Raw genomic sequence first — 141,187 nt, forward strand, 5'->3', positions numbered from 1 at the left:
TGCTTGGAGGATCTTCAGTAACACAGTGGTTAAATGTATGGGTTTCAAAGGATTCTCTAGATAGGTCATTAAGAATAAAAAGAAATAATTATGTGCTCAAAGATTTAGGATACAAATATTCAGGATTAGGATTTAGCTCAAGGGTGTAAGTGATGACAACTTAAAGGTTACATGAGGCCAGGAGAAGGATTATGTTTCCCAGGAAGGTCCAAAGGATTTGCCATTCATCAAGAGTGTTAGAAATGAGCTAGTACATGGTGCCCCAGCATCACTATGAAGTGTAGTGTGGCTCTCTTCTGAGGCCAGGGCTAATGGCAGGAGAATCAGTTACAGAACTTAACTCACTGATAGCAGTGAGGATGAAAAGGCCCTGGAGTAAGAAAGGCTGGTGGTAGTATTTCACCACCAGAAGCCAGAGGGTCACAGCGTCCAGTTATGGGAGGGTTAAGAGAACACAGCGTCTTGAAGGATAAAATAATTGTACAGCCAAAATGCACAGCTTCATATACATAGTCAAAACAGAGCAAGAGTGGATGAGTAGGAGGTTGAACAAAGTTACCCCAAAAAAGTCCTTTGCCCAGTCTCTGGACCTGAACCATTTTTCAGTTTTCAGACCTGGTGCCCAATGACTGAAGAGATGATTGGGTCTCAGGGGGAAGGACTCTGTAATACATAAAGATTTCCCCAGTGCTTCTCCAAAGGGATCTAGGCCATGTATGGCGTGAGTGTTCACTGCAGAAAGGGAAACTTTCAGACATTTCAAGTACTGTTGGACACAGGGTCCAAGTTGGTACTGATAGTCAAAGACCCAAAACTTTGTCCCAGGCTCTGTATTATAGTGAGGACACACACACAAGGGCCAGGTGATAAATAGAGTCTTACCCAAAGTCTGGGTCCACTCGGTCTCTGAACTCACCTGGTACTCATTTCCCAAGCCCTCCAATATATAATTGGGATTGATATATGTGGTGATTGGAGTCACCCACACATTGGACCTGTTGGTGAGAGCTCTGATAGTGGGGAAGGCCAAGCAGAACCTTCTGAGACTGCCTAACTCCCAGCAAGATAGTGTTACATCAGAAACAGTGTAACCCTGGAGAGGGATGGCAGAGATTAGTGCCACCCTTAAAGATGCAGGCAGGCTGGTCTCCCGCATATCTCTGTTTATTGCTGGTTTGGTCCTTGCAGAAACCAAATGTATCTTGCAGACTCCTGCTAGCTCAACCAAGAAAGAGCTTTGATCGCAGTCATCCAGCCAGATGTAGTTTCTTTGCGAGGACAGATAATATGGTATGTAGTATGCAGCCACTGGTTTGGTGAGTGTATATTCTTCTATACCAGTCAGGAAAGATGATCAGAAATGGTTTGCTCCAGGGCTGTGTTAAGTCTCCCACCATTTGTCATCGTGTAGCCTGAAGACATCTGGACCATCTGGACATATCACAGAACATCATATTGATTCATTACACTGATGACATGATGACAGTCTGGCAGATGAGTAAGTAAGAGGGTACTAAAGTGCTAGAGAATTGGTAAGACACATGTACTCCAGACGGAGAGAGACACACTCTACAAAAATTCAGGTACTTGGCAACTCAGTAAAGTTTCTGCACATCCCACAGTCAGGAACATGCCAAAACATTCCCTTCAAAGTAAAGGGAAAATTGCTGCATCATGCATCCACTGTTACAAGAAGGAAATACAATGACTGTGAAGCCTTCTTGGACTTTAGAGGTAACGGTCCTAACTGTAGAGCAAGTAGCCCTGCTGTTTAGAACAATGATTTCAGCACACTCTATGGTATTTGAGATGTCAGTAGTACAAAAAGATACGACAAGAAGTTAATGACAAGTTCCAAAGGAACAACCACAACTCAGGCTCGTGGGGTTATGGAACAAGGTCACCCCATCTGCAGCAGAGAGTTATGCCCCTTTTGTAAAATAGCTCCTAGCATGCTAACGGGTCCTGATAGAGCTGAAATGCTGGACTTTGGGATGCCAAGCAACCACAGTCTGGAACTGCCCATCATCAGTTAGGAACAAGTCATAAAGTAAGCAATCCATCATAAGATGGATATGGTACATTTGAGACTGAGTATGAGCAGGAAAAAATGACGCTGCCAGGGGCATGAACAGTGGATCCAGGACCTCATGGCATCCACTATGTAGGAGTGTCCCTTCTGAGTTCACACCAGTGGCCACATGGATCTCCTATTCAATCAACTGAAGAAGGAGGAGTCCCCCTCCCCCATTTGGTTTATGGATGGGTGATTCAGCATTAGGCAAACACCCAAAGTGGATGCTGCCTGCATTATATAACTTATTCAAGGTGGCTGTGAAAAATGGTGATGAGACTCTTTGTGAAAGAAAAATCTTCCCAATGGGCAGAACTTCAGATGTACCTGGTCATCCACTTTGTGTGAAAGGGAAACTGGCCTAGAGCCAAAACATAGATGGGCTCTGGCCAATGGGGAACGGTCAGAAGCCTGGAAGGAGAAAAATACAAATATCAGAGATAAGGAGGTCTGAAAAAGAGACATGTAGACAGACATATGAGAGTGGGAACAAGGTGTGAAGATTTTTATATTGTATTTTAATACCCATCAGAAAGCACCCACATGGTCTGAGACCCAAATGACCAAGCAAAGTAACTTGACTAGCTGACATTCACTGGCATGATACGCAAACAGATGACATGATCACAGTGAAAGAGATAGACGCTTTGCATGGGTTAAAAAACATGACTTCCACTTATGAAGGTCAATCTAGTGATTGTCTGCTTTGAATCAATCTGCCAGCAATAGACACCAATGTGGAGACTAACTGGCCACTTGGTAGCAAATGGTCTACAGGGGGCCATTTTCATCCTGGAAGAGGCAGTGGTTTTTCTCACAGGACTAGAAACTTAATCTGGGTACGGGTTTGCCTTTCCTGTGCACTATCAAGCCACTTATAGAATGCCTGATCTACAGACATGAAACAACATAAGATCCAATCAGGGAACTCATCTTACAGGTCCAGTGATCATGTCATATACTGTGTCATCTAGAAGCTACTGGCTAAATAGAGTATTGGTGTGGCATGTTGAAGGTACAGCTGTAGCATCAGCTCAGCGGCAACACCCCAAAAGGATGGGGGTACCATCCTCCAAGACATATATAAACATTGAATTACAGAACTTTATATAGCACTATGTCCCCAAGAGGAAGAATACATGGGTCCACGAACCAAAGGATGGAAGCAGGAGTGGCCTCCCCGTCACTTTGAGTGACCAACTGAAGGCCCCACAGCTCTGAATTCTGCAAGGTTAGAGATCCTGATGTTCAAAATACATATGCTCTTGTCACAAGATAGCCAAGACCTTATTGAACGATAAGCTACAGCTGCCACTTGAACACTTTGGGCTCTGTGTGGCCAGAAACTAGCAGGCAAGAATAGGAATCACCATCTCGTTAGGGGTAATTAACACAGCAGAAGGAGGCAGGGCTTGTGTTACTTGATGGGAGAGGGGAGGAACATGCATGGAACTCAGGTGGCGACTGGGTGCCTCTTGGTACGTACTTGCCTAATTGTGACAAGTGTAATGATGTGGTAATGGAGGTAGGGTCAGGTAAACGCAGGTAAGGTCACCAGGAGCTCAGACCCCTCAAGAATGAGCGTTTGGGAAACACCACCACGCAAACCACTGAAACCAACAGAGTGAGGGATTTTAGAGCAGGCAGTGGAGAAGGGACTTAATGAGTACCAGTTTTGGCTGTGAGACCAACCACAGCTGTGGAGGCTGTAATCTCTTTACTTCCTTCTTCTAACTTTCCCCTCAGGAAGAGGAGCCAACCAGAGCCCTGATGGGGCCGCTCCCCACATATGTTATGAAGTAGATCCACGGACACACAAGGTAAACTGGCAGATGTGGGGATGTGTCAATCAGATCGTCTTTTAAGAAAGGACTCACTCTGCAGCTGCAAGGAATGTGGTTAGCTGGCTGACAGTCTCTCCAGCTGTTTGTGTCTTCAATTTCTGGTTACCATCCTATGCTTTTCTCAGGGTTGTCCCCAGTTAATGACTGAGCAAGGCCTAATCATTTCCACTCAATGGGGGAAGTTTAAAGAATAACCTTTGTTCTGGAGCTCCCTGTTGGAGTAGCCTGCCCAGTCCTGCTTCTGCCCCTTTTCTTTTACAGGTGTTACCGCCCGCCCCCTCCCCCGCCCCCCATAAACTTTTGCATCTGCTTCTGAGAGACTCTAATAGAGACAGATGCATCCATTAGGCCACTGAACTCAAGTCATTCCCTGTTCCCAGTCCTGGGATGTGTGACCCAAGTAATAGAACTGCTGTTTTCTCACATGTTAAACTAAAGACTTGTTCCTTTCAAAAGTACATTACATGATTGATGTGAGGATAAAATGAAAATGTGCAGGAAAATGCTATGTAATTTGAATATTGCTATGTAAATGATTACAGTCTTTATTAAAAGGCCTACAGAGTTAAATCATTTTGCAGATTACCTAACAGTCCTCAATAGTTAAAAAAAAAATTCACACAGATAATTGTTTTCAAGGCCTTTCAAAGCTGTTAAGGTGATGTGGTTTTCTATGGCGTTACTAACTCCTAGAGAGTAATTTATATACTCAAAGATCTTGCTTGACTGACAATCAGATGCCTACCTAAATAAAGAATTGTCGAGTAGTATACAGTAAGCTGCCATGGGAATTTTGGTTTCTTTCTTTTCATTTCTAGGATAACAATTACTTAGAGGAAATGAGAAACATCGAAACAACCCTTTTGATCAAACACAGTGACCAGAGTATTTGGGGAAAATGCTTAATACCTGTGTGACCACCAAACAATGTTCTCCTGCACTATTGTGATCAGACACAATTTAATATCTGTGGATAAATATTGCAATTTTAATAAACATAATAAAAATATTTCCTATGAACATATCCTTTTAATGCTCATTCTTGGTATTCATAGTTATCTGTAATGTACTATGACAGCTAGTGATCATGTCATCACTTTTTATCAGAAAAACTTTTAGTGGTACATTTTTAGCAGAAGACAGGAAAATAATGTTTGCTTACCTGGTGATACAGATTTGCAATGGGTTTTCTGTCTCTCTTTCTTCCTGCCTTTTGAAAGTTAGATCTCTGATTTATTTGCACTAGAGAGTTGGCACAAGTTCGGTTACAAGACTTGAAAATTTGTGATTCCACATAAAGAATAGTAAAAAAAGAGTTAAAAAATCTGTCCTTTCCCCTTTTTGCTCATCCTGCCCCAATTTTTTTTTTTTTTTTTTTTTTTCGGTACAAGTAGATCTACAGTTCTACAATGTCCTCCTGAGTGATAGGGTTAAAACTTTTGGCTGTTTATTCAGATGTCAGTATACTGAAGTAAACCTAGATAATGGTTTTAATCCAAATGGTTTTGCATAAATGGGGCGCCTGGGTGGCTTAGTCCGTTAAGCCTCCAACTCTTGGTTGGGGCTCAGGTCATGATCTCACAGCACAGGAGCTGGAGCTTGGAGTCGGGTTCTGAGCTGACAGCACAGAGCCTGTTTGGATCCTCTGTCTCCCTCTCTTTCTCAAAACAAATAAACTTAAAAAAATGAAATATGGACAAAAGTAAAAGAATAATTCCCATGGTACTTTACTGTGGACGCAGAATACACTATGAATGGAGTGCTAATGCGAAAGAGAATGCCAATAATATAAACTAGATAAGATCCACCAGGCAATTTTAAAAATGTGTTTCGTCATCGTTCAGCAAAAGTAGAATTCTTCAGATTTACATGATTTTTTTTTTGTATGTGCATTCTGTGATCTCTGATGATTGAATTCAACTTCAAAAGGGTTTAAGCCAGTGACTTCAAAACGAGGTTCACAGAACAGTACACAATGATGATATCAGAAGCAATAAAACACGGCTGAACTGGAACGTAAACATTCATACTATTAGAACAAGACTAAATTTTCATTTAATTTAATTTAGTTTTGGAGTTCTCTTGGGTTGTCTTCAGACAATTCTCTTTCATATCTTAAACGGTGTCTCAAGAGTGTTAGGGAGAATCCAACAATCTGGGGTATCCTAGTAAAGTTTAGCACATAGCTCCTGTGATGTTACCGAGTATTTTCTGAATATAGGAGTTATCGATACCGACTTCCACCAGAGCGAAAGCAAACACATTTACATTTCAAGGTGCCTTTGAATGACGGGGCTTCGAAAAATCTCAGTTCCTCCACCTTTGTTCCTTCCTTCTCGAGACTCAGAGGCACCTGTACCGCAAGGCACACCTGGCACTCCGACCGTCTCCAGAGCCAGCAGACTGACTGCTGTCAACCGCCGGCTCCAGTCTTGGGAGAAGGAGTCTGCGCGGAAAGATGGACAGAGTCCTGCGCGCGGCCGCTTGCAGGCGAGGGCGGGGGACGCCGAGGGGCGGAGCCGGCGCGCGCGCACGGGGTGTGCGCGCCGCCGCCGCGTCACCAGCGTGCGGCACGTGCCCGTGTTTACGTCCCTCGTGGAGCAGCCTACGTCAGCAGCCAAATGGCAACATTGTGGCGATTCTGAAGCTCAGAGTTTAGGAGACGCGTCTCTCCGTCAGGCCGGCTCCCGGCGGTCGGGAAGAAGAGAAGAAGGAGGAGGGGCGGGGAGATCCGCTTGGACGAGCGGCCGGTCTTGACCGCCTACCGGCCTGCCTGGCCCCGCGGGACCCGCGCCTCACCTTCAGAGAGCCGAAGACGCAGCACCGCGGCCTCGCGCTGGGGGTGGCCGGGTCGGACGCGAGGCGCCGCCGCAGCGCGGGGCTTGTAAACAGATCCAGCCGCACGTGACCATGTGAACTACCTGCTCCGGGGACGCGTATTGTCTTTCCCGCGAGCCCCGCCACAAAGAAGCGCGGCGGGTTCGAGTGCTGAGGGCCGGGCGAGCGAGCGGGGAGAGCCGGCTGGCGCGCTAAGATGGCCGAAGGCGCCCAGCGAGGGTGAGCAGGGGGCGCGGTGCAGCCAGCCGGTGAGTCTTCGGGCGGGCAGGGCCCTCGGCGCCTCCCCCGCGGCCTGGCTCCGGAGCCACCATGTCTTTCGCGCTGGAGGAGACGCTCGAGTCGGACTGGGTGGCCGTGCGGCCCCATGTGTTCGACGAGCGCGAGAAGCACAAGTTTGTCTTCATTGTGGCCTGGAACGAGATTGAGGGCAAGTTTGCCATAACCTGCCACAACCGGACGGCCCAGAGGCAGAGGAGCGGCTCCCGGGAGCAGGCTGGGGCGCGAGGGGGCGCGGAGCCCGGAGCACCCACGTCGGACGGGACCCGCGGGCCGGGCAGTCCAGCTGGCAAGGGCCGGCCCGAGGCCACGGCCTCTGTGATTCTGGGCAGGAGCCCGGGACCCCGGAGGAGTCCGGCCTGGGCGGAGGGCGGCTCTCCGCGGAGTGCGCGCAGCCTTCGAGGGGACCCGCTGCTGCGGAGTCCGGCCGGCAAAGGGGCGGAGAGCCCTCTCAGAAGCCCAGTGCGGGCCCAGACTAGCCCGGTTCGAAGGGGATCTGAAGGCAGAGATGTGGCGGGGGCCGCCCCTTCGGCGCCTCCGGAGGCCCCGATGTCCTCGGTGCGAGTAGTGAGCGCCTGCGGGGCGGTCTCCGAGGAGATCGAGGTGCTGGAAATGGTGAGGGAGGACGAGGTGGCCCCGGGAGCCCTGGCGCTCTCGGACGCGGAGCAGCCGCCGCCTACCGCCGAGCTGGAGTCTCCGGCAGAGGAGTGTAGCTGGGCTGGGCTCTTCTCCTTCCAGGATCTGCGTGCTGTGCACCAGCAGCTGTGTTCTGTGAACTCGCAGCTGGAGCAGTGCCTACCCGTGTTCCCCGAGGAGCCCTCTGGCATGTGGACCGTGCTGTTTGGGGGGGCCCCAGAGATGACCGAGCAGGAGATCGACACTTTATGTTACCAGCTCCAGGTCTACCTGGGCCATGGCTTGGACACCTGCGGCTGGAAGATCCTGTCCCAGGTACTTTTCACTGAGACCGACGACCCTGAGGAGTATTACGAAAGCCTTAGCGAGCTGCGGCAGAAGGGCTACGAAGAAGTGCTTCAGCGGGCCAGGAAGCGCATCCAGGAGGTAAGAACCTAGTCTGGGCTGCAGCAGTCCTTGCTTTTAGTTGCTCACTGCCGGGGGTTGAAACCTCAGTCTGGACTGTGCGCATTTGGGAAACTTGTTTTTCTGGACAAGAGAAGAGGAAGAAGATGGGTTCCTTACCATTCTCCCCCTTAATTCCTTTCAGTGGTAGGAAAACCGTGCTTTACCTTTATTGGCCCTCTGAAGGAACTTTGATATAAGTCTTTAGATTTTTTTTCTTCCATTTATCAAATAGGTTCTATATAATAAGAGTGCGGTTTACTCCTCCGTGCTGGAAATAAAATTAGAGCCACTGAGGCCAAAGGCGTCAGGTAAATGGACACCGTGTGTTCATTTCTCTCTTGCCTCTCTTTCCAGCAATAACTGCCCAGATGTTAACCCTACTTTTCTGGTCCTGTTCATTTACTCATAATAGTTTATCTTTGGGAATACACTTGGTCTTTTTTTTTTTTTTTTTATCTTCATATGTAGTTTGGCAACTTAGGCAAATTTTAAATTCGTTTTCCTCCAAATGAGTGGCCTGTCTAAATGAAAAGGCACCACTCTCCATTGGATGCAAATGTGTTTTTAAAGGTTTATAACTACTCTCGGAATCTCTCAAGTCTTGATAACTGGCTCATGTTTCATTCCTGTTTTAGGGAGGGAAAAGAAGGTCCTGGGCAGGAATGTTTATTATACTTTGTGTCCTTCTAAGAGTAAAAGTAGTACCAAGCCTTTTCAAACTTTCTTAGGCTTAAAATTACATGAAATAATGGAAAAAGTCTGCATGGGTATGCATGCGGAGCTCTACAAGCAAGATAAGATATGCATAATTTGAGGTTCTGCCTACAGAACAGCTTATGCTGAAGGAACTTTACTAAAAGTATTCCAAAATATATTTTAGTTTTCAGGTAGTCTGTATGGTTCAGTCTGTATAGAGTGTGCAACTACTGATCTCCTGGTTGAGTTGGAGCCCCAAGTTGAGTGTAGAGATTACTTAAAAATAAAACATCTTGGGAAAAAAAGATACACTTTAGTTTTTACCAATGGACACTAACCTATTTCCTCAAAGCTACTATTTTTAGTATTACTACTAATTGAGGTTAGAGGTGGGGTGGGGAAATGCTCCTTTTTATGGTGTTTATATTCCTGACATTGTGTTGTCATCTGTTAACCATGCCTGTGTTTATGTAATACTTGAATCCTGCTATTAAGGCTAGGATGCTCATCTCCTGGTTTCTTCATAGAATAGTATGGTATTTTTCATTGCTAGACTTGGAGACTTAGGAAATAACTTTTTGTTTCCCTAATCCCACAGTGCTCTCTTAAAACTTAATGAATTCAGGTTTTCATTCCTTCCTGTTAGTTTATTTAGTGCTAAGCATCACCCACCTGGTAATGTGATCCTAGAGTTCCAGTGATCTGTTTTTATTTTCCACCTTATCATCTTCTGGCATCTGTGTTCTCCCTTAAATTCTTTTTGGAAGGAAGTGACAAATTTTAAATGGTCACATATATTTTCTTTAGAGTTTTGTTAAAACTGACCTGTATTTTTTTTTTTTAAACTGGAAGGACAAATTAGTGCTTCTTTCTCTTACACTTTTTTGTTACATTTTGCAATTCTTACATTTCTAAAAATGTAGGCAGGTTTAGTTTTAGTTTTGTTGATATTCAGAAAAAGTAATTTTGTCTGGTTTAATTCAAATAGGGTCAAAAATGAGGATTGCCAAAAAATGTAGTTAATTAATTACAGTTATCTGGAACTCTTCCATGGGGGTGGAGTGTTACATTTTTTTAAAAGAATATCTTTTCCTAATTAAGGTTATATTGACCATAATAAATTCTCCTTAATGGAGAGAGGTTTAAAGTTTTAAAGAGTATTTTGTGTTCTGGAAAACAACTCAGATGAAGTTTATTGTAAATTCGTTGGACATTAAATACGTACATACATTTTTGGTGCTTCATTTAGTTGGCTTGAACAGTATTTGAAAAATAACAATAACAACAAATTCACTTATAGTGCTCACCCTGATAGCTACTGGAACTTTATTTTGAAAGAAATGAGGCTTAGTGGGGGAAAAAAGGGTGGTGTGATTTAATTAGTGACGTCTGCTCTGGGCTTGATAATGGGAGTTTAAGAACACACCAGCCTTGTTTTTGTTGTTGTTCCCTAACTGCTTAAGTTTTTTACTATTTTAATAGTTTGTAATAACTTTTTTAAAGTAAAATATTTATGGAAATTTTGTCAGTTTAGTACTAATGATTCTGTTTAGTTATTACCTCTCATTGAATGGTTTTTTCCCAATTTCGAAGTTGACTTAATTTGTGGCAGTGGCTATAGGTGTTCAAGCCAGGTGTACCTGGTAAATTAAACACATTTTTAGATACATGTTACTAGAAAATTTAGTCTTTGGTTATGGTTTTCCCTCTTTTTAATTTCTCTGGGTCTATTCTGCTTTTTTTTCCTCCATAATATTCCTTTTCCTATCTATTTAAAGGCTTCAGCTTAAAAACCACACCTGTTTTTGTTCAAAATACTCAGTAAATTGTTGAAAGGAGTTGTGTTTTTTTGTTTTTTAATTTTTATATATATATATATATATTTTTTTTTGTTTTTTAAGTAGAACAGACTGTACTGCTAGATTGTAAACTTTTCAAGGTCACTGGCCTTGATTGTATCTTGGAATTCTCTTTGCCATCCCTGGATCAGGGCCATACATCTTGTGAGCACTCAATATTTGTGGACCAAGAACATGAGAGGTGGTTGTTTTTTTGTTTGTTTTTGTTTTGTTTTTTTAGTATTATGAGAATTTAAAGGATTTGGAAGAATCTTTTTGATTTATAGTTGTAGGTAAATAAAATTTTAAAAATTGATAAATGTAAATTCCTTAAGGGACTGTACAATTTGAGAAGTAGGAGTAAAATGTTTTAAAACTGTAAAGAACTTTCTAAATAAGAGGTTGTTATCTGGCATCGATGAATTCCCTATAAATTGAGGGGAACTATAGATGGACTTTAATGGGGTCCTTTAAGGTAGTGAGCCAAGTTTTATATGCACGGACATATTTGGATTTTTGGAGAGAAAGACTTTTATCAGATTCTTCAAGGTGTTCCTCAGAAAGGGCTTTAAATCTGTAATTCATTTAAATACTGGTAATTCATTTGCTTTGTAAACTTTGGGCATAACTCTTGGAGTTTAAGTATTGGAATACACTTATGATTTAATATGGGTTATAAGAAATACTCCTATAGCTTTGTTTTGTGAAATAGTGAAGAATGAAAATCTTAGGTTTTCTGCGAAAAGTTTTATTAGTGATTCACAAGTTGGGTCGACTAGAAATAATCTGAGGAGCTGCAGTTGACACAATATTAATGGAAAAATTTTAGGTGACATAAGAATTGTAAGTAGAGCTTTAATCTTGAAATTTATTACAGGGTAGATTAGATTTGTCTTGGACTTTAGAAGGGTTTAGTGAAGTACTGCTATTTATATAGCAGGCACTCAATCCCTGAACCCAGTGCCACCAGGGCCTCTTGGAATGGTTGCAGCAGTAGTGTTGGTTGTAGGTCAGAGCTGAGGATCATATTATAGTGTATGTGCTTGGGTGGCCCATAGTATGGCTTACTTACCTGTGATGACCTGAATTTTGTAAATAATTTCTGTGTAAGGACAACTATTGTTGAAATGGTTGTGGTCCTTTAGATAGTAAACTTTATGATCGTAGGCTTGATTAAGATCTAGTAATCATTGTTCTCTTTGAAATTTATTATGTTTATAAAATTGCTCAGGTAACTTCTTCCCAGTGATTTTAATTTATTTCCAGTAAGAAAACAAAACACTGAGAGCTGCATGTGTTTTCATAAATAGCCATGTGTAAGGCATGCTGTAGACAGAGCCTACCTAGTGTTTGGAGTCAGAAAGACCTGGCTTCCAAATAGGACTCACCACTTCTCTGACCTGCTTAGTTATTTAACCTTTTTAAAACAGGGAAAAGGGGAAGATATTTAAAGGATATCTTGAGATTTAAGTAAGATACTATGAAAAAGTGCTTAACAGTGTGTCTGGCACGTATAAAGGAGGCTTCAGGAAATGTTCATTTTTGGGTTTATTTTGGGTTTTTTTTGTTTGTTTTGTAATAAGGATTCTGCAGAGTTTTCACCTCAACATTTATTGCAGGGAATGTAACTAGTATTTATTGGAACTACTTAGGTATTGGAGTTTCTTATTTACTCTCTCTTCATCATCCCGACTCTCTTTTTTGATAAGTGGTATTTTATACCCGTTTTACTGGGGCTGAAGTTGAGGCTTGAAGATGTTGGATTTGGCCAACCTTAAACAGCTAAGTTGTGATCAAACTCAAATTCAAATTTAGATTTGTCTTAATCCAAACGTATTTTTTCTGCAATGCCTTATTGAAGACAATAAAAGGGATGTCAGTCTCCTGAGAATGAGAGAATGGTACTATTTAAACATATTAGTTCAATAATGTGTTTAAATTAAATAACTCATTTGTTTTAATTTCAGGTTCTTTTTGATAGGTATGTGTGGGGCAGAGTCTCCATGTTGTGTTACAGAAGAAAGAGGTTCCCTAGGGGTGTAAGGGTGGGTTTATGTTAGATAAGAGTGCCTAATTGCTGTTTTCCTTTCTATCTTAAAATGACTCAGCTATAGATGACTCCTGACTTGAGAGGTTATTTAATGTAAAGGGCCAGGAGCTCTAGGAAGAATGCTTACCATCCCTTCTCCCAATTATGACTTAATTTTTGTGAACAACTAAGATTACAAAACTCTAGAGCCACATTGAAATCTCAACTATATATAGAGTAGATAAGTCACAGTCTTTTTAGAGCCTTAGGGTGCTGGCCTTTCATTGGGCCGGTGTGCCTTGACCCATGATTAGGTATAAATAATAGAAGCAGGCTCAGAAAGGACATAATATAGTTGCAGTGGGGAGAGCTGTTCTGCTTGTATATTCCCATAAAAACAGTGTAAACACAGTTGAATAATGAAGCCAAGTGAATTTTGTGCGATTCTTGAAAGTTGATGAAAGACTTGAACGGTAGAGGCTATGAAAACAATGACTTAGATACTAATCATTTTCTTCAATCATGTGCCGAAATAAACTTGGCCATTTTTCACATCACTGAAGAAAAAGTATAGAAAAGAGATGAATATATGCTTTTAGGTTAGTGTATCTGTAATGCAGAAACATGGAGGCTGGTGGCAGGATAGCAGCAGCCTTCATGATAACCGGTTCATGTTCACTTCATTTCTCTACTTGCTGTTTAACATCACATGATGCCCAGTCCACCGCATATTTCACAGGCATGAAATTAGGCATGTTTCCTCCTTGATAAAACAAGGCCAACTTTGACAAACACTTGAGCAATGTGAGTTCAAGGGGTTTTTTTTGGGGGGGGGGGGCAGGGAGATAGAAGGGAGAAGGTGAGTGGGAGGTTTGGTTTGTTAAACACAATTGTTAGGTTTGAATTAGCAATCTTCACTCCTGAAATCTTCACATGTAACTTTAATCAGTCTCAGTGTTCTCCATTGCTGCTTTATTTGAACTTTGTGGAATATTGTGAGAAGTGGGAATTGAAAGCAAAAGGTGGTCTTCCATTGATGCTTAAAAGTCTGTGTGCTTACTTTTTTTGTAATGGAAAGTTTCTCATGGCTCTTTTCACTCTTTAATAGGCCAGGATCCGCTCCCTTTAAATCTGTCCAGTTCCCTCAGTGATTGATGGGAGAAAATTTAAGTTGCAAGGGTAAGAAAAGACAATGAAGACTAAACTATAGTTCTTGATGCTGTTTAGTTTTTGGTAGAGGTGGTGAAGTACATTTGGCCCTTCAGGCGTCTTGTAGAGGACTTATTTCTCAGTAGCCTTAATGCAGTGAGTTGTTAAAGCTCCGCAAGGGCAGAGAAGGATTCATTCAGCAAAAACCTAGAAAATTTCGTGAGTTTTCTTAAGTGTAGAAAATTGCCTTTTTATGTTTGTCCTTGAATGTTAAATTTTACATGGTTATAATTACATATGATAGACTCTTTTCACTCTGTGTTGAAGGTTTTACACTATAGGCTGTGAAATGAAAATAGGCCTGATGGGCTAGAGGAGAATGGTCTTAAGGATAAATATATGAAGTTCCTTTATTTAAAAAAAATTGTTTTTAAATGTTTATTTGGAGACAGAGAAAGAAAGCGAGCAGAGGAGGTGGGGGGGGGTGGTGGGAGAGAGAGAGAGAGAGAGAGAGAGAGAGAGGGAGAGAGAGGGAGAGGGAGAGGGGGAATCCTAGGCAGGCTTCGCTTGATCTCACGAACCATAAGGTCTCATCTAAAACCAAGAGCTGGATGGCTAACTGAGCCACCCAAATGTCCCTGAAGTTACTTCATTAACATGGGGTTTTATTTGTAACTTTAATATTTGAAGGTGATGGCTAGAGGCTTAGTTTATATAATGAATATTAATGCATTTAGGTAACATAAACATAGGGAGAATACAGTGATAAAAATGTCATTTTCTTCAGAAGAAATTTTGAATATGGTTCATCACCAAATTGGCCTGCTGCTAGGAATTAGTTGAGGCAGGTTTTGTTTTAAATGTTTATCGACTTGGTTTTTAGAATGTTTATTTTTGGCGGGTGGGGGAGACTGAGACATCCCAAGCAAGCTCAACACTATAAGCACAGAGCCTGATGTGGGGGCTTGAACTAATGAACTGTGAGATCAGGATCTGAGCAGAAATCAAGAGTTGGATGCCCAACTGACTGAGCCACGCAGGCACCCCATTGTTTTTATTTTCATCTTATTTTTTAAGGCAGGGTATTTTTTACAGAGGCTCTCACTACACTGCCTTTAATTAGTGTTTAGGGGAAAGAAAACTTACTGAACATGGCTCAGGAAAATGTGTATTTTTCCCCTAATTCTGATACTAGTGGCTTGACCTTAGGGCTGTCACTTACCCTCTGTCTTAATGTCTGAGGTAAGACTGAGGTTAGAGATAAAGGATCTGGGTGATTTACAGTCCCCGTGTAGCAAGTGTTGGGACCTGATCCATTTGTTTTATGTGCTTGTATCCAGGTGTAGGTCTCCCTGCTGTAAGGTAACTGTTTAAGTCACAGCATTTTTCATTTTACTACATCTTTTTTTTTTTTAATTTTTTTTTCAACGTTTTATTTATTTTTGGGACAGAGAGAGACAGAGCATGAACGGGGGAGGGGCAGAGAGAGAGGGAGACACAGAATCAGAAACAGGCTCCAGGCTCTGAGCCATCAGCCCAGAGCCTGACGCGGGGCTCGAACTCACCGACCGCGAGATCGTGACCTGGCTGAAGTCGGACGCTTAACCGACTGCGCCACCCAGGCGCTCCATTTTACTACATCTTTTTAGGCTCCGAAAAAAGCCCTGATTCATTTTTGGATGCAGAGAGCGTTAGAAGAGGGCAGAAGTGTTTCTTCCTGTTCTTGGGTTTGTGTTCTTGGGCTCCCTTTGTTCATTACTTGTTGAAGGTGTTTTATTTTGTTTTGTTTTGTTTTGTTTTGTTTTGTTTTGTTTTATTTTCCTTTGGTGCATTTCCCTGTGGTTTCTAGTATTAAAACTGCTTTTCCCAGTTTTAGATAACTTGAAGTTACATTTATAAAATAAATGTCTAGGGGCGCCTGAGTGGCTCAGTCTGTTGGGCATCTGACCTCAGCTCAGGTCATGATATCACGGTCCGTGAGTTCGAGCCCTGCGTGGGGCTCTGTGCTGACAGCTCAGAGCCAGGAGCCTGCTTCAGATTCTGTGTCTCCCTCTCTTTCTGCCCGTCGTCCCCCATTAACGCTCTGTCTCTCTCAAATAAATGTTAAAAAAATGAAACAAATGTTTAGTTACTAAACACTTAATAACTAAAGCTATTTCTTTAAGCTTTTCTTCCTCTTCACCTTCCTATCTAGGTGAGTCTCTTTCCTCTTTACTGACACCAGTGGGGCCATGACTGGAGTGACCTGTGTGAAGTGATGTATGTGAGATTTTAGTTTCAGTCATCAAAGTAACCTTTATTGAATGCTCCCTGCTTTCTGTTGCTCAAGCACTGTGCTGAAGTATTTAAATACATTATAAATTAGCATGTAGATAGGAGTTGAGAGGTAGGATTTGAGTTTTCTTGAGTCTTTGCTCTACTTAATAGCTTTGTGAATATGGGCCTTACTAATTCTTCCTTGGTTGCTGCTTCTGTAAAGTCAGGGAGTACTGCTTTTGTAAACCGAATATGGCTCTCCTCATCTGTAAAGTGAGGAGAATACTGCTGCCTTTAAAAATAGATCTAATGTAGGGACACCTGGGTGACCCAAATGGTTAAGCATCCCACCTAGGCTCAGTAAGCATCCGACTTTGGCTCAGGTCATGATCTCACAGTTAGTGAGTTCCAGCCCTGCATTGGGGCTGTGCTGTTAGCACAGAACCTGCTTCTGATCCCCTGTCTGTCTCTGTCTCTGTCTTTCGCTCCCCCCCCCCCCCCCCCGCCCTGTGCGCGCGTGCTCTCTCTTTCTCAAAAATAAATGAACATAGGGGCGCCTGGGTGGCTCAGTCGGTTAAGCGTCCGACATCAACTCAGGTCACGATCTCGCGGTCTGTGAGTTCAAGCCCCGTGTCAGGCTCTGTGCTGACAGCTCAGAGCCTGGAGCCTGTTTTGGATTCTGTGTCTCCCTTTCTCTCTGACCCTCCCCTGTTCATGCTCTGTCTCTCTCTGTCTCAAAAATAAATATTAAAAAAAACATTTAAAAAAATGAACATAAAAAAATAAGAAAAAGTGTACATTAAAAAAAATTATTCAAATACTTAGAACAGTGCTGTATGCCCAGCAAAACACTTGGTAAATGTTAACCCTTAATATTAATCTTCATATCATAACTAAGATGTAGGGATTTTACAGTAGAGGAAACAGATTCAAAGAGAGTAGATAAATTTGTCCAAGGTAACATCTGGCATATAAGTGGACCAGATTCAAATTCAAGCCTGATTGATTCTATCTATACTGCTTTCTTAACCATAGGCCCATCCTCTTTCCTGTAGAAACGGAGTGAGGCTAACTGATAAACATTGTCAAATTGAAACACACGGTCAATGTCTCATCCCTGGGTGAAAACATTAACAGTGTTTGGCTGCTGAGTGTTTTTGGAAAACCTTGATTATATAGGAGGGTAATTTAAGTTTGTGCCTGCATTTATGGTACATGAAGCTCATTTGTGAGATAGAATGCATATGTCCGTCTTAAAAGAATCATTTATAAAAATAATAATTTTGGGTGGAACCTGGGTTGTTCATTCAGCTAAAATGTCTGACATACGCTCAAGTCATGATCTCAGGGTTCTATTTGTGGGTTCAAGCCTTGCATTGGACTCTGCTGTCAACACAGAGCTCACTTCAGATGCTCTCCCTCCCTCTCTCACTGCCCCCTCACACTCGTGCTTTCTCTCAAAAATAAACATTAAATACAATTTTTTATAACCGCAGGAAGAAAAAATGTACTGATATTTAAATATTCTGTTGTAAATTCTTCTGCATATATAAGGTTGCTAAGGGTGAGTTGGTTTAGACAGTGTGATGATTTTCCTTTTCACAAGTATATTTTACTTTAAAGATGATTTATTTTCTCTCCAAAATATTTTCTAATGCTTTTTTCTCCCCATGGTAGAGCTAGAGAATTTCATATAGTCTGAGTTAAGACCTGAAATCTACCTACCTATTCTGCTGTTTATTCTCATTTAAAGAATTAGTCCATAACATCTAATAGTGAATATTTTACTCCCTTTCCTTTAATTACTTATTCCTCTTAAATAATTATCTTATTGGCTAATTTTTTTCTGGCTAGACAGGGGAAGAGGGCAGTTAAGTGTGTTAACTTCTCTTTATCTTTTTAATTGAAAATCCTACCCCTTTTTTCTCTTGTATTAGGTGATGTGAATTTTGGTAGTGGGGCTGCTAAATGAAAAGGTTATGAAAGGTAGGGTTAAAGAAATGAAGGATTAAGAGAGAAAGGGGTCAAGAATTAACTTCAGTATTTAAACTTGAAAAATTAGTGGGAATGGATATCTTTATTTTAGGAAATTACATGCCAGCCCACAGTTTGAAGCCTTTGTGGGTGCTTGTTGGAGGGCCTTGAAGTTGGCTTTTTATTTTTATTTATTTTTTAACATTTATTTGTTATTGAGAGATAGAGGCAGAATGTGAGCAGGGGACGGGCAGAGAGACAGAGACACAATCCGAAGCAGCTCCAGGCTCTGAGCTGTCAGCATAGAGCCTGACACAGGGCCCGAACTCACAAACCGTGAGATCAGGACCTGAGCTGAAGTTGGTCACTTAACCGACTGAGCCACTCTGGTGCCCCTTGAAGTTGGCTTTTGAATTGGTTTTATATTACACATTGAACCTTTCAAATTTCAAATAAGACTATTTTATGTATCTTGGTGGAGATTATATAAATGAATGTCAAAATGGTAATAAAAGTGTGACAGTTTGTTTTTAACTCTTACTGTATCCCCACTAGAAACTCCTAATCCCTGGTTTCCAAACCCCTTGTTGCTGGCTCATGTGAATATTAATATTTTGGTCAACTTTGCAGGATAGGATGGTCTTTTTAAAAGTCAGCCTTTTCTATAGCTCTTCCTTTTTTTTTTTTTTTTTTTAATATTCCCCATTCCTTTTGTTTATAAGTATCCCAGACAACCCTGATCACAATTGATTTGTAGATACTCTAACTGAAATAATTATTTAAGAAAATAGTAAGGATTGGGGTGCCTGGGTGGCTCAGTTGGTGAAGCCTCCGACTTGAGCTCAGGTCGTGATCTTATGGTTCTTGAGCTCCAGTCCCACTTCAGGTAAGCTTGAGGCCTGCTTCCAGATCTGTGGTGACAGTACGGGGCCTGGGTGGGATTCTCTCTCCCCCCTTCTCTCTGCCCCTCTCTCATTCATGCTCTGTTTCTCAAAAATAAATAAGTAATATTTTTAAAAGAGGATAGTAAGGATTAACTTCTGGAAGTCCTTATAGTCCTTAAATCTCCTCATTGGTCATCTATTTAGCATATCCTTTTGTGCCAGGTGCTAGGTGTGCCATAGAAAACAAAGACACAACCCTTTTCTTTAAGCTTCACTACAATTTTTTTTTTTTAAGTTTATTTATTTTGAGAGAAGAGAGAGAGTTGGTGATGAGCAGAGGGAGGAAGAGAATCCCAAGCAGCTCTGTGCTGTCATTGCAGAGCCCTACACAGGGCTTGATTGCACGAACCTAGAGATCATGACCTGAGCCAAATTCACGAGTGGCCTCTTAACTGATTGAGCCACCCAAATACTGTCATTCTAATTGAACTTAATTTATGTTTTTGTTTCAATCTTTATTTATTTTTGAGAAAGAGACAACATGAGCAGGGGAGGAATGGAGAGAGAGGGAGACACAGAATCAGAAGCAGGTGTCAGGCTCTGAGTTGTCAGCACAGAGCCTGGCATGGGGCTTGAACCCATGAACTGCGAGATTATGACTGGAGATGAAGTTGGATGCTTAACCCACTGAGCCACCCAGGCGCCCTATTTTTTATTTTTAAAAATGTTTATATATTTATTTTTGAGAGAGAGCACAGTTGGGGGTGGGACAGAGAGATAGAAGGAGACAAAGAATCTGAATTAGGCTCCAAGCTCTGAGCTGTCAGTGCAGAGCCCAATGCAGGGTCCGAACCTACGAACTGTGAGGTCATGACATGGCTGAAGTTGGATGCTTAAGTGACTGACCCACTCAGGTGCCCTGACTTTTTTTTTTTTTTTAAACAAGTCAAATTTGAGAATTTCCATTTTTTTTTTTGGTTGAAGAGGAGTAGATAATTAATGTGCTCTAGGACAATTGGGTATACCTTTGGTTTTTTTCCTTTACTATAAATAACATATATTTTCTTCTACAGATGAAATAGAATTTGTAATTGTTATTACAGGGAAGGTAAAGCATTTGGGATACAGAGTCTAGATGGTAATACAAATTTTGCTTCATCTCACCCTTGAATTCTGTATACGTAAGCTACCTAATTGTACTAGTCTCATAATGTTCACTTTTTGAAATGTGAAGTCATTATAGAAAATAATGTGCCAAGCTTAACCCCAGTCATTACACAAGAACAGTACTATTAGTGCAATTTTTTTTTTTTTTTTTTTTTTTTCTGGAGATAGTCTTAAACCTCTTTTCTAGCTTAATGACATGAAAAGTATAGCAGGGCTGGTATACTGCAATAATACCTTTAGAATCAAGTAGCCATTTTGGAAAGTGCAATGGAATAAATCGGTAGAGGGAGGATTACAGCACATCACTTGTGCTACAGGTCAAGGTTTTTGGAGATAAAGTTTTTGAGTTTTCATAATTTTTAAAATTTTGTCATTTTCTCATGTAGTGTGTGAATAGGTTGTTTTTAAAACTGGTGTTTGATGTCTATGTTTGCATATGTGCTCCTGGAGTCTTAAGATAAGTCGAGTTTTATTCTCCTTCTACCCTGTGGTCATCTTTCATCCTAGAGTAGTATGTATGTATGTATGTATGCATGCATGCATGTATTTATTTATTTATTCTAGGGAGAGGACAAGAGGGGGGCGTGAGGGGCAGAGGGAGAGAGAGACAGAGACAGAGACAGAGACAGAGAGAGAGAGAGAGAGAGAGAGAGAATGAATATCTTAAGCGGGCTCCATGCCCAGTGCAGAACCCAGTACAGGGCTTGATCCCATAACCCTGGGATAACCCCATAATCCCATAACCTAAGCTGAGTTCAAGAGTCTGATGTTCAATTTATTCAACCACCCAGGTACCTCTCTCGTCCTAGAGTTCTAAGTCTAACATTTCCAACTTTCCCTTGATCTGGGTGCTCTATTGAGCTTCTTTTCATTCCATTTATCCAGAGCACATCCTCCACCTGCCATCCCTGAGTTGGTCTGTGGATCTCTTTGGAGCAGCACCTTTAATCTGAGTCTTTGCTATTTCTGTGGAAATGCCTTACTTCCCTCAGTTCCCAGAACTATTACTCAGTTCTTCCAAATCTGGTGTTGGTTTTAAGAAGCTATCGATTATGACATATGTTTGATTTTATGACAGATTTTATTCAGTGTGAGGGAAAAAAACACTTTTATGTGCACATTGATTTGTAAATACATTTGATTCAGAAATACTAAATATGAATTTTAGTAGTAAAGAATAAAATACACAGGGGTGCCTGGGCGGCTCGGTTGAGCGTTGGACTCTTGATTCCTGCTCAGGTCATGATCTTGTCGTGGGATTGAGCCTCCTCTGTCTCTGCTGAGCATGGAGCCCATTTGAGATTCTCTCTCTCTCTCCTTGTTTCTCTGCCCCTCCCCTGCTCGCGCTCTCTCTAAAAACAAAACCACACAGAGAGCAAACTGCACTCTTCCCATTGCTTACCTCTGGCCTTGTAGACAGAGCCCAGATTCCTGACATTCTGAGCCATCCATGTTTTGGTTAGCTTGTTACCCCCTAATGTCTTCCTTTTTTGGTCTAAATTCTACCCTTCTTTCCAGGGCCAGATGAAGTGCCCCCTCGTAGCAAGTCATTTCTGACCACTGTCAGGAATTTCTATCAGAAATTCAGAGATCATAGAGGCCTTATGTTACATATGATAATTGCTGCCCTGTGTTTTTCTCTATTTGAGCCACTCCTGCCCTTTAAAGTGCATTATATGCCCCTAAGAGACAAAGATGGATTTTCTTGTTACTGTTTTCTAATGCCTCAGATTCCCTAATGTCTCTGTATACAGGAGGTACTCAGTTAATGTTCTTTAATCTTCAAAAAATTGGCTCTTCTACATGACATGTGTATGTAGCTAACATTTTGATTAAAGGTATGTGTTTCTCCAGGAGTAAAATCAAATTTACCGCTTCTGTGGAATAAAGAGGCTATAAATCAGTGTTTGAAATACCAGAATGAGTAATTACTGTCAGCAGCCCTTATACTTGATAAAACTGGGTTTCAGCTTTAATAGTTATTAATAGATAATCAGTGATTAACATACAAAATAACATGAAAATGATTCAGCAGTTTTACAGAACAAGAACAGAATTGAGCAGTGTGCTTTGTGAATGTGGAAAATGTTTGGCTTTAGTCCTTACTTTTCACTTGAAGAAACAGATTTAATAGACCTAAGGGGAGTTCCAAGGGCCACACATCAAGTTTCATTACTGGGTTAGGACTCTCCTATCTGAGGACCCTAGTGCTAGTCCAGAGTCACTCCTTTTTACCAACAGGTAATTATTTGCATGTCTTAGCAATAATTTAAAAGTGAAGATATTTGTAGATTTCATTATGTTGCTTCTTAAACATCTTTCTAATTAAAAAAATATAAGAAGACACTCAGCCTTGGGGTTTGACACAGAGTAGGAAGCAAAGCTATGAAACTACACAGGAGAGTTTAGCTTCTAAATTTTATGTCTAGAACTTCAATAATTATTTCATGGTATTCAAGGATAGTAGCAGTCCTCTAATCCTGAAGTTAGAGAAATAACGCTTGAATGAACTCATTTTGGGAAGATACAGAATGGGGACTCCATACATAGTTAGACAAACAGGAGGTGTCTTCTCCGTCTCTCCTCCTCTACTGGTATTGATCATTGGCAAAGAAACCAAGTTGAATAGGACTGGGGAGAGGAGTGGTGCACGGTTATTTGCAGTGATTATAGGGAGGCTCTAAGTTTTTTAAACTGTTGTCACGGACTCCTTTAAGAACCTTTGCCCTAGAAAAATTTTGCGGAGAGCAGAGTTTTGTTTCAAATACTGGGTAATTGAGACCTCATAGGTTAAGAGCCTAGTTCTTATCAGGATTAGATCAGAGGAGGCAAAAATAAAGTATCCATTAGGGAAACGAGAAAGAAGGGAAAGATAAAAATGTTCTTACGAGGCTAATATGTTTGTTTAATTAATGCTTTATGCAATTGTGCTTCATTTCTTTTAAGTGTATCAATAGAGCAAAATAACTTTCTAGAATTGCATGAAATGTGCCAGGTCTTGAAGCAGAAATTAACTCAAGTTGGTATTTCTGTGTCCCTGTTCCCTGCTGTCTCTTCTTTCCTCTGCATCCTACTACTATGAGCATCTCTGTATTGTGTTGGCTGCCCTTGAGCCCATTCATTCTTGTGTCAGGCATGTTATGATTCTCATTCAGATCAGTCTACATGCTGACTCAGTTTGTGTCCATCAGTGAATATTTCCAAATTTAGCAAACCTGCATTTTCTGTATTTTAACTTCAGGCCTTTCCTATACATGGCAAACATCCTTAATCCTAAACAATCCAACTCTATCCAATTTCTTTGTACTTTTTTTTGATTTGTAGTATCTTGCACATTTCTCAGTTTGCAACCTGCTAATGTCTGCAGCACAGTTTATTTATTCCCAGGGTTTTGTGAGTTTTGGTTATCAAAATAAAAAAATAAATTGTTATTATAATAGGTTAGTGATTATATTCTTTGATCAGTTAAATTCTTTTATCATAGGTTATAGGAAATGGTTTAGGCTAAAGTCTAATGCTTACTAAATTGCATTTTTTGAAGTTCTTTAAAAAAATTTTTTTTCAATGTTTATTTTTGAGATGGGGAGACAGAGGGTGAGTGGGGGAGGGGCAGGGAGAGAGGGAGACAGGCTCTAAAACAGGCTCCAGGCTCTGAGCTGTCAGCACACAGCCGGTTGCGGGGCTTGAACCTACCAACTGTGAGATCATGACCTGAGCTGAAGTTGGATGCTTAACTGACTGAGCCAACCAGCCACCTCGCATCTTTTGAAGTTCTAAAATGCATAGACTTTGAGTATTTTCTCTATTTTTTCTGTATATTTAATCTATTTAGATTAAAATAGATTGCTAATTGGAGCTATAATTGGTTTTAAGGTAATCTAATGTTGGAATAACATGAAACTTTATAGCAGAGAGAACAAATTAATAAATTAGCAGTGTTAGGTGAGATGCCTTGGGCTTCTCTGCAAGAGTATTAAGTTTAGTTGCTGCATAATAGCCTTCTAAAGTACTTTTCTGTTTCAGAATAAAACCATGTTGCAAATAATATGTAAATATATTAACATTTGGATGCAGTAACTGATTTTTGTCTTGTCAACTACACATCCACGTAGAGTGGTAATGTGATTTAATTAATAAGTGTATAGTGACTTAACGTTTTGTGTTGGCAGAAAATAGTGTCTGTTTAGTGTATTACATTTACTTTAGTGTCTCTGTAAGAAGAGCTCAAAGAAGCCTAGTGTCTGAGGATTGTCTTACTGTTAAATGGTAGCATTTGATCCCTGGTAAATGACTCCAGAAACTTTATTATTGAGAGATGTTCTATAGTTTTGTTTTCTCGTTCTTTTAATAGTTTAACTTTCCTAAAACTTGGTACAAAATCATTATCTCAAAGAAAGTCATCCACTTTTAAGTGGAATAAAAGATGGAGGGCTGTGAATATACGTTTTCTGGCAAGAAGGAAATTACTACCTTCACTATAAAAGGATAGTTTCTAATTTATTGTAAAAATTCATTTTAATCCATTCTTTGGTTGCTATTACACATTGACTTTTCCCCCTAGTTTTCTTACTCTTCCTTAATCTAGTTACATTTTTGATATGCCACAGCCTTGAGATGGTAAGCCATGGTGGAGGTGAGCACCTTTGCCACCAGTTAGAACTGATTTTCTGGGACTGTGCTGTGATTAGAAATTGATCAGCTGCAGAGCGCCTGGGTGGCTCAGTCGGTTAAGCGACCAACTTTGACTAAGGTCATGATCTCATGGTTTGTGGGTTCAAGCCCTGCATCAGGCTTTGCTGATAGCTTGGAGTCTGCTTCAGATTGTGTGTCTCCGTCTCTCTCTGCCCCTCCCCCCTCATACTCTGTCTCTCTCTCAAAAATAAACATTTATAAAATTAAAAAAAAAATTGATCAGCTGCTGTTACTTTCATAACTCTACTTTTTAATTGTAGCTAAAAATAGATGATTCAACACATGACTTAGCTACTTTTTGAATAGTAGGTGGGTGGGCACAGGAAGAGAAACATGTATCATTTTCATATTTCTCATACCTCATCCTTTGGAAAAGTTAAGTAGTTTTGGATGTTGTGGCAAAGGAGAAAATTTAATTTTCCTATTTTTGATGTGTAAGCCAGAATACCTTAGAGTTAGGGACATAGAGAAGGAATAGAGTACAAACACCTGCTTTAAAAAAAAATAAAGTACAGGGGTACCTGGGTGGCCCATTAAACATCTGGCTCTTGATTTTGGTTCGGGTCACAATCTCAGGGTTTATGAGTTCCTGCGGAGCCTGCTTGGAATTCTCTCTCTCTCTCTCTCTGTCCCTCCCTGACCATGTGCGCGTGTGCTCTCTCTCTCTGTTTCTCTCAAAAAAACAAAACAACAACAAAAAACCTTAAAAAAAAAAGTATGTATTTACTTGATCATGACTGAAAAAAGTATAAATGTAAATCTCCTCCCCAGTCACCTCCATTTCCCTGTCTGTGGTTCCCATTCTCAGAGGCAATCAAATTTCTAGTGTGTCTTTCAGCTTTAGTCCTATATACAAAGATACATAGGACATACATAACTTCCCATCTTCTTAACATTCAAATGGTAGCATTCTACATACTGTTATATATATATATTTTTTTTCTCTTAACAGGCTGCATTTTATTTTATTTGTTTAATTTTTTTTAATATTTTTTATTTTTGAGACATAGGGAGACAGAGCATGAATGGGGGAGGGACACAGAGAGAGGGAGACACAGAATCTGAAACAGGCTCTGGGCTCTGAGCTGTTAGCACTGAGCCCAATACGGGGCTCGAACCCACGAACCGTTAGATCATGAGCGGAAGTCAGACACTTAACCAACTGAGCCACCCAGCTGCCCCAGCTGCATTTTTTTTAATGGCTAAATAGTATTCTGCTGAATGTATATTTTTTTTGATAGTTTTTTTTTTTTTTTTTTTTTTTTTTTTTTGCTGTTGCTGTTAAAATAGCGTATCTTTTCCCACATGTACTAGTATATCTGTGAGCTAAGGTAGATTTCTATAAGGGGAATTTCTGGGTCAAAGAATGCATTTTGATTAAAATTGTTTTCTGTAGAGGTACACCAGTTTACTCCCTCTCAAACAAAAGGAGGTTGCCTTTTGTTTCTACATCCTTTTCAAGACTAAAGTGTATTTTCATTTAAAAAAAATATTTTTAAATGTTTATGAGAGAAAGCATGTGTGCACATGCACTGAAGGTGGGGAGGTGGGGGGGGTGGGGAGGTGGGGAGGTGGGAGGGTGGGGGTGGGGGGCAGGGGGAGAGGGAGACAGAATCCCAAGCAGGCTGAGCACTGTCAGCACAGAGCCCAATGTGGGGCTCAAACTCTTGAACTGTGAGATCATGACCTTAACCAAAAATAGAGTCAAATGCTTAACCTACTGAGCCACCCAGTCACACCAAGAGTATGTTTTCAAAAACTTTTTGGTCTTACTGGTGACAGGTTTTAGTTTGTAATTTATTTTGCAATTCTCTTATGAGTAAGTTTTCATTTGTTTAGGAGTCATTTCTTTGAATCCATTACATTCTTTACCTATATTTGTATTGTTTGTGGAAATTGTCTATGTGTTGAAAGTATTTTTCCTTTAATAATTTGCCTCTTGGGGTGCCTGGGTGGCTGTCGGTTAAGCATCCAACTTTGGCTCAGGTTGTGATCTCCCCGTTTGTGAGTTCAAGCCCTGCATCAGACTCTGTGCTGACAGCTCAGAGCCTGGAGCCTGCTTTGGATTCTGTGTCTCCCTTTCCCTCTGCTCATGCTCTGTCTCGCTCTCTCTCAAAAATACATAAATGTTAAAAAAATTTTAAAAAATAATTTGCCCCTTTATTTTATTTTGTATGCCTTTGTAGCCAGATGAAAATTTTTGCAGCAAAATTTATTAGTCTGTTTTGATAGTATCTGGATTTTGAGTCACGCTTTAAAGCCTCTCATGATGAGATTATTTAAAGCAAGAACAAATAAACAAAACCCTACATGTCTTCTCCTAGTTTTATGATTTTGTTATTTGCATTTGCATTCTTGATCTAGCTGAGATTTATTTTGGTGTAGGGAAAAAGATACAGATCCATCTTACTGTATTTTCTGATAAATGAGAGTTACCACACAATTTCTTGAATGATCATATTTATTGTGCACTAAACTTTGATATAGCTGAACTCTTTAATACTTCATTGTATTTGTATTTGATGCTTTTATCAAATAATGTCAATAGTAATAATACAGATAATAAGGCCATTGCCCCCTCCATTGTTACTCTTCATAATTAAAAAAAAATTTTTTTTAATTTTTTTGAATGCTTATTTCTGAGAGAGAGACAGCATGTGAACGGGGAAGGGGCAGAGAGAGAGGGAGATTCAGAACTGAAAGCAGGCTCGAGGCTCTGAGCCGTCAGCACAGAGCCCAATGCGGGGCTTGAACTCAGCACCTGTGAGATCATGACCTGAGCCCAAGTTGGAAGCTCAACCGACTGAGCCACCCAGGCGCCCCAGATTTTTTTTTAACTTTAAAAGTGGCCTTTTCTTATGCAATAAAAAAGTCAAGTTATTTTTTTACCATGTGGAATTTATAGATTAATTTAGTAAGAATTGATAGTTTTGTTATTAGTCTTAAATTTATATCATCTTTTGGTACCTTTAAACATTTTATGTGTTTATATAAACCTCTTAAGGGGTTTAAGTTTATTACTATTTTTCTGTTTTTGTTGCTGTTTTGTTGTAAATGGAATCCTTGCTAGCTGTTTTTACTATAATAGGGTTGTTGGTTTCTGCATACAAATTATAACTAAGCTTATTGAATGCTTTTTCTGTTGTAATTTTTCAGTTTATTCTAAATTGCATTCTTAAATTGCCAGTTTTTATTTTTTAATATTTTTAGAAGTTTATTGAGAAGAGAGAGTGGAGGAGGGGCAGAGAGCAAGAATACCACCAAGCAGGCCTCCTGCTGTCAGAACAGAGTGTGATGCAGGGCTCAAACTCTCAAACCACGAGATCATGACCTGAGCTGAAATCAAGAGTGGGTAGGTTGCTTAACTGATTGAGTCTCCCACGTGCCCCAGAACTAGAATATCTTTATGATCATTTTATTGTTTGTTTGTAGGAGTAAAAAGCTAATAATAATAAAAAAAAAAAAAAGCAAGCATGTCATCAGAATGAAGAGAGTTAATTTGATGGTCTCAAATCAGTGGCCATTGCCTTTAAACTTCCACCTTCACTGAATACATGAAGGCTTACGTACTGGAGATAAGATCCTGGCCAGTGCTAAAGAAAAGACCAGACTTATTTGTCACCCTTTAGCTGTCTTTTTTTTTTTTTTAATTTTTTTTTTTTTTAACATTTATTTATTTTTGAGACAGAGAGAGACAGAGCATGAAGGGGGGAGGGGCAGAGAGAGAAGGAGACACAGAATCGGAAGCAGGCTCCAGGCTCTGAGCCATCAGCCCAGAGCCTGATGCGGGGCTTGAACTCACAGACCGCAAGATCGTGACCTGAGCTGAAGTTGGACGCTTAACCGACTGCGCCACCCAGGCGCCCCACCCTTTACCTGTCTTAATGATTTTTCTGTGATTAGCTTCAGTCATAACTTTTTTTTTAAAGAATAGCTAAAAATGCTTTTTTCCCCCCCCTCCCATGTAAAAATGCATCAGTAGAGAACTGAGCCTTGAGAAATGGGAGTTGGGGCTAAATTTTAGTTTAAACCTGAGCATACCTTAGAGATACTGTGGTTTTGGTTCTAGACCACCACAATAAAACAAGTTAAATGAACATTTTGGTTGTCCAGTGCATATAAACATTTCCACTATACTGTAGTCTGTTGAGTGTTTAGTAGCATTACATCTAAAACAAAAACAAAAACAATGTATGTACCTTAATTTGAAAATACTTCATTGCTGAAAAATGGTAATCATTTTCTGAGCTTTCAGAAGCGAGTTGTAGTCTTTTTGCTGATAGAGGGTCTTGCTTTAGTATATATATTTTTTTAAGTTTATTTTGAAGGGGGGCGAGAGCACGTGAGTGTGCCCAGTTGGGTCGGAGAGAAAGGGAGAGGGAGAGACAGAATCTCAAGCAGGCTCCGCACTAACCGTACTGAACCCAACATAGGTATCGAACTCATGAACCGTGAGATCATGACCTAAACTGAAATCAAGGGTCAGATGCTTAATGGTCTGGGCCACCCAGGCACCTTGGGTCTTGCCTTAGTATTGTGATTGTTGACTGATGAGGGTGGTGGTTGCTGAAGGTTAGGGTGGCTATGGCTATTTCTTTTTTTTTTTTTTTTAACGTTTATTTATTTTTGAGACAGGGAGAGACAGATGAACAGGGGAGGGGTAGACAGAGAGGGAGACACAGAATCAGAAGCAGGCTCCAGGCTCTGAGCCATCAGCCCAGAGCCCGACGCAGGGCTCGAATCCATGGACCGCGAGATCGTGACCTGACCTGAAGTCGGACTCTCAACCGACTGAGCCACCCAGGCGCCCCGTGTGGCTATTTCTTAAAATGAGACAACAAGGGAAGTATTCTGCATCAATTGTCTCTTCCTTTTGTGAACAATTTCTTTGTAGTTTCTGTTACTGACTGGTAACATTTTACCCATATTAGAACTTCTTGCATAATTGGAGTCACTTCTCTCAAACACTGCTCTTGCTTCATTACCTAAGAGTAAGTAATATACTAAATCTTGTGTTGTCATTTCAGCAGTCATTATAGCATCTTCTGTCTCAAGGAACCACTTTCTTTGCTAATGCATAAGAAGCAGCTCCTCATCTGTTTTATCACGAAATTGTAGCAATTCAATCACGTCTTTAGGCTGCACTTTTTTTTTTAATTTTTAAAAAAATGTTTATTTATTTTTGACAGAGAGACAGAGCATGAACAGGGGAGGGGCAGAGAGAGAGGGAGACATAGAATGGGAAGCAGGCTCCAGGCTCCGAGCTGTCAGCACAGAGCCTGAGTCGGGGCTCGAACTCACAGACTGGGAGATCATGACCTGAGCTGAAGTCGGACGTTCAACCCACTGAGCCACCCAGGTGCCCCAGGCTGCACTTGTAATTCTAGTTCTCTTACTGTTTCATCACATCTGCGGTTACTTCCTCCACCAAAGTCTTGAACCTCTCAAAATTATTCATGAGATTGGAATCAACTTCTTCCAAACTCCTGTGCATGTTGATATTTTGACCTCTTTCCATGAATTGTGAATGTTCTTCACAGTGTCTGGGATGGTGAATCCTTTCCAGAGGTTTTCACTTGACTTTGCCCAGATCCATAGAGGAATCACTATCTTTTGCCACTATAGTCTTGTGAAACGTAGTTCTTAAAGAATAAGACTTGAAAGTCAAAATTACTCCTTAATTCATGGGCTGCAGAATGGATGTAGTGTTAGCAGGCATGAAAAGTATATTAATCTCACTGTTTATCTCCATGAGAACTCATAGGTGACAGGTGCATTGTCCATGTGCAATGTTGTGAAAGGAATTGTTTTTTCTGAGCAGAAGATATTTTAAGCAGTGAGGTTAAAGCACTCAGTAAACCATATTGTCAATAGATGTGTTGTCATCCAGGCTACACTTTGGCATTTGCACAGAGTAGATCTACCATAATTCTTAAGGGCCCTAGTATTTTGGGAATGGTAAGTGAAGTGAGCATTGGCTTCAACCAGCTGCATTAACTGTTAACAAGAAAGTTAGTCTGTCTATCCTTTGAAACTTTGAAGCCAGGCACTAACTAAGTTCTCTTCCCTAGTTATGAAAGTCCCTGAAGGCATCTTCTTCTAATGTAACAATCTAAGACTGTTTGTCTGTATTGGGACTCTGTTGTTTAATGTAGCCACCTTCATGATTTACTTTATTTAGCTGGATCTTCTGGACAACTTACTGTAACTTCTATGTGCATACTTTCTGCTTCACCTTGAACCTTTATATTATGAGGGAGACTGCTTCTCTCCTTAAACCTTATGAAAATCAACCTCTGGTAGCTTCAGACTGCTCTTATGCAGCTTCCTTATGTCTCTCAGCCTTCAAAGAATTAAAAAGAGTTAGGGCTTTGTCTGGATTTAGGCTTTGGCTTAAGTGAATGTTGTGACTGGTTTGATCTACTCAGGCCACTAAAAGTTTTCTGTGTATCAGTAAGGCTATTTTGCTTATCATTGGTGTGTTCACTGGAATAGTGCTTTTAATTTCCTTTATTAACTCTTTCTTTACATTCACAAGTTGGCTAACTGTGAGAGGTCACTCTTGGTGTTCATCATGCCTTCTTGATTAAGCTTAATCATTTCTCGCATTTGATTTAAAGTGAGAGACATGTGACTGTGTTCATTTGAACACCCTGAAGCCATTGTAGGGCTATTAATTAGGCTAATTTCTGTATTGATGTGTCTCGGAATAGGGAGGCCTGAGGAGAGGCAGAAAGTTGGGGGATTGGCCAGTTGGGAGAGCCCTCAGAACATACAACATTTATCAGTTCAATTCACCATCTTGTTTGGGTGTGGTTCATGGTGCCCCAAAACAATTACAGTAACATCCAAAAGTGCTGATCACAGATCACCTAACAAAGATAATAATAATGAAAAACCTTGAAATAATGTGAAAATTACCAAAATATGACCGACATGAAGTACATGCTGTTGTAAAAATGGCACTGATAGACTTGAATGATACAGGAGTGCCACAAACCTTGAATTTGTTAAAAGCAAAAATATCTGAAGTATAGTGAAGGGAAGCACAATAAATAAAAGAGGTATGTCTATAGTGCTAATTGATCTAATAGTAAATGAGAGGGAAAATTTTTGATTAAAGAAAATTTAGGGGCGTGGGGGTGGCTCACTTGGTTGAGTGTCCGATTTCGGCTTTGGTCATGATACCCTGTTCGTGGGTTTGAGCCCCATGTCAGGCCATGTGGTGACAGCTCAGAGTCTGGAGCCTGCTTCCGATTCTGTGTCTCCTTCTCTCTCTGCCCCTCCCCTGCTCATGATCTATCTCTCAAAAAATAAAACCTTAAAAAAAAAAATAGATCTGCCATTGTCTGTATAACTACAGAGACTTTTAACCTCATGTTATTGTTCATTTTTTCTTGTGTCTCTGTTTTAATGTTGTGTACGTGAACACAAGCAAGATGCTGCCCCTCTGTTTTCATGAATGGCACAATAGACGACAGTTAACCAAGTTTACATTCCATCATCAAGTGTGATTATCCCATTAGTTCACTATTTATTTATTTATTTATATTTTAAAAATTTTACATCCAAATTAGTTAGCATATAGTGCAACAATGGTTTCAGGAGTAGATTCCTTAATGCCCCTTACCCATTTAGCCCATGCCCCCTCCCACACCCTCTCCAGTAACCCTGTGTTCTCCATATTTATGAGTCTCTTATACTTTGTCCCCCTCCCTGTTTTTATATTACTTTTGCTTCCCTTCCCTTAGGTTCATCTGTTTTGTCTCTTAAAGTCCTCATATGAGTGAAGTCATATGTTATTTGTCTTTCTCTGACTAATTTCACTTAGCATAATGTCCTCCAGTTCCATCCACGTAGTTGCAAATGGCAAGATTTCATTCTTTTTGATTGCCGAGTACTACTCCATTGTGTGTGTGTGTGTGTGTGTGTGTGTGTGTGTATGTATACACACCACATCTTTTTTATCCATTCATCCATCGTTGGACATTTGGGCTTTTTCCATACTTCGGCTATTGTTGATAGCGCTGCTATAAAAATGGGGGTGCATGTGTCCCTTTGAAACACTACACCTGTATCCCTTGGATAAATGCCTAGTAGTGCAGTTGCTGGGTCATCGGGTAGTTCTCTTCTTAGTTTTTTGAGGAACCTCCATACTGTTTTCCAGAGTGGCTGCACCAGTTTGCATTCCCACCAGGAATGCAAAAGAGATCCTCTTTCTCCACATCCTCACCAACATCTGTTGTTGCCTGAGTTGTTAATGTTAGCCATTAGTTAGCTTTCTGATGGGTCATTAATATTTTCAAATCCAGTAGTCTCATCATTACCCCTCAAAATCGTCAGTGAAAGGTTTGATCTTAAATGGAAGAGGCTGAATCCACTATCCTGCCTTGAATTCCATTTGTAATTATGGTGGAGTAAATAGATCCTGCATGTTTCTGAGTTTGGGAAATTCATTTTATCTTGGTTGAACTGGAGATTTTATTCTGGTAATTCAAGAGGATAACTGGGCAAAAGTTTGTTTTTCTCACAAGGAAGATCTTTTTGAAGAAGATCATGACTTTCAGAAGGTCCACTTGTGGAAAGTTGAGTTACTGGAATACTCTTTAGCTGAGATCTAAATTCCTCTGGCATTCACCTTCAACTTGCTCTGTGAACAGCCTCTCAGCCTTGTTACCATCAGCCGGCCCTGCCGCTCACTTATGCTTCTGCCTCATGTTGTTAATATGGGTATATTAAGGTGTTACAGAAGCAGAGTTTCTCAAACTTGGGTGTGCAGCTCAACACATGACAATCTTAACTAAAATGCAGATTCTGATTCTGTGCATCTGGAGTAACCCCTGGGGTTCTGTATTCCTAAAGAGTTTGCACATGATGCTGGTGTTGCTAGTCACAGAGCATATTTTGAGTACCAAGGTACTAAATGACCATCATTTAAATATGATTATTTAGCTAGGTTGAACTCTGCCAACTAAAAATTGAAGAGGGCGAATTGACCACAGACAACATTCTTTATTCCTATTCCATAGATGGTTTCACTGCTCATTGGAATGTGCTGCATTTACAGACTCAGTGTGATGCTCTTTTCCCTAGTGTGTACCTTGTAGGTAGACTTCAGGGAACATAACACTTGGTTACCTCATTCATCCTCCCAGAATTCTCATCTGAAATGCTTTTATTCACATGATTTCTGAAGTCTGGGCTGCTCTCCTTCACCTACCCAGCACTTCCTATCCTTCAAGACCCAGTTCAAATCCTAGCTTTAGAACACCTTTTCCAACTGCTCTAGCCTCCTCTATCTAATCCATCTTTTCTCTAAAATTTTACTGTCTTTAATAATCAGTATTTTACTTTTATATCTGTTGCTTTGCTTCCCTATTTAGATTTTAGACTTAAAAAAAATTTTTTTTAATGTTTATTTTTGAGAGAGACAGCACGAGCAGGGGAGGGGCACAAAGAGAGACACAATCCTTGGCAGGCTTCAGGCTCTGAGCTGTTAGCACAGAGTCCAATGCCGGGCTTGAACCCATGAACTGTGAGATGATGACCTGAGCCAAAGTCGGACGCTCAACCGACTGAGCCATTCAGGCGCTCCTACATTTTAGACCTCTTAAAGATAGTTTATCTTGGATGTTGTACATTCCCTATATGATCTCTCCTCTTGCATATCTAAAACAATTTGGATATAGTGTCTCTGAATCTGTTAATCATTGCCTCTAAAAACTTGTCTCTCTTCCTTTGTTTGTCTCAATTAGTGTCAGAAGCCTAGTAGTCTTTGCCCAAGTACTGTGGATTTTTATTTCCAAAGCATTTCTTGAATCTTGTTTTTCTCTACCCCAAAATGTAAGCTTCCACCAACTTTCATGGACTCATCTAGGAGCCTGTGAACTGATCCCTCTGCATGCACACTGGTGCCCCCTTCCAATATTTTCTTATTGTCGTTGTATAACTCAAGGCTAGCCGGGTCTGTTAGTGTCTCCAGAATTCTTCCATTGTGTTCTCCCCTTCTGTTCTCCAGTTTGTTAACCATGTGTTATGGTCTGCATGGACGTTCCTCTCTGTCTTTCTGACCCAGTCTTCCCTTCTCACTTTGTCTGGTTTGTCTTTTCATCATTCAGAGCACAGATAAGGTTCTTTTACCTGGGAAAGTATTCCCTCATATTTTCTTGTAACCAGAGAGGTCTTGAGAGGGAAAAATAAAACAAAAAACCTTTAATGATAGCTCTTCGCTTTCAGCATAAAGCAAGATCCCACTTGGCCTGGCTTCTTTCCACATCTTTAAATCATTTATATATTATCAGTTTAATTTTTTAAATGTTTGTTTACTTTTGAGGTGGGGAGGGGCAGAGAGAGAGGGAGATACAGAATCTGAAACAAGTTCCAGGCTTACTGTCAGCACAAAGCCCGACGCGGGGCTCAAACTTGGGAACCACAGATTATGACCTGAGCCAAAATTGAATGCTTAAGTTACTCAGCCACCTAGGTGCCCCATATATGTTACCAGTTTAGTCACTGATATCTGAGTTGATTCTTTTTGTTCTAGTTGACTTATATTAAAACAAACTAACAAAACCAAACAAGTAAAAACTACTTGTTAACAAAACAGAAAAAGACATTGATCTGATCACCTTATGAAATAATAGGACTTAGCAGAGATGAAAATCAGTGTTAATACGTTATTATGAATTTATTTTTAAATCTTTTTGTTGTTGTTTTACTTTAAAAATAAGCACACATACAGTGAAATACAAAATTAACTTTAGGGGTATTTTCGTGGCTCAGTTGGTTGAGTATCCAACTGGATTTTGGCTTTCTGTCTCTTAAAAAGGTTTGTATCAGTTAAAAATTAATAGGCTTTGCTTTATATCAATTTTAAGTTTACTGAAAAATTGAGCAGAAAATAGAGTTCTCATTTATTCCCCTCCTGTCCACAGTCTCCCCTGTTATTAAAGTGCATAGTTTACATTAGAGTTCATTCTTTGTGTTATGCAATTCTGATAAGTGCAGAATGTCTGTATCTACCATTACAATATTATACAGAAAGAACAGTTTTGCTGCTCTGAAAATGCCATGTTTCCCTTATTCATTCATTGGGGTGTGCTACATCTCCAACTCCTGGCAACTAGTGATTATTATTATTATTATTATTATTATTTTTTTTTTTTTTACTGTCTCCATGTTTTGCTTTTTCCAGAATGTCATGTAATTGGAATCAGACAATATGTAGCCTTTTCAGATTGACTTCTTGTCACTTACCAGTATGTATCTAAGGTTCCTTCCTGTCTTTGTAGTTTGGCAGCTCATTTTTTTAAATTGTTGAATGAGTATTCCAGTATATGGATGTATCGCAGTTTGTTTATCCATTTACTTATTGGAGGATATCTCTTGCTTCCAAGTTTCCATTTATGAATAAAGCTCCTATAATACTTATGTGCAGGTTTTGTTTGGATTTAGGTTTTCATCTCATTTTGGTAAATATCAAGGAGCAGGATTGCTGGATTATATGGTGAGAATATATTTAGTTTTCTAAGAAAGAAATACCATGCTACCACTTACCAAAGGAAAGCTAAAATAGCTATATTAATGTGAAGTAGGTATATTAATTTGAGACAAAGCAGACTTTGGAGCAAGGAAAATTATGAAGGATCAAGAGAATTACATAATAATGAAAGGGTTAATTCTCTAAGAAGATCTAATAATCCTTGATGTGCACATGCCTAAAAACAGATAAGAATACATTACCACCAGCAGTGAGTGGGAATTCTGATTGCTCCACCTCCTTGCCAATATTTGGTGTTGTCAGACCTGTAGTGGCATCTCACTGGTCTAATTTGTAGATCCCAAATGATAGTATGATATTGAACATCTCCTCTGCTTACCTGACATCTGTATATCTTATTTGATGAGATATCTTCAGATCTTTTTTTTTTTTTTAAGATTTTTTTATTTTTTAATTTGGAAGTTCTTTTTTAGTTTATTTATTTTGAGAGAGACAGAGACAATGTGAGTAGAGGAGGGCAGAGAGAGGGAGACAGAGAATCCCAAGCAGGCTCTGCAGTGTCAGCACAGAGCTCAAAATGGGTCTTGAACCCACAAACTGTGAGATCATGACCTGAGCTGAAACCAAGAGTCAGACACTTAACCACCTCAGCCGCCCAGGTGCCCAGAGATGTTTTCAGATCTTTTGCTCATTTTTAAATTGGGTTGCCTTTTTTTTTTTTTTTTTTTAAGTTTGGGATATGACCTTTATTGAGCTTATCCACTGGAGTGGAAATAATGTCTGTACGAAACCAAATGTTTGTTACTATAACTTCTGCATCACAATTAAAATCCAAACAGTTTTTTAAAAACAATCAACTCAATCAAAACCCACTACTTCAGAATCAGTAGCTTCTTTGAAACCCCAGTGACACTTAAATATGGATGGTTAAGACTCGAATGCAGAAATTTGGTTGGTTGGAAAGCGAATTAAACTTCCAACTTGCTCAATACAAAAAGGCAAAATTGTGTTTTCACAGAGATACAGTCCACTGGAATCACCAACACTGGACAGCTATTAAGAGTATTTAGAGTCCTGAGATAAGAATATTTAGAGTCCTGAGATAATAAGGAATCCAGGCATCCTTGAAACAGTCTTCTGTTGTCCTTTCTTCCCAATCAGAGATATGTGGATGTGTGGAATGACACCACCACCAGCAATTGTAGCTTTGATGAGAGAATTCCTCATCTCCACGAATAACAAGTTGCAAGTGATGAGGGGTAATACACTTTACCTTCAAGTCTTTTGATGCATTTCCTGCCAATTCAGGTACCACCTTTGTCTTAGCCTTTCTGGAATCCTTCCCAGCCTTACCATCTCAAATTCTGCTCAAGCTCAAACAAGGCAGAGAAAAGATTAGTCAGATAGCCAGGGAGATCCCACCTCCTACTTCATCGCACCACTATTCAAACTGCTGGGTTGCTTTCATAATGTTGAGTTTGGGAGGTTTTTTTTTGTATGTTTTGCATAACAGTGTTTTGTCAGAAATGTATTCTGCAAGCGTTTTCTCCCAGTCTGTAGCTTGTGTTTTCATTCTTTTGTATGTCTTTTGTAGAAGTTACTAGTTTTAGCAAAGTCTAGCTTAATAATTTTTTTCTTCATGGATTGTGCTTTTAGTGTTATGTCTAAAACATCGGTCACACCCAAGGTCACCAAGATTTTCTCCTATTTTCTAGGAGTTTTATAGTTTTGCATGGTCCATTTTGCATTCATTTTTGTGCAAGGTATAAGGTCCCCCCCCCCTTTTTTGCATGTGCATGCCCATTTGTTTCTGTACCATTTGTTGAAAAGACTCTTCTTGGTTGAATTGCCTTTGCTCCTTTGTCAAAAGTTTACTGGACTGTGGGTTTGTTTTGGACTCTCCTCTGTTGATGTGTTTTCATTAACACACTGTCTTGATTACTGTAGCTTTCTAGTGACTAATGAAGTTGTATAGTGTCAATTCTCTGACTTTGTTTTTTAATATTGGGTTGGCTGTTCTGGGTCTTTTGCCTTTCTCTATAAACTACAGAATTGGCGTATTAATGTCCGCAAAATAACTTGATGATACTTTGATTGGCATTGCATTTAGTCTATAGATCAAGATGGAAAGAACTGACATCTTGACAACAGTAATCTTCCAATCCATATATGTGGAATATTTTTCCATTTGTCTTGATCTTTGATTTCCTTAATCAAAGTTGTGTAACTTTGCTCATACAGATCTTGTGCATTGATTGATAATGTATTTCATTTTTTTTATTTCTAATGTAAATGATATGTGGAAGGTTTTGTGTTTTGTGGGATTTTTTGTTTTTGTTTTGTCTCGTCCTTTGGATTTTCTACACAGCAATGTCATCCACATAAAGACAGTTGTTTCTTCCCAATCTGTATGCCTTTTATTTCTTTCCTTAATTGCATTAGCTAGGACTGCCAGTACAATGTTAAATAGGAATGATGCGCAGGGACATCCTTGCCTTGTCCCTTAAGGGAAAGCATCTAGTTCATCACAGTTAAAAATGTTAGCTCTAGGTTTTTTGTTGTTCTTTATCAAGTTAAGGAAGTTTCCCTATATTCCTAGTATGCTAGTGGTGTTTTTCATGAATGGTGTTGGGTTTTTTCCACTACTTTTCCTGCATCTATTGATGTCATATGATTTTTTTTTCTTTAGACTGTAATGTGATGGGTTACATTGATTTGTTTTTTTAAAATGTTGAACCAGTCTTGCATACCTGTAATAAATCACATTTGGTTGTAATATATAATCTTCTTATAGAGTGTTGGATATACCTCCCTAATACTTTGTTGAGGATTTTTGCATCTACATTCATAAGCGATGTTGATCTATAGTTTTCTCGTAATGTTTTGGTTGGGAGAATTTACCAGTGAACCTGTCTGGACTTGCTTGGTATTTTCTAATTTGGAAGGTTACTGATTATAAATTCAACTTCTTGAGTACCTAATAGGCCTATTCTGATTATCTGTTGTTGGGTGTGAGTTTTATTAGAGTGTATCTTGTAAGGAATTCATCCATTTCACCTAGGTTGTTGAATTTGTGGGCATAGAGATCTTCTTAATATTCCTTTTAAAGTTCATGGCAGCAGTAGTTATGTCCATTTTTCTAGTAACTGTTTTCTTTTTCTTTGCTAACCTTGATAAAGGTTTATCAACTTTATTGATGTTTTCAAAGAACCAGAGTTTTTTTGTTCATTGTTCTCTATTGATTTCCCCGTTTTAATTTCACTGATTTAAACTCTAAATTTTATTCTTATGTACTCTTAAAATTATAATTTTCTTTTTTGGTTTTCTAAGGTGAAGGCTTAGATTATTGGATTTAGACTTTTGTAATATATGCATTCGGTGCTATAAACTTTCCTCTAAGCACCTTTAATGCATCCCAGAATTTTTGATAAATTGTTTTCATTTAGTTAAAAATATTTTAAAATTTCTCTTGACTTTCTTTGATCCAGCTACTGTTTAAAATTATGTTCTTTGGGGCGCCTGGGTGGCTCAGTTGGTTAAGCGTCCGACTTCGGCTCAGCTCATGATCTCACGGTCCATGAGTTAGAGCCCTGCTAGGGCTCTGTGCTGGCAGCTCAGAGCCTGGAGCCTGCTTCGGATTCTGTGTCTCCCTCTCTCTCTGACCCTCCCCCGTTTATGCTCTGTCTCTCTGTCTCAAAAATAAATAAACATTAAAAAAAAATATGTTCTTTAATTTCCAGGTGTTTTAGGGATTTCCAGCAATATTTCTGTTAGTGATTTCTAGCTTAATTTCATTTTAGTCTGAGAGCATACTTCATGTGACTTCTTTCAAATTTGTTACGGTGTGTTTTAGGCCCAGAATGTGATCTGTCTTGGTAAATGTTCCATGTGAGCTCAAGAAGAATATGTTGGATGAAGTAGTTAATAGATGTCAATTATGTCCAGTTGATTCATGGTGCTGTTGAGTTCACCTATATCCTTACTGATTTTCTGACTGTTGGCTCTGTCCATTATTGATAAAGGGGTCTTGAAGTCTCCAAGTGTCATAGCCTTGTAGTTCTATCCGATCTCCTTTTTCTGATAATTTTCCTTGCTCCAAGGTCTGCTTTGTCGAAAGTAATATAACTACTGCAACTTTCTTTTGATTAGTGTTAGCATGGTATGTTTTTATCACCTTAACCTATCTGTGTGTGTATTTAAAGTGAGTTTCTTCTATACAACATATAGTTGGATCTTGTTTTTATATTCACCTGACAGTGTCTTTTAATTGGTGTATTTTAAACATCGATGTTTAAAATGATTATTGATACAGTTGGAGTAATATCTATCCTGTTACTATTTTCTGTTTATTGCCATGTTGTTTTTTTCTTTTATCCATCTTCCACTCTTTGAGCATTCTGGTATTAATTAAGCATCTTATATTCTGGTTTTTTTATCAATTAGTATATCCTCAATTTAGCATATCTGTGATACTTTTTTAAACTTTTTTTAGTGCTTGCATTCAATTTTGGGATATACATTTGCAATACTAACCAAGCTTTCTTTCAAGTAGTGCTGTTGCACTTCGTATTGTAGCACAGGTTCCTGGTAACAAGGTGTTCCCAGTTCTCCCCTCCTGTCCCTTTTAACATTTCTGTCGGGTTTTGTTTTTTTTTTAATTTATCTTATTAATGCATAAGATGTAATTGCTGGATATATTATGGCTACTATTTTGAGCAAACTATTATCTGTTAGTTGCCTGGAGCCTGCTTTGGATTCTGTGTGTGTGTGTCTCTCTCTGTCCTTCTGCTCACACTCTCTCTCTCAAAATAAATAAAAATTAAAAAAAAAAAAAAGAGAATTGGATGCTTAACCAACTGAGCTATCTAGGTACCCCAAAGGTATTTTTTCATTTTATTTCCTTTTGATTCTTAGTATTTCCATCTCTCTGCTTACATTTCATATGTCCATTCTTGCATATTGTCTGCCTTTCCATTAGTTCCCTTAGCATATCAGTTATAGTTTCAATTCCCAGTCTGATAGTTCCCATATCCCTGCTATACCTGCATAATGGTCTTGATGCTTGCTTTATCTCTTCAAACTGTACTTCTAATATGCCCTGTAATTTTGTTTTTCTAAATTTTTTAAATGTTTGTTAATTTTTGAGAGAGAGAGTCAGGTGAGGAACAGAGAGATGGGGAGAGACAGAATCTGAAGCAGGCTCCACATTCTGAGCTGTTTGCACAGAGCCCGACGCGGGGCTTGAACCCACAAACCGTGAGATTGTGATCTGAGCCGAAGTCAGACACTTAATTGACTGAGTCACCCAGGTGCTCCTTCCCTAGTTAGTTCTTAAATAAAAACCTAAGGTATGAAATTTTTTTGGTTTTATTCTCCTTTTACATGGGAGGTCTGCTGATGCAACGGTAAGGAATTAGGGGAAGTGCTAATCACAGACTTATGAATACTTTTTAACCTGTCTGTACCCTGGGACTATTACTTTCACAAGTGCTCCTCAGTATCCCACTTCTCAACCCCCACTCCTTAGTGACACAGGAGTTGAGCATTTCTCTTCCCTAGGTCATTTAGGGTCTGGTGAAACCCTAGTACATAAGGCTATGATAAAATAGTTTTTCTTGAGGACAGGCCTTGTTAAGATGGAATGATCCCTGAGCATATTGCAGAATGGCCACACTACTCATTCTCTGCCAGAAACACAAGGGTTTTGGCCAGTCTTCATTTAGAATCTGGTAGAACTCAGGGAGATAAAACAAAGAAAGTGTAGGGGCACCTGGGTGGTTCAGTCAGTTAAGTATCCAACTTCAGCTCAGGTCATGATCTCCTCATTCCCAAGTTCAGCCCCCTTCCCCCCCCCCCCCCCAACATCTGAGTCTGCTTCGGGTTCTGTGTCTCCGTCTGTCTGTGCCCCTCCCCTGCTCATGCTCTGTCTCTGTCTCTCTCAAAATTAAAATAAACATATTAAAAAATTAAAGTTTATGTTTTTGTTTTTTTTTAAAGTAATCTCTACACCTAACATGGGGCTCAAATCCATAACCCTGAGATCAGGAGTCACACGCTCCTCCAATGAGTCAGCCAGATGCCTCCAAGCCTAATTTTAGTTCTTGTAGTAACTTTAGTTACTCTGCTAAGTGATGCCAAGAAGGCCCAGGCAGATAAAGGGAATGATGAAGAGGAAGGGCAAAACAGGCACAATGGAGAATGAGAGAGGGCCTGTGCTAGTCCTGGAAATTGAAGTTAGGATTTTCTTCTGCTGTCCACTACTGGTGTAACTCTGCACAGTAGTCAGTCTTTGTGGAGTGAGTAGTCTAGAAAGCTGTGTAGCCTGAGGCTCTGCAGTTGTAAGTGGGATCAATTCCTTGATTGCTCTTTCTCCTTCATCATTGTTTAGATATACAACCAGTTTCTGTACATTGATTTTATATCCTGCGACTTTGCTGAATTCATGTATTGGTTCTAGCAGGTTTTGGGTGGACTCTTCTGGGTTTCCCACATAGAGTATCATGTCTTCTGCGAAGTGTGAAAGTTTGACTTCCTCCTTGATGATTTGGATGCCTTTTATTTCTTTGTGTTGCCTGATTGCTGAGACTAAGACTTCCAATACTATGTTGAATAACAGTGGCGAGTGTGGACATCCCTGTGGTGTTGCTGACCTTAGGGGAAAGTTCTGTTTTTCCCCCATTGAGGATGATACTAGTGGTGGGTCTTTTGTATATGGCTTTTATGATCTGGAGGTATGATCCTTCTATCCCTACTTTATCAGCAGTTTTTGTCAAGAAAGCTTGCTGGGTTTTATCAAATGCTCACTCTCTATTGAGAGGATCATATGGTTCTTAACCTTTTTTAAAATTAATGTGGTGTATCACATTGATGTGCAGATACCGAACCATCCCTGCATTCCAGGAATAGATCCCACTTGATCGTGGTGAATAATTCTTTTAGTGTATTATTGGATCTGTTTTGCTAGTATCTTGTTGAGAATTTTTGCATCCAGGTTCATCAGTGAAGTTAGTCTGTATTTCCCCTTTTTAGTGAGGTCTTGGTCTGCATTTGAAATCAGGGTAATGCTGGCCTCGTAGAAATGAGTTCGGAAGCTTTCCTTCCATTTCTGTTTTTTGGAACAGCTTCAAAAGAATAGGTGTTAATTCCTCTTTAAATTTTTGGTAGAATTCCCCTGGGAAGCCATCTGGCCCTGAACTCTTGTTTGGAGATTTACTGATTCAGTTTCTTTACTGGTTATGGGTCTGTTCAAATTTTGTTTCTTCCTGTTTCAGTTTTGGTAGTTCATATGTTTCTAGGAATTTGTCCATTTCTTCTAGTTTGCCCAATTTTTTGGCATATAATTGCTCATGATATTCTCTTACTATCATTTGTATTTCTGCAGTGTTGTTTGTGATCTCTCCTCTTTCATTCGTGATTTTATTTATTGAGGTCCTTTCCTTTTTCTGTTGGATCAAACTGGGTAGGGTTTTATCAATTTTGATAATTCTTTCAAAGAATCAGCTCCTGGTTTCATTGATGTGTTCTACTGGTTTTTGTTTTTGTTTTTGATATTGTTGATTTCTGCTCTAATCTTTATTACTTCTCTTTCTCTGCTCGGTTTTTGGCTTTATTTGCTCTTCTTTTTCCAGTTTTTTTTTTAACGTGTAAGGTTAGTTTGTGTATTTGAGACCTTTATTTCTTCTTTAGGAAGGCCTGGATTGCTATATACTTCCCTCTTAATGCACACCTTTGCTGCATCCAAGAGGTTTTGGGCTGTCATGTTTTCATTTTCATTGGCTTCCATGTACTTTTTAATTTGCACTTTAATTTATTGGGTAACCCATTCATTCTTTAGTAGGATGTTCTTTAATCTTCAAGTATTCATGGTTTTTCCAAATTTTTTCTAGTGGTTAATTTCGAGTTTCACAGCGTTGTGGTCTGAAAATATGTAAGGTATGATCTCGATTTTTTTGTACTTGTTGAGGCTGATTTGTGTACCAGTATGTGATCTATTCTGGAGAATGTTCCATGTGTACTCAAAAAATGTGTATTGTGCTTTAGGATGAAATGCTCTGAATCTATCTCTTAAGTCCATCTGGTCCCAAATGTCATTCAAAGCCATTGTTTCATTGTTGATTTTTTGCTTAGGTGATATGTCCATTGTTGTAAGTGGAGTGTTGAAGTCCTCTATTGTTGTTGTATTATTATCAATGAGTTTCTTTATTTTTATTTTATTAAAAACATTTTTTTTAATGTTTGTTATTGAGAGACAAAGAGACACAGAGCGTGAGCAGGGAAGGGGGAGAGAGAGGGGGAGACACAGAATCCATAGCAGGCTCCAGGTTCTCAGCTGTCAACACAGAGCCCGACGGAGGGCTCGAACTCATGATCTGTAACATTATGACCCGAGCTGAAGTCAGTTGCCCAACGAACTGAGCCACCCAGGTGCCCCACAATGAGTTTCTTTATGTTTGTGATTAATTGATTTATATATTTGGGTGCTTCGGCGTTGGGGGCATAAATATTTACAATTATTAGATATTTTTGGTGGATAGGCCCCTTATGATATAATGCCCTTCTTAATCTCTTGTTACAGTCTTTATTTAAAAATCTAGTTTGTCTGATGTAAATATGCCTATACCAGCTTATTTTTGACAACCATTAGCATGATAGCTGGGTCTCTATGCACTTTTAATCTACAGGTCTAAAATGAGTCTCTTTTAAACAGCTTGTTTTGTTATCCATTTTGATACCCTGTGTCTTTTCAGTGGAGCATTTATTTAGTCCATTGACATTTAGGGTGAGTACTGAAAGATACGAATTTAGCACCATTGTGTTGCCTGTTGAGTTGGTGTTTCTGATGATGTTCTCTGGTGCTTTCTAGTCTTTGTTGCTTTTGGTCTTTTTTGTTTTGTCTTTTTTCGACTCAAAGCGTCCCCCTTAAAATTTCTTCTAGAGCTGGTTTAGTGGTCACAAACTCCTTTAGTTTTCATTTGGGAAACTTTTGCTCTCTGTTTTGAATGACAGTCTTGCTGGATTAAGAATTCTTGGCTGTGTATTTTTCCGATTCAGCACGTTGAATACATCCTGCCACTCCTGTTTTTGTCCTGCCAAGTTTCTGTGGATAGGTCTGCTGTGAACCTGATCTGTCTTCTTTATAGTTTAAGGACTTTTTTTTCCCTTGCTGCTTTCATAATTCTTTCTTTGTCTTTGTATTTTGGAAATTTGACTATGATATGCCTTGTTGATTGTCATTTTTTGTTGAATCTAGTGGGAGTCCTATGTACTTCTTGGGTTTTGACATCTGTGTCCTTCTCCAGATTAGGAAAGTTTTCCGGTATAATTTGCTCACATAAACCTTCTGCCCCTTTTTCTCTCTCTTCATCTTCTGGGATCCCTATGGTTCCAATGTTACTCCTTTTTAATGAGTCACTGAGTTCTCTAATTCTTACATTGTGCTATCAAAAGTTAATTTGGGAATGTTCCAAACTGGGAGGGGGAGCAGAGTGGCAAGGAGATTTGGGGAAATTAGTAAATAATATTGCCAGGGGTTGATAACTAACTACTGTGTATATTAGCAATGAAAAACATTTTTTTAATTTATTTTTGAGCAAGAGAGAGCGAGCAAGTGGGAGATGGACAGAAAGAGCATGAGGCAGAAGATTCCAAGCAGGCTCTGTGCTGACCGCAGAGTGTGATTCAGGGCTCAAACTCACTAACTGCAAAATCAGGAAGGACCTGAGCCAAAATTGGACGCTTAACTGACTGAGCCATCCATGTGACTCCCCCAACTCCCATTTTTTTTTTTTCCATATAAAAACAGAGAAAGCTATGACATAGGTGGGGGAAAATTTTGTAAGGATATAAGCCTAGGTGGATAGATAGTATGGAGTCCCAGGAAATACAACAGGAATAATACTGAGAGCAGTATTGAAAAGCTGATTGAGACCATGGTCTTGAGTAGTAATACATCTTGGGGCATGGAGATGAGTTATGAAAAGCTGAGAGCTTTTTTCAGAGAGTTTTTTTCAGTTATGAAAAAGTGAGAGCAGTTTGAAAAGCTGATTGAGGCCATGGTCTTGAGTAGTAACACATCTTGGGGCATGGAGATGAGTTATGAAAAGCATTTAGTCCCTTTAGTTCCATCTGTGTTTCAGTATTCCAGGGTCGTAAGATGATAAGAGAGGGAGTTAAAAGCAAATGTTTATAGGCTATTATAATCAGATTTCTTTATAATAAAACTTTCTTGTTCCACAGCTGTTGGATAAGCACAAGAATACAGAAAGCATGGTTGAGCTTCTGGACTTGTATCAAATGGAGGATGAAGCATATAGCAGCCTTGCAGAAGCCACAACTGAACTATATCAGTATTTACTACAGCCGTTCCGAGACATGAGAGAACTTGCCATGCTACGGAGACAGCAGATAAAGGTATTTTTTTTTTTTTTTTAACCTACACAGTAGCCTGCCTGTTTTATAGTCTCAGCCTGGCTGGCCATCCATCTTAATTATAAGAGGAGCTTTGTTTTTTTTTTTTCCCCTTCAGTATATGAAATTTATTGTCAAATTGGTTTCCATACAACACCCAGTGCTCATCCCAAAAGGTGCCCTCCTCAATACCCATCACCCACCCTCCCCTCCCTCCCACCCCCCATCAACCCTCAGTTCTCAGTTTTTAACAGTCTCTTGTGCTTTGGCTCTCTCCCACTCTAACCTCTTTTTTTTTTTTTTTCCTTCCCCTCCCCCGTGGGTTTCTGTTAAGTTTCTCAAGATCCACATAAGAGTGAAACCATATGGTATCTGTCTTTCTCTGTATGGCTTATTTCACTAAGCATCACACTCTCCAGTTCCATCCACGTTGCTACAAAAGGCCATATTTCATTCTTTCTCATTGACACGTAGTATTCCGTTGTGTATATAAACCACAATTTCTTTATCTGTTCATCAGTTGATGGACATTTAGGCTCTTTCCACAATTTGGCTATTGTTGAGAGTGCTGCTATAAACATTGGGGTCCAAGTGCCCCTATGCATCAGCACTCCTGTATCCCTTGGGTAAATTCCTAGCAGTGCTATTGGTGGGTCATAGGGTAGGTCTATTTTTAGATTTTTGAGGAACCTCCACACTGTTTTCCAGAGTGGCTGCCCCAGTTTGTATTCCCACCAGCAGTGCAAGAGGGTTCCCATTTCTCCACATCCTCTCCAGCATCTATAGTCTCCTGATGTGTTCATTTTGGCCACTCTGACTGGCGTGAGGTGATATCTGAGTGTGGTTTTGACTTGTATTTCCCTGATGAGGAGCAACGTTTAGCATCTTTTCATGTGCCTGTTGGCCATCTGGATGTCTTCTTTAGAGAAGTGTCTATTCATGTTTTCTGCCCATTTCTTCACTGGGTTATTTGTTTTTCGGGTGTGGAGTTTGGTGAGCTCTTTATAGATTTTGGATACTAGCCCTTTGTCCGATATGTCATTTGCAAATATCTTTTCCCATTCCGTTTGTTGCCTTTTAGTTTCATTGGTTGTTTCCTTTGCTGTGCAGAAGCTTTTTATCTTCATGAGGTCCCAGTAGTTCATTTTTGCTTTTAATTCCCTTGCCTCTGGGGATGTGTCGAGTAAGAGATTGCTACGGCTGAGGTCAGAGAGGTCTTTTCCTGCTTTCTCCTCTAAGGTTTTGTTAAAAATTTTTTTTTCAATGTTTATTTATTTTTGGGACAGAGAGAGACAGCCTGAACGGGGGAGGGGCAGAGAGAGAGGGAGACACAGAATCGGAAACAGGCTCCAGGCTCTGAGCCATCAGCCCAGAGCCTGACGCGGGGCTCGAACTCACTGACCGCGAGATCGTGACCTGGTTGAAGTCGGACGCTTAACCGACTGCGCCACCCAGGCGCCCCTCTCCTCTAAGGTTTTGATGGTTTCCTGTCTCACATTCAGGTCCTTTATCCATTTTGAATTTATTTTTGTGAATGGTGTGAGAAAGTGGTCTAGTTTCAACCTTCTGCATGTTGCTGTCCAGTTCTCCCAGCACCATTTGTTAAAGAGACTGTCTTTTTTCCATTGGATGTTCTTACCTGCTTTGTCAAAGATTAGTTGGCCATACGTTTGGGGGTCTAGTTCTGGGGTTTCTATTCTATTCCATTGGTCTATGTGTCTGTTTTTGTGCCAATACCATGCTGTCTTGATGATGACAGCTTTGTAGTAGAGGCTAAAGTCTGGGATTGTGATGCCTCCTGCTTTGGTCTTCTTCTTCAAAATTCCTTTGGCTATTTGGGGCCTTTTGTGGTTCCATATGAATTTTAGGATTGCTTGTTCTAGTTTCGAGAAGGATGCTGGTGCAGTTTTGATTGGGATTGCATTGAATGTGTAGATAGCTTTGGGTAGTATTGACATTTTGACAATATTTATTCTTCCAATCCGTGAGCAGGGAATGTCTTCCCATTTCTTTATATCTTCTTCAACTACCTTCATAAGCTTTCTATAGTTTTCAGCATACAGATCTTTTACATCTTTGGTTAGATTTATTCCTAGGTATTTTATGCTTCTTGGTGGAATTGTGAATGGGATCAGTTTCTTTATTTGTCTTTCTGTTGCTTCATTGTTAGTGTATAAGAATGCAACTGATTTCTGTACATTGATTTTGTATCCTGCAACTTTGCTGAATTCATGTATCAGTTCTAGCAGACTTTTGGTGGAGTCTATCGGATTTTCCATGTATAATATCATGTCATCTGCAAAAAGCAAAAGCTTGACTTCATCTTTGCCAATTTTGATGCCTTTGATTTCCTTTTGTTGTCTGATTGCTGATGCTAGAACTTCCAACACTATGTTAAACAACAGCGGTGAGAGTGGGCATCCCTGTCGTGTTCCTGATCTCAGGGAAAAAGCTCTCATTTTTTCCCTATTGAGGATGATGTTAGCTGTGGGCTTTTCATAAATGGCTTTTATGATGTGTAAGTATGTTCCTTCTATCCCGACTTTCTCAAGGGTTTTTATTAAGAAAGGGTGCTGGATTTTGTCAGAGGCCTTTTCTGCATCGATTGACAGGATCATATGGTTCTTCTCTTTTTTTTTTTTTTAAATTTTTTTTTTTAACGTTTATTTATTTTTGAGACAGAGAGAGACAGAGCATGAATGGGGGAGGGTCAGAGAGAAGGAGACACAGAATCCGAAACAGGCTTCAAGCTCCGAGCTGTCAGCACAGAGCCCGACGTGGGGCTCGAACTCACGGACTGTGAGATCATGACCTGAGCCGGTCGGCCGCTTAACCGACTGAGCCACCCAGGCGCCCCTCTTCTCTTTTTTTTTTATTAATGTGATGTATCACGTTGATTGATTTGCGAATGTTGAACCAGCCCTGCATCCCAGGAATGAATCCCACTTGATCGTGGTGAATAATTCTTTTTATATGCTGTTGAATTCGATTTGCTAGTATCTTATTGAGAATTTTTGCATCCATATTCATCAGGGATATTGGCCTGTAGTTCTCTTTTTTTACTGGGTCTCTGTCTGGTTTAGGAATCAAAGTAATACTGGCTTCATAGAATGAGTCTGGACGTTTTCCTTCCCTTTCTATTTCTTGGAATAGCCTGAGAAGGATAGGTATTATCTCTGCTTTAAATATCTGGTAGAACTCCTCTGGGAAGCTATCTGGTCCTGGACTCTTATTTGTTGGGAGATTTTTGATAACCGATTCAATTTCTTTGCTGGTTGTGGGTCTGTTCAAGCTTTCTATTTCCTCCTGATTGAGTTTTGGAAGTGTGTGGGTGTTTAGGAATTTGTCCATTTCTTCCAGGTTGTCCAATGTGTTGGCATATAATTTTTCATAGTATTCCCTGATAATTGTTTGTATCTCTGAGGGATTGGTTGTAATAATTCCATTTTCATTCATGATTTTATCTATTTGGGTCATCTCCCTTTTCTTTTTGAGAAGCCTGGCTAGAGGTTTGTCAATTTTGTTTATTTTTTCAAAAAACCAACTCTTGGTTTCATTGATCTGCTTTACCGTTTTTTTAGATTCTATATTGTTTATTTCTTCTCTGATCTTTATTATTTCTCTTCTTCTGCTGGGTTTAGGCTGCCTTTGCTGTTCTGCTTCTAGTTCCTTTAGGTGTGCTGTTAGGTTTTGTATTTGGGATTTTTCTTGTTTCTTGAGATAGGCCTGGATTGCGATGTATTTTCCTCTTAGGACTGCCTTCGCTGCATCCCAAAGCGTCTGGATTGTTGTATTTTAATTTTCGTTTGTTTCCATATATTTTTTAATTTCTTCTCTAATTGCCTGGTTGACCCACTCATTCTTTAGAAGGGTGTTCTTTAACCTCCATGCTTTTGGAGGTTTTCCAGACTTTTTCCTGTGGTTGATTTCAAGCTTCATAGCATTGTGGTCTGAAAGTATGCATGGTATAATTTCAATTCTTGTAAACTTATGAAGGGCTGTTTTGTGACCCAGTATATGATCTATCTTGGAGAATGTTCCATGTGCACTCGAGAAGAAAGTATATTCTGTTGCTTTGGGATGCAGAGTTCTAAATAGATCTGTCAAGTCCATCTGATCCAATGTATCATTCAGGGCCCTTGTTTCTTTATTGACCGTGTGTCTAGATGATCTATCCATTTCTGTAAGTGGAGTGTTAAAGACCCCTGCTATTACCACATTCTTATCAATAAGGTTGCTTGTGTTTATGAGTAATTGTTTTATATATTTGGGGGCTCCGGTATCTGGCGCATAGACGTTTATAATTGTTAGCTCTTCCTGATGGATAGACCCTGTAATTATTATATAATGCCCTTCTTCATCTCTTGTTACAGCCTTTAATTTAAAGTCTAGTTTGTCTGATATAAGTATGGCTACTCCAGCTTTCTTTTGGCTTCCAGTGGCATGATAAATAGTTCTCCATCCCCTCACTCTCAATCTAAAGGTGTCCTCAGATCTAAAATGAGTCTCTTGTAGATAGCAAATAGATGGGTCTTGTTTTTTTTATCCATTCTGATACCCTATGTCTTTTGGTTGGCGTATTTAATCCATTTACATTCAGTGTTATTATAGAAAGATATGGGTTTAGAGTCATTGTGATGTCTGTATGTTTTATGCTTGTAGCGATGTCTCTGGTACTTTGTCTCACAGGATCCCCCTTAGGATCTCTTGTAGGGCTGGTTTAGTGGTGACAAATTCCTTCAGTTTTTGTTTGGGAAGACCTTTCTCTCTCCTTCTATTCTAAATGACAGACTTGCTGGATAAAGGATTCTCAGCTGCATATTTTTTTCTGTTTAGCACACGGAAGATCTCGTGCCAATCCTTTCTGGCCTGCCAAGTTTCAAAAGAGACATCAGTCAGGAGTCTTATAGGTCTCCCTTTATATGTGAGGGCACGTTTATCCCTTGCTGCTTTCAGAATTTTCTCTTTATCCTTGTATTTTGCCAGTTTCACTATGATATGTCGTGCAGAAGATCGATTCAAGTTGTGTCTGAAGGGAGTTCTCTGTGCCTCTTGGATTTCAATGCCTTTTTCCTTCCTTAGTTCAGGGAAGTTCTCAGCTATTATTTCTTCAAGTACCCCTTCAGCACCTTTCCCTCTCTCTTCCTCCTCTGGGATACCAATTATGCATATATTATTTCTTTTTAGTATATCACTTAGTTCTCTAATTTTCCCCTCATACTCCTGGATTTTTTTATCTCTCTTTTTCTCAGCTTCCTCTTTTTCCATAACTTTATCTTCTAGTTCACCTATTCTCTCCTCTGCTTCTTCAATCCGAGCCGTCATCATTTCCATTTTGTTTTGCATTTCATTTAAAGCGTTTTTCAGCTCCAAAGAGGAGCTTTTTAAAAGTGCTGATAGGTGGTCCTTTCTCCCCAGAGATTCTGTTTTGCTAGATCGAGGTTCTATACAGCCTGAGCACCTCATTTTAAAGAATCTCAGAAGCAATTCTGTTAAGTACCCAGGGATGAGAAGAGTCTAGAAAGTAAAGTTGTAGATACATTGAGAAATCCCCATCTTCCTCCCATTTTCTTGTACTTTTCTTCTTCCTCTATTCCTCCTGTTTAATGCTTTGGGAACTGTGTAGCCTTAAGCTTCCTTACCAGAAGTTTTGAGAACAGTTTTTCTGGGAAGATGTTAGTTTAGTTAGTTAGTTACTTGGTTACTTTTTATTTATTTTGAGAGAGAGAGAGAAGATGCTCGAACTCATGAGCCATGAGATCATGACCTGAGCCAAAGTCAGTTGCTTAACCAACTGCACCACTCAGCGCCCCTAATTTCTTTAAAAAAAATTTTTTTTAAATATGTATTTATTTTGAGAGAGACAGAATGACTGGGTGAGAGGGAGAGAGAGAATCCAAGCAGGCTCTGCACTGCCAGCATGGAGCCCGATGGTAGGGTTTGAACTCATGAACTGCGAGATCATGACCTGAGCCAAAACCAAGAATTGGATGCTTAACCCACTGAGCCACCTAGGGACCTCTGTTACCTGATTTCAAAGCTTAGTAAAAAGCTAGAGAATTCCAAATTTTAAAAAAAATTGTTTTTAAAAATTAAAAAGCTAGAGAATTCCAGACATTGTAGTATTGGCTTAGGATAGAAATGTAAATCAAATGAATAGACTAGAACCCAGAAATAGATGCATGGTTATATAGTAAGTTAGTTTTCCATCAGGTTAAGAAAGCAATTTGGGAGTAACCATTTCCAAGAAATGGTTACTAGAAGAACTATATACCCATATATAAAAATCGATCTCAATCTTTATATCCTATACAAGAATTAATTTGAAAGCCATCTTAGACCTAAGCATAAAATCTCATGTTCTAAAACTTATATAAGAAAACAGAAGAAAGTTTTCACAATTTGGAGGAAGGAAAGGTAAAAGTTAATGTAGACAGGATGTAGAAACCTTGAACAGTAAACTAAAAATTGATAGGTTGGAATTCACCAAAATTAAAGACTTCTACTTTTTGAAAGATTGTTAAGAAAATGAAAAGACAAGCCACAGACTGGGAGAAATATTTAAAGAACACTTAAAGACAGCACCTGCATGGCTCAGTCAGTTAAGTGTCTGACTCTCTGATTTTGGCTCAGAGTCATGATCTCCCAGGTTCTTGAGTTCCATCTCCTCATCAGACTCTCTACTGTCAGTGCAGAGCCTGCTTGGGAGTGTCTCTCTCCCCACCCTCCTATCCCTCCTTCACTTGTGCTGTGTTTCTCTCTCAAAATAAATAGACTTAAAGACTTGATTTACGTATCTAGTTACTTATTGAAAGCCATAATGAGATACACACCTATTAGAATAAATACAGTTAAAAATTCTGGGGTGTCTGGATGACTGAGTGATTTTGGCTCAGGTCATGGTCTCACAGTTCATGGTATTGAGCCCCGTGTTGGGCTCTGCTGTCAGTACAGAGCCGGCTTGGAATTTTCTCTTGGCTCTATGTGCCCTACCCTCTCTCTCTCAATAAACATTTTAATAAGCTCTGGCACTTGAAAGGGCTGATGAGGATGTAGAGTAACTGGAATTCTTAGATTGCTAGCACATTTTATATTGGTAAAATTACTTTGGAAAACAGTTTGGCCGTTTCTTCAAAAGTTAAATGTATACAGGGCGCCTGGGTGGCTCAGTCGGCTAAGCGTCTGACTTCGGCTCAGGTCATGATCTCCCAGTTCGTGAGTTCGAGCCCCGCATCGGGCTCCAGGCTGACAGCTCGGAGCCTGCTTCAAATTCTATGTCTCCCTCTCTCTCTGCTCCTCCCCTGCTCATGCTCGGTCTCTCTCTCCTTCAAAAATGAATAAAAACATTAAAAAAAAAAAAAGTTAAATGTATACATACCTTACGACTCAGCTGTTCAAATCCTAGTTATTTATACAAGAGAAATGAAAACCTCTGTTCACAAAAAAGGCCTATACACTAATGCCACCTTCACAGCCTCTAAGGAACAAGTCCAGATAACCATCAACAGGTGAATGGATAAGCAAAATGTGGTATTTCCATATGAGAGAATAATACTCAGCAATGCAAAGGAATTAACTACCGATAGGCACAACAACATGGATAAACCTCACATCTTGCTAAGTCAAAGAAGCCAAATACAAAGGAGTATATACTTGTGTGAAGGGATGGATGGCAAAGGGGCATGGGCAATCTTTTGAAGGTGATAGAAATGTTCTTTATCTCGATTGTGGTGGTTGTTTCTTGGGTGTACAGAGAATGCATAAAATAGTTGACAAAATGATACTGAACAAAAGACACAGTGTGAACTGTATGAATCTATTTACATGAAATTCTGGAGATGATAGTTCTGATCTACATCAACAGAAAGCTTAACATTTGTTGCCTGGGAGTGGAGTGGTGGAGATTGACTGAGAGGGAACAGGTATAACAGCATCCTTAGGGTGATTGATAGGTCTAAATTTTAATTGTAGTGGTTCCATGGATATTTAAACTTGTGAAAATTCATCAAAATTTATACTTAAAAAGCGGGAACATTTTGTTATACGTAAATTATAACTTAAGGTGATTTTTTCTTTTAAACAGGAAAATGAGCACCGTGTAAAAGTTGATGTAGAGGCACACAAACTGGAGTGATCAAAACTACTTAAAGATATAATGAAAGATTATATAGAGAACTTAACCCCTGAAGATTAAATAAGAATTCAGCAGGAAGGGGGTATATATATATGTATGCAGTGGAGATTGGAATAGAGATTATTCCAGATAAAGATAAAAACAAAAATGGTACAGTGAATAGGCATGTGTTTATGGTTTTAGTTGAAATGAATTATTGAGCAAATTACCAAGGCTTCACTACCACCTGGCATCATTGGTGGATGCCAGTAAATAGCGTGGCTGAGCCTGAAACACGTGTGTTTGACTGCAAAGCTTGCTGTTTTAGTTACACCACAGGGTGTAAATTGTTTGCTATGTCGTGGGTCTAAGGGTTTGCAGGAAGTTAGAGGAAAGTTGGTCAGGGGCTAGAACACTGAAGGATCCTGTGGAGTTTGACCTTTGCTCTCTAGATTATTTATTAATATTTTTTAAATAAATATTTCTGAGAGTGTGCACAAACAGGAGAAGGGCAGAGAGAAGAGGACACAGGATCCAAAGTGGGCTCTGTGCTGACAGCAGAGATCTCGGTGTGAGGCTTGAACTCCCAAACCGTGAGATCACCACCTGAGCTGAAGTCACTTGCTTAACCTGACTGAAACACCCAGGTGCCCCCCTAGATTCTTTAGAAAGAAGGTAATTTCCACTGCTTTCATTGACTTACATATTAAAGTGTGATAGAAAAGTTAACTTGGCACCCTGAGTGTATAATGCATTTATATGTTTTTATGTTTAAAATTATAATAGTTATGTATTAAATATACTGTAATATAGTTTTAGTTGTATTTACATAAATGGCAATTAATATAGATTTTTCAGTAATTCTCTTATGCCACAAAGCATCTAGAACATATTCATGAAACATACTCTATAAATAGGATTTGGGGTGCCAGTGTGGCTCAGTTGGTTAAGCGTCCGACTTTGGTTCCGGTCATAATTTCACAGTTCAAGAGTTTGAGCCCCACATCGCGCTCTGTGCTAAAAGTGCAGTGCCTGCTTGGAATTGCCATTCTGTCTCTCTCCTCCTTTCTGCCCTTTCCTAGCTCTTACCCTCTTTCTCTTTCAAAATGGATAAACTTAAAAACATTGGTTCTGAAAACTACAACCCCAGACTAGTTGCATCAGTATCACCTGGAACCTTGTTATAAATACAGATTTCTGTCCTTAGGTCAGATCTCTACTGAAACTCCACTGAGGGGCTCAGCAGTCTTTAACAAGCCTTCCAGGTGTTCATGATACGTACTGAAGTTTGGGAACCATAAGTTTAAAAGAACTTTAAACAGCTAAGGGAAGGAACACACTGAACTCAAAGTTAAAATCTCTCTGGGCCTTAGTTTTTCTGCATCTGCAGAGTGAGATTCAATCTAGATGATTCTATATAGATGCTTAAACCATGCATAATAATGAGTCAGGGTCAGTTACTGATTGGCCTATTGTCTTTGTGAGTTAGCTAAAAGCACTTCAAACACATTGGCCAACTTTTATTTTTATATATTTTTTAATGTTTATATTTGACAGCACCAGTGCACATGAGCAGGGGTGGGGGAGGGGCAGAGAGACACAGACTCTGAAGCAGGCTCTAGGCGCCTAGCTGTGAGCTGTCAGCACAGAGCCTGACGGCAGGGCTTGAACTCATGAGTAGTAAGATCATGACTTGAGCTAAAGTCGAATGCTCAACCAGCTGAGCCACCTAGGCGCCCCTTGGCCAGCTTACTTTTAATACTTGGTGAAAGTAAATAAACTAGGATCTTGAAGGCATCCTCCATGCTTCTCTCCCCTTTGTAGCCAGGCACTTTGTTTTGCCAGTTGTCTCCTACGTGTATCTTAAATGTGCTCTTCCGCCCTTTCCTTTCCCCCAGGACCAAGCAAATCTGTAGGTGTCTTCATGTAAAATAGATACACATTCCCCAGTCCATATTCTAGCAGACAAGTTAGAAAAGGCCCTCTTCTGGGCATATGCAGCAGTATATGGCTTGGCAAAAAGATGCACTAAATTTGAGTCACCACTCTGTGCCCCCTTGACTGGGTGCTTTGCGCAGGGTTCAGTTTTTACACTATTGGACAACTATATACTGTAAGCATGCCACTGTGAACTATATAGTGCCATCAATGTGCATTAGGGTACTTATCTCTTACCTGAGCTACTTTCTCTTCTTTGCTTTTAATTTTCTCGCCTTAAAACTATCATTTCATGCTTGTCCCTGAGAATGTTACATTTAGTATTTACTTTGTATATAAAATTACGTGAGCAGATGCTTCCAAATCTAATCTCATTTGAAAAGGTTTTTTTTAAATTAAAAAAAATTTTTTTAGTGCTTTTTTATCTTTGAGAGAGAAAGCAAGAGCAGGGGAGGGGCAGAAAGAAATGGAACCATAGAATCTGAAGCAGGCTCCGAGCTGTCAGCTTGGAGCCTGATGTGGGGCTTGAACCATGAGATCATGCTCTGAGCTGAGGTCGGACCCTTAACCGACTGAGCCACCCAGGTCCCCCTCATTTTGTTAATCTTAGTCACATTCACATGATTCCTGGGCCTGGAAAATTTGTGTTAAAGGTACTACTACATCAGTATTTATACAGGTTGATCATGGCATCTGTTTCATCTGAGAATTGGAGATTTTGTTTTCTTTTCCCCCTCTTCTTGAGTCACTAATCCAGCAGTGGACAAGAATACCACTTAAGTTTCTCATATAAAACCCAGTATCCAAGGAAGTGATGCACTTCATAATAAGTAATTGATACCAAGAAATTTGTATTTATAAATTAGTCTCACTATAGCTACCTAAACTGACGCATACTTTTTTTCCATTTTAAAAACAGGCACTGTTTTCTTTCTAGCTCTGAAATTGAAAATAGAGATGTCATTGTTTTTAGCACATGATTCAGCTGACCAATGCCGTACATTTTCAAACTTGCCAAGTTAGGAAAAGAACTTAGTATCCTGGCTTAATGTCTTCAGTACAATAAGCTATAATAATACTTTTAAAAAGTCTGCAGCATTAACTACTGAGTTTAGAAGTCCTTGCGTCCGACTTCAGCCAGGTCACGATCTCGTGGTCCGTGAGTTCGAGCCCCGCGTCAGGCTCTGGGCTGATGGCTCGGAGCCTGGAGCCTGTTTCCGATTCTGTGTCTCCCTCTCTCTCTGCCCCTCCCCCGTTCATGCTCTGTCTCTCTCTGTCCCCCCCCCCCCCAAAAAAAGTCCTTTAAACAGCATTAAAGAAGCATAGTGAACGTGTTTGTGTTGTGTATATTTGAATATACCTGTACAGTGGAGGTAAAGATAACTCAACAAAGCACAAGTTGTCTTCAAATAATTACCACCAGATTTTTAAATTTTTTTTCTCTTTAAAAAGCTGTAATGCAAATTTCCTCACTTCTGTATGGTATTTAGCAATGCAAGTGAAAAGGATTTCTGTTTAATCTGAGATTTTTAAAGTTTGAACACTGTTCTGTTTATTAAATTTCTATCCCATAGCTGTGTCTTTAGGGGTTTGATTGGAAAAGTATGCCAGTTATTTCAGCAGAGGGAACTTAATATGAATAATTGTTAACTTGGTATAAAGTTGTTACCCAGATAGTTAAGAATATAACTCTAAAATATGAGAGCTAACAGTTGCAAAAACAGCCACTACTCGTGGCTTCGGCACACAGGAAAGAGATGGTAGTTTTAACTTTAGCACGGAGAATGGACTGTGTGGAGTTGAAGTCTGGGGTAGGCAGCATTGCTTGTCACTTGCTCATGTGTCTGAGCTCAGTGGAGAGACCCATATTTCTAAGAATAGGGTAGGCTGGTGCTGGATGGCCTTAGGGGCCACAAAGTGAGGCTAGTTCTACTAAGGGTGAGAAACTATAAACTGGATTCTGTTAACTGCTTCAGGAAGTAATTGCAGATGCTGGAATGAAGATGTGAGTCAGTGGTGATACTCAGGGGAGTAGCAAACAAAGTCACGTGATACATGTAGGAAGACGCATATGTCTTCTCCCTCCTTAAACCCTTTGTATTGACAAGGCTTAAATGTGGTTTACAGAGCCCTAACCCCAGCATCAAAAGGCATAAGGATGAACTTGGAAACTGATAGACAAGAATTTACATACATCTTCAAACTTTTAAAGTTAGAAAAAAAAAAAAAACCTAGTAACCTAGCATGGCCTTAGGTACAATAAACCAAGTCCTTTAAAGGGCACAAAGTTTAATCATGTCTTTGAAGAGAATTTCTAGGGGAGCCTGGGTGGCTCAGTTGGTTAATCATCCAAGTTCAGCTCAGGCCATGATCTCACAGGTTTGTGAGTTTGAGCCCCATGTCAGGCTCTGTGCTGACAGCTCAAATCCTGGAGCCTTTTGGATTCTGTGTTTCCCTCTCTCTCTCTCTACCCTCCCCTGATTGTGCTTGCTCTCTCTCCTTCAAAAATAAACATTAAAATAAACTAAAAAAAAAAAAGAGAGAGAGAAAAGGACTTCCAACGTAATGTACTGAGTAAACATTAAAAATTTGGCTGCAGTATTCAACATATTAAATCTCTATTCCAATCTTGTGAATGTAAATCTTAAGCCTTTTGAGTGTTTTAAAATCAGAGGTAATTGTAACAAAGCACAAACCTTGATGGTTTTGTTGGACATATAACAAGTCTTCTGGTTCCCCCCCTTAAGTTAATTATTTAAATTATTTTTGAGGGAGAGTGTGTGCCCCCATGCCAACGAGGGGGGGGGGCGGGGAGGGCAGAGAGAATCTCAAACAGACTCTGTGCTATCAGCTGAGAGCCCGATGTAGGGCTTGATCCCATGAACTGTGAGATTATGACCTGAGCCAAAATCCAGAGTTGGGTGCTTAACCTACTGAGCTACCCAGGTGCCCCTTTTGGGGGCCTTTTATGTGAGCTAATGTCTAAATATACCACTTACTGCTAAGAATCCCACAGTGGTTTCCTTTAGCCTGTCAAACCACCTATAAACTCCTTTGCCTGACATTTAAATTTAAAGACCCCCTAATAGTGATCACAACCTCCTTCACTATTCTTATCTCCCATTATTTTTATCTATTTTACCTAAACTGCAACCATGCCAGACTGTCTGTGACCATACACTGAACTTAAACTGCCTCTAGGCTTCTGCTGAGATTAATTCTTGACTCCAGTAGGCCTTTTGGGTGGTTCTCTTTCTGTATATATATTCTATATGTATCTCTCAAAATCATACCCCTCTTTCAAAAAGCCCTCTGTAGTTTTGAACCTCAGTAAAGTATATCCTGATCTAAACAGCTAAATGAGTTCTCTCCCTCCAAATCTTTGATTTTTCTTAAAGGTCTTAAATACCTTTATTCTTTTTCAGAGACATCCTTCACCATTTTTAATACTTGGATAAAATTTTACTTATTTGTTAAGAATTTACTTATCATTCCCTTTAGAAATTTTGTTCCCAGACTCAGTACTGCACCCTGCACAGCTGGTGCTTGCCATGGTATCTTAGGTATACTTGATCATGATATTTTTTCATACTCTGTTGTAATTCTTTATTGCGGTTCCTCTGTCTTCAACTAGGCTGAATACATATTGCTGTCCCTAGTGTCTGATACAATGCTGGCCCTGGGAAAACAGCATGTCATCATTTTGAACGAATAATTGAATGTTAAGTGATTTTGTCAAAGGTCTCCCACTTAATAAATAGCAGACCCAGGTCTGCTAATTTGAAGACAGATCTCTTTATCACAGATATCTTTGCTTACCCCACCCTCCAATTAGATTGTTCAGTTTCTTAGGAGGAGATTGTGTGCCTCACAGTATTTCCCCTGAAGCACCCAGTACAGTGGGTTCTTTATTCAAGTTAGATAATTGAATGAATCCAAATATTAGCCGTAGTAAAGTCTAAAAAAAAAACAAAAAAACAAAAACAAACATATCCAGTAGTATCATATATGTTTAACTTTAGCAGTATGTGATTGGAGATAGAGTAATCGTTTTCTGCGAGTTTAAAAAATCGAGTCCAGGTGAGTAGGGAATCCAGTATCAAGAATCTAAACTTTTGCTACTGAGTTAATTGTCTTTACTTGGCACTATTTTTGTAGTTCCAGAAATGGAGCTCACAAAATTCTGTTTTCCAACTATTAAGGAAGACATTTAGGTTCTGATCATATCTCCACTTCCCCTCCCTCCTACACACACTGGAAAAAAGAGGTAAGTCTTAGAATTTTGCCTCTTGCTGGTCCTCATATATGAAAACAGGAGCTCATTGTTTGCTTGGCCAGAAGTAGGAAACCTCTGGGATACAAACCTTCAGCTTGTCTAGTTGGTATGGTTTTGAACCCAAGAAGAGATAAAGCATTTTTTTTAGTTTATGATTGTAAAAGCAACACAGATACAATAAAGATTTGGAAAGTACAAATTCTAAACAGTAAGAAAAATAGTCACCCATAATCAGACAAAAGATATCAGTAATACATTCTACATATTTTCTCTTTTTTTCCTGGACATTATTTTATGTAGTTGAAATTATGTCTGATTTGACTTGTCTTAATATTAAAACATTCATTTTCCTTTATTAAAAACTTCATAAGCATTTTTGTACATAATTGTGTTTTATAGGTGTATCATAAGTAACATTCTCTATTATTAGATATTTGGAACACATTTTTTTATTTTGAACAGCACTGCAATTAACATTTTTGGTTATTATTCTTTGAAGACGTTTTCTTAAATAGGTAAGAAAATGGTATTTTAAAAAATACTGTCCATGAGTATGGTATCATAAAACACTTCCCAGAAAAGTTTTTCATGAGCTTATAGTTCTACGAGCAGTATGTGAGTTTCTGCCTGTTTCACCATGACCACACTAACCCTGGCTACTTTTTAAAAAATATTTACTTACTGAGTCTTTCTAAATCCTACTATCTAAAAGCAGCCAAGTTGTATCTTCTCTCCTCCCCTCTCCTGTACCAACCTATTTTCTGGATTCTTTCTTCACAGGGGAAAATTGAGGTAATCAAACAGGAATTCCTCCTCATCCTTCTACCAAATCCAAAACCCGCCTTCCTTTATGTCCATGGAGGAACTACCCCTACATTTACCAAGAGCAAATCACTACACCAGTACTCGGAATCCTGTCCTTTCCCATGTTCTATAATTAGCCCCATTTCCCCCCTGGTATCTTTGTTTTTCCTCTGCTGGATATTTCTTGTCACTACTCATCTGTGATCTCTCATTAGAGAAAACAAAAAGCAAAGGGTCTACCCTTAAGCTTTGTCTTCTTTTAGCACCACCCTTTTTTCTGTTTACTCAGACAAATCAGTCAAAGGAGTATTTATATACACTTCTACATCTCTCTCCTCATCAAAAACAGGTGTAGAGTGAATTTTTAATTTACTCATCCATTTGATTGCCTGGATTGTGCCTGGCATTGTGCTAGTGAAAAGCAAAAAAATTAAAAAACCTAACCCCCCCCCCCCCCCCCCCCCCCCCCACACACACACACACAAAATGTATTCTCTGCCCTCATGGAACTTTGAAAGGGGGAAGCAGTTAATATTTAAAGTTCACAGGAGGTGCCTGGGTGGCTCAGTCAGTCAAGCGCCCGACTTCGGCTCAGGTCATGATCTCGCAGATGTGAGTTCGAGCCTCGCATCGGGCTCTGTGCTGACAGCTCAGAGGCTGGAGCTTTTCTTTAGATTCTGTGTCTCCCTCTCTCTCCGACCCTCCCTGCCTTGCGCTGTGTCTCTCTTTCTCTCAAAGGTAAATAAACGTTAAAAAAAAATAATAAAAAACAGTATTTAAAGCTCATGAAATCATATAAAGTATGATTATGGTAAATGCTATGAAAGAAAGTTAAATGTGTTGCACTGAAAAGGTTATAATGGGGGGAGTCAGGGAAGAGTTCATGAACTAGTAACTTTATGTCCAGAACTGAGATCTGAGGATGTGATGGGAGTTAATAGGCAAAGGATGTTTGTCTATACTTCAGAACCGATGTTGCTAAGTTCAGTGATCTTAATGCTGTTAGATCTGGGATACTAGTTGTCACCCTACTTGACCCCCAAGCGGTGCTGCACAAGGTTAATTTCTGTTATGTGAGTCCATACTTTTCCTGGTGTCCCCACTCCCTCTGGCTTGGTTTCTGTATGTTGTTCCCCCAGTTTCACAATGTTGGAATTCCTTAGGGCTCCATCATGAGCCTTTTTCTCCTGACTTCATTAGATAACCTCATTCACTCTCATGGCTATAAATATCATCTGTCAAATTTATATTTCTAGCCATGACCTTTGCAAAATCAAACTTAACGTATGTAAAATCAAATGCTTGATCTGCTCTCCTTTGAAACCAGCCAGTCCTCCATTGTTCACTTTTTGAGGAAGTGGCAGTTCCACATGAAAATTTTTTTCCCTAGTCATTCTTGATCCCTCCTTGTGGCTTGCCATTGTCCATTCATAACACTGCTAATACATTACTCAGTGTGTGCTGGGCTCTGTATTATGTGCTCTTTCATATATTTCCGCCTCTATTCAAGAGTAAAACCAAATGTTAACTTTCCTGTAGGTTAAATTTCCTGGTGATTAAAATTTTATTTTTGCTTTAGGCTATTCTTTTAATTTGTTTATTGCACCATTTAGAGAATATGGCTTGTATTATTCTACTTCTGAATTTTTTAAACAAATTTTTTGGTGGCTCATGATAGTTGATTAGTTTTTCAGAATTGTGCCAGGGATGAGTTTATATCTTTGTCTGTTTTTTTCATCATCCTAGTAAGGTGTTAATTTCTCATTTAATTTTTTTAAGTTTATTTTGAAAGGGTGTGGTGCAGGGAGAGAAAGAGAGTCCCAAGCAGAATCTGCTCGGTCAGCGCGGAGCCCACTGTGGGGCTCGAACCCACAAACTGTGAGATAGGACCTGAGCCAAAGTTGGACGCTTAACCAACGGAGCTACCGAGATGACCCTCACCACCCCCCCCCCCCCAATTTAATTTTTTAAACGGTCTTTTTTCACTGTATGATAAAGCAGGATGGAGAACTCTGTCACTTGAGTGATTTTACTTTAGTGCTCATCTGGTACCTCCCTGTCCATAATTCGATTTTCAACTCTTTGTCTTTTTGTTTTAGTTGTAACTCTTGCAAGCAGTAGTGAATTTTTGTCTGTTGCTTCTGACCAGAGATTGTTAGTAGATAGATGGACTGATTTTTTATTTATTATCAGTCTTAACAAGTTGAGTTTTCAATTATTTTATTTATTTATGTCAGTTATAAGTATTTTGGTGGCACAAATAATTCTTTAAAATTTTTTAGCATTTATTCACCTTTGAGAGAGAGAGAGAAAGAGAGAGAGACTATGAATGGGGCAGGGGCAGAGAGAGAGACAGAGAGAGACAGAGACAGAGACAGAATCCGAAGCAGGCTCCAGTCTCTGAGCTGTCATCACAGAGCCCGACACAGGGCTTGAACCCATGAACTGTGAGATCATGATCTGAGCCGAAGTTGGCCGCTTAACCGACTGAGCCACCCAGGCACTCCTAGAGGCACAGATAATTCTTAACCTGAAAATGCAACTATCATAAAGAACGTAATACATTTCTTGCTATCTCAGCACCCAAAAATAACATCTTAACATTTGCTGTATGTCCTTTGCTTATATTTGGAGGAGGGGAAGGATGAAAAAGAAGATAAAGAGGAATGGGAAACAAATTTCTGTGTTAAATATCTTTAGGGGCACCTGGGTGGGTCAGTCTGTTAAGCATCCGACTCTTGGTTTCAGGTCAGGTCATGATCTCGTGGTTTGTGGGTTCAAGCTCTGCACCAGGCTCTGTGGTGACAGTGCAGAGCCTGCTTGGGATTCTTTCTCTGCTCCTCCCCTGCTCTCACTCTCTCTCAAAATAAATAAACATTTAAAAAAATATGTCTTTAACATAATGGGTTAATTGTTTTGTAAATTAATAGCTTATACTCTAGAGCAAGAAAATACAAGCATTCTTTGTTTTGGCACCAGGCACAATGCCTGATGTCTAAATATTCAGTAAATGTTTAAGGAGTGAATAAAGAAACAGACTTCTTAATTTTTCTTTTTTTCCTCTAAAGATTTCTATGGAGAATGACTATCTGGGTCCCCGAAGAATTGAAAGTCTACAAAAGGAAGATGCTGATTGGCAGCGAAAAGCTCATATGGCTGTTTTGTCTATTCAGGATCTTACTGTCAAATATTTTGAAATAACAGCTAAAGCACAAAAAGGTGAGTTTCCTAGTAAAGTTATCCTTGTTAGATATTTTTGGAAAGGAGTGGTTTAAATATTTTATGTTTGCAGCAGGTTTGTAGAAAAGTGTATAAAGACCATTCATAGTCTTGCCATTGAAAAAGATTACTATCAAGAAATTAAGGTATATGTTTTCATTCTTTTTGGGGCATGTGTTTACATATACTCCACCTGAAAAAATAGTAATGGGGTATTATTATAGCATAATTCAATTCTGACTAACAAATTACAGACCCCACAGCTTAAAGGCAGAGTTCCCAACAAGACTGCCCCCATTGAAGATACAACTTGGAATTTTAGAGGATTCCCAGGTCATCTGCACTTCTCACCAACTGCTACAAATTTGGGGGTTCATACAGCCTTTTTAGGTTTGATAATTTGTTACAATGACTCACAGAACTCAGGAAAGCACAAACAATTACCATTTTTAAAGGATACAAATCAAGACAAGCCAAATGAAGAGATACATAGGGCAAGGTCTGTCAAGGTCCATTTCTTCCCACTTCCTTCCACGGCGCCACAGAAATCCTTCAATAGCTGTTTAAAACCACTGCTATTTGCTGTTTTAATTTTTTACCTGACGTTAACACAGGTTAGCTTTTAGGTTATTCCTTCAGCAAATCCACACTTGCTTAAAAGGTTTATTTGAAGCAGTTTATTCCTTCAGAATGCCACTGTGCCAAAGGAGAATGCTTTCCTTGGTTTTTCAGAATCATTTGACATTGTCACTAACACACATACACAAAATAGTTTGCTAGGTGAAAAATAGTATTGTGTTTTTAAATTTTGCATTTCCTTGATTATTACTAAGTTGATCTTTTTTGTTTTCATGTAATAAATGGTATTTTCATATCCTTTATTTCCAATTAGTCATACATTTGCTTATTTTTGTATGCTGTTTTTTTCTATTGATGAATAAGAGGTTCTTATATTCATTGATATTTTTATTTATGTTATATGTTAACTCAAAAGACATCTGTTATAAGTATTGCTAAATTTTAACTTTTTGTATACAAATTATATTTGTAAACACCACCAGCTTTTATTTTATTTATTTTATTTATAATTATTTTTAACATTCATTTATTTTTAAGAGACAGGGCATGAGTGGGGGATGGGCAGAAAGAGAGGGAGACATGTAATCTGAAGCAAGCTCCAGGCTCTGAACCGTCAGCACAGAGCTTGATGCGGGGCTGGAAACCACGAACTGTGAGATCATGACCTGAGCCAAAGTAGGATGTTTAACTGACTGAGCCACCCAGGCGCCCCTATTTTATTTTTTTAATGTTTTTTAAATTTATTTTGAGAGAGAGATTGAGAGAGTACACATGAGTAGAGGAGAGTCAGAGAGAGAGGGAGAAAGAATTCCAAGCTGGCTCTGCGCAGGGCTCCATCTCACAAACCATGAGATCATGGCCTGAACCGAAATCAAGGCTTGGATGCTTAACTGACTGAGCCACCCAGGCACCCCAAAATTAATGTAATTCTGATAAGAACTGTAATATTGTAGAATTTGACAAGAGGATTTTAATATTAATGAGAAGAGTAAATGCTTTATTTTTATTTTAATATGATTGAAAAAATCGTATAGTTTGTATATCTTGCCATTTTATTTACATCTTTTGTTTTCTTCGGGAGAGTTTCATTTTTTTTTTTTTTTTAATTTAGATTCTACACAATTCTCAGTTCACTTCTGGGTGTTTTATTGAAAAATTTTTTTTAATGTTAGTTTTTGAGAGAGCAAAAGGGAGAAGGGCAGAGAGAGAGAGAAGGGCACAGAATTTGAAGCAGACTCCAGGCTCTGAGTGAGACACAGGGCTCAAACTCAAAAACTGCAAGATCACGACCTGAGCCCAAGTCGGGTGTTCAACCAACTAAGCCACCCAGGCAGGTGCTCCTTGCCCAAAAAGATAATAAAGGAATATTGCCGACAACTCTGTGCATTCAAATCCAGCAAACCTGATTCAATGCAACAATTTCTTCTTCTTTTTTTTAATGTTCATTTATTTTTGAGAGACAGTGCCAGCAGGGGAGGGACAGAAAGAGAGGGAGACACAGAATCCGAAGCAGGCTCCAGACTCTGAGCTGTCAGCACAGAGCCCAACACAGGGCTTGAACCCACCAACTATGAGATCATGGCCTGGGCCAAAGTGAGATGCTTAACTGACTGAACCACACAGGACCCGCCCCCCACCGTCCAATGCAACAATTTTTTGTAGGAAGATAAAATTATCAATTCAAGATGAAATCAATAACCTGAATATCCCTATAACTATTAAAGAAATCGGATTTGTAGTTAAAACTTTTAGAAAAAGAATTCTCTAGGCCTAAAGAGGTACACTGGCAAATTTTTACGTTTGAATAGTAGGACCAGCTTCACACAAGATCTTCCAAAAATACAGGAGAGGAAGGAATACTTCGAATTTATATGACTGAGATCAGCAATATCCTAAATCCTAAACTACATAAAGACGGTATTAAAAAACCCTACAGATCAGCATCCTGCATACATATTGGCAAACTTAAAGTATCGTACAAATTTTTTAAGAAATTAACCTTTGTGACCAAGTAGGATTTTTCTTGATTCAGTATTTGAACATCAATCAATGTAATCCACCAAATTGAAGGTTAAAACTGTGGTTTTTAACTAGAGATAAATGTATCACAAAAGGACATTTAGCAGTCTCTGGAGACCTTTTTGGTTGTCATAGTTACACAGGGTGTTAACTAGTATCTAGCAGAGGCCATAGATTATGTTGAACATCCTATGTTATACAGGACGGCCCAACCTACCACAAAGAATTTTGTGGCACACAATGTCACAAGTGTTGAGGTTGAGAAGCTTTAGTCTTTCAAAAAACTCGCATGGTCAGTCATATCAATAGATGCCGAAAAAGCATTTGACAAAATAGAACATCCTGTATGTTGAAAACACTCAGCAACCTAGGAATAGAAAAGGAAACTTCCATAACTCGATAAAAGGCATCTGCAAAAACCCTATAGCCAACATCACATTTAATGAAGGGCCGAATTGTTTCCCCCATTTTAAAATAGGTACAAAGTCAAGGATGTTTACTCTTAACACCACCCTTGTTCAACATAATATAATATTAGTTGTAATATGGCAAGAAAAATAAAATTGTCCCCATTTTAGTTAATATTGTTTATGTCGAAAACTGTATGGAATCTATTTTTTAAAACTCTTTAAACAAGTGACTTTCTACCAAAACATGTACAGAATTTGAATGCTTACAATTACATAACAGGTCTTTGATTTCTTTATCATAAGTAAATGGATAGACATGTTGTGTTCACATATTGGAATATCCAACATAATAATGATCTCCGTTCTCCCCAAAGTGATGTATAGACACCTATAGTACCTATGGAAATACCAGCAGGACTTTTTCTTATAAACATAAACCAGCTAATTGTAATGTACATGAAAGGGAATAGAGGAACTAAGATACATAAAGCAGTTTAGGAAAAAAGAAAACCACAAGCAAAATCACATTACCTGACTTTACAAATTATAGAGCTACTGTGGTATGGTATTAATGGAAGAGATAGACATGTATATCAATGGAATAGAATGGAGAATAAGAAATAAATGCACAATACGTGGACATTTACTCTTGGATAAAACAATTCAGTGGGAAACAATAAGTGGTATTGGAACACTTGGCCGTCCACTTGTAGAAACATGAACCTTGACCAAAACCTCACACCTTGTACAAAAATGAACTCAAAATAGATCTAAATGAAAACTGTGAAACTTCCAGAAGAAAACTAAGAGAAAAATCTTAGTAACCTAGAGAGTTAGGCAGAGTTTGTAGCAGTGGCACTACAAATACAAACTGTTAAAGTAATTGAGGAGTATGAACCATAAAAGAAAAAATTGATAAAATGAATTTCACCAAAGTTAGAAACTTTTACTCTGGCAGGTACTACCAAGAGAATGAAAAGATAGTATTCGAGAGAAAATATTTGCAAATAACATTTGACAAAGGACTAGTATCCAGACTATATAAAGAACTCTTAAAACTAAACAATAAGAAAACAGTTCAGTTAATAACTGTGGAAAGGACTTGAACAGAGGATAAAGATGGCAAAGAAGCACTTAAAATATATCCAAGACTATTAGTCATTAGTATAATGCAAATTAAAACCACAATGAGATACCAATACACACCTATTAGAATGTCTAAAATAAAAAATACTGACAATACCAAAAGCAGAAAAGGATGCAGAGTAACAAGAACCCTTCCTTTATTGCTAGTGGTAATGCAAAATTGTACAGGCAATCTGCAAAGTGAATGCAGTTCTTATGTGAGTTAAAGATATGCTTACCATATAACCCAGCAGTCCCACTCCTGAGTATTTAACTTAGAGCATTAAGATAATTATAAAAACTAAAATTTTAATTTTACAAAATTAAGAGAACAGTACATTAAAACGTTAATGGTAGTTCCTTTAAATGTTTAAAGATGTCATTTCCTACTGTAAACTATATGAAATAGTTGTATGTATACTATTTGGTTTAGAGTCTGCTTTCTAGATGCACTTTTTAATATTTAAAAAAAGTTTGCATTATGCTAAAAATATATAATCATTACAGAAAATTTAGAATATTAGAGGGGAACCCCCCCCCCACACACACATCTGTAATCCTACTGCCTCTGCAGCCACTTTGTGTGCCTATCAGTTTTTTAATATATGGTTTGTTACATAATTGCAATGATTATATGTTCTCATATATGGCCTATAGTTTGTTGGTTCTGGTTCTTTACAGTTTTGATGATTGTTCTTTATACTGTGCTTCTCCAGTTTTATCAGAACATTTTTTACATATGATTAACATCATTCTAGGATTTCAAATAATTCATCAGAGTCACTGTAGCCTTCTTTATACCTCAATTCTGGTGACTTTATCCTAGCAGGAAGCCCTTGAACCTAAACACATATTTGCTTGGACTTTTAATTTTCCTTTCATGAGTGTGTTTCCTTTCCCCTGTTAGAGAAACGAAGTGAAGATCTCTCTTTGGCTTTATGCTGCTGAGATTAAAAGTCCTCCTTTGTTTCCAAAAAGAAGGTTAACTTTCTAATTTCTCTTTTTAGAGGAAGAGTAAAACAGCCCCTTCTTTTCTTTCTTATACAGAGCCACATGTAACCTAATTTTGATATATTCTTGCTTAGCTTTTTTTTTTAGTTTAGTTTTTTTTTTCTTTTTACGTTTGTTTATTTTTGAGAGAGTGAGACAGTGCACGACTGGGGGAGGGGTAGAGAGAGGAGGAGACCGAATCCGAAGCAGGTTCCAGGCTCTGTGCTGTCATCACGGAGTCCGACGTGGGGCTCGAACCTATGAACTGAGAGATCATGACCTGAGCTGAAGTCGGACGTTCAATTGACTGAGCCACCCAGGCGCCCCAAGCTTTGTGTTTAATGTTTATTTTTCTGAGAGAGAGATAGTGCAGAAGTAGGGGAGGGGCAGAGGGAGAGGGAGACACAGAATCCGAAACAGGCTCCAGGCTCTGAGCTGTCTGCACAGAGCCTGATGGTGGGGCTTGAACTCATGAACGGTGAGATCATGACCTGGGCCAAAGTCAGATGCTTAACTGACTGAGCCACCCAGGCACCCCAGTTTCTGCTCAGCTTTTAAAAACATCTTAAATTGGCTCATTTCTGACAAGTATACATGTTAGCACATTAAACTTTTTGTTTTCTTACAGATTTAACATGATACTTTGTGAATACCAGAACTGCATTGCCTTCAGAGCCCTTTTGTTTTTTTTACATTGACTGATCTTCGTAGACCATTATAATAGAGTTGTTATTCTGATAATGTAAATGGTCTCCTTAGCAAGAATCTTTATTCTTGTCATCATAGGGGGAGAAGAATCTGTTGTAGAGATATCCTATACTGTTCTAGGGGTATTGCAAACATTGTACACTCACAATTTTCTTTATTACTGTCATATTTCTGAGCTGTTGGAGAATAATTCTAAATGAAGTGAGTTAACAGTGAGATGTAAGACTATGTTCTAGTCAAGGTATTAGAAGACTAAGTTATTGACTAGCTGTTGTGGTAGGTAAAACATGAGACTGAATTAGGACAGGGAGCTACCCCTCAGACTAAAGTAGAGAGGAAGTGATGGTGCCGTGTGAAGTGGAAGAGACATTTAAGTAACTGTCATTCTCTCAATTCCCACAAAGGCTTTTAGACTTAGGTACGATATTTCCTTTTCTAACTCAATGGAATTGAACCCAAGAACAATTAAGTTTCTTGCCAAAAGTTATGTGTCAGTTATAGGTAGAATTGGGAATTTAACTCAAAATTATTTCACTTCAAATCCTTTTTCCTCCCTACATTGTACTATTGTATTGATCTTACGGTTGCAGAAATATTAAAATACAGTTTTATTTTTTTAATTTTTTTTTCAACGTTTTTTAATTTATTTTTGGGACAGAGAAAGACAGAGTGTGAACGGGGGAGGGGCAGAGAGAGAGGGAGACACAGAATCGGAAACAGGCTCCAGGCTCCGAGCCATCAGCCCAGAGCCTGACGCGGGGCTCGAACTCACGGACCGCGAGATCGTGACCTGGCTGAAGTCAGACGCTTAACCGACTGCGCCACCCAGGCGCCCCTAAAATACAGTTTTAAAAGATGGGCAGAAATTTAAAAATTGCAGAATCATTTGTTCAGCCAACATGAATAGATTTTACTTGTTCGCCTAAAACTGAGATTCAGAGCAAAGTTATGCACTAAAAATTTCTTATCTAATAGGAACTCAAAAGATAGTTTTTAATTGTAATTTGATAAAGAGCAGTGTTTTGTTTTGTTTTTTTTAATTGAAATAATCACCAGAAACAATTAAAAGCATTGGGCATTGAGACTAGGGGGTAGGGAAGAGCTGAGCCTGAGAAACTGCTCTTGTTAGTTATAACCCTGCCTGTAAAGTTTTAAGTTTTACGTATATACTTGTGTTACTGGAAAAAACATTTTTTTAAGATTTCATAAAACTCTGAGGCAAAGATTACTGAGATATACTTCCTTGCACAAGATGGTTAGGACACAGTGGTAGTACAAAATTAATTATTTACCTCTGGACATATAAAAGATACTACTAATCAGTGTGTACTGACTTAAAGATGATGTTCAGTACTAATCACATCGCCTACCTCTTTTATAACGAGTGTATCTCTGACCTGTTAAAGTGGGTGGGCATAAGGATGGTTTTATTGCGTAAGGACCCAGGATAAGCCACTACTGTACTATATTATTAGTGATAAACTTCTTTAACTAGAAGATACTAGCTGTTTGATGTCAAGAAGTATCTCTTGACACAGGGCTCTGTTGTTGTAAATAAAAACTTCTTTTTTCTTTTTGGGGGAGGTGGAAGATGAAACTAGATGTTTTCTTTGAGTCTTGATTGTGCCGTTCCAGCTCTAACTTCTGAGTAAGCTCCGTGGTAACATCTAGGATTTGTTTTTTGCTCCATCAGATCATTGTATTTTTGGAGGACTCAGAATGATCAAATTTAACACATGGATTTAAATAAATAATCTTAAATAGTTATGACTGATTTCAATTAGCATGCCCAGGAAAAAGTATAAACCTTTGTAGAATAAAGTATAAAAACTTAGAATTTAATGACACTTAACATATGGAAGAATATTCTTAAAAGTTTGAAAATCAGGGTCCCCAAGTGGCACATTGGGTTAAGTGTCCGACTCTTGATTTCTGCTCAGGTCATTATCTCAACAGTTCATGGGATTGAGCCCCATACCCAGTTCCCTGCTGACAGTGCAGCACCTGCTTGGGATTAATATTCTCTCCTCTTCTCTCCCCCCGCTTCCCCTGCTTTTGTGTGCTTACTCTCTCTCAAAATACATATTTTCAACAAAAGTCTTAAAATCTGACAAATCAGTTTTATCTTCAGAAATTTCTGAGGATGATTATTTAGATTTCTTAGTGATGATTTTAGAATCTAAGATACAGTTGAGTTGTGTTTTAGAGCCGCTATATAGGAAACCTAAGGGAGTAGGATTTGTATGTTTAAGTGTGTGGTTAGTGAAATCTGAAACTTTCAAATTGTTTAGTATCAAGTTGTCTTACGTCTTAATGTCTCTTTAAAAAATTATTATTAATAGCTGTGTACGATCGAATGCGAGCAGATCAGAAGAAATTTGGTAAAGCATCATGGGCAGCAGCTGCAGAACGAATGGAAAAGCTCCAGTATGCTGTTTCTAAGGAGACTTTGCAGATGATGAGAGCAAAAGAGATCTGTTTGGAACAGAGGAAACATGCACTAAAAGAAGAGGTAACAAAAACCATCAGAAAAATATATAATATTTGAAGATAAGATTTGCTATTTCATTTTTGTATTTGTACAGGACTGGCATTTTCTGACTCTGTAGGCAGTTAATTTTGCAGTGTTTCCATGAGATGATACTCAAGATGGGGGCCTCTGATTTGAGTTGGCCACTAGTAAGAGACGTATAAGGTATTGTCATAAGCGTCGCAATGTGACTGTAGGCAGCAGTACACTATTTAAAAAGTTGACATTAGAATTTCATTGTCTTTTAAATGTTTTGTACTGTAAGGTTCAAAGGTCTGACAGTTATTTTTTAAAATCTTCTAAAAAGGTTTGTTTGTTTAGAGAGACAGAGACCTTGCAACTGGGGTAGGAGAGAGATGGAGACGATCCCAAGCAGGCTTGGTGCTGCCAACACACAGCCTGACATGGGGGGTTGAACTCGTGAAACCGTGAGATTGTGACCTGAGGTAAAACCAAGAGTCGGATGCTTAACCGCCACCAGACACCCCTTAAAGCTCTGACAATTATTTAAAAAGTTGCACTGCCCAGAGCAATAAAGAAAAATCCTAATTCAGAACCATTACCTTTTGGAGTTTCCCATTTTATTACTGAACACAAAACAGGTTCAACAGAGGTCCGTTTTCTTGACTGTACTTAATTTAAGACCTCTTCATGAACCCTCCCCACCCCCCCCAAAAAAGACTAGTTTTACAAATCCTTGAAAAGGTTGCTGATAGACGTATTTAAAATTTATCTAAATGATCTTTTAAAATTTACTTTTTCATCATCGTCCTGTTCATCAGTGGTTTTAGTATCCTCATACTGTCCAGTGCAATGTGGAATAACCACCCCCCCAGTCTTGCTTGACAATATTGAAACCATTAATTATACTATTTTTTATTTCCTCTGAGGCCATTATCTTTAAACACTGTTAAACACTTCATTATTAAATTTGACCAGAACAGATGGCCTTTTTAAAAATTTATTTTTTAATTTACATCCAAGTTAGTTAGCATATAGTGCAATAATGATTTCCAGAACAGATTCCTTAACGCCCCTTACCCATTTAGCCCATACCCCCTCCCACAATCCCCCCAACAACCTTCTGTTCTCCATATTTAAGAGTCTGTTATGTTTTGTCCCCCTCCCTGTTTTTTTTTTTTTTTCAACGTTTATTTATTTGTGGGACAGAGAGAGACAGAGCATGAACGGGGGAGGGGCAGAGAGAGAGGGAGACACAGAATGGGAAACAAGCTCCAGGCTCTGAGCCATCAGCCCAGAGCCTGACATGGGGCTCGAACTCACGGACCGCGAGATCATGACCTGGCTTAAGTCGGACGCTTAACCGACTGCGCCACCCAAGCGCCCCCCCCTCCCTGTTTTATATTATTTTTGTTTCCCTTCCCTTATGTTCATCTGTTTTGTCTCTTAAAGTCCTCATATGAGTGTAGTCATGTGATATTTGTCTTTCTCTGACTAATTTCACTTAGCATAATACCCTCCAGTTCCATCCACGTAGTTGCAAATGGCAAGATTTCATTCTTTATGATCTCCAAGTAATACTCCACTGTATATGTATACCACATGTTTATCCATTCATCCATCGATGGACATTTGGGCTCTTTCCATACTTTGGCTGTTGTCGATAGTGCTGCTATAAAACATTGGGGTGCATGTGTCCCTTCGAAACAGCATACCTGTATCCCTTGGATAAATACTTAGTGCAATTGCTGGGTTGTAGGGTAGTTCTATTTTTAGTCTTTTGGGGGAACCTGCATACTCTTTTCCAGAGTGGCTGTACCAGCTTGCATTCCCACCAGCAGTGCAAAAAGAGATCCTCTTAGTCTGCATCCTCACCAACATCTGTTGTTGCTTGAGTTGTTAATGGTAGCCATTCTGACAGGTGTGAGGAAGTATCTCATTGTGGTTTTGATTTGTATTTCCCTGATGATGAGTGATGTTGAGCGTTTTTTCATGTGTTGGTTGGCCATCTGGATGTCTTCTTTGGAGAAGTGTCTACTCATGTCTTTTGCTCATTTCCTCATGGATTATTTATTTTTTGGGTGTTGAGTTTGATAAGTTCTTTATAGGTTTTGGATACTAACCCTTTATGTGATATGTCATTTGCAAATATCTTCTCCCATTCTGTCGGTTGCCTTTTAGTTTTGCTGTTTGTTTCCTTTGCTGTTGAGAATCTTTTTTATTTTGATGAGGTCCCAGTAGTTCATTTTTGCTTTCATTTCCCTTGCCTCTGGAGACATGTTGAGTAAGAAGTTGCTGCAGCCAAGGTCAGAGGTTTTTACCTGCTCTCTCCTCAAGGATTTTGATGGCTTCCTGTCTTACATTTAGGTTTTTCATCCATGTTGAGTTTATTTTTGTGTACAGTGTAAGAAAGTCCAGATTCATTCTTCCGAATGTCGCTGTCCAGTTTTCCCAGGACCACTTGCTGAAGAGACTGTCTTTATTCCATTGGATGTTCTTTCCTGCTTGGTCAAAGATTAGTTGGCCATATGTTTGTGGGTCCCTTTCTGGGTTCTCTATTCTGTTCCACTGATGTGAGCGTTTGTTCTTTGCCAGTACCATACTGTCTTGATGATTACAGCTTTGTAGTATAGCTTGAAGTCAGAGATTGTGATGCCTCCTGCTTTGGTTTTCTTTTTCAAGATTGCTTTGGCTATTCGGGGTCTTTTCTGGTTCCTTACAAATTTTAGGATTATTTGTTGTAGCTCTGTGAAGAATGCTGGTCTTATTTTGATAGGTATTGGCATTGAATATGTAGATTGCTTTGGGTAGTATTGACATTTTAACAGTGTTCTGGATAGGAGCATGGAATATTTTTGCATTTTTTTGTGTGTGTCTTCTTCAATTTCTTTCATAAGCTTTCTTTCATAAGTTTTCAGTGTAAAGACTTTTTACCTCTTTGCTTAGATTTATTCCTAGGTATTTTATGGGTTTTGGTACAATTTTAAATGGGATTAATGCCTTGATTTCTCTTTCTGTTGCTTCATTGTTGGTGTATAGGAATGCAGCCAATTTCTGTGCATTGATTTTATGTCCTGTCACTTTGCTAAATTCATGGATCAGTTCTAGCAGTTTTTTGGTGGAATATTTTGGGTTTTCCATATAGAGTATTAGGTCATCTGCGAAGAGTGAAGTGTGACCTCCTCCTGGCAGATTTGGATGCCTTTTATTTCTTTGTGTTGTCTGATTGCTGAGGCTAATACACTCAATACTATGTTGAATAACAGTGGTGAGAGTGAAGATCCCTGTCTTGTTCCTGGTCTTAGGGGGAAAACTCAATTTTTCCCCATTATAGACGATATTAGCGGTGGGTCTTATTATTCATATACAGTTTTTATGGTCTCGAGGTGTGCTCCTTCTATCCCTTCTTTCTTGAGGGTTTTTATCAAGAAAGGATACTCTATTTTGTTAAATGGTTTCTCTGCATCTATTGAGAGGATCATGTGGTTCTTGTTCTTTCTTTTATTGATGTGAATTAATCACATTGATTGTTTTGCTGATACTAAACCAGCCCTGCTGCCCAGGTATAAATCCCACTTGGTTGCGGTTAATATTTTTTTTTAATGTATTGTTGGATATGGTTGGCTAATATCTTGTTGAGGATTTTTGCATCTGTGTTCATCAGGGACAGATGGCTTCTTATGAAAGGGTATTCAGCATGGTCATTTGCTGATAGTTTTCTTAACTATTAGAAGAAGCAAATCTCCTTGTTGTTCATGGGTCACCTGTAGTTTTAAAAATGAATGAAGATTAAAGCTTGTGTTAGGGATAAACCTAAGATGGTGTCCTATATGGTATATAATGACATTTCATGGTTTAGGCACAACTGTTCAGTTGGTGCTCTTTTTCTTAATGTTTATTTATTTATTTATTTATTTATTTAAAAAAAATTTTTTTTCAATGTTTATTTATTTGTGGGACAGAGAGAGACAGAGCATGAACGGGGGAGGGGCAGAGAGAGAGGAAGACACAGAATCGGAAACAGGCTCCAGGCTCTGAGCCATCAGCCCAGAGCCTGACGCGGGGCTCGAACCCACGGACCGCGAGATCGTGCCCTGGCTGAAGTCGGACGCTTAACTGACTGCGCCACCCAGGCGCCCCTCTTAATGTTTATTTTGAGAGAGAGCTCAAGCAGGGGAGGGGCAGAGAGAGAAGGAGAGAGAGAATCCCACGTAGGTTCTGCACTGTCAGCAATGTATTGTATCCTACATTATGTCATTAAGTCATTTTTGGAAAAACATGAAGTCAATTTCTTTTCACCAGTAGGCCATATGTAAAATATATATATATATATATATATATATATATATATATATATATATACACACACACACACACACACACACACACACACACACACATATTTTTTAATTTTTTAATTTACTTTTGAGAGAAAGAGTACGCGAGTGGGTGAGCAGCAGAGAGAGAGGGGTGGGAGGGAACAGAAGATCCCAGGCGGGCTCTGCATTGACAGCAGAGAGCCCCCATGCAGGGCTCAAACTTACAAACTGTGAGATTGTGACCTGAATGAAAGTCCAACACTCAACTGATTGAGCCACTGCATTCATTCTTTAGTAATTCTTTAGTAGTATGTTCTTTAACCTCCACGTTATTTGTGGTCTTTCCAAATTTTTTCTTCTGGTTGACTTCAAGTTCATATCATTGTGGTCTGAAAATATGTATGGTATTGTCTCAGTCTTTTTGTACTTGTTGAGGGCTTGTTACCCAGTAGGAGATCTTAAAGGATGTTCTTTGTGCCCTCAAAAAGAACATGTATTCTGCTGCTTTAGAATGAAATGTTCTGAATATATGTTAACTCCATCTGGTCCAGTGTGTTACTCAAAGCCATGGTTTCAGGGCCCCTGGGTGGCTCGCTCAGTTAAGCATCCAGCTTTGGCTCAGGTCATGATCTCTTGGTTTGTGAGTTTGAGCCCCCCATCGGTTTGTCTGCTGTCAGCACTGAGCCCATTTTGGATCCTCTTTCCTGTTTCTCTGTCCCTCCCCCACTCATTCATATTCATTCATTCTCCCCCCTCTCTCCCTCCCTCCCTCTCCCCCCACCCCCCCCAAATAAATAAATAAATCAACTAAAAAAAAAAAGGCAATTACTTTCATGTTGATTTTCTGCTTAGGTGAACTATCCATTGTTGTACATGGTGTGTTAAAGTCCCATACTGCTTTTGTATTATTATCAATGAATTTCTTTGTTTATTAATTTATTTATGTATTTAGGTGCTTTCACATTGGGGGCATAAATAGTTACAATCGTTAGATCTTCTTCTTGGATAGACCCCTTAATTAGGATGTACTGCCTCTTTTTCATCTCTTTTAACAGGGTTTGGTTTAAAATCTAGTTTGTCTGATAATAAGTATGGCTACTCTGGCTTTTTATGTGCATTAGCATGCTAGATAGTTCTCTATCCCTTCACTTTCAATCTTCTGGTGTCTTTAGGTCTAAAATGAGTCTCTTACAGGCAGCATATAGATGTGTCTTGTTTTTATTTATCCATTCTGATACCCTGTGTCTTTTGATTGAAGCATGTAGTCCATTTACATTTGGAGTGACTATTGATAGATACGAATTCAGAGTCTTTGTGTTATGTGTAAAGTTGGTGTTTCTGTTCCTTTCTAGTCTTTGTTGCCCCTCTCCCCCAACACACCCACAGTCCCCTTTTAATATTTCTTCCAGTAGTGTGGTCAACAACTGCTTTAGTTTTTGTTTGGGAAACCATGCATGCTTAATTTAGTTTTTTGATAGAATGATCTTTATATGGTTAATACCACATTTTGTGCATTCATCAGTTGATAAACATTTGGGCTCTTTCTGCTTTTGGAGCTATTATGAACCATGCTGCTGTGAACCCTGTCATGTATAGGGTTTTCATTTATCTTGGTATGTCCCTAGGAGAAAACTGTTTAACTTTTTAAGGAACTGTCAGACTGTTTTCCTAAGCAGCTGTTCCCAACAGCAGTGTACAACAGTTAGAATTTCTACACATCTTGTTCTACACAATCATTAACACTTAAAATGTGTCTTTTTTATTATGGCATCTTGGTTGAGTGTGAAGTGGTATTTCATTGAGTTTTTATTTAAAAAAAAATTTTTTTTTAACATTTATTTATTTTTGAGACAGAGAGAGACAGAGCATGAACGGGGGAGGGTCAGAGAGAGAGGGAGACACAGAATCTGAAACAGGCTCCAGGCTCTGAGCAGTCAGCACAGAGCCCGACGCGGGGCTCGAACCCACGGACAGTGAGATCGTGACCTGAGCCGAAGTCGGACGCCTAACCGACTGATCCACCCAGGCGCCCCTCATTGTGTTTTTAGATGCATTTCCCTCATGGTATTTATATTGAGTATCTCTTCATTTGCTTATTCCCTACTTATTTATCTTCTTTGGAGAAACATCTGTTCATATCTTTTACATTTTAAAATTGTGGTTTTCTTTATTACTAAGTTGAAAGACTTCTTTATATATTCTATATACAAGTTTTTTATAAGATACATAATTTGAAAATATTTGCTCCCATTCTATGGATTGACTGTATTGGTTGTTAGAACACTGGCTATATGTGGCAGTAGTATATTTTAGTCTCTAAGGAAAAACAAAATGTCTCCGCTTTTATTAGTACAGCTGTATGAAATTTTTTTGGCTTAGTTGGTCCCTATTGACATTTTAAAAGTGCATATGCTTATGTACTCTTGTTAAAAAGTAGTGAGATAGCTTATAATGTATAATGACTATGATCTAGAAAGAAATCTTTTTGTTAATGACTTTAAATTGTGATTTTTTTTCCCCTTATATTTTATTTGCTACTAGTGTTAAAGGCAAAATTGTAACTTGTCTTGTCCTGGAACTTTTTCACCCTGTATTCAGAATCTCTTTGCAAGGATTTCAGTCCTACTCATGTTCTCCTGAAGCATTTCTGTTGCAATCTCCTTTTCCTAGTAAGCTTTCTCATTAGTCACAAGCTGTCTGAAATACTAAGTTCCAGAACTTTTAAAACGTAATATCCTAGGTTTTGGTTTTTGGGGTGTGTGTGTGTGTGTGTGTGTGTGTGTGTGTGTGTGTGTTTTAATCCTAGCATTTTATTGCCTGGGAAGTTGAGTACCATTCTTTGTCTTTATCACATGTGCTAGCTTTGTTGCTCTAACCAGGCTGACAGTGAATTATAGAGTGCCTAAAAGAACTGCTTAGGGTAAGATTTCTGACTGTTTGCTATTGTAAGAACATTGTTCTTACTGGAATTGGTCTAGGGTTGTAGAGGAAGGGCTGGGCTACAATGGGCCCCAGGAGTCTAGGATGATTACCTGTGGGGTCATTTTCCCTGGGGCCACCCCATTACCTTAATGGTCTCCTTCTTAATGTTCTGGATTGTGTTTAAATTCTTCAAAGGGTTTGGTAAACATACCAGCCATTCTTGCCAGGTTTATGCTTGAGTGTATATAATGTACATATTGTGTTTTTTATGTATATCTATGATGTACTACACCAGTTTTATTAGCATTAATTTAAGGTGACCACATTACTCATGAGAAACAGAGCAAATATGAATTAAGTCCATCCCAAACAGATGATTTTCCATTGAACACTTGATAATACAGTACTGCTCTGTTATTTAAATTATGGGGAGACTTTTGTTCTTTAAAAAAAAATACATTATATTGTGTCTGGTTTTTTTTGTTTTTGTTTTTTTTTTTTTAATTTTTTTTTTCAACGTTTATTTATTTTTGGGACAGAGAGAGACAGAGCATGAATGGGGGAGGGGCAGAGAGAGAGGGAGACACAATCGGAAACAGGCTCCAGGCTCTGAGCCATCAGCCCAGAGCCCGACGCGGGGCTCGAACTCATGGACCGCGAGATCGTGACCTGGCTGAAGTCGGACGCTTAACCGACTGCGCCACCCAGGCACCCCTTGTTTTTGTTTTTAAAGAGAAAACTTCTTCCTGATGTGACAACATAAAATACTTTAAAAAATAAAATCAGAGGAGTGCCTGGGTGGCTCAGTCGGTTAAGTGTACGACTTTGGCTCAGGTCATGATCTCACAGTTCATGAGTTCGAGCCCTGCATCGGTTTGAGCCCCGCATCGGGCTCTGTGCTGACAGCTCAGAGCCTGGAGCCTGTTTCAGATTCCGTGTCTCCCTCTCTCTCTGCCCCTCCCCCACTCAAGCTCTGTCTCCCTCTGTCTCAAAAATAAACATTAAGAAAAATTTTTTTAGTTAAAATCAGAAATTTAAAAAAAAATCAGAAATTAAAAAATATTTAGTAATAATTGATATGAGTGTAGTGCTAAACTTGTAAATTCTTAAGTACCAAATTATACCTACATAAGCAAAACTATATTTGACATTTAAATTCTTTAACTCCTTTAAATATGCTTTAGGAGTACATACCATTTTTTTTAATCTGTCTCCTTTATAAATGTTTCTGGATCTTGATTGTAGTCATTCTTACCCTTTTGAGGTCCAGACTCCTGCACTATTAAGAATTTGAAAGCTGGCACGGTGTGTGTGGGGTGGGGGGGAGTAGGGGTGGGGTGAGCATGCCCGGGTGGCTCAGTTGGTTGAGCATCTCACTGTTGACCTCAGCTCGGGTCATGATCACAAGGTAATGGGATCGAGCCCCTTGTTGGGCTTTGCTCTGAGCATGGAGCCAGCTTGCAGTTCTCTCTCTGTGTCCCTTTTCCCCACCCTCCCACTTGCATATGTCTGTGCTCTCTTGCTCTCTCGCTCTCTATAAAAAAGAATTTGAAACCTAGGAACTCTCTACTGAGAGAAATATGCATATACTCACAGTTCTGCAGACAAATTTAACAGGTTTGCAAATCATCTGTACCTGAACCTTTGATCCCAGATTGCCACTGGTGTTCAAATTTTCCCATCAAAAACTCCTGAAAACATTGATGTCTCTTTGGCTCAATACCTTTGAAAGAACCCAGGGTGAGTTTAATTAGTCACAGCCACAGAACAAAACGAAAATACATAAAATGACAAAGGGTTAGGAATAGTATATGTGTAAAAAATATTATTAAAATAAGGATTATTAATGAAATAAGGTGATTCTGTTTGTAGTTATTAATTGAAATAGGAGATGCCAAGATTGAGATGCTAGGATGAAACATCAGAAAATACAATCACATCTCATTTAGCATGTTCTCTGCTTAACAGAGAATTAACCAGAAAACTTTTTGGATGACAGTCCTTCCTTGTTGAACGTTCTAAGAAAGATACCAATGTGCTTTCTTTTCTCGGCAGAGAATGCCAACCATTCGCCATACATTTTTTAGAAACTTTGATTCCTTGAGTTCCTCTCTATGAACATATATCTACCGCTAGAATATTGAGCTAAATACATACCAGTCCTGAGGCTACATCCTCACTATCCATAATTTTGTTATTCTTCTAAAATCATACAGCTAAAGTGTTTTTAAGGTTATATTCCCCCATGTCATTTCTCTTTAAATCATTAAGTATTTATGGAGCATTTACAGTATACCCTAGGGGACCTAAGCTTAGGGTCTAGACAGTGCTATTCAGTAGAACTTCCTACAACAATGGATGTGTTTTATATTTGCACTTTTCAGTAGTGTACCTACTACTCAGATATCTATTGAGCTCTTGAAAAGTGATTTATGTGACAGAGGAACAGAATTTTAATTTAATTTCTATTTAAATAGCCACATGTAACTTTAGGCTACCATATTTGGACAGAATAATGTAGATCCTGATTCTGCAAACTTATTACTTACATAACCTTGGGTAAATTACTTAACCTCTCTATAAAATAAGATCAATAGATACCTTTTAGGAAAGTGATGATTTCATTGGTTAATGTATATAAAGTATTTAGCATAATGCCTGGCACACAGAGTAAGAACTCTATAAATCTTAGACACGATTACTCTAATCTGTGTTACATATTATGCAAGTATCAAGGAAGGGAATAGAAAGATGGGAAAAATATAATTCCCATGCTTCAGACAGTTATATTTCAAATGGACCTTTCCAAGAAGTTTCAACAGCAGGGAGCTTTGGTGTGATGGACACAGTCTGAACAGAGGTAGGGCAGCTAGGGTGCTAGTCCAGGTAGTGACTCTCTTTTTTTGTTTTTAATTTATTAACAAACATGTAGATAGTCTGTTCTGTATCTATACATTAGAAATTTCAAAGTCTTTAAGTAGAAAAACCTAGGTAATACTGTAAAAGTTTTTATATTACTTATGAAATTCTCTTTTAGTCATCTTAAGATATTTTGATATTGATTACAAAAAAATGAATAGAAAAGTTTAAAAATGTTTCTGGCCCTATCTTTAGTGTTTTATGTATATTATCTCTTAAATCTAAAACATAACCCTTTATACTACAAGCCTATAAGCCATTGTCTCAAATCTCTGAGGCCAGATATGTTTTATTAGAGTTCTAAGTTTTCCAAATTTTAGACAGATTAGGACATATAACTTCAGACAAGTGTTCTTATTCCATTAATGAAACATACTTTCATTAAATGGAATAAATAGGGATTCACATCATTTCTGGATAGCTTCCTACAAATGGATTACGAGATTAGGTTTTGACATCAAAGAAATTATGGCTGTTTTTAGTTTTCAAAGAGTTCTGAAATGTGGAGTTCTAGATAATTCCTTGTGTTTATATGTATTCTCCATATTTGTGAAGCTGTTATTGGTAGAACCTCATATAGTCAGGTTTGTTTGTACCAATCCTCGTGTACTTTCCATCCTTGCCACATAGTAAAAGGGCTAGTCTTGACTGACAGCTTGCTGAGCTTGCCTTTAATGTAATGTCTCTTGTGCGGTACGTGGTTTTCATGATGACTGAACCCTCATTTCATTTATTGCTAACTGCTATACTTTCCATAACTCAGCCAGCCAGCAGGTGCCCAGTGAGAATTTATTGAATGCATGACTCCACCCACAGATACTCTGAAAGTTCTAATTTTTGTAGCTCCTCTCATGTCATAGAGTTTTTCGAGCATAGTAGAGTGAAAGGCAAGATATGGGCATCATTAGTTTGTATAAATTGCTTCATGTCTTGTTTCATGGTATAGTATAGTCAAAATAGGAAACAAGAACACCACTGTTATTGTGCATAGTGGGAATGATTATCAGTGGGGTTAGTAATGTACGATGTCCTTATGTGGATGTTGGATGTTGATTGGTACTTCATTTCCTTGCTAGATTTACTGTAAAAACATTTTTCTTTTTTTTCTTTTCCATATTTATTAGAATGGTGCTCCCTACTTATGTCTAGTGGAAAGGCCATTCTTATAGGAATTGGGAGGATTGGGTCAGGCACAATGTTGCTGGTATTACCTGCATTACACTGGGAAGGCAGTTTGTTTTGGGGGTCTTGATGTCCTGATACCAGAAGTTTGTTCAGAAGGTAAAAGTTGAGCTGAATAAAATTTCAAGATAGCAAAGTGTGAAAACTTGGCAATTTGATTGTCTCCTTTGAGCACTTACCTTACTTTCTAGGCTTCTTTATTGCCCAGGGAAGCAGTGACCCTAGGCGTAACAAAGGTGCCCAACTATGGCACCTACCTTCTCTGCATTGTTCCATTGTCCAGAATTAGTGTTGCTTGTACTCTTGATTCCCATTCCCTTAGTTCTGTGCCTGTCCCCTGAATTAGATACCAGGAGAAAAATCAGTTTGGAAATTAAGATATTTTAGGGAAGGGATTTGGAACAGCATACACTTCATATAACTCTGCATGTCTTTCACTGCCTCCATGTCAAAGTTTAAATAAACCTTAGAGCACAATTTTACCCTCCCAAATTTCCCTTGTCTCTTATCTCTCTCTCCTTAGTTTATCCCATAAAAAATCCTCTCTACTGCAGTCCCTACAACCCTTTTACTTGTCATGATGCCCACCCCTGCTTTATTGTTTGTTCTTTCAGAGGTTGGGATTCAATAGATCCTCTGCCTGCACTTCTGCGTCTGAGGTTTTTTCATTTTTGTACCTTGCGATAGCAGATCTACCTCTTGACTTCCTTGCTTTGAATGGAACTCAGTAAACCAGAAAGTTGGCGATGAGGTCACTTCTTGTAAGAATACACCCCTTCCTTTCTCAGTTTGATATTTGATATTGGCTGACAGTGTAAAAGTATGCCAACAAGGGGCTTTCAGCTTTCTTTTCCTTAAGCAAAGTATTGGACAAGAGTCAAACTTAGAGTATAGGGGAAGCCCTAGCACAGTGATATGAACACGGCAGACAAATGGTTGCTTTCAGCTGGAGAGAACTAGAGATAGTGAAGGTGGAACTAATAGTTCCAGACCTTGATCTGAACAGTGTCACTGTTCATGAAGGTTTTAGACTGATACACACTAAGGTTTTATCTTAACTGATTGTAATTTTCCAGAGAATAAAGCCTTTAACATTATGTATTTTATTTATTTTTTAAAGCTTAATCTTCTCACTAGTTTTTTTTTTTTTTTTTAATTTATTTATTTTTCAGACAGAGTGTGTGAGCAGAGGAAGGACAGAGAGAGAAGAAGAGAGAGAATCCCAAGCAGGCTCCACGCTGTCAGTGCATAGCCTGATGTGGGACTTGATCTCACAAACCGTGAGATCATTAGCTGAGTCAAAACCCAAGAGTTGGATGCTTAACCAACTGAGCCACCCAGGCACCCCAATGTTATGTATTTCACATGTTTGTATGCTGTGCTCACAGAAAGTATGGGTGCTAGTAACAGAGGAATATGCATTTTGGAGCTGTGGTCTCCAGAGCTAGATAAGAAGCCCAAGGTTGTATGCAAAGGGATGTTTGTAATTTATAGTGAGACTGAAAGTCTCAGACAAGAAATGACACGTTCATATTTTATGACTTAGGACCAAAACACCAGGATTTCATTTTGTCAGTATTCTCCTCCATGAGACACTGTAATGGAATCTTGTGGTTTGTTCCATATTTACTGTTTGTCACTCATAAAATATTTCCTAATGCAGCAGGATCATTGGCCTACAATTCATTAAATATTCAGTGTAAAAATTTTATAACATTTATGAAAGAGCACTGTACTTAATTAACCTGATTATTATTAAATGTATACCGTTAAGTGTATACCATTGCACATTTAGATTACAGGCTAAGTGTTGCTTTGCAGTTTACAAGGAACTTGAGGGGCATCTGGATAGCTTAGTTGGTTAAGCATCCAACTCTTGATTTCAACTCTGGTCATGATCTCACAGTTCGTAGGATTGGTTTGTGGGATTGAGCCCTGTGCCAGGCTGTGCACTGACAACACGGAGCCTGCTTGGGATTCCTTCCCTCCCTCCCTCCCTCCCTCCCTCCCTCCCTCCCTCCCTCTCTCTCTCTCTCTCTCTCTCTCTCTCTCTCTCTCTCTCTCTCTCAAAATAAATGAACCTTAAAAAAAATAAAGGACCTTGAAATTATATGCTAAAAAATACTCTAGTCTTCAGGTAAGACTGTGTTGGATATCTAGAATTTAAAGGAAAGGCTGGACTCTTGTTTAGTCTTTTTTTTTTTTAATTTTATTATTTTGAGAGAGAGCGGGGGAGGGTCAGAGAGAGAGGGAACAGGGGCTCCACACTGACAGCAGAGAGCCCGACACAGGGCTCGAACTCATGAACCATGAGATCATGACCTGAGCCAAAGGCAGACACTTGACTGAGCCACCCAGGTGCCCCAGGCTGGACTCTTGTTTAAACATACTCTCTTTATGTGCTAACACGATTCACCAACCTCATCAGACAAAAGAGATCATTTTGCAGCCATAAGAATTCACTGTCTTTGCTGCCAAGCCTGTCCCGAGGGTACCAGCCAAGTATCTCCTTGGTATTCTGGGAGCCCCAGGTGACCCCTCAGAGGAGCTCACAAACATTTCCCTCCTTTTCCTCTGTTTCTCCTCCACCCCCTTTGGTAGTCATCCCCTGGGATGCCACTTGAGGCCAGGGCCTCCTCACCAGTGTTGCTTATTCTTCCAGGGCACACTGATACCTGTGACCGTGTCCTGCAGTTTCTAAGCATGAACATTTAATATGCTAAAGTGGTAGTACTATATTCTTAGATGTTTTGAGAGGAATGCTTTACTCTCTCACATGCCTGTCCTTCAATGACTCCTGAAAAGCCATCCTGTCAGCTCCTCCTTAGAGCCATCTTTCTTCACAGATCCAAGTAGGAATCCATGGAAATAGTGGGGTTGGGGACTAGTATCTGAAGCATACTTTGTTCATAGTAATTTCCTTCGGTTGCTTGGCAAAATCTCTTCTCCCTCTCCTTTCTGGACCAAAAACTAATCAACCGACCAACCAAGCAAACTTCATATGAGAACACCCACCACTTCATGAGACCTGTCTAGAAACCGTTCAGTCTCACCTTAGGTTGGATGTAGGATCCTAACTGCATTTATGTAAAGATACTAATAGTTATCATTGTTAGTAGATAGCAGGGGTTTTCCTACAGTCATTTCTGTCCTGCTATTCACCTTGCTCCCCCAGTGACCAGCTCCTAGAAGCTAATGAAGCTGTGACCATGGAGCAAAACACAGCTCACAGCTCTGGATGTGTAGGGTGACCAGACTTCTACCCCCTGGTTATAACTATCTGAGTATGGATGAATCTTATTTACATATCTTATTCATACATAATCTCATTCATATATGGAAGGAATAACTGCATAGGTTAGTACATCCACTTTTGAGAGGAAAGAACACTATTAATATTTATGTCAGAATAATTAGAATAATATAGTATCCTAAACATGACCTGTGATATGAGTAAACTTAAAAACGTTATTTTTACCATGTATGTCTAGTTATTTCCAAAACTATATGTTTGGATTATTGCTGTTTTTCTGTCTTTTAAAAAAAATCTTTACTTCTTGTTTATAAGGTTCTTTCTTGGAACAGTTGCTTCGTGGATTTATGCTGTATGATTAGTTTTCATTTCTAATCCTAACCTGATTTGTTTTCCTTGTCCCAACCAATTAGAAATGTTCTTATTTTTATTTTCAATGCAGATGCAGAGTTTGCAGGGTGGTACAGAGGCCATAGCCCGGCTGGATCAGTTAGAAGCTGATTATTATGACCTACAACTTCAGTTGTATGAAGTACAGTTTGAAATCCTGAAGTGTGAAGAGTTACTATTGACCGCACAACTGGAAAGCATCAAAAGACTTATATCAGGTATGGTGTGCATTCAACCACATAAATCCAGGAAAAAAATTAATACATAGGGGAAATACACATAGTCGTCAGCTGGTTCTTCTGTTGAGACTAAGAATGTCTTAACATAAAGCCTTTTATTTTTTAATTTATTTTTTAATTTTTTTAATGTTTATTTTTGGGAGAGGGAGAAGAGGGAGGGGCCGGGGGGGGGGGCAGAGAGAGCGGGAGACACAGAATCCGAATCAGGCTCCAGACTGTGAGCTGTCTGCACAGAGCCTGATGCAGGGCTGGAACTCAAGAGCTGTGCGATCATGACCTGAGCTGAAGTCAGACACTGAACCGACTGAGCCATCCAGGCGCTCCAACATAAAACCTTTTAAAGGAGCTCTGAAACTCAAGTTATTTAGTAGACTCAGCAATGCAACTATGCTATTACCTTTGTAAAATACTCACTTTGTAAGGTTGTTTCAGCCAGAAAAATTTTGAATTTGAGGGATGATGATACTTAACATTTATCGAGCATTTAACTGTGCCACACACTGCTGAGCATTTCGTATACACACTCACCCTAGAAGGTATATTTCCTAACAATTGCTATTTTACAAAGAAGCTCAAGAGGTAAAGGCTTTGCCTGAGGTTACAGAGTTAATAAGTAGCTTAGAACTCTGTTCTTTCTGGCTCCATGAGCTCCTGCTCTTAACCACTACCCCTTGTTGCTGTTTTGTTACAGAAAAGAGAGATGAGGTGGTATATTACGACACTTACGAAAGCATGGAGGCCATGCTGGAGAAGGAAGAGATGGCAGTGTCTGTGCACTTACAGAGAGAAGAGCTACAGAAACTTCAGCAGAAAGCACGCCAGCTGGAAGCAAGGCGTGGACGAGTTTCAGCCAAGAAAGCCTACCTCAGAAATAAAAAGGTATAATAGCTTAGGTTATTTATCAAATATATAGCCTTAGTTTTAAGACTTTTTGTTAGTCATTACTTAATCCTTGACCCATATCTAATAATTGTAACCTGATTTGTCACTAGCAGTTACATGTTTTAAAACTAAGTGAGAGTTACCTCTTCTCAATACTCAAGCCATTATGTTAACATTATAGAGTTTTCTGAGAACTGCTTTGTTAAACACATTAGAACAGCCAGTGATGATGTGCTATTTACCCCCAACACCCCGTAAGTGACTCTGGTAAAGGACAGGGTTGCAGGATGCCACGTAATGCAGTTCTCTGGTCCTGATTATTTAAGGAGGCCAGTCCTGTTGTATAATTATGTCTTGATTCTGATCTCAATCTTTAAGGAATTCTATATATAAAAAAATTAATATCCTTTACTCTTCACTCTTATTAATCTAAATCTGAGGTAGGGAAGTTCACTCCTAGAGAATCTGCCCGTTTAGACCAGCAGCCTCAGACCTCCTGCAACCCATCACATCACACAGAGTCAGGGGCTCTAAATGGTCTTGCCCTCCGCCATACCTACCCCCAGCCCTCACTCACCACCTGAGGTGGGAGAACTACTGGGGGTAAAAGGAGTGATAAAAGATGGCTGAGAAGAGAGGAAACTAGAAACACTAAGTCCTAAAAAGAAAGATAATGAGAAGATCACCTCTATGATACAAAAAATGAAATTATGCCTTTCTGTGTAACATCGTCCTATATTCCTTGTCTACATGTTCACTGTCACAGGGTGTTTGGTCTATCCAGCATCCTTGGTAGGATTTCATACCCAGGGGAGTACTTGTGACTTTAAGTCATGCCCTGCCTTTCCTCTTGAAAAAATGATGGTCTCTGGCTATGCCATGACGACTTGAAGTCTGTACTTTGTGATTAGATTTTTCTTTTTTTTTTTTTTTTTTTTTAAAGAGAGAGAGAGTGAGCAGGGGAGTTGCAGAGGGAGAGAGAGAATCTTAAGAAGGCTCCATGCCCAGTGCAGAGCCAGACTCGGGGCTCAGTCTCAAAACTGTGAGATCATGACCTGAGCCAAATCAAGAGTTGGATGTTTAACTGACTGAGCCACCCAGGTGCCACTGTGAATACACTTGTAAAGATGAATATTCTTTATGCATTTTTATTTTCTTTAATGATATCGATAGTCAAATGAGATATTCTTTTGCCTAAAGTTGAGAAAGCTCCACAGATCAAAAACATTCTCATACTTGACGTGGTGACAAACCCAGAGCTGAGAGGAAGCTGTCCATTTGAGAGTCTCTCTTACTTTGACTATTCATATGTTTCACTGCAACAATGTTAGTTTTAGTCTTATAGGGTGCTACTTCAGATCTTGCTGGAGTTACTAGATACTGCATATGTAACATACCATCTTTCTAAAGTCTGAAAATAAGGGATTATAGACCTATATCCTCATTTTATAATCAAGGGAATCAAGGCTACTGGTAGTTAAACAGATCACCCAAGGAAAAACAGCTAATATGGGGCAAAGGTAGAATTCTATCTTAGGTCTGGGTGACATAGAAGCCTGAGTCATTGTATCACTATATCCTGTTACTTATATACAATACTACCTTTGTTATCCCCTGGAGACTGCCCCAAACAGGTTAATTTCTTCATTCATACTGGTTAGGCCTTAGAGTCAACCCAATGTGGGTGAAAAATATGATACAAATGCTTTAAACTCTGGTTCACCAGCCTAAAAGATCATTTATCATATCACTTTCTCTGGTTAAAAGTTTGTATAGTTTTGAGAGTGTTGTAAACTAATGGCCACCTTTTTACCTGGAATACTTCTCCAGGAAGACCCAGGGAAAATGAAGACTTAGCATGGTGCTACTATAAAGTTTCCAGATAATAGTGCATTATTTTGTAAAGAGGCACATAGTTCCTAGTTTATTATTATGTTTTTATTTATTTTGAGAGAGAGAGAGTGCTAACAGGGGAGGAATGGAGAGAGAAGGAGAGAGAATCCAAATATGTGAGGCTCAATCTCAAGAACCGTGAGAGATCATGTCCTGAGCCGAAATCAGGAGTCGGACGCTTAACTGACTGAACCACCAGGCTCCCCTCTTTCTTTTTTTCAAATCTTTATTTACTTTGAGAGAGAGCATGTGCAGGGGAGGCATTGAGAGGGAGAGAGAATCCCAAGCAGGCTCTATTCCGTCAGCACAGAGCCTGATGCAGGGCTTGATCCCACCTACCATGAGATCATGACCTAAGCCAAAATGATGATTCAGATGCTTAACTGACTGAGCCGCCCAGGTGCCTCTGGACAGTCTCTTTTCCTTCTGAATTCTCTAACCAATAAGATACAGATTTCATGTTATTATTTAAAGCCCTCCAGGCAACGTCATGTTTTTTAACCCATCAAAGTTTAAGAACACAGACTTTAATCCAAAAGTTGTAAATCCTTTTTTTTTTTTTTTTTGCCCAGCATAGTTTAAAGACTACAACAAGGGGCCTCGCTGGCTCGGTGGGTAGAGCGTGTGACTCTTGATATTGGGGTTGTGAGTTTGAGCCCCACTTTGGGTGTAGAGATTACCTAAAAAAGATAAAGACTACAATAAGACTTAGAATCTTTTGGCCACAGACTTCAGAACTAAAAGAGACCTGTGACATTACCTAAGGACACCCTCTTCGACTCTGTCTTGTCCCATCCCTCCCCCTCAAAGAGAGTGAGAAATGAGTTCTAGAGAAGTTGATATATATACTTTTTTTTTTTTTTTTTTTTTTTTTTTTTTTAAGATCTTGATGATTTGGCTCATGCTGCTTCAGTACTCCAGTTGAGCAATCAGAGGTGGCTTATTGTTTGGTGTTTCCCTGTAGGTACATGTTAAGATTAAAATTAAACCCAATAAAATAGGCCCTGGTGTGGTGTTTTGAGTCTTTCAGGTTTCAGTTATATTAAAACACATTTTATGTATTTACAGGAAATTTGTATTGCAAAACACAATGAAAAGTTCCAACAACGCCTTCGGAGTGAAGATGAATACAGAGCCCATCACACAGTACAACTAGTAAGTTTGGACTCGGAGAATTAGAACAAAACTGGTTTTTTACCTGTCTCAAAGTGGATAAAATTATAGAGAATAAGAAAATGTAAACAACTAGATATTAGCATTAATTCCATATATATGTATGTTTGCAGTTTAATACGTATGCATATACACACACATTAAGAGCAGTTTGAGACATACTGAGCAGAAGATAATAGACAGTTCCCATATACCTCCACACACTCACAGCTTCCCCTACCAAGCAAAGAGTAGTACATTTGTTACAGTCAGTGGACCAACACTGATACATCATTATCACCTAACGTCCATAGTTTACATTAGAGTTCATTCTTGGTGCTATTGTTTTTGACCAACATATAATGATATGAATCCACCATCATAATATCATACAAAATGTTTTTTACTGCCCTCAAAATGTCCTGTGTTCCATCTATTCATCTCCCTTTCTCTTCAAACCCCTGGCAACCGCTGATCTTTTTCACTGTTTCCAGAGTTTTGCCTTCTCCAGAATGTTTAATTGGAATCCTACAATATGTTTAATTGTAAACAGAATGTTTAATTGGAATCCTACAATCCTTTTTAGATTTGTTTACCTTAGTACTGTGCTTTTAAGATTCCTCCATGCATTTTCATCGCTTGGTAGCTCATTTCTTCTTAGCACCGAATAGTAACCCATTGTCTGGATAACCACACTTTATTTTTAAAATTTGTCTTATGTAGGCTCCACACTCAGTGTGGAGCTTGAACTCAAAACCTCGAGATGAAGAGGCGCAGGCTGTATTAACTGAACCAACCAGGTGCCCCGGTACCATAGTTTATCGATTGACCTACTGAGACATGTTGGTTGTTCCCAAGGTTTGGCAGTGATGAAAAAAGTTGCTGTAAACATTGATACAGGTTTTTGTGTGCACATAAGTTTTCATCTCTTGGGTAAATCCTGAGGAGCAGTATTTGCTGGATCATAATGTAAGAGTTTATTTAATTTTGTGGGAAACTGCCGAACTGTCTTGCAGAGTGGCTGTACTGTTTTGCATTGCCACCAGCAGTGGACGAGAGGGTTCCTGTTGCTCCACATCCCTACCAGCATTTGGTGTCGTCAGTGTTTTGTATTTTAGCCCTTAATAGGCATGTGGTACGTGATGGTTATTTTAGTTCGCAGTTTCTTAGTGGCATGTGATAATGAGTATCTTTTCATAATGCCTTTTTTGTCATCCATCTGCTTTGCTGAGGTTATGTCCAGATCCTTTGCTCAATTTTTAATTAGATTGTTTTCTTATTACTGAGTTTTAAGAATTCTTTGTGTATTCTGGACTTTGCAAGTATTTTTTCCCCTATTTCTGGCTTGTGTTTTCATTCCCTTAAAAACATATCTTGCAGAATAGAACTTTTTAATTTTAATGTTAATGAAGTCCAACTTGTCAGTTATTTCTTTCATGAGTTGTACTTTTGGTGCTGTATCTAAAAACTCCTCACCAAAACCAAGGTCATCTATATTTTCTCCTGGGTTATGTTGCTGGAGCTTTATAGTTCTGCATTTTACATTCAGGTCTGTGATCTGTTTTGAGTTAATGTACATGAAGAGTGTAAGGTCTGTGGCTAATTTTTTGTGTGTGTGTGTGTGTGTATGTCTAGTAGTTCCAACACCATTTGTTTAAAAAGCTGTTACTTCTCTTCACTGGATTGCCTTTGCTCCTTTGTTAAAGATCAGTTGATTGAATGTGTTTGGATCTCTTGTGCTCTGTGTTCTCTCATCTAAGTCTTTTGCCTCTCCAAAGAAACCTTACAATCAGCTTGTCAGTCTCCACAAAATAAGCGAAAGAGATTTTGATTAGGATTATGTGAGATCTGTAGGTCAAGTTTGGGAATAATTGACACCTTAACAATATTGAGTCTTCCTATGTGTAAACAAGGAATAGCTCCCCATTTATTATATTTTACTAGATTTATACCTAAACTATTAGATTTATGCCTCTTTTTTTTAATGGTAATATAAATAGTTTTTAATATCAAACTCTAGTAGATGTTCCTTGCTAGTATATTAGAAAGCAGCTGACTTTTGTATGGCAGGGGGCGGGGGGGGGGGGGTAGGAATCCCAAGCAGCCTCTGAATGACAGCGTAGAGCCTGATGTGGGTCTTGAACTCACGAACCATCAGATCATGACCTGAACCAAAGTTGGATGCTCAACCGACTGAGCCACCAAGGCGCCCCAGGGTATTTCTATTTTTAGTTTTTTGAGGAATCTCCATATTATTTTCCATAGTGGCTGTGCTATTTTACATTCCCACTAACAGTGTATGAGGGTTCCTTTTATCCACATCCTTGCCAGCACTTGTTACTTCTTTTTGATTCTAGCCATTCTGACAGGTGTGAGGTGATATGTCATTTTGGTACTCATTTGTATTTCCTTGATGATTAATGATAATTACTGACATTGAGCATGTTTTCATGTGTCTTTTGGCCATTTGCATGTCCTCTGCCCATTTTTAAAGCAGATTATTATTTTCCTTGCTATTCTTTATATAGTTTGGACATTAACTCCTTATTGGACATAACATTTGCAAATATATTCTTCGATTCAATAGGATGCCTCTTTGTTCTGTTGATGGTTTTGCCAGAACTTTTTATATTGGTGTAGCCCCAATAGTTGATTTTTGCTTTTGTTTCCTTTGCCTTAGGAGACCTATCTAGAAAATGTTGCTAAGACCAATGTTTAAGAGATTACTGCTTGTGCTTTCTTCTAGGAACTATCCTCCTTTTCACCACCTCCTCCTCCAGTAGGGTCAGTTTCTTCCTTGGTGCTTGACAGCTAACCCTCTCTGCTTAACATGCCTGCCACTTACCTCACCACCACTTACTCATTCCTGCTTCTCTCCTAGGGCTTAATATAGGGCCTGGCTGACACGTAATTGGTAAGCATTTCATGGAAGAATGGTATTTCCTTATCTTAAGCAGCTTTTCCCCTACCATTTTACTCTCTTGGGTGGTATATTTTTAAATATTTATTTTGAGAGAGAGAGTGTAAGTAGGGGAGGGGCTGAGAGAGAGGGAGAGAGAATCCCAAGGAGGTTTGCACTGTCAACACAGAGCCCGGGTACAGGGCTTGATCCCACGAACCATGAGTTCATGGCGTGAGCCAAAATCAAGAGTTGTACACTTAACTGACGGAGGGACCCAGGTGCCCCTCTCTTAGATGGTATTTTACATGCTTTCTTTTTTACTCTGTGAATTGATAAAGTTTTCTTGCTTTTTAGTTAATATTTTGTAATACTGTCCTATTATCTAAGCAAGGTGAATTTTTTCCTGAGTAATTATCTTGCTGTGTGTATGTGTATATGTGTGTGTGTGTGTGTGTGTGTGTGTGTGTGTACACACACACACACACACACACACACACATATATATATATATATATATATATATATATATATATATAAACATTCTAAATTTCTTGACTCTTACTTTAAAAATCCTTCTATTATGAGTAGTTTTAATTACTGGCTGGCAAAAGTGCTTCTCTACCATTCCTATACGTTTTTAAAAAGAAACCTCATTGTGTTTATAAAGAGATATGCATCATCATTATAAAAGATTAAAGCAATACAGGAAAATGTGAAAAAAAAATCAATACCAAAATAGATTATCACAACTTTTCTATTCCTGACTTTATTTTGATTTTTCTTGGAGTTAGTTAACGTTCATGAAGGTACTACTTCTGGAACATTTCATGGTCCTCATACTGTGTTTTGGCATATTTTGGGAATGCCTGTCCATTTCTTTTCTAAGTCAGAAACAGTTTGTCTAGGTCACAGTGCCATATTTTCTCTCTGTCAAACTTCTGGAGACATTGAATGTTGTTGCTGTCGAGAGGCGTGAGGTCTCCCTTCCCTCAACCCATCTTCTGCCTGAATATTCAGTCTTTGTTTATTGTGAAAGTCCAGTGACTTTACCAGGTGATGAGTGTGCAACAGAGTTTTCTGAAACAGGATGTTCACTTTGTGCCTGAAGATTCAAGTCACCCTGTAGATTCCGATGTGGTCATCCACGACATATGAAGCAGTAACTCTGACTAGAGGAGCTGGTGGGGAAGAAGAGAGGTAGTAATGTAAGGGAATAATGGAAGATTGAATTTGAACAGGATGAATGGAAGAGAGACAAGTTAATGACACACTGGAGACCACTGTCCTGTGCACACAACATTAACTGGTCTTGTAGGAGGTATCTCCCAAGTTTTTAAAACAAAGTAGGAATGAAAGCCATAACCTATCTGCATAGCTCGATAGCCTTTTAATATTCTGCAAAATGAGATGTAATTAGATATCTTTTCATTGTTTGAACAGTATAGACAATTTTTTTTATTCCAGTATAGTTAATATACACCGTTCTATTTGTTTCTAATTGTTCACCAATTCTTTACATTACTCACTCACTGCTCGTCGTGATAAATGAAATGTACTCTTAATCCCCTTCACCTATTTCATCTGCCCCCCCCACCTGCTCTGATAACCATCTGTTTGTTCTCTGTAGTTAAGAGTCTGTTTCTTGATTTGTGTTTTTTCCTTTGCTCATTTTTTAAATTTCTTCAACTCCACAGATGAGTGAAATCATATGATACTTGTCTTTTTCTGATTTTTTTTCACTTCGTATTATACTCCGTAGCTTCATCCATGTCGCTGAAGATGGCAAATTTTCATTATTTTTGTGGCTGAGTAACATTCCATTCCATGTATATATACCACACCTTCTTTATCCATTAATGGACACTTGGGCTGCTTCCATAATGTGGCCATTGTAAATAATGGTGCAATAAATATAGGGGTGTGTATCTCTTTTTGAGTTAGTGTTTTTGTATTCTTTGGTTAAATACCCAGCAGTGGAATTACTTACTAGACAATACAGTAGTTCTATTTTTATTAATTTTTTTTTTTTTTTTTTTTAGAAAGAGAAAATGCACAAGTGGTGTAGAGGAGCAGAGGGAGGGACACAGAATCTTAAGCAGGCTCCACTCTCAGTGTGGAACTCAATGCAGGGCTTGATCCCACGACTCTGGGATCATGATCTGAACTGAAACTGAGTCGGGTGGCTCCCTGGACTGAGCCACTCAGGAGTCTCTGCTTTTAATTTTTTGAGGTGCCTTCATACTGTTTTCCACAGTTGCTGCACTGGTTAGCATTAACATGGGAAAAAATTTTAAATTTCTGTGCTGATAACTCCCAACTTTAAGGGGTGATATTGAGCCAAATGATTCATGTAAAATGCAAGAAATACTTTTTCTAGCTGCTGGTTATGTTGGTTGAACTAAGGTGCAGTGTCTAAATTACTGGCCAGGTGGTTGCTGATTTTGTTTTTAAGGTCAACTATTTAATTTAGCAGAATATAGCAGCTACAGGTATTTTACACTTAAGCTGTTGAAGCCACAACCCTACAGGAACATTTTTTAGTTCAGAGAAAATTTGACTTTATTTCAGTGCAAACATCTTTAATTGTGGGTAAATGCAAAAATGAAACAGTATTGTTTTTGTCAGCGTATCATTCTGGATTTTAAAATCATGATTTCCATTTAAAACTGGTAGTTTCATGCCATAAACACTGTTTAATGAATCATTCATTGGAGTTATCCATTTTACTTAACTGGGAGAGCTCTCTTTTTTTTCCCTATTAATAATAAAAATGAATGGGACACATCATAATGGAATTACTATTAATTTTTTATCAGAAGAGAGAAAAATTACATGATGAAGAAGAAAGAAAAAGTGCCTGGGTTAGCCAAGAGAGACAAAGAACTTTGGACAGACTTCGAACTTTTAAACAGGTAATAAAAGTATGGCCCATCTGTTGTTTTTCATTGCTTTTTAAGCAGAGCTGCATACACACTTGTGTTACAAGATTATGATAAAAACTTGGTTTTCCCTTTTATTATTTAGAAAATAAAATTTTAAATTAACATTTGATTACAGGGCTACCCTTCTTCCAGTTGTATCTGGAATTAATATTCTTGTGCCGTTGGCCTTCCACTTTAGTAGTGTAAGAGGAGTGGTCAGGGCCTCTGGCAAACCTGAATTCTTCTTGAGTTTTATAAAATTAATAGGCTCACAAGTGACTGTCCATTTTAGGCATGAACTTGTCACCAGAACACATTCAGTAACCTTACGGTGGTAATCTGTGGGAGGGACCAGTGGCAGAATTAGAGAATGGATCAGCTTACGTCAGAAATGGTTTGGCAGTTGTCGTAAGTGCTTAGGAATCTACTTCCATTGTCTGTGCCGAGGGATCACCTTATAGGTGCAGGAAGCTTTTGATGAAATCCTCTTAGTATTATAGTGAAGAGAGTATATGGTGGTTGTGGACCACCCTGTGTTGAGTAAATGTTGTTCACCAAATCCATTAATGCTAGGTTTTATTATAATAAAAGAATGAGAGTTATGTATGTCAGTACTTGAAAAATTTTATTCCCTCTCCTTCCATCATAAAATGTACATACTGTTTTGAGAGTTTTTTAAATGCCAAGAAACTTTTTAAAAAGATTAATGTTTTAATCTGTAAGCATTTGAAAATACATGTAAGAAACTAATAGTTCCATAGCTTAGTATATACCAATGGCATGTATTAAAACCATTTTTTTAATGTTTAATGTTGAGTGAGAGTGCAGATGGGGGAGGGAAAGAGAGAGAGAGGGAGACACATAATCAAAGCAGGCTTCAGGCCCTGAGCTGTCAGCACAGAGCCTGGCATGGGGCTGAAACTCACAGACCACGAGATCATGGCCTGAGCCAAAGTTGGACGTTTAACCAACTGGGCCACCCAGGCGCCCCAATAGCATTGATGTTTGATATTTTATATTGCTATTATTTTTCCACTTAAGCTAGTAATTTCAGTAATTAAAGATCTTTTTTAAATCCTGTGGTAATTTTGAATAGTTGACTTCTTAAGTGGATAAGAGGGAATAGGGCCTTGATAAAAGATTTGATAAGCAAATAGGGTTGGATGACGGCTGTTGAAAGGGATTATGCTTTGGTATTCTGGTCTTCTGTATAACTGTATCAAAGAATTTCCCCCTGAAATCACAACAGCTCCGAAACAACATCTTGGACCTGAAGGAGAAAATAGCCATCAGTTCATAGATTGTTGTAAACTAATTTGACCAGTTACAATCACTTCTACTTTTTTAGAGGTACCCTGGCCAAGTCATACTTAAATCAACCAGATTGCGACTGGCTCATGCAAGAAGAAGAAGCACAGCCAGTCCTGTGCCCTGTGAGGACCAGTGTGACTCTCTGCCAGGAGCACTACAGGTAGAAGAGAAAAGTGCAAAGGCAGAGGAAGGAATAGGCGAGCTTGGGTCGTCACACAAAACAGAAGCCCAAAGCCTCGCACACCTTGAAGATACTTCGCTAGCACAACTTGAAGCCGCTTCATTACCTCTCAGTGGTGTTACCTCTGAACTGCCGCCCACTGTTTCTCTTCCACTTTTGAATAATACTGACCTCGAACCAGGTTCTGTTACCACAGATCCACTCCCCCCACCTCTTCCTCCAACACCACCTCCCCCGCCACCGCCTCCTCCCCCTCCCCCACCACCACCTCTGCCTGTTGCTAAAGACACCTCCCCAGAGACACTGGAGAAAGGTCTGCCTAGAACAGAGGCGAACGAGAAGAGGATCCCCAAGTCTGCAAGTGCCCCCTCAGCACATCTCTTTGACAGTAGTCAGCTGGTCAGTGCCAGGAAGAAGCTCAAAAAGACTGCTGAAGGTTTGCAGAGGAGGAGAGGTAAGTTAGAAACACATTTTTAATCTGTTGAGTAAAGTGAGTCATAATCAAAGGCCCTTTTATTTCATAGGACCCAACAAAGCTTAAAACATTATTTTGGGCATTATTTGATTGCAAATAGGTTTCAAAGTCACGGCCTGGCAGACTTCTACCAACCCACATCAACAAATGAGCCTAGACACAAATGTGTACCTTCTTGAGCTCTTAGGGATGTTTTAAAAATTATATATTCTGAGGTAGTACTTAATCTAACTGGTAATAATAGTAAGTGGCTCCTTTTGTGTTAAGAAGAAAATCTGACTTCATTTTTATCATTTTTTAAATGTATTTTTGAGAGAGTGCACATGTGAACATGCAGGGGAGGGACAGAGAGAAAGGGAAAGAGAAAATCCCAAGCGAGCTCTTTGCTGTGAACATAGAGCCTAATGCAGGGCTCAGTGTCACCAACCATAAGATCATGACTTGAGTCAAAATCAAGACTTGGATGCTTTTTTTTTTTTTAATTTTTTTAATGCTTATTTATTTTTGAGAGAGAGATTGATAGAATATGAGCGGGGGAGGGGCAGAAAGAGAGGGAGACACAGAATCCGAAGCAGGCTCCAGGCTCTGAGCCGTCAGCACAGAGCCTAACACGGGGCTCGAACTCACGAACTGTGAGATCGTGACCTGAGCTGAAGTCGGACGCTCAACCAACTGAGCCACCCAGGCACCCCAAGAGTTGGATGCTTAACCAACTGAATCACCCAGGTGCCCCAAAAATCTGATTTTAAACCTAGGAAATACAAGCACAGTATTCACAGAAAAAGTAAGACAGTTGGGAAGGGCTGTCAATACTAAGATGGCTTTGGCAGGACCATGCAACATTTGGTTACATATTTATTGAGGCCTTGATACACTCATTGTATAAAAAAGGAAAAAAAACAAGGAAAGATAGGGAGTAATATAGACAATTTATTGTGTGTCCGATATGCCTTAATAAAGCTCTTTTTGAAAAGAACAGAGAATAATCCCTGTCTGTAGCTTTCATTGGGAGAACATTATATAAAACAATTTGCATATTACATTTTAATCTGAGAGACCATTTAGTAAAATATTTCTTACCATAACTGGAGAATTTCATATGTAAAACAACTAAATGGTAAAACAGAACAATCATCGTAGTAGGGGCACCTGGCTGGCTCCGTCGGTAGAGCATGTCACTCTTGATCTCAGTGTTGTGCTTTTGAGCCCCACATCAGGGGTAGAGTTTACTTAAAAAACAGACAAACAAAAACAAAATAAAATCTCTTAAAAAAAAAAAACATACTGGATCAAAACTTAGTTCTTTAAAATTACATTTGCAACTCAAATTGCTCTCTGAATTTAGATTGTGCTGGTGCCTTTGGGAGTCTCAGCTATGAAATTCCTAAAGACTACCTCCCAGCTCCCAGTCTGCTTAGGTGTCTTAAGGGGAAATTATGAAAATACTAATTTCGAAGTTGAGTCTGGCTTTTTTCCTTTAGGTTTTATTTTTGAGAGAGAGAGAGAGAGAGAGAGCGGGGGAGGGGCAGAGAGAGAGGAAGACACAGAATTCGAAGCAGGCTCCATGTTCTGAACTGTCAGCACAGAGCCCGACTTGGGACTCTGACTCAGGAACTGTGACATCATGACCTGAATCGAAGTTGGAGGCTTAACGGACTGAGCCATCCAGGAGTGCCCCGGCTTTTTTTTTTTTTTTTTTTTTTTTTTAAAACAAGTACAATTGGTATTTCATGTGTTTTTGGCACACCTGTCCATGGTTCATGGTTCATTTTGTTTTCAGTGTCCTTGGCTATCACAGTCCTAAAGTCTAGAGGTTATCAGTTTGACTCTAATTGTGATCCTAACTGTAATTCTTCTCTTTCATTTTATAAAGTGAGCTCACCCATGGATGAGGTGCTAGCTTCCTTGAAGCGTGGTAGTTTTCATCTGAAAAAGGTTGAACAGCGAACTCTGCCTCCTTTTCCTGATGAAGATGATAGTAATAATATCTTGGCACAAATACGGAAAGGGGTGAAATTGAAGAAGGTACAGAAGGAAGTTTTGAGAGAATCCTTCACACTTTTGCCTGACACAGATCCTCTAACACGGAGCATCCACGAAGCTCTTAGAAGAATCAAAGAAGCGTCCCCTGAGTCAGAGGATGAAGAGGAGGCTTTACCCTGCACAGATTGGGAAAACTAACAAGTAAATGGTCTTAATTTCTTTAGTAGCATTCACTAAGAGTGGATGATGAGGTCTGTTATATTTTATTGATGAGGTTTATTGTTATATAGCTCAGCTATTGAATCAACCATAGATCTGTAAACTTCAGGTTTTGTGTAGTTTCTAGAAACCTAACAAACAGTAAAGCACTTTTCAAAGATATTGTTATATAAATGCCAGGTTTATACCTGCCCATTAAAAATTTCTACAGTATAGCCCAAATAAAGAGGATAGACTGATTCCAGTAAGGTGGCAGTCTTATTCTTACTTTAAAACCCAAAAGCTCTTTCCTCACCAAAGTATTTCAGGTACAAACTGTTATATATATTGAATTTTGATTTTTTTTTTTTTTAATGTTCATTTTGAGAGAGGGAGGAAGAGGGAGGAAGAGGGAATGAGTGGGGGAGGGGCAGAGAGAGGAAGAGACACAGAATCTGAAGGAGGCTCTAGGCTCTGAGCTGTCATCAAGGAGCCCTATGTGGGGCTCAGACTCAGGAACTGTGAGATCATGATCTGAGTCAAAGTAGGACCCCAACCAACTGATCCACTCAGGTGCTTGCTCCCTTGAATTGTGATATCTGCTCAGCTGCCCAGAAAGGAATTGTCTGAGATCAATCCAGAAAAATTACTGCATTGTTTGGTTATTTAGCTTTCTAAGCCTTTAAAATTAAGGTTAAAATTATCATTTTAAGGTTTATCATAGTTACTGCATAATCCAGATAAAATTGCAGCTAAGATAACAAACATGTAATAAGTGTATGCATACCTTACTGGGTATGCCCATGGTATTGGTTACACATTGGACATTTTCCTAAAGTAATAGAGTTGTTACTCTACCACATTTTAGGAAGCTAATTACATAGTACTGTGGCACAAATTCTGCTAAATATAGAGTCAGTAAAGATAACATGCTATACATAGTATATAGAGAACTGATATTAGTCATAACTGAAATTATATAATTTGTGCAAACCGTAATGCAACTATGCGGATATATTCTATTAAGCATCTTAATTGCTCTCTTGATGGACTGTTTCTCTGGGCTTCACAATATTCACCAAACTGGGGAAGACTCATAGTTCTGGAAGGGGAATAGATAAAGGAATAATAAACTTACTTATTAGCCAGTGCTTTTTAAGCATGCCTGATGGTAAGAATTCCCTGAGAGATTATTAAAAATGCAGATTCCTGGCTTTCACTCCCATGAATTCTGAGTAGATCTGAGGTATATGCAGGCGTACATGTGGATTTTGAAAACTCCATACAGAAAAGGTAAAGTATGTCATTAATTTTTTTATACTGATTACATGCTAAAAGATAGTTTTGGATATATCAAATAAAATACTACTAAAAGCAGTTTTACTTGTTCCTTTTGGGCATGGGGCCATCAGGAAAATTTAGATGTTCCTATATTATACTCTCATCTGTACCACTTCCCTTCAGCATCTACTGTCAGTAGCTTTAACAAAATGGGGGTGAAAAATCTCAATAAGTGGTTATGCTCCAGACAACATTTGATAGTACCAGTGTTATGCCATGGGTATTGGGCTGTTGGTATCTTTTTCCCCCTGTTATTTATAGAGGCCCTAATGATCATGTTGTATGATTCAGTGTTTTTGAATCCCAAAATAATTTCAAACCATTTGTGCTTAACATATGTACACTATGCTTTGTAGAAGATAGCAAATATATTATTGTGTATACTCAGTGCTAGAGACTCAGGGTGTCTGACTGGGAATCTTTTTCAATCTTGTAGATGGTCTCCCACTTTACAGGGCTTGTTACCTGTAGTCTTGTCTCCTGCTTGAAGTTTCTCTGAGCTGCTAAGCCTATGCCTAAAACTACCATCTTAGCACAGATTGGGCCTTCATATAAGCGAGTATTTAGTCCTTTTGATACAGCTGCCCACAGTAGCCCAGTTGGGGTATGTGGCCCACCTGCTGTTGCTCAGGCCAGCCCATCATTTCTGTTTTCTGCCATCTCACCGGATCCTGCCCAAGACATAGACATTGCAGCAGCATTTTGTATGTTCAAGTGCCTCCATGGTTATTTATAGCTATGGGCTGCTAATTTACCCTTACAGCAGATGTTAAGAATATGCCCAGGATGAGTATCACTTTGAAAGTTGCCTAAAAACTCTCTTTTTTTGGCTAATTATTTATGACTGTTGTATGTGTTGTTAGAATGTTGAGAGAAACAATGAAATGGTCCCAGAAAATGTATGAGCTTAGATATCTGCAAAGTCACTTAAAAACAAAACAAAACAAAAAACAATGCATCCTACACCAGAAGCAAACCATAGACTAGTTGTGATCCCCACCAATTTGAGCAGGCAGTGATAAAGGAGCTATCCTCACTGACTTGTCTTGTGGTCTTGGGAAATCATTAAAAAAAAAAAAAAATTTTTTTTTTTTAATGTTTGTTTATTTTTGAGAGGGGGACAGACAGAGGCCAAGCAAGAGAGGGGCAGAGAGAGGAGGAGACACCGAATCTGAAGCAGGCTCCAGGATCTGAGCTGTCAGCACAGAGCCCAATGTGGGCTTTGAACCTACGAACTGTGAGATCATGGCCTAAGCCGGAGTCAGACACTTAACCAACTGACCCACTCAGGTGCCCCTTGGGAAATCATTTTTAAAGACTGAACTTTTAGATGGCTTCTCTACAGATGGCTAAACAAGCTATAATTTGTATTTCCTATTAGTCAGTTTTTTGTAGATTTAAATATTTTTTTTGTTTTTCAGAGAGAGAGAGAGCAGGGGGGAGGGGCAGAGGGAGAGGGAGATTGAGAATCAATCCTGAGCAGGCTCCACACTGCCAACGCAGAGCCCAGCGGCAGGGCTAGAACTCATGAACTGTAAGATTATGATCTGAGCTGAAATCAAGAGTTGCACACTTAACTGGTCAAGTCACCCAGGCACCCTTAGTTTAAGATTTTAAACCATTAGCTCTTCAAAGAAGATAATTTCTCGGGGTCCCTGGGTAGCTCAGTTGCTTGAGTGTCCCAACTTCAGCGCAGGTCATGATCTCACATACATGGGTTCAAGCCCCGCGTCGGACTCTGTGCTGACAGCTTGGAGCCTGGAGCCTGCTTCAGATTCTGTGTCTCTCTCTCTCTCCCCTGCTCACACTCTGTCTCTTGTTAAATAAATAAATAAATAAAATAAATAAAATAAATAAAATATAAAAAATAAAATATAAAATAATATAATTTCTCAAAACTTCATGAAGTAGAAAGTGAAGATATCCTGTTCTGCTTTGTCTTTCTTGAAAACTCTTCTTGGGATAGCCATAGGTAATAGTGTCCTTGAAGGAAATTTCTAAATGGAATGAAATACATATATAAGCTTTTTATTTTCTATTTTGTTTTCTGTGGGTTCCTTCATAAAGTTATGAAGTAACTATGACAATACTGTCTGTTAGAAATACAGTTTGAGGGATGGATGGAATTTAAACAGTTCAAGTCACATTAAAAAGGTAAAAAGAAACATGTGAAATTGATTTCATTAATACTTATTTTATATGATGTATCCAAAATCGTATGTTTCAACATTTTATCGCAATAAGAAATTCACGAGGTATTTCACATTTGTTTTGTACCTGGGTCTTCAAAATCCAGTGTGTATTTTAACTAGTAGCACATCTCAGTGTTGATGCTAAGTATTCAGTGGTTAAATGTGAAATGTCTTACCAAAACAATAAAATTATATTTAATGAACAAATATTCTATGCTGCTTCAGATTTCAATTTAAATCACATTAAAAATCCATTTTCTCAGACTAGCCACATTTCAAGTGCTCAAAAGCCACATGTAGCTATAGCATTAAACAATGTAGAACTAAGAATGCATGTCTGTTTTTATCTGCCAAGTAGGTCTTTCAAAGAATTATTCCTATGCCATATGTAAGCCATGGATCTCAAACACAACTATTCTGAAACTTAAAAAGCCCTACTACAAGGATCCCTTTAAAGACCAGTACTAATCCTATCCTCTAAATAGCAATATAACAAAAACTCACAGTGTAGTGAATTTTTAAAATATCATTTAACAATTCTTACTACACTGGCATTTTGACACCAATATTTTAGACTGTTTTTTCCTTTTTACCGTATAGTTTTGACATAAAATGTTAGTAGAAGAAATAAAAGTGAATCTACCCTACAACCTTATGTGATCAAAATCCATATTCAGATTATTTTGTTTTCATTTTTACTGTTTTATGAATAGAAGTGTATCCTTTTTTTTTTAAGTGTCTCCTGTATGCTGTTTCTACAGATGGGTATTTCTAAGCTATTTATCAGTGTTCATCTGGGTGTTACAGAAGTTGTGTGGTAACATATATATACACACTGACCTTAATAAGCCATCATTTTGTAATACATTGTATTATTTTTTTTCTAAACAGGTGACTCAACAGAAAGAAAAAATACAGTTGAAGATCAGTTCTTACTGTTTTGGAAAACAAAATTTTAAACATGCGATTTCCCAATTGGATTCCATTAGATGCAAAGTGTATTGGCACAGTGGTGTGAAAAAACGGAGGCACAGTTGGCAAGTTATCACTTTTCCAGTCATTCCAGTAGTTGGTGGTTAACATGAGTTTTAGATGTGCAGTGCTCCTGATGCAGTGAAGAAAAGGCCTTCTGGACATGCCTGGTTTTTTTAAGCACCTTCCCCTCCTGTCCACCCAGTTACATCCTTGTAGTGGCCAGTAAAGCTAGGGGTTGCTCTGAGTTGGAAGAACACTGGGTTGACAGAGATCTACTGTGAGCTGTATTGAGTCTGCTTTGAAATCCATCTTTAAGTGCACTGAATAGTCCTCTGCTTGAAAAGACAGCACCTCTTCCATACCAGCTTATATAAATAGTGCAGCACTCTGAAAAAGAAGTGTATCATGATAGCTATAGGACAGGAATTGGAAAGAATCAGGTGGAAATGCACTGAAAATGTTCACATTTTAAAGATGTTCAACATCTGAAAAGATAACATAACCACAGAGATGCATTTAATGTGTTTACCACAACATGATAGATTTACCATGGCATATTTTTAAAAGACCACACACTCTTACACTTTGTAAGGTTTTGAAGTAAAAATTTCCATGCTTTTAAATAGCTCTTCATAATTGTGAATTTATAATAGTTTGAATTTCATGTGCAACTTTGTGTATGAAAAGCAATACTTTGTAACTTGATAATATTTCAAATTATTTTTAGTCTTTTTGTTTGAACGATTGCTTGATTAGTGTAATGCAACATGACTTTCCTATTGAGAATCAAAAAAGAGGATTCAGTAATAGGGATGCTGATCTTAAATCTTTGTAACGGGCACATTTAAGTTTCTCTTTGTTATGCTCCGCAGTGAAATGTGCTCTACAAATAATGCAGAAACTAGACAGGCAGAAAAGCCTTCTGGGCTGGCATTTTACTATCCTCACATGTTTTGAGTGGGATTTTGGGAGAGAGCCTTTGTTACTGTCAGGAGACTTTTTAAAACATAGGTATAAAGTTCTAGGTGCTGATTTTGCTGTATTGGAGTCCTGAAAGATGCATTTATGTGAAAGGAGCCATTATGAATTCTCAGCAGGACTGCTGGGGGCTTGACCGAAGGTAGATCTGTTGGACCCAATCTATAGTATTCTGTAGAGTGTAATTCTGTATAAGACACATGTTGGCCTTTATATGAAGGGAGTTAAGGACTGAAGAACCAAAAAGAACTTTTATTTTTTCTGAGGCATTTCTCTGGCCTAGACCCAGAAAAGCAGTCCTAGAGTAAAAGTCCTTGAATGTGTATAAAGTGGTTTTCATGGAGAGAAAAAAAAATGCTCACAGATTTGTCCCTTTAAGATGTTACTTCCTTTAAAATAATTAAGGAGAAAACTTCCTGCTTACTGATGAGTAGGAGCTTTTGCACAGCATTTTCACGTTTCATATTTTATTCATGTTTTATTCCCACTTCTTATCTTGGAAGATTACATCTGTACACGAGATATATATTTTAATGTTCATCTCACAGCGGGGAGGTGTGTGTGGACCCTCCCTTCCTCCCGTTTCCTTCAGTACAGAACTGAAGCATTCTTTTCAACCAAAGACTGATTGGTTTGATTTTTTTTTTTTTTAAGCAAGTTTGCAAACCTTTAAAAAATCACGTATCAGTTTCAAACCTCTGGATGTTTATGGATCAGTTCGTTTTTTCATCCGTTGACATTCTGAAAAATACAGAAGAACCTAATATTAAACGTACAGCAAAAGCACTGGGATTTTTCTATGCCAGGAATTGCTCCCCATTTAGTGTTAGAGCTGGGATTCCATCAAAAGACAGGTTCTCTTAGAAATGGGTCTTGTGACTTGTCTTTCACAGCCATGTTCTAGTAAGTCTCTGGCAAATACTGGAGGGGTACAGACCCCTGTGAATCCTTTGGAGGTGCATCCATACCTCTGAGCACATCCCACTGTGGCACTCCATGAAGGGCATCTCACTTGATGATGAGCAGGTTAAAGTGCGGTCTTGTTAGCAACCAGCTGTGCTTATTCTCTGCTGAGTAACTTTTCCAGTACACGTATCTTCTGTCCTTAAGATTCCGATTCCTCCTTCCACAGAAGTACAAGTTAGTGCAGATCACCATCCTTTGGAGTTCGTAAATAATGCTAAAATTTCAAATAACTCCAGTCCATTTGTCCAAGATGACATTACCAGTTGAATCCTCGTGTTAATTTTATTTTCTCCCCCCAACCTGTTAATTTTAAAGAGGTTTTGGAACCCAACAAAATTACGTAAGCATGGTTAAATTCCCCTTTTCTCCACCTGCCCTTAAAAAAAAAAATGAGCATTTTTGCGCTTTACATTAAGGTTTTATATATTTAGTTAGGATGACATTTACAGGTGATCATGTTTCAAGTACTGGACTTGCCTATACTATTTATATGGTTTAAAATATTTGATAGTTTTATCTCAGTGTATCATTTGTCATAAGAATACACAAACAGCTGCTTGCTTATGCCGAATCAGTTTAGGAGTTGATTTATGAGTCTAGTCTCAACTGCAGTATATTTTAAGTGGGGAAACAAATAGATAACTTGGGGGTATTGTAAGGCTAATGTTACTGCCCACTTGAGTGCCACTTAATACTCAAACTGTTGTGTATATAACCAATGTGGCACACAGAAAACGTATTCCTACCCATCTCCAATATGGGGGGTACTGTGGGGTAGCAGTATGACAAAAGGCCTGGCTAAAGAGGATTTTTAAAAGATGAGCAGTTGTCTTGTTTGCTGTATGTTTTATAGGTTTTGAGTTGGTGAGTAGTATTGAAAACAATCATTCCCTAGTTCTTCATTGCAGAACTGAAAGATTTCTTCATGTGTATTTTTAAAACAACTAGGCACAGCTCTAAGAGTGGATCAGGTGTAGGATTTCCACAGCGGGAATGTGGGTTTTTTCTCATTATGTGAAACCATAGAAAATCTTCAGCACTTTCATTTACTCTGTATAATGGGGGGGGGGGGGGGGGGGGAAATCCTTGTTTCTACGAAGCTGAACTGTGTACCAATATTAGGTAACATGGCACGACCACTTTGCGATAAAAGAGTGTTAAATTGTAAAGCATACTTAGATCATAGCAGGCACCAAGAATTAAACTCCTATATCAGTGGAACAAAAATGAACAGGCAGCATCCTCTGTTTGGAATGGGACCAGGATACAATTAACACAATTTTATACATTCCCTAAGATGCCATTTTTTAATTGCATTCATTGAGTTTGTGTATAAATGTGAATCCGTGCTTTTAGCCTAAGGAAAGTTTTTCTTTCACTAAGTACAGGTTAAAAAAAAAAAAAAAAAAAACGTATACGTATCATGAGATAGCAATCTGTAAAGCACTAATGGGTCCATGACGGCCTTATCAGGGAGTTGAAATTTCATATGCTTTACCAGGTTTATTTTAAGAAATCTTCTTGAACAGCTGTAAAACATTTAAAAATCGTGGCAGATGCATTGTTAACATGCAACCATTTGATAAAGAGAACAGAAACCCTAATAAGTTGTCCCTAACTCTTGCACTGAATTTAAATGATAATGTAAAGTTAAATGTGCATTATAAACAGATTTTATTTCACCTTTATTGCTTAGAAGAGCTATGCTTAGTGCTAGAGGATGGGCCAGCACGATTGATTTCAGAGGGAAGAGGTAAAAAAAAGTAGAAGCACCTTACTGTTGGAGCGTGTTGCATTGATTTAGTGCTGCTGAACAATTCAGTAGTTACTTCTGAACTTTGCTACAAAGTGCTCTTTAGTTAAAGCACATGAGGAGGAACCTCTGCTTAAATTGCTTTGTAAAATAAAGCAATGGTATTTTTTATCCTATAAATCTAATTTAAAAGCTTTTCTTAAAAAATGAGTTTATATTGCTGCCTAAACTATCATGTATGTAAACAGAGGTTTTTTTTTTTACGGTGAGAGGGAATTTGGAGAGTGTGTGTGTGTGTGTGTGTGTGTGTGAGAGAGAGAGAGAGAGAAATGTTTGCCCATTGGGTTATTTTGAAGATGTGTTCATTCTAAAATGTTTTGCCCACAGTAAATGTACAGCTTGGTATTTGAGGAATTTAATTGAGAATCCAAATTTCTAAATGTTTCTCCCCTTCCCTCTATAATTATGCCACTAAGGTGCATGTACAGAAAATACCTCTGAGGTTGACATGTTAAATATTGTATCAATGCTCTTTCACACTGAATCTCAAAGCAGTCATTTGTTTTGAGAGGTAAGGGAAAGTTTTTCTGTTTTTTTGTTTTGTTTTGTTTTTTTAAAGTCGGTTATAAGAGTGCCTCAATTTGGGGGAATTAAGGGTGGATAGGAAAGGCTGTGCAAAGTGATTTTTAGATGTATAAAGAAAGGTATGGGTGTTGGTTATAGGGCTGAATTTTAACAAGGGAAGTTTGGGTTTTGTTTTTTTTTTTAACTTGCATGTTCTATGGTTAACTATCAAAGAGTGTAACAAGTTATAGCTTTTCCCAATACTAATTACATTGGTTTTAAGAAGTCTTCATGATCACAAGATGGCATTTTCCCTTCAATTGTGAACCAAGAGGGGTAGACGATACAACCCAGACAGTGACTTCTGACTTCTTCGACTCGGACAGAATCAACACTGTCTCATTGAGTTTCTTACTGTACTGTATGTCTTGCCAAGTGTGAAACCATAATATATATATTGTTTGTGAAAATTCGAAGGCTACAGATCATTTTGCATGATGAAAGCCCATAAGGGCTAATGAAACTGACATGTTTTTTAGCCTTTCTGGTTCAATGAAAATTACAATGGCAGACCAATTCACTATTTACTAGCTTTGTGCAATATTATAATGGTAGAAGCAAAACACTAGCACATTGTGCTTGGCTTTTAAAGATGGCTTTAACACCGTACATTAGATGGAAGTATGCACAGTGTATTGTAAATGCCACTCTTGCAAATTTACAATACTTATATGCTCCATTAATAATATTTTAAAGTATTAAAAGTACAAAGAAAAAACTAAGCAGGCATTTATAGCAATACTCTGAAATCTCCAATAATTGTTTTGACTGTTGCCTTTTGCTCTTTAGTGCAACTTTTCTGCATTGTAATTACTGCTTTGTATTTCCTGTTTTTTACACTTACGACTTCAGAGTTAAGTACTTGTACAGCAAGTATTGCAGTCACCTTCTCTTGTACATGCAATGTAACAACATACAGTTTTGGTGCTTAACAATATTCCTCTTTTTCTTTAATAAAAGATATTTATTGAGTTAACTTCATTTTGTTTGTTTAAAACAACATTGGTGGGGCGCCCGGGTGGCTCTGTCAGTTGAGCGCCTGACTCTTGATTTTGGTGCAGGTCATGATCTTACCATCTGTGGGTTCAAGCCCTCCTCCCCAGTGCAGAGCTGACTTGGGATTCTCTCTCCCTCTCTCAAAATAAACTTAAAAAGAAAAAAATGCATTGGTGGTGTGCTTTTGCTCTAAGATGATAAACAGGCGTCAGAGATGGTGTACCCCTGTACCAGTGCCTCTTCCTATTTGTAATGAAGCGTTTTAACGGTAGCTGAATTTGTGGTAATAGCCTAATTTATGTGATCTAGAAAGCTGTCCACATCGTTGGGCAATGTTGGCTTTCAACGTTGGAAGGTCTTTAAATACCTTTCATTTTAGCAAGCAATTTGTGACCATTTAAATTGAGATTATTGGTTTTACACTTAAACATGGGACTGACCTAAATGGAACCCAGCAGATACCCTTATCCAGTGCTGACCTGATGTGGCCCCTGACATACACAAGGCACACATTTCAGGGCAGGTGTCCTTAAAGGGACTTAGATCCCAGATGGTACCCTGGTCCCTGAATAAGGGCTCCAGTTCCATCTCTCCCTGTGCAGTTGAAATCAGTTTTGCCCTCTTAGAGGATTTTTGTTGCTGATTTTTTATTACTAGGGCTATCTATGTGAAAAGGTTCACAGGCTGGTATTAAGTGATTTATTTGTTCCTTCCCCAAACTACTATTTTTTAAATGACAGGCTGAACACAGTAGAATTTGGTACTTCTTCCAGCTTCAGAATTTTGTATTAAGTGAGAAATTTCTCTGAAGGAAGGGGCCTTAATTCCATGTGTTCTGTCTGCACATACATCAGAAACTAGCCCTAAGGGTTTCATTACTAGATAGGACGTCTAGCCAAACTGACAAGTTGTCACCTCTGCCTCTTGAATTAAACTCTTAACACTTCAGAAGAATCCTAGTATCTAGTTCATCCTTAGGAAAGTCATGGTGTGGTGGCTTAAGGGTAGCCTCAGTGGGTGACCCCTCTGTTGGACTAGCCACCTTTACTACGACAGGTAAAAAAACACAAAACGTGGAAATCTCGGCCCGATAGAATTCCTCAGTCCTTTGCAACTGTCCCACATCCTGACCTTGCTGAATTCCATAAGCCGGTTGAAAACCTTGTCAATTCTTTGCTCAAGTAAGCTGTTTGGGAGAGGTTTGAGATTCTTCGGTGCAAAAATAGCAACATTCCATCACATGCTAACAGTTACTGATGGATAATAAAGTTTGATCATATTTCCCATACCGTCTGTCCCTCTCCCAAGTTACTACATGGATACCCTTTGCACAGAGACAAGATACCACAACTCTGTTGCTAACCAGAAAACAAGATCCTCTTGCGTGAGCTCAGGCCCCACTCCAGGCAGGCTCTGCGCTCCCTCTCTCCCTGCCCCTCACTTGGGCGCACACTCTCAAAAATCAGTGCGAGTTCACGTGGGTCTCTCCAAATCACAGCCACCTCTCTTCCTCTTGCCTCCTCCATCTGCTCTTGGCAGTTGCTATGAATGACTCCATATACTCAGGGCATTAAGCGTCTTTCTGATCTCACATTCATCCCTGTCACTAATTCCAATGGCCAGGTTTGCAGGGCAGTCAGTACAGTCCTACACTTCCTGCCTCTGGCCAGTAAAACATGCACCAATATACAAGGCTTTCAGTGGGCAGACTTTGGTCTCCTTTCCAAGCCTTTAGCCCTGTTTCCATTTTAGATCCTCATCTCCTGCCTTTCTACCTGTACGTGTCTGCCTAAAATGTTTCTCTTACATCGACACCATCTAAATTCCATCCGTTGTTAATTTGGAAAGCATGTAGGCAACTATGACCATCCCTATGTGTCAACATTCTTAGAACATTGGAAGTAGGGGAATAAGAAAGTTAAGATGTGGAGCGCCTGGGTGGCTCAACCGGTTAAGCATGCAACTTTGGCTCAGGTCAGTCTCACAGTTGGTGTTTGAGCCCCTGCGCTCCCTGCTGTCAGTGTAGAATCGCTTCATATTCTCTGTCTCTCTCTGCCCCTCCCCCGCTCACCTGTACACTCTCTTAAAAATAAATATATTTTTAAAAATGTGTAAGAGGAAGAATTAGAGAAGCCAATATAATCCTTACAATTCTACAAATGTTACTCCTCATTTGAAACACAGAAAAGGAATAAAAAGGTTTAGATGTTCTCCACAGTGACGGCTACTAAGTGGCAGCTTTGATTTAACCCCTCCATTATTCCCCACAGCAACTTCCAATTTCACTCTTAACCCTATAAGGTTCAACTAGTGTTCAGCTTTAGTTTTAGACTGTTGTGAAAAGAGCTCATTCTAAGCTAATACTAGATTTGAGTCTCCTGTTTTGAGATGTGCTAGAGAAAACCAATGAAAATTTTCAAGAGGCAGAAAAAAGTCAAAGGCATCAAAATGTGACTTCAAATAAAGTCAGTCACAGACTATAATTATGGTTAGTCATAGGGCTAATAGTGTAGATGCAGGAAACTTGTTCCCCAGAACACAGTTTCTACAAGGGGAGTCACAGGAGCATCTGTATCCCCACATACATATATGCCTACACAGTTCTCTGTCTCACTTCCATCCAGTTAGGTCTCTAAACTGCAGATGCTGACAATTTTAGTCTCGGCAATTTCTTTCTATCCACATGATTCTAGAGCTACAACATCCCCACTGACTGGGGCCAACTTGAGCTCTTTCAACTCTCACTAAATGCCTTGCATATTCTCTCTCTCTCTGATCTGGAGACCCTTTATGTTGAAATAATCTTAATGCTTTAATCAAGTCATTGCAAGACTATGGATATGATGGTTTTTGAAGAAAAGCCTTACATCAGTTAAACCTGCTAGTTGATTTCTGTTGGAATAGTTTACTACCATGAACAATTAGTTATTTATCCCTAAGGGCACTGAACTCCATCAACAGAGGTTTTCTGTAACCAATGATGATGAGAAATTGGAAAAGTGCAAGAAACCTTATGTTGTTTGTGACTTTTTTTTTTTTAATGGAAAGAAAACGAAGTCTGGCAGGAATCAATCCTATATTCATAAAACTTCTTATGAAAGATTTAGAATAAGCCCTACTCTGAATTTTTAAATTCTCGTGTATGTGGTACAGTGTGTAAATATATACTTAAGCTAGAAGAATAAATTAACACCATTAAGTGACTTGGGAGAAGAATAACAAGATGGGAAGAAACTCACCACACGTAGCCGTCAAGAGCATATCGTGACATCATCTTTTTCAAAATTACATTATGCGGGGCGCCTGGTGGGTAAGTTAAGCTTCCAACTCTGGATTTCGGCTCAGGTCATGATCTCACGGTTCATGAAGCTGCCCCCCTCATTGGGCTCTGTGCTGACATAGAACTTGGCTTGGGATTCTCTCTCCCCCTCACTCTGCTCCTCTCCCACGTGAGCATGCACACATGCATGCGTGTGCTGTCTCTCAAAGATAAACCTCACACACACACACACACACACAAAATTCCATTGTGCAAAAGCCATACTATGGTTCTATGGTCGAAGTAGTCCTGTTGGCACCAACATCCCAGCCATGTTGTAGGCCAAAAATGATCGTTTTCTTGCTTAAAGAAAAACCAAAACCTGTGGGATCTTCTCTGAGTAAATGTTCAAGTGTTTCAGTGGTTCAGATCCACCTTTAAAAATTACTTTTTAAAATTACTTTTTAAAACTATCTCTGTGACCCACCTCTGGGCAGATAAATGGGTCAGTTCCACACTATTTGAAATGTTAACTCTGTTGCCCAACAACCATCATAAAGTGCAACCGTAAGTTTACTGTGACCCAGCACTTGCTGGAAGGTTTTCTAATGTCAACTATAAATCTCTCATGTTATCTCAGCTGTGGTATCACATTATGTTGAGTCCTCAGGAGGCGGGTTACTAGACCTATTACCTCACCAACCCCAGCATTAGGGGTTCAGTGAGTCACTGCATTAGATACAAGTACAATGACTTTATACCTTGGCTTTCATGGATGGTTGATAAGAAGACAGACCTATTTCTAAATGTTCGTAGACGTTCTTCATAACTGTTTTCTCTTCCTAGTTAGCCGTGCTCTTTCCCATGGCTCTAAATGACGTGTCTTGATTCCGACTTTTGTTTCTGTTTTTTCTTTTATCTGATCTATACCTCTTCTCAGAACACCAGATCTGTATGTATTTAGCTGCCTAATGGTCTGTTCATTTGGATGCCCCATGCATATCTCAAATATAGCATGTCCAGAAGGGTGCCCTTGACCCCCATCTCGTCGAAACTTGAGCCCAACCCTTCCCAGGTTGCCCATCTTCCACACTTCATCCAGTTCTGCAATTAGGAAACTGCAAGTTCTCCTTGCTGTCTTTCTTACCCTCACCCTCCACATCCAATTCTCCAACAAGTCCTATGAAGCCTAGCTCCAAATTATATCTGGCCTCCCTCCATTGCTTTCTCTGTCCCTTACCACCCTCATCTGTCATCACTCTCTGTCCAGACCACCTTCATCTCTCAACTAAACTACTCCACTGGCCTCCTAACTGATCTTTCCATTGCCACTCTTGTCACCTTCCAATATTCTCCACCCATAAAGTGGTTAGATCACATCTCTCTCCACAGAGACCTCCAATTACTTTCCACTGCACTTAGAATAAAATTGCAAGTCTTCCTATGGACTGCCAACGAGGCTGGCTGTGATTTGACCCTTCCTACCAGCCCCATGGCTTGCTGAGTTCTAGCCACATGAATAATCTGTTTCTTATCTTAGGCCCTAGGCAAACTGTCCTCTTCCTAGAATTGTTCCCCCTCTCTTTTAGTATGACCAACTTATCTGTCTCCTCAGAGTACATATGTTGAAGGCCTAACCCTCAGAAGGTGGAGATAGGGTATTTACAGCAGTAGTCAAGTTAAAGTGGGCCCCAGTCCACTAGGGTATCTGTGTAAGTGGGGAAATTTAGATATGAACATGCATAGGGGGACGATGATGTGGAGAGACATCACAGGAAAGATGGCCATGTACAAGGCGAGGAGAGAGGCCTGGACAGATCCTTCCCTCACAGTCCTCAGAATGAACTACCCCTGCTGACACCTTGATTTTGGACTTCTAACATCTAAAGACCACAGGTGAGACAATAAATTTCTCTTGGTTAAGACACCCTGTCTGTGGTACTTTAATACAGCAGTCCTAGGAAATGAATACATCTCCTTCTGGTTTCCGTGTACGTATCATCTCATGAGGATGTCCCACCCATCCTTGAGTAGGTCCCCCCTTATCCTCTGTCACAGTTCTGCTAACCAGGTAATCTATAGATTCTCCCTACATTTGCTAGCACCCGTGCAGTTAGAAGAGCTACATAACTGGTTCTGTCGTCTAATGAAATGAAAGAAGCAGTAATAAGCATCACTTCAGCCTGAGGCAGTGAAGAGTCCATAAACATTGCTCTAATATTTCTCTTTTCTAGTGACAAACAGGCCTCATGCACTACCAGACAATGGAGCCTCCTTTTCGGATTGTGAAGAAGACAAGGGTGGCCTCTGTCACTGCTTCCTTTCACCACCCTATCAGGGGAACTAACATTGCAGTCGGGCAAGAAAAAGAAAAGATGAAGGATCAGAAAGAAAATGACAGTGTTGGGCACATTTATGGTTATGTATGTAGAATTTCAAAAAAATATCTATTAAGAGTTTTAGTAAGAATTACTTGGGGCGCTTGGGTGGCGCAGTCGGTTAAGCGTCCAACTTCAGCCAGGTCACGATCTCGCGGTCCGTGAGTTCGAGCCCCGTGTCAGGCTCTGGGCTGATGGCTCAGAGCCTGGAGCCTGTTTCCGATTCTGTGTCTCCCTCTCTCTCTGCCCCTCCCCCGTTCATGCTCTGTCTCTCTCTGTCCCAAAAATGAATAAACGTCGAAAAAAAAAATTAAGAAAAAAAGAAAAAAAAGAATTACTTGATAAGATTTAGTATTTGGGTATCAACAATTTCTATATACTGGTATCAGGTAAAAATTAAACTTGTAACAGCTATCACTGTTTAAAAACTGATAAGGAAAAGAAGACAATGTGGTAGAAACCTGGGAATGAAGCTTGAGTGGGCAGTGAATTCATAGAAGAGATTCAAAAGGTGAGCACACAAAAAAGGCTACGTCACAAGTAATAAGGAGAACACTAAGATACCATTACACCCTCAAGAATGGTTAAAATGCAAAAGACTGAATTTCAAGTGTTCTCAAGAATTTAGAAAACTTTCAGGGGGCACCTGGGTGGCTCAGTTGGTTGAGCGTCCGACTCGGCTCAGGTCATGATCTCACAGCTCATGAGTTCGAGCCCCGCTTTGGGCTCTGTGCTGACAGCTCGGAGCCTGGAGCCTGTTTCGGACTCTTTGTCTCCCTCTCTCTCTCTGCCCCTAACCCACTCACATCCTGTCTCTGTCTCTCTCAAAAATAAATAAACATTAAATAAAATTAAAAAAAAAAAAGAATTTAGAAAACTTTCATACGTTACTAGCAGTGGTTTAAATGGTACAACCATTTGGGAAGACCACTAGGCATCCTCTACAAAAACATCCTCTATGTTCGCCCTGTGACCCGGCTGATACATGCACACACTTCAGTCAGGAGACACACATGAGAGTGCTCACAGCAGCATTCTCCATAGTAGCCAACAACCCAAATAACCCAAATGTCCACCAGCTAATGAGTAGCCAAATTGTGGGAGGGTCCTAAATGTCATCCAGCCAAGTACAGTCAAGTACCATAGTGCGATAAAAATGAATGTAGCTACACAGACCAATTTGGATGAATCTCACGGACACAAAGTTGAACAGAAGCCAAAAAGAATAATGTGTGATTCTAATCATATCAAGATAAAAAAAAAAAAAAAAAAGGCAAAAATACAGTGTGTGTGCTATTTAGGTAGTATAACTGTAAAAAAAAAATAAGCAAAGAGATGATTGTCATAAAAATTATGATAATGGTCATGTTTGTGGGCAAGGAGAGCTTCTTTGGGGCTGTGAAGCTTCTATTTCTTGACCAGGGTGGGGGGAGGTGGTGTCTCTCTTTCCAACAATTCAGTCAGCTGTACATTTATGTTAATGTATTTTTCTGAGTATTACATTTCACAATAAAAAAGATTTTTAAAAAACCTTAATATAGAATTCTTTTATTAGAATTCTAGAAATTGCTTCTAGAATTCAGTTGCCAAAAACTTTTCTCTGCAAAATAATTTGCATGCTTGCTCTACAAAACAATGAGAACCATATAATCTAACATTTCACTTTTGTTTTCATTAGTTGCCAGGAAATCAGAGCAAATTTTGTGCTCCAATGGGGGGAAAAAAAACTCATCTCAAACTTCCGGTCTACACAGTTCTCTCTGTTCCTTTTAATTCGCTGTGTGTGTGTGTGGATGTGTGTGTGTGCGGAGAGAGAGAGGGAGAGACAGGAACTCCTCTGTGTTTTAATATCATGAGTTTCCTTTGAAGTAGGTGGACAGGTCTTTAACAAGTTCGTGATGTACAAAGATGTTGCAACTTGGCATATGGCACAGTGGTCAACAGCTGCGACTCAGGACACCTAGTTGAGCTGTGTGAATTTGGGCAGGTTACTTCTCCTTGCTTCAATCTGTTCATCTGTAAAATGGAGACCGTAATATCTACTTCATTCGGTGGCTACATGGATTAAATAGAAGAGTGCCTTGCACATATGTAAATGTTAGCTATATACTCCTGAAAATAGGATACCAAAATTTCCCACAAAGAACCTCAAAGATTTGAGGAATCTAGAAGCTAGAACATCTGAGATTAGAAGTAGATTGCTCCTGGACAATCTGAAGGGCAGCAATAATCCTATATGTTTCCTTCTTTAAGGGAACGTAATTTCATTCACATGTCACAAAAGGAATATTACGCAAGAGGCAACATTTTACATTAACAGTAAAACAAAAACAAAAACAAACCCTTACCTTCATGCTTTACTTTTTGTAGAGCAAATTGGGTGTCACTGAAAAATGCAGAATTTCTATTTTCTGATGTTCTGTGGGAATACAATCCTAAAGAATCAAAACATCCAAAAATATAAAGAATGACAAAGAACTTCTGGTTAAATATGATGGACTGAAACATGCTTTTACTGACACTCCTTCCTAAATTCCTACCATGACAGTGAAGCAATCAAGAAGAGCAAAAGAGAAAATTAGGGACAAGGAAGGTCAGTGTCTGCAAGAAGCAGGGTGAGTAATGACTCAGCCGGGGAGGGAGCTGCCGGAGAGTCTGCGGGGAGTACTAGCAAGTGTTCCGAGAGCTGAGGGGCCTGGCGTGTGGAGATACCGCCTCCCCTGCAAGGTGGGGATGAAGGAGGAGGCTGCAAAGGAGAGCCGCGAAACGTCTCAAACAGGCGCGACAGATTCCCCCCCCCACCCCCCCATTTCTCCCGCCCCCTGTCCAGCCAAGAACCTAGAGGTTCATTGTCTGGAATAAACAAGTCAGAGAGGGTCTGGAATCTAAGCGCAAGTACAAGAGGAGGGCAAGGGTGACGCTGAACGCTGGAGGATTAAGTTACAATCTACCTTCAGAACCAGGCGGTCCCTGGCTGCTTTCTCCTGCCTGGTTCGGAGATGGGCCTCAGCTGGCCATCTATAGCCCCCAGAGGCATCTGGAAGATCCCTCTCTGGAGGAACTAAAAGGCTGCAGAGAAAAGACCACCCCATGTTGATATCTGTATGTGGGGATGGGAGGAGGGTCACCAGATGACAAAGCTGGCCTCCGACCGGTCAATGTCCCCCCAAAGCCACCAGCCAGCCTGCTCCACCCCACATCCCTCACCCCAGCGCCCCAGGGTTTCACTGTAGAATGTGAACACACTGCTTAGAATTGGAGACACAGTTTCAGAACATCTCCACACAATGGAGAGAGACCAAAACAAACTAAGGAAAGTAACTCTTGGAAAACAGACAATTCAGAGACTAGGGGGAAAAAGTTAACTTCTATCGGGAAAAGGTGAAATACTACACCCATGAAATAAGAATGTGTTGCAATAAAAAGGAATATTCTGAGAACAACGAACGACACAAACAAAAACCGTGACAGGTGATATGACAAATTCAATGCAAGGTTTAAAAGCTAGAGGCCAGGAACTCGTTGAGCCAAATAAACAGCTAAAGAGACGAACAACAGAAAACATAGTAAGGGTTAATTCAGTTAATCCAATATCTGACTGACGTTGGGGAGTAGAAAAAAGCAGAGAGGAGAAAATTATTTAAAAAACAGTACAAGAGGGGAGGCTGGGTGGCTCAGTTGGTGAAACATCCGACTCTTGATTTTAGCTCAGATCATGATCTCACGGTACTTGAGTTTGAGCTCCGCGTCGGGCTCTGCGCTGGCAGCTTGGAGCCTGGAGCCTGCTTGGGATTCTCTCTCTCCCTCTCTCTCTCTCTGCCTGTCTTCTGCTCATGCTTTCTCTCTGTCTCAAAATAAATAACCATGAAAAAAAAAGTCTTTTAAAAATGAAAAACAGTACAAGAAACTTACTCTTCTCGCTACAATCAGTTGGATTTTCTTTCACGTACAAGAGAAGGATGCTCAGCTGGTCCCATGAGGAGCGTGCCAGTAAGAAGAGGCAGAAATGCCCCCGGTGTGGCAAGCTGCAGGTTCCTGGTTAGCTTGGAGAGAGCGATTTTGGTGGAGCAGGCAAGGCAGAAGCCACAATGGAGGAATCTGAAGAGCAAGTGCAAAGTTAGGAAGTGGAGCTAATTCATGAAGACACCATTTTTTTCAGAGTTTTTCAGTGAAAAAGAAGAAATCAACTGATAGGTCTGAGGATTAAAGGTAAACTTTAAAGTAAGAGACACGACAGTGTACTTGTATGCTAATTAAAAAAAAAACAGTACGAGAGGGGCACATGGGTGGCTCATTCGGTTGAGCATCAGACTCGTGATTTCGGCTCGGATCGTGATCTCACAGTTAGTAGGATCAAGCCCCACATCGGGCTGTGTGCTGACAACATGGAGCCTGCTTGGGATTCTCTCTCTGCCTCTCTCTCGCACTCAAAATTAATAACAAAAAAATAGTAAATAAAAATTAAGATGATTTGAAATAGCTGTCCTATCCCTGGTTCTTAGGTAAGTAAAAGACCACATTTATAATTAATAAAGAGAAAATGGAGGAGAAAATAAATTAGCCAGTTCAGGTGCCCCAAATACCTGTGGCCCCAATGATGGTAATGATTTGAAATCACAGGATTAGAGGAGGTGAAGTGAAAAGTACCCACCTCAATTCTCCATGGTTGTTATCTAATGCACATGAAAAAAGTCAGAGATCTATTCTGGTCATTAATGGATTTTCTAGAAGAAGTTTCAGTTCTTCTCCCACAGCGTCTTCCGTGATTTCTTGTATCACTAGTACACTTATCTGATTAGTCCACATTTAAGGTCAGAAACTTTCATCATCTGCTTCCTCAACATGTCACTTTGTCTGTCATTCAGCAAGATTTACTACACGCTGATGGTATGTCCTTGTGGGTATACAGATATCCTCAACGTGAGGGGGTAGAGATAGGTTGCAAAGAAGACCAAGTCTCTGCCCTCACAGTACTCAGTGGTGGGAGGTGTTGGGCACCAGTGTGACTTGTCCACGCTGCCCATCATGTCTGACACACAAAAGGTTTTCGCTGCAGCCACAACACAGCGTGACCACCAGGGGAAGACAAAGTGGCACAGAAAACAGTCTCTCTGGGAAGGGCGGGTCTCACCACTGCCGACACCTCTAGGAGGTGCTATTGTGTGGCAATCTGGGAGTCCCCAGGTGGAAGCAGGGCATGCAGATGCTTCTTCTTCAGCTTAGGGGGTGGGGGAGCTTCTCTCTAACAACCCGAAGTCTTCTTCCTGAAGTGTCCACCCTAATCATTCTGCCAAATTCTGCAACTTCTATTCTGGGGAATCTGCATGAAGAACAAAACATGTCACCAGTACGGCAAGCAATGCAAATGTCCAAGACCACTGGCAACTACACGGCTGTCATCTCTGCGCAACCCCCCCCCCCCAAGCCAACACCAGCATTGTGGGTGCTGCTGGCATACCGCTGGGAAAGAGCGGCATGATCCCCAAGGAACCCTCAGCCGCCTGTACCCCAGCTCCTGCCCAGGCACCGATGGGCCAGATGCGAGAGGAGAGGGTTGAGGACACGGAGACCTGGGCCTGCCAAACTCTAAAACTAGAGCCGTGTGGGACTGTTAGTGGAGCTTCCAGAAAGGTCTCATTTACTTTCTGGCAGTGGCTACTTCACTGGAAGAATCAGATTCAACTTCAAGAATCCGCCATGATGAATGTTCTCTCTGTTTAAAATATCTGCTATTTCAATAGCCATCAAGGAAAAATATATGAAGAGTGAAAAGAGCAATAATGACCAAGAGGCATTTCCCAATCACAAAGATTGTTCCTATCCCAGAAATACTTTTATTTTACTTTTATGAATGCAAATGAGAACGGAAATTTAACACGGTCGCTTCCACCATGGAACAGGCTTTTGTAATTGCTGCCAAGTTCTACGATAATCATAAATGCCTCTCATTCATTCCCAAGCTGAGGTCTGATCCTTATGTTGCCTCATAGGAGGTCAGAACTGACTCTCTGCTGCCTTTCTTCCAGCTAGAATCCAACCATTTTGCAACTTTCATTCTTAAAAAAAGTACCGCACACTGAAGTCGATCTTGGGTTTCGGCCCTAGTTTTTGACAGCTAGGGATCTTGGGCTGCAGTTTCTCAGCAGGTCAGAGCCAACATAAGGAAGCAGAGAGACCTGGGAAGACAGTAATTGATAGTCCTGCCCTGGCTGTGTGAGCCTATGCCAGTCACTAACCTTCTCTGGACTTCCGTTTCCTCCTTTGGGATGTTGGCCAGGACGATCTCTCAAGTTCTTTCTAACATCCTGTGATTTCTCACATCCTGTGATTCTGTAAGTGGAGCCAACTAAAATAGGTCACTCCAGGTGGCCTATAAAGGAAGAATGTGGCCTACAGCTTTCTAGTTTCAAAAAAGTGGAACGGAATCTCCCCAGGTGGACACATACCACCTCAGGCGGAGGGAAGGAAAATCGGTATTAAGAAGCCTGACATGCTAAAAAGACAGGAGACCTGGCCTTTGTTTGCTGAGCCAGCTGGCTCTCAGGAATCTGCACGAGGCTGGAGAAAGAGCAGGCTGGCCCATCCAGCCCAGGGCCCTGCTAAGTCCTCAAGGCAGTCCTTTGTCTGAGGCTTACCGGAAACCAGAAGGTAAAATTTTTGCACGACAAATTCATACGCGCTGCCCAGAAATTAAAGGGCTTTCCGGAATGTTTAAGATTATTAACCCTTTTGTGATGTCATAGCCCCGCAAAACTTCTCCATTGCCCAGTAAGTATTCTCTTCAAGCCTCAGATTGAACAGTCAAGAGCTTACAAAAATTTTTCCTCAGTACCCTCGAGAAATGGTTTACATATAAGTTCTGTCCGTTTAAAGTGTGCAATTTGATGAATGTTGGCAGTTGTGGATACCCATGAAACTACCATCCTAGTCACAGCACAGAACATTTCGTTCACCACCAAAAGAGCCCTTGTCTTCTGCAGTCCACAGGCAGCAAGTGAAATGCTTTTTGTCACTATAATAGTTTGCATTCTCTAGAATTTTACATAAATGGACTCATACAGCCTGTATCCTTGTGTCTGGCTTCTTTCATTCAGTAGAATGAGATTCATTCATGTTGCATGTATCAGTAGTTTGTTCCTTTTTATTGCGAAATAGTAGTATATTGTATGGATATACTACATTTTGTTTATTCATTCATCTGTTAATGGGCATTTAGGTTGTTTCCAGTTTGGGGCTATTGTGAGTAAATATTCATGCGCAAGTTCAGCAAAGGAAACCATCAGCAAAATGAAAAGATAACATACTGAATGGGATAAAATATTTGCAAATGACATATCTGATAAAGAATTAACATCCAAAATATATAAAGAACTTACACAACTCAACACTAACCCCCCTGCCCCAAATAATTCAATTTAAAATGGGCAAAGGACCTGAATACACATTTTTCTAAAGAAGATATACAGATGGCCAACAGACACATGAAAAACATGTTCAACATCAGTACTTATCAAGGAAATACAAACGAAAACTCTAATATGTTATCACTTCACACTTTCAGAATGGCTAAAATCAAAAACACAAGAAACAACAAGTGTTGGCAAGAAAGAGGAGGAAAAGGAACCCCTGTGCACTGTTGGTGGGAATGTAAGTTGGTGCAGCCACTGTGGGAGACGGTATGGAGGTTCCTCAAGAAATTAAAAATGGAAATACCCATGATCCAGTAATTCCACTGAGGTATTTACCCAAAGACTACAATAACACTAATCTGAAAAGATATATGCACCCTATCATTGCAACATTTACTATATCCAACCCACATGGAAGCACCCCAAGTGTCCACCAATAGATGAATGGATAAAGATATGGCACACACACACACACACACACACACACACACACACACACACTCATTCACATACACGCAATAGAATATTATGCAACCATAACAAAGGATGAGATCTTGCCATTTGAGACAACAGGGACGGACCTCGGGGGTATTATACTAAATGAAATAAGTCAAAGAAAAATACCGTATGATTTCACTTATATATGGACTCTAAAACACAAATGAACAAAAAGCAGAAACAAACCCATAAAAACAGAGAGTAAACTGAATGGTAGCCAGAAGGTGAGGGTGAGGGATGAAGAAAATGGATGAAGGCAAGTGGGAGATACAGGCTTCCAGCTATGAAATAAGTCATGAGAGCAAATGGCACAGCATAGGGAATATAGTCGATGATACTGTAATGGCGTGGTAACAGATGCTGGATACACTTGGGGTGAGCACAGCATTGACGTACAGACTTGTTGAATCACTATGTTGTACAACTGAAAGTAATGTAGTTGTGTTAACTGTACTTCAAAAAAGTGAATAGATAACATTAACATAAAGATTCATGTGCAAGTCTTCGGATATGTTTTTATTTCTCTGGAGTCAATAGCTAGAAGAAAGGCTAGAATATAAGTGTATGTTTAAGGAAAATTCACAAAATTTTGAGACAACAATAAGTGATTGCCAAGTGCCCCTTAGCCCTCAGATGAGAGAAACTTCCCAGTTTCTTTAAAGGCATTGGTTCTTAACTCAGTCCTTCTCTTAATGTATTGAATATTCTAGAGATGGAAGAAGAGGTTGGAACAGCTCATAGATCCTATCCCTCATTTGCAGAGGAGGACCTCGAGGCCTGAGGAGATAAAGGCGCCCACCAAAAACAGAGCTGCAAGGTAGGGTAAAGATTCTGGCAAGTCACAAGTGTCAAGAACACTACAGGGCAAACACGAGAACACAGGGTTCTTCACGGAAGGAAATGTTGAGAAGAACTGCACAGCTGGGAGCTGGCTCACAATGTTAGGCTTCTGGACTGTCAGTTAGAAATGATCTATGGGGTGCCTGGGTGGCTCAGTCGGTTTAAGTATCTGACTTTGGCTCAGATCATGACCTTACGGTTCGTGGGTTCGAGCCCTGTGTCGGGGTCTGTGCCAACAGCTCGGAGCCTGGAGCCTGCTTCACATTCTGTGTCTCCCTCTCTCTGCGCCTCTACAACTCATGTTGTCTCTCTTTCAAAAATAAGTATTTTTAAAAATTTTTCAGAAATGACCTAGTCATCTACACTGGATGACATAGTTTCTCTACCTAGAATCTGGTGGGAAAAAATAGTGTTTAGCATAAGCTTCTGATAAAACCCCTCAAGTCCCTGGGACTTAACAGACATGTGCAGACACTCCCCCTGAGGCCAGCACTGCACATTTAAAGGGCTGGTCCTTCTGGAGGAGGAGCAAATCAGCACCTCTGTGGGTGCAATCTCACACCTTTACCAAATGCAAAGCTACTTGGCAGTTTTTCATTTTGATGAAACTTTGCTTGAATTCATTCAAGAAGAATCCAGTGTGGAAATACTTGTTCCCTTTCTCAGTCTTGTTTGCAATAAAACAATAGAATAGAATCATTAACTGACCACATCTCTTTCTTATTCCAAAACATAAGCAAAACAAAATTCTAATTAAAATATCAATTCATGGGGGCACTTGGGGGGCTCAGTTCAGGGAGAATGCAACTCCCAATCTTGGGGTTATGAATTCAAGGTCCACACTGGATGTAGAGGTTACTTAAATCAATAAAATTTTAAAAAATCAATTCATGTTTGCTTTCCATTGTCAATATTATTATGCATGACTCTTTTTATCTATAGTACTCTTTCAAAAATTTTTAATTTTATGTTTTTAAATTTACATCCAAATTAGTTAGCATATAGTGCAACAATGATTTCAGGAATAGATTCCTTAGTGCCCCTTACCCATTTAGCCCATCCCCCCCCACAATCCCTCCCATAACCCTCAGTTTGTTCTCCATATTTATGAGTCTCTTCTGTTCTGTCCCCCTCCCTGTTTTTATATTATTTTTGTTTCCCTTCCCTTATGTTCAGCTGTTTTGTCTCTTAAAGTCCTCATATGAGTGAAGTCATATGATATTTGTCTTTCTCTAATTTCACTTAGCATAATACCCTCCAGTTCCATCCACGTAGCTGCAAATGGCAAGATTTCATTCTTTTTGATTGCCAAATAATACTCCACTATATATATATACCCATATATATATATATATACACACACATTATATATATATACACACATTATATATATATACACACATTATATATACATACACATTATATATATACATGTGTATATATATACATGTGTATATATATATGTGTATATATATACACATTATATATATATAATATACACACACACACCACATTTTCTTTCTCCATTCATCCATCGATGGACATTTGGGTCTTTCCATACTTTGGTTATTGTTGATAGTGCTGCTATAAACATGGGGGTGCACGTGTCCCTTCAAAACAGTACACCTGTATGCCTTGGATAAATGCCTGGCAGTGCAATTGCTGGGTCATAGGGTAGTTCTAGTTTTAGTTTTTTGTTTTTGTTTTTTTTTCTATTTTTAGTTTTTTGAGGAACCTCCATGTTTTCCAGAGTGGCTGCACCAGCTTGCATTCCCATATGCACGACTCTTAGAAGGATATTTATCAGATCTTCTTTAGCAGTAACAGCAAAGCTTATTTTAGATGGGACACTACTGACACTAAGTGTTGCAATCAACACTGCAATCAGGTAAGTCAAAAAGTGTACTTAAAGGAAAAATGTTATTAGAAGGAACTCAACCCAACGGCAAATAAAATTATTTTTATTTCTCTCAGAAAAAAAAACTTTGAGAAGAGAATTTGTTATACAAAAAGAATATACTGGTCAAGTGTTTCTTGGTGTGACCATTTTTCACAAAGTGAAAAGAATTGGAATGGAATTTTAGGATCCTTTGTACCACATAATGAAGAGGAAGAAATAAAAGCTTATTGAAAATGTTATCTTTACCACATTTACAAGTTTGTCAGTTTTCTCCTAGGAATCCCAGGCTACTCAGAGAAGACAAAAGCCCTCATCATTATTGCAGTGGGTTTTACAGCTTGAAGATTAAATTGAATTTCAGACGTGGTTCTGTGGCTTCCCTATTTGTTCCATGTTGCTTGTCTTTAAGGAACCCAACATCTTGTGGCCCCAAAATTACACTGCCTGCTTTCGGCCTGCAACAAAAACTCTCTCAGTATTGAGGTAGGGATGGAACCAAAATCTCCATTTTGAAATCTGTGGATTCTAGCAAGGCCGAGGTGGAGGGGAGTTCTTTACTGGAGAATGTATATGGGGAAGGCTAAGAAGGTTCTGTAGGTAGGGGAATCGGGGTATGTCATCAGCTTCATCTTTACTGACCCCTTCTTTATTTGATTCAATTCCAACAAACCTTGGGTCTCTTTCCAGACAAACAGGCACAGGAGGACTCCATATGGGGAGCACCAAGTACTATCATTACTGTCAGCACTTTGAACTTCCTGAACCCCGGGTTTTGGTTTTCTAAACCTTATCCCCGAGGTTCTTGAGTGCACATGAATTAGCCTACCTTGGCACAATGGCAGATTGTACTTTGAATGTAGTTCGGTCATTGCACACAACTTTCTTGTAGGTGTTTTCCCCATTATGCATGAAGTAGGCATCTTGGGAATCAAGACATTAGATGGGAGCTTTGCATACGACAGATTCTTAGCCTTTTTTTTATTCACCCCCAAAATTATAGCACAGTCTCGGGACCAGGCAAAAATAAGCCAGGCAAAAGAAAGGAATGAATGAATCATGGTCAGCAATTCAGGAATTTTTCCAAGGACACTGCCCTACGACTCCAACAGGCCCCTGGCTCCAATCTTGTTACAGCCTCCTCAGGGAGCAGTCAACTCCGTGATTTCCATTATCTTTCTGTGTTTCATTGCTGAGGTTGGCCCAGAAAAATATGCCTCTTGGGGAAAAATAGGAGCCCACTGGAGTTCAAACTGGATTCCATCCTTTGTCAGTTATATGGTACTGGGTGACCCCTGGTTTCCGGGAGTCTCCGGGTGCTCATCCACTCATTTTTCTAGGGTTGTTGTAAGGACCCGCTCTGGATCTTGTACATGCTGTGCCCAACACATGCTCTGTGGTTAATAAAAGTTCCTGTTCTCCTCCTCTGTAGCGCTTGCTCTTTCAAGTAGAATGAACTCAACCTAGAAATCAATTAAGACTAGAATTATAGGCTTGAGACATTTTGGTTTGACGAAAAAATCATCAGACAAAAGGACAGTTTGGACCTTTTCTTTTTGTTGGAACCTGAGCTAGAATTTAGCAGACATTGGCTGAAGACCAAGGCTACATTAAGTCTTGCAATGAGTTTTATTTAAAGGACAGTTTCCTCCAACTTTCAAATCAGGTGGCTCAGGGCCATCTAAAGTGGGAGAATTAAAGCAATGGTGACTGGTAACTCCATTCTAACCTGCTAAACGTGGTTCTATGATTAATTCTGACACCAGTTGAGGAAAAGAAAGATCACATGGTATGTGCTTCACTCTCTGAAGGAGGCTGTATCTGGCCCAGGGGGCAATCTCTGGCAGAGTCTTGGGGGAAATATTTGGTCTTAACCAAGTGCCATTCAATAGTTCACTCTTCACTTAGGAGGGGTGCATTGTATCTTCCTGGCTGGTGATGGTAAATGTAGATCCTGGCACCTTAAAAAGATCTGATAGTCCCAAAGATGTGGCAAGTGAAACCATGTCCAAGGTTATAAACCAAGCACAGTAGAGGGGAACACATTATTATTTATTTTTGTGTTCTTGCCCATGATACTTCAACAGAGCAAGAAGCTTGTTATCAGCTCTCACATGGGATTTGGAGAAGGCAAATTTTATACAAATGACTTATAAGATGATTGGCCACATTTCTAAATAACACGGCCAAGATAGGTAAGCCAGGCTAAGAGATGAAAGAGGAAAGATGTCTGGTGTCACTTCACTGGGGTTAGCTTGTTTCCTTAAATGACCTCTATCATCAAGCAATCAAATGTTTCATTTTTGCTACTGCCGTTGATAAAGAGGTTGACTATGGGGTGTGCAGTGGGGGAAGCTTCTCTGAATTATTCATCAGAATGAACTTTGTAACTAAAATGAAGACCGTGGTTACTACCATAGACCAAAGGTCTCAAAGATCAGCCTTAGAGATACAGGTTAAAAAAGAAACTGCAAAATTAGGACATGTCCTTTATTTTTAAATTAGCTATTCTGTTTCTTGCCAAACTCATAAAAGATTTGAGGTAGATTATAAAAATATAGGTACTACCAGATAGTACAAGACCAAACGACTGATCAAAAATTAGGAACAGGAAAAAATAAAGAAGGTCCAAAAAGAAGAAAAAAAAAGCCCCAAATTCTAAGAGAACTCCTAGCTGAGGAACACGACAGCAATTAAGCCTAAAACCTGGTTTTCAGCTTCCTAGTAGCCAGGGTGATACGGAAATGATGGATTCATGTAGTTTTCATTACCCAGAAATAAGAAACATAGGCTTCCCCCAAATTTGCTTCGTCTTATTCTCAGAAAACAAGTTGTGATGGAGATTTTTTTCTTGAAAGGGTAACTGGGTTATACAGCCAAACATTAAAAAAAAAAAAAAAAAAAATCCCGGCAGCATATTGACGTAACATACATGAACTTCAATCTCTCCTGCAGGAACACTAGGGAGGTAAGATTGCACTGTATCAACACAAATTAGGCTCCAGTAGTCAGAATCCCAGAATCCTCAAGCAACCAGAACATGGTCTCAAGTTGGAAAATGAGGCAGATAATTTCCTGGTCAATAAGGAGAGATGTCACAAAGAATTTTAGTTTAGGGGCACTGGGGTGGCCCAGTCAGTTAAGTGTTCGACTTTAGCTCAGGTCATGATCTCGTGGTTCATGGATTCGAGCTCCATGTCAGGCTCTGTGCTGACAGCTTGGAGCCTGGAGCCTACTTTCAGGTGTCTCCCTCTCTCTCTTTGCCCCTCCCCTGCTCATGCTCTGTCTCTCTCTCAAAAATAAACGTTAAAAAAATTTTTTTAGGGTCGCCTGGGTGGCTCAGTCGGTTAAGTGGCCGACTTTGGCTCAGGACATGATCTCGCAGCCCGTGAGTTCGAGCCCCGCGTCGGGCTCTGTGCCGACAGCTCGGAGCCTGGAGCCTGTTTCAGATTCTGTCTCCCTTTCTCAGACCCTCCCCCGTTCATGCTCTGTCTCTCTCTGTCTCAAAAATAAATAAACGTTAAAAAAAAAGAATTAAAAAAAAAACCTTTTTTTAAACAGTAGCCTTTACAAAAAAAGCAAACACATAAAATTTTAGTTTATAACCATGAACTCTTTTGAGGCTGGATCCCATTCACTATAACATTAGATAGCTATCAATTTGATTACCTGGTGTCACCTGCTCGTTCTTCTCTAGGTTACTTGGACCTTTATTCACAGGGTTTTCCTAATTCCATTTTCTCTCCATGCCCCTGTAAATGACAGGGCTTCCTATGGCTCTGGGCCTTTTTTTTTTTTTTTTAAGACGAGAGACAGAACCCAAATAGGCTCCATGCTGCCAGCTCAGAGCCCTACGCGGGGCTTGAACACGAATCCTGAGATCATGACTGGAGCTGAAATCAAGAGTCAGATGTTCCACCTACTGAGCCACCCAGGCGCCCCTCTGGGCCTGTCTTTTTCACCCTCTATTTGAGTTCATCTGCCGATGGCTTCATCATCAGCCTGTTTTCTGGTAACTTCCAAATTTATTTCTCTAGCCTCCATGCTGGAGAAGTACCTCCAACTCAACATGTCCATAACAGAACTTATCTTTTTTCACACCAAATCTGGAAACCTAGAAATCCTCCCAACAGTTACCACGTCCTGCAAAGTCTACTGGTAAGGAGTACATGCTCACAGGCCATGAGCAGGGTATGCAAATAATTTTGTTCTCAATTTTATTCTAAATGGTATTCTGCCCGGCAGCAGAAACATTGCTTTTGTCAACTCAAGATAAAATCAGCCAGTTAAGGTTTCCCTTCCTACCACTTCCTTCCTAGGGATCCAAGTGAGTTCCATCAAGTGTCAAAGTAGTCAAGGGGCTAGGAAAGTGGCAGGTTCTGGTTCTCGATCCACTTCTGTCGGTGCTGGCATTTGTTTTGAGAGCCTTCTGCACCAGAATCCACGGAGATGTCCATCTCATCTTTGGTGCCAGATCCACACAGGTGACCCTTTCTCCCAGTTCACCGGCTTCTTCCTCAGTTGCTTCTTCACGTGTTGAAGTTGGGGCAGGGAGGCTTTTCAGGCACTTTCTTTGAGCTCCAACAAACTTGTTGGGGACCCTCTTAGTGGACACACCACATCATTTCTCCTCAGCAGCTGCTCCATCATCCTGGCCCAGGGGAATTCTTCTGTAGGCAAACCTGGAAACTGAGGCATGGGTCTCCAATCCTCCATCCTGTTGGGGGGTCATTTGTTTACCCTCCAACCTCTGATCTAAGGCTGGTGTGTTGAAGGGAAGGAGCAGTGTCCAGGGCCCCTTCTTAGGGGTACTTGCTACCTTCTCATTATCTTGTTCCCTTCAATTCCACTTCCCTGTCCCATAAGAACCTCATGTGAGTGCAGAAATTCAAAAGAAGCGAAATGACTGTCATTGGGGCACCGGGGTGGCTCAGTTAAGTGTCCGACTTTGGCTCAGGTCATGATCTCGTGGTTCCTGAGTTTGAGCCCCGCGTTGGGCTCTGTGCTGACAGCTTGGAGCTCGGAACCTGGAGCCTGCTTCGGATTCTGTGTCTCCCTCTCTCTCTCTGCCCTCCCCTGCTCGTGCTCTGTCTCTCTCAAAAATAAATAAACATTAAAAAAATTTTTTTTAAATAAGAAAGAAATGATTGTCATTACTGCAGTAACAACCCAATCCTGAGGGCCAGGGAATAGAAGGCATTTGTTTGCCTGAATTGGGGGGTGGGAGGAAGGGAAACGAAGCAATAAATGCCACAAAAACAGAAATTTAGAATTTCAAAATATGTTCCCATTAGATACCTCTTGAGTCTCTCTCATATTCAGTTCCTCTTCTGGCATCATTTCCAGTTTTTGTTTGCTCTTACCTGGATTGCCACAATTAAAAAAAAAAAAAAAAAAACAGTCATCCTGAATTCTCAATCTGGTCTTGCAGAACCTTTAATCCATTTTCCCCAGCTTTATTGAAATATCTTTTACATATAACATTGTGTAAGTTTAAGGTGTGCAATGTGATGATTTGATATACGTATTTATTGTGAAATGATTACCACAATAAAGTTAACACCTCCTTCATCTCACGTAGTCTTAAATTTATTCTTGATACTGTGGCCAGAGTGATTTACTTTCTCTAAAATGTGAATCTAGTCATCATGTTACTTTCCTCATCCAAGGTTTCAGTGCCATCCACTCCCTTTAGGAGAAGTCAGAACTGCTGAGAACCCAAGACAAGGTTGCGGTCTGGAATGTGCCCACCTCATCTGCTCTGGATTCCTAGCTAAGCCACTGATGGGTCCGCCAGGGTGTTAGGCTAAATTGGTGTGTGTGGCTCTTTGTGATGTGCCCTTTCCCCTAGGCTCCTCATACATCCAAAGATCCATCTGAATCTTTGTCAAAGTGGACATGTATTCATCTTTATCTCAGCTCAAATGCCACCCCCTCAGTGACAATGCCCAACTTCTCCTGTCTATTCACCAGAAGCTATGACTCCGTTCAGTCTTACTAGCTCAGTGTACCTATCAATTAACATGTCTGCTTCCTCCGTCTTGAGGGTAAGGACCGTGAATTATCACCTTTCTGTTCCTTGTGCTTAGTACAGTGCCCTGTGGCACTGTAGGTATTCACAAAAAGTTTGAATCAACAGCCAACAGGCAGCATCTTCTGCAAAGCCACCATCAAGGTGACAAAAGGCTCTTGGCCTAAGAGGGAGGCATTGCCTGGAAATAACCAGTTTGGTTTTTTTTAATAATTTTTTTTTTAATGTTTACTTATTTTTGAGAGAGACAGAGACAGGATGCCAGTGGGTTGGGCAGACGAGAGGGAGGCACAGAATCTGAAGCAGGCTCCAGGCTCTTCCGAGGTGTCAGCACAGAGCCTGACGTGGGGCTCGAACTCATGAGCTGTGAGATCATGACCTGAACCGAAGTCAGACGCTCAACCGACCGAGCCACCCAGGAGCCCCGTGGAAATACCAGTTTAAGTATCTCTGTATTTCTCCTTTCCTTTTTAGTCCTGTCCCCTTCTTCTCTACTTTGAGGACTACAGAGCACAGCACCTTGCATTTTAAACTGCCCTATACACCCCTGATGGTCCTCCAGGAACCCCAGATGGGGACACTTTTGTGTACAAAAGCTGGTGGACCAAGTCACTAAGCAAAGGTTAGTTTCTGTTAGGTGTCCCCTCTTTTCTAAGACAGTAAGCATGTTTAGTCATTCCACACATTTATCGAGTGACTGCTGTGTTCTAAGCACGTTGCTAGGTGTTGCTTATAGTGTAATTTAGAAATAATTTTATCAAGACCAGTTAAGTCTATTTTTTTTTTTGAGTTTTTGTTTTTAGGAAAATTTATCCACTTAAAGTTCATTTTGACTGGTGCTATAGAAGGCATTATGGGACATTTGGTAACTGAGCACCAACCAATCTTTAATACCCCTAATACTGTGTTTAATAAAGTAGCTCCAGGTCAAGGACAAGAGGGTAGCATGAAAAAGGAAAGAAAAAAGATGGAAATGCTTAAACTGTAATATATCCATAAAATGGAACACTCTGAAGAAGTTAAAAACCATATGTACTTGGGGGGCGCCTGGGTGGCACAGTCGCTTAAGCGTCCGACTTCAGCCAGGTCACGATCTCGCGGTCCGGGAGTTCGAGCCCCGCATCAGGCTCTGGGCTGATGGCTCAGAGCCTGGAGCCTGTTTCCGATTCTGTGTCTCCCTCTCTCTCTGCCCCTCCCCTGTTCATGCTCTGTCTCTCTCTGTCCCAAAAATAAATAAACGTTGAAAAAAAAAATTAAAAAACAAAACAAAACAAAACAAAACAAAACCATATGTATTTGGATGGAGCTTCCAAAGAGATTAAAAAAAGCCCAGCAAATTATAGAGCAAGATGCACTGTAATAGAATTTATGTGCCCCCTACCCCCCAAACAATTAGATATTTCTATAAGCACATAAATATTATATATAAATGCATATAAATATGCTAAAAGGACATAATTTCTAGGGAAGGAATTGACAGATCAAGGGTGCTTTTTGTTTTACTCTTATTAAGAATGTTACATCCATTCTTTTTCTTTTTCTACTGTACTATTAAAAATGTTTGCAAAAAGAAAGCATATATGAATGAGTAGAATAATTAAAGTTTTTTTTCTACAAAAGGAGAAAGCAGAGACATAAATATTCAGAGACATTATACCATTGTTAAACAGAAAATGAACGATTTTTCTCATTAAGTGACAGGTTGTTAAATACCAGGAATTGATAAACTTTTGTACCTGTCATTTTAAACAAGGTCTGCAGTTCATAGTTTGGGCGTGATGGAGTGGGATGGGTACAGGGTTAGCAGGTACAGGGCCTGTATTCTACTCCTTGGTGGCCTCTGGACTTGGCCAATCACTTAATGTTGCGGAATCTCAGGCTCTGTAAAATCTACAAAGCGGGGAGAACAGTAACATTTAGGTCATGACATTGTTGTGAAAATTTGTCGTTGACTGTTGTGAGATGGCCATGTGCCACAGATCATGAAGTTCTATGGTTTATACTTTGAAATATACCATGGGATTTCAATGCAGAGTATACTCTAAAATAAGGGTTCTGCTAAAGGAGACCAAGATTAATCAGTAAATAGAAAAATATGAACAAAAATGGTTTAAAAGTTAGAATTTATTTCACAAAGCACAAATGATTTGCAAATCTTATGGATCACTTGGAGCCTTATGTGAAAAACAGGAGCTCCTCTTTTCTTCCTGGAAGGTCTAACATGCTCATTTGTTGCCCAGGTGGTGCAAGCTGTGTCTACTCAAGGAATTCAAGCTAATTTTAACTTAAGCCAGAAATAAAAGTCAAACACCAGACTACAGTCTGAAACCAAACACACAGAGTGGTGTTGTTGTCTTTGTTTAAGATCGTGTCTACCAGAGATAATTTGTATACAGTTACTCACGAATCAGTATGAAAAAAAGAATAAAGGTCATTTAAGATAACATAGGTATTAACTCTCTAAACTTCCCAAAGCAATGCAAACACAAAATCACCTGTTCCTAGTAATGAGTTAAGCATCCAAATAATACGTTAAACAAGATGCAGGAAATACATTTCAGCCCCTAGAACTTGACTTTGAGGAGAGGCAAGGGAGTCACAGAAAAATAAGCCAAGTTCTACTAGGAAAGTGTCTACCTCCTTTCATCTGTGGCCCTCTATCGCAACCACCTTTTGGAAACGACAGCTACATGGAAAACCAACACAGTAACAGAAAAGGTGGTGCATGACATTTAATGTAATCAATAAGTCAGTAAGAAAAGTGAAGTTATTTTCATAAACAACAAGCATTTGAGACTGGGTTTATGGAACAGTGACGTGAGCTTAGTAGACCCTATTTCTGTATTTGTTTCAGTTGCGAAGTATCAAAAAAGTCCTAATTCACACTAGGAAATGGAGTTATTTAATAACTCACCTTGAAATACAAAGATGCTCTTCAATATATCGAGATGGCCTTACTGTGGCCTCTGCACAAAAACAGTTAACCTGGTACTGATGTCTGCTGGATTTCCATGTTTTAACATGTTATAAGAGACATATTTGAGTTGGTCGGTTTTTACTTTTTTTCAGTTAAAATATATTTAAAGGTTAAATGTTAACAAAGGGTTTCAACACAGTTTGAATATCAATGCCTTAAGAAATGAGTTGCTTTGTTTTTGTGTGAAATCTTTTTGAAACTCTCCTCTAGGCTTCCATGAGTCCCTACTCTTTGTGTATCCACTCACCCCTCCTGGCCATTGCTTGTCTCTTTCCCAAGCTTTTGTGCTGCACCTGCCCCGAAGTGACACTTCTATCTTGTGTTCTCATTTCTCACGCCCTCAGTTACCATTACATATGCTGACAGCTCCCAAGCATCGATCTCCAGTTCATATATTTCTTCTAAGCTCCATCCAGACTCACATCTCCATCTGGCTAGTCCACTGGCACCTTAAACTCAAAACAAAATTAACTCATCATTCATCTTGCTTTGTCTTGCCTCCTTGCCTCCACCCAAACTAAACCCCTCCACATCTTGAATTTACTCTCAGTAAATGAGGCTGGTCAACTCAAGAGATCTAGCAATCATCCTGCATTCTTTGCTTTTCCTTGCCATCTACATTAGGCAAGAAGTCCTACTGATTCTACCTCCTAAATGCCCTCTGAATCCATTCCATCTTCTCCATTTCCATTGTCACTGCCATACTGCAGCCTTTCAAGAGAGAATGCTGGGATTTGCCTAACTGCCTAGACTTATAGAACATATATAAATGTTAAATATGTGTGTATGTGTGTGTATGTATGTATATATATATATATATACATACATACACACACTTAATGTTTATTTATTTGAGAGAAAGAACACACACACGAGTGGGGGAAGGGATAGAGAGGGAGAGAGAATCTCAAGCAGTCCCCAAGCTCTCAGCAGAGAGCCTGATGTGAGGCTCGATCTCACCAATGGTGAGATCATGACCTGAGCCAAAATCAAGAGTTGGACGCTTAACTGAGTGAACCACCCAGGTACCCTCAGAACATATTTTTTATTACATCACTTCTTTACAAAAAAATCCTTCACTATCTCTGTATGACTTTCAGAATAAAACCCGAATCTTCCATATGACTTACAAAGACTTTACTGATCTACCCTTTGCCGCCTCCTCTACCACCATCTTGCTATATCTCCTTCCCTAACATCCTGTGTTTCAGTTCACTAACCCATTCTAATTTTCTCAATGTCTCAATGCTTTCATCTCTCTGGGCCTTTGCACAGGACATACTCTGAAATTCTCTGAAATTTTACCCCTTCTTCAACCAGCTAGCTCCTACTCCTTCTTCAAGATTCAGTCGGGAATCTTCAGGCTTTTGGGAAAGACTCCACAACTCCTCTCTGGGCTCCCTCATAATAGCGCTCTCCTTTTTGTTTTGTTTTTTAATGTTTATTTATTCTTGAGAGAGACACAGAGCATGAGTGGGGGAGGGATAGAGACAGAGACATAATCTGAAGCAGGCTCCAGGCTCTGAGCTGTCAGCACAGACCCCGATGCGGGGCTTGAACTCACAAGCCGTGAGATCATGACCTGAGCTGAAGTCGGATGCTCAACTGGCTGAGCCACTCAGGCGCCCCAATAGTGCTCTCCTTTATGACAGCACTTGCACACTGTGAAGTAACTGTCTGTATCCTACACTGGATTAGGAGACTCTCTCTCTGGTCTCTATTCCAAAATGGGGCATAGGACATAGTCTGTACTCAATAAATATTCTAGGTTAGAGAGTAAAAGGCCTAAGTGAGATATCGAGGGATCACTTATAGGTCTGTTAACAAACATTGACCCCACAGCTTGATTTCCAGTGAGATGGCATTTTACTCTGAGTCTTTGAAATTAACGCAACTGAAACCCAATCCTACCTCAAAGAGTTAAACGTAAAATTACCATATTGTCCAGCAATTCCATTCCTACACATATACCCAAATAAATGAAAGCAGGGACCCAAACAATCTGTAAATGAAGGTTCACTGAAGAATCATTCACAACAGCCAAAAGGTAGAAATGACCCAAGAGTCTATCAACAGATGAATGGAAACAAAATGTGGTATATCCATACAATGGGGTGAAATTCTGATATATGCCACAATATGGATAAACCTTGAAAAGTTTATGCTAAGTGAAATAAATAAGCCAGACACAAAAAAGACAAATATCGTATGATTCCATCGGTATCACCTAAAATCTAGGCCATGAGATACTTCTGCAGCTGATCTAATGATGTGATCAACCTGGAGCGGCCTTGACTTCTGTGCAACCAGAATTGACCACAAAGTCACCTAACTAACACTGACTGCAAAACCCACAACCTGCTGAACTAGTGTTTAGTCTTGGGGGATGAGTTTTACAGGTTTACAGCTTATTTCACTAAGGAATTTAAGAGACGAATGGTCCTCCCAAGGTCTTTATAGTTATAAATAGTTCCTACTTAAATTTTATTGACTGGAACTCTGCATAACAAGTGCACTGTCCTTGGATTATCTGAAGTTTTTAAGTTAAAAAAAATTGGAACTAAAACACACTGCATAAATATGATCTGCAAACAAAGTACCATTTGCAACCAAGTGATAGCAAGCACTGTAAACACCAACGGAGGCTGAAGGACAAAGTTCAAAAGGAGGAAATATAAAATATGCAGTTAAGAAGTACCCTAGCAGATATTCTAGAAACAAGGCAGTCAAGCTAGAGGGAAAAACTGTACCAGAAACATGAACAAGATCTCCACCTTCTGACTGGCGTACTGGACGACCAGACTGATCTCTGTAGCAACCCAGCAGGTGAAATCATCTGAGCCTCTTCCCTTTCTTTCCCTCATCCCCCTCGCAAAGGAACACCCCTGCAAGGGCCCCTATACATAGAAATGAAATGTCAAACAGTTAGTACAGTGTCCGTCACATGGCACAGATTCAACAAACACTCCTTTTTGTTCCACTTCACACTGAGGTTGTTGAGAAATCATTTACTTCAAGAGCACCTGCTTTCTGGCCATGTTTTATGAAACAGTCATTCCATTTAAGGTGTAACAATCAAATAAGTCCTACACACAAGTCATGTAGATAAGAACTTACTATACATGCATATATAGTAGCATAGTAATAAAACATAGATAACAAGATAAAACCTTGACTTTTGGTGGAAAAAATACTCACAAAAGACATTTTCCTGTGGTACAGAAATGGGCTTAATTTTGCATCTATTAGGTACTCATTATCATCTTAATTTGGTGTTACTAGGAGAAAGCAGAGTACTATTTCTATCCCTGGGTAGATCTGATGCGAAAAGAATTAAAAAAAAATTTTTTTTAATGTTTTATTTATTTTTAAGACAGAGAGAGACAAAGCATGAGTGGGGATGGGGCAGAGAGAGAGGGAGACACAGAATCTGAAGCAGGCTCCAGGCTCTGAGCTGTCAGCACAGAGCCCGACGCGGGGCTCGAACTCACAAACTGTGAGATCATGACCTGGGCCGAAGTCGGACACTCAACCGACTGAGCCACCCGGGGGCCCCTGATGTGAAAAGAATT

At 39.5% G+C, this 141,187-nt stretch overlaps 1 protein-coding gene and 2 long non-coding RNA genes across 3 annotated transcripts; 2 read left to right on the forward strand and 1 right to left on the reverse strand.

Moving 5' to 3' along the window:
• The first annotated feature begins 3,614 nt into the window (after positions 1–3,614).
• On the forward strand, positions 3,615–4,942 carry LOC123386789. Its single transcript, XR_006601229.1, has 2 exons — positions 3,615–3,894; positions 4,737–4,942. It is a non-coding gene; the product is annotated as an uncharacterized LOC123386789 (long non-coding RNA).
• A 1,550-nt stretch (positions 4,943–6,492) lies between these two features.
• Positions 6,493–112,306, forward strand: JMY (junction mediating and regulatory protein, p53 cofactor). Its single transcript, XM_011284222.4, has 11 exons — positions 6,493–8,094; positions 46,537–46,710; positions 64,907–65,057; positions 73,231–73,400; positions 88,417–88,582; positions 89,295–89,482; positions 92,447–92,533; positions 98,249–98,344; positions 99,702–100,299; positions 102,194–102,504; positions 106,926–112,306. Exons 1-10 carry the CDS (start codon positions 7,066–7,068, stop codon positions 102,499–102,501), a joined length of 2,967 nt encoding a protein of 988 aa, XP_011282524.2. The 5' UTR covers positions 6,493–7,065; the 3' UTR covers positions 102,502–102,504; positions 106,926–112,306.
• Positions 112,307–118,786: 6,480 nt separating this feature from the next.
• Positions 118,787–138,483, reverse strand: LOC111561510. The gene is made up of 8 exons (XR_006601227.1): positions 137,863–138,483; positions 136,375–136,528; positions 133,906–133,970; positions 122,615–123,283; positions 121,876–122,061; positions 120,915–121,032; positions 120,312–120,398; positions 118,787–119,979 (listed from the first exon to the last, which is right to left on the reverse strand). It is a non-coding gene; the product is annotated as an uncharacterized LOC111561510 (long non-coding RNA).
• Positions 138,484–141,187: the final 2,704 nt, after the last annotated feature.

The sequence above is a fragment of the Felis catus genome, chromosome A1, assembly GCF_018350175.1.
Source record: "Felis catus isolate Fca126 chromosome A1, F.catus_Fca126_mat1.0, whole genome shotgun sequence".
Taxonomy (NCBI): Eukaryota; Metazoa; Chordata; class Mammalia; order Carnivora; family Felidae; genus Felis; species Felis catus.

What these genes read in the sequence shown, in the direction of transcription:
- JMY (XM_011284222.4), top strand. Translation starts at nt 7,066, where the DNA reads ATGTCTTTCGCGCTGGAGGAGACGCTCGAGTCGGACTGGGTGGCCGTG. An exon ending in CCAGGAAGCGCATCCAGGAG is followed by an intron (nt 8,095 to 46,536) that starts GTAAGAACCTAG and finishes CTTGTTCCACAG; the next exon opens with CTGTTGGATAAGCACAAGAA. An exon ending in AGGTTTGCAGAGGAGGAGAG is followed by an intron (nt 100,300 to 102,193) that starts GTAAGTTAGAAA and finishes CATTTTATAAAG; the next exon opens with TGAGCTCACCCATGGATGAG.